The sequence below is a fragment of the Carcharodon carcharias genome, chromosome 7, assembly GCF_017639515.1.
Source record: "Carcharodon carcharias isolate sCarCar2 chromosome 7, sCarCar2.pri, whole genome shotgun sequence".
Taxonomy (NCBI): Eukaryota; Metazoa; Chordata; class Chondrichthyes; order Lamniformes; family Lamnidae; genus Carcharodon; species Carcharodon carcharias.
In genome coordinates this window covers 50,701,624-50,845,802 of record NC_054473.1, presented here as the reverse complement: position 1 = coordinate 50,845,802, position 144,179 = coordinate 50,701,624, and positions in this window count along the sequence as shown.

Sequence of the window (144,179 nt, the reverse complement as noted above, 5' to 3'; positions counted from 1 at the left end):
CTCAAGTTAATCAAATACATGCAAACAAGGGACTCTTGGCTTAACTTACTGTGCACCACAAACACACTTTCAGATCTATTGACCACCCTCAGTTGATTAAAAAAAAGGCATGGGTCTGATTGATTGCCATTGAGCTCACTTAAAGACGATTAATTTTACAAAGTGTCCTGTATTCAGCATCAAGAAATAGAGAATCTTCAAGTACTGAAAAATCAATGACTGAGATTTTGCTGCAATAATACTGATGAGGCTAACAACATTTGTTATTGCAAGGTAAACCTGACAATAACTTCCGGCATCCACACATGTGCAGATAAATGCAGAAATCCAGAAGTTGCTGTCAGAGTTGTCTTGCACCTCCATTCAGTGGCCTAAATTTTTCCCATGTCGGACGGGCTCAGCAGGAGCGGGCGTGGGCAGTCGTGGAGTCGAACGATGCCAGCGATCGGATCCACACCGCTATTTTACGTGGGCAGGCCAATTAAGGCCTGCACAACATAATAAGTAAGTGGTAGTGCTGAGTGCTACCTGTGCGGGCGGAGGGAGAGTCGGGTCCAGCACTCTGTGCATATGCGCAAAAGAGCGCTTCAATCTCCCTCAGGCATGAAGCTGCCTCAGGGAGATTGAAGCGCTTTTTAAAAAAATAAATAAACGTAATAAAAATTTAATGAAACATGTCCCTCATGTGACTGTGTCACTTGAAATGGGACATGTTTGTATTTTTCAGAAAAAGTTTTTATTTAATTCGTAAAAGCTTTAGGAAACCTCATCCCGCTGTCCTAAAAAACGTAAAGGCTGCTTGGTCTTTTCGCCTGCCTACCAACCATAAGGTGGGACGGGCAGCGTAAATGTGAAATTAATTACTTCATTAATGGCCTTAAAAGGCCTTTCAATTATCAGCGGGCATGCAGTCAACTCCAGCACACACCTACTGAATGAAATATCACAAGATTGCGTGATGACATTGGGACATATGCCTGGCATCATTGCGCGTCATTTTACGTTCTGGCATGTTGGGCCTGTCCCCGCACGCCGAATGTAACATCTTGGCCAGTGAGATGTTGCAGACCTCACCAATAGACTTGGCATTGGAATGACTTTAATGGCATGATGTACTCACTCATCAGTTTTGCATGTGAAGTGATTGGAAAACTGGGATTGGTCCTTTTAGGAGTACATGCATTTTAATGGCAAAAGGAATGATAATTACTGCTGAACAACTTCTTTGGCCCTGAAAATTAATTTTACAGATGTAGAATCTCAAAGAAACTTAAGGCTGCAGATTATGGCCAGAATTTTGACCTTGATAGTTGGGCAGGTCCCACCGGCTCAGCGGCGGGTGGGCAGCCGAACTCCGCATCCAAAATGGGGCCGCCATTTTATGTGGGCGGGTCAATTAAGGCTCGCCCAGCGGCCTGCCTGACAGGAAGAGCTATGCGCTTCCTGTGCGGGGGGTGGAGGGATTCCCCATCTGTCAAAGTGTGCTCTTTCACGCATGCGTGCAAAAGAGCGCACTGCTCCCTGAGACTAAATGCTGTCTCAGGGAGAGTGCTGAATGTTTAAAAAACTTTAAAAATAGAGAAAGAAAAACATTAACATGTCCCCCTCATGTGACATGAGATGGGACATGTTAATAAATATGAGTGAAACTTTAATAAACTTTTTAAAAACTGAGATGAAACCTCATTCCGCCAGTGGATGAGGTGTTATCTTTTTTTAGAAATCCACTGGGGCTCCTGGCCTGCCCGCCAACCTTAAGGTTGGACGGGTAGGTCTTTCAATGAGCTTGATGATCCTGTCAATGGCCTCAATTGGCCATTGACAGGTCGGCGAGCGAACAGCTGAATTCGCTGTCTGCCTGCCTTCCTAAAGATTTAAATGGATCGGGATGACGTTGGGGGTTCCTCCTGACGTCACCCCATGTCATTTTCCTGTCGGCAAGCGGGCCCCGCCCCCAAATCGCCGACAGGAAAACTCTGGCCTATATGTATTTACTTTCTCTGTCTGTCTCTTTTATCCCTCTCTCTCTCTCTCTGTTAATCCCATCCGTATTTCCCAATCTTTATTTTGCTATCTCCACACCATTTAATCAAATTTATATCCCCTGCTTTATCCTTAATAGTTTGAAACCTTCAGCCTTGATTTTAACTCATCTGACTCACCAAGAGCAGTGGGGTTAGAAGTCAGAATTACCATGCATGCTATAGAGTTTTAACTCTACAGTACACATTAGGTGTCAATAACCAATTCTCCATATTGATTGTTTGGCTTACAGTTGGACAGCAGAACCTGCAGGATGAGATAAGTCGACGCCTGGGGTGTGGGGAGAGGGGGAGGTTGATCGGGAGTTGGGTTTGGTCTTAGTGAGAGGACAATCTCGGTGAGTAGGTTGATTAGGGAGGATGGGAATTGATACAGGGAAAGTTGGGGTCATTCAGAGTCAATGGGAGGGGATGATCTAAATGGGGGGTGAAATCATGGTGGCCTTGTTAATCCCAGGGGCCTTGCAATCCTGGGGACATGGGGGTGGAGAGAGGAGGAATCACAGGCCTGAAGAGAGGATTGGAGGCTGAGGAAGGGGGTCAGAGGCATGTAAGGCAGAGTTTGAATGCCTGGGATGGGGTAAGTTTAGAATCAGGCTTTAAACACCCACTCAACCCTGAGACACACATTGTTTGGGGTTAAAAAAAACTCCCTGACTATATCACAGTAAGGATAATTCAGTCAAGGGATTGGTTGAAGAGCCTCGCTGTTGCTGTTCTGTTCACTGATGCCAGATTAATGTATATCTCAAGCAGAATTTAATGGTTACAACTGGCATCTCACCTGTTGGCCAGAGAACCAGTAGAAAACACACGTCGCCTTTGGTAGTGATAGCCCACCAGTGATAAGTGCTTATCAGGCACTTATGAGTCGTCAATGTCAGGGCTTCTCCTGGATTAAGGACGCTGGGGCTGTAAATCCTGCCCCCTGTGAATTGTTGGCCAATCAGAGTCCAGTGGCTCTCCATTGCTGTCTGTGCTGCTGGGAGCAGCAGCAGCTGATGGTAATGCATCCACCAGAGGCCCAGGAACAATGGGGCACCCCAGACCAAAAGTGAGTGAGGACAGGATGGGCATCACAGGGCTGGGGTGTCACAGATTGAGGGTCATGGGAGAGGGAGGGAGAAGGGGTTCAGAGGCAAGGGCAAGAGGTGGCGTTCAGCGGCTCCCATCTCCCCTACTTCCCAATGCCTGGTCCCACAATCGGGCACTGAGTGCCTTTGAACAAGGGAACCCCTCATGGAAGCCCAGAAGGAAACACAACAGAGTTTGCTTTTTGGCCTTCCCATGTGGTGATGCCCCTGCCATTAATTGCCTACTGAAGGCCTTCAGTTAGCGTCCGGGCAGGGAGGTCACTCAGGAGCCTCCCCACCCCAGACTTAATCAGGTGAAGGCAGGAAGGCAGCAGGGTTGGCACCCCACACGCCCTGCCCAATTAAGTGCCCCCTTGCCTCCAAACTCGCTGCAAAGGCATTAAATTCCTCTCCTCTGTCCCCAAAGGTTTCTAGAGAAAAGAACAGCCAGACACTTCACAACTCCCTTCCACTGATGGAACCCTAAGGAGAAGAAGAAGACTAAAATGGAAGAGGGACAAACTTGCAGAAGCCAAGGGGAGGTATAATATCAAAAGACATTGGGAAGATATAAGGATTTCTGCTTGTTAAAACATAGTACTAATTTGGTATTGCAGATTGTTGTGAGGCAAGGTGAAGGAAGTCCTTGAAAACTGAATAGTTGAATTCTCACAAAATGGAAGCCACTGTAGTTGTGTATGAGATGCAAACCTATTTATGTGAATGAATGGATGGTTTATGGAAATGTGGGAACATGGTGATAGGACATTGTGTAGACTGACAACAGTTATACCTCAATATCTAGAGAACTGGTTAAAACTTCGTTGAAAATTTCAACAAAACAGTCAAATAGCTTGCAGACCTTGTCCGAATGAAAATGGGCAGGGTATGATTGACAACTTCCTCTCCAAGGCATCGAGAAGCTCAATAAATTGGTCTTTGCTGTACATATAGTGGACAGCTATCAAAAGTGTAACCAGGATAAGGTGGCAGGCTAGATGGAAAGTAACTCAAATTGCAGCCATTTTTGGCAGTATTGGTACTTTACTCCATGCCCGAGGGAGAAATAGCTGCTTCTCAGGATGAAGTTCCCTCATTTGAAAATGTGCACTTTATCTCATTTGTATTACAGCAGTGCATCTGGAAGCAAAACCATAATATAAATGGAGCATGAGAGTAGGCTGTTAACATTGAGAACAAGTACATCAATCAGACCCCAGCAGCTGTTTCATCTTGCAGTGCAACATCAAGTTCAAGAATCTTGATGAACAATCAATGACATGAAATCATGTGTTGAAGATTATGGAATTGATCAGTGACATTCATAAGTCCAGGAAAGTATACCATGTGAATGTGCCGGAGGTTATAATGGAGGAGTTTCCATCATGTACCTCACATCCAAAATAATTTTTTATTCTAAATTTTAACTTTGTGTTGTTACTAAATGATGGAGAACTTGACACTGAAGGACCTTTTTATGGTCAATGGGCAGAATCATCTCAGGTTTGCACCAAGAGTGAGAGCGGGCAGTACCCGCTGACTGCCAAGGCGGCTTCTCACACCATATCGCCCCACCCCAGGGTTGTGTCTGCCTCCGAGTCCCCACAAACCACCTTGACCGCTATTATCAAACCCTCACCCCCTTGTCCTCTCGCCTCACTCTGCCCTTGGTCATTCTCACCATTCCCTCATTTCATGCCCACCTTCAATTCGCTCCCTAAGAGGCAGTCATGGACTCGCACATTCACCTGGACATCAGATCCCCTCCCCTCCTCCGGACCCCTTTCCCCTTTGGAACCCATTCCCCTTTTGGAACTCCTTCCCCCCTGGAGTCCCACTCTCCCACGGTCCTCCCTCCACCCCGGACTCCACTCCCACTTAGTCCTTCCCACTTCCTGACTCCTTCAGACACCCTTATTTTTTCTGCCACCCTCAGTCCTCCCCCCTTCAATTCTTCCTCCAACCTCATTTCTTCCTCCAGCATTACTCCTTCTCCCTTCCTGATTTCTTCAGACACTCTTGCATCTCCCTCCAGCCTTACTTCTTTCTCCGTCCTGAGTTCTCCCCCCTGCCCATGGGGAATGGCTGTCCCCCAAGCTCTTGTTTAGTTGAAAAAGGTGCAATGCTTGGGCATGCTCCTTCTGTCAACAAAAGACAGGGACATATAAGTGAGCTATACTGCAAGCCCAACTGATAATCTTAAACTGGTTGTCAGTATAAATCTTAGCTTCTAAACAATCAGGATTGTTTAGCAAGTGCTGTCCAATCACAGAATCAAATATAATATTGGACTCTATGTTTTGAGTTTTGCAAGCGCAGGCTGGTTGGGTATGGTCAGCGTTTTGCCCTGTGAACAGCCAAAGGGTTGTGCTGTTTGATACGATGTGCCAGTTGTTAAGACTTATGGTATGGCATCACATCGGCACTAAAATTCATTTATGACATTACTCATTTGTGTGATAGGTAGAACTTCTTTTTGACTTGACAGCAGCATGTTGTTAATGGTGAATACCACTTGTGTTGCTATTGCATTGTAGTAGTGTGAAATGGCTAGCTTCACCTGTTGCTCAAATTTTTGACACACCTTAAATTTCCAGGGCAATTACAAGACTGCATGTGGCAGCTTTAGGCCCATTCATGAGTTTGCATGATATACAGCAAGCAATGATCTGACTAGGGTAGCTGTTATCCCACATCCTGGCTTTGACGCACCTAATTTTAGCATCAATGCTTGCATAGTGAGCAAATGGCTTATGTCCTATTTATGAGGTTACTGGTAAGGCCAATCTTATAGCACGTGGAACCGTAGGAACCCAACGCGTATATTGACCAGTGAAGGTCGGCTTGCGGTAGACAGTAGTTGAGAACCCGTTGGCAGATTTCTCAATGAGCACATCAAGGAAAAGGAGCTCATCTGACTACTCCATTTCATAGGACATGCTTACACACAGCTGCAGATTCAAATACTGCAAACGTATCTTCTACCTTTCGGAAGTACGCAATGGATAGAAGGTTAGGTGTCATTCCATCAAATATGTGTTTCTTGTAGAAACTGACAAAGTTGTTTGTGAAAGCTGGGCCTAGAGGGGTTCCCATGGCAACACCATCTGTTTGGGCAAACATGGTGTCATTAAGACTGAAACCAACTGCACGAGCTGCTGAGTTCAGAAGTTCAATGAAAACCAATTCAGACAATGGCGGCACATCTAGATTGCAATGATATAATGACACATGCAAACGTCTATGGCTTCATTGAGTGGTACATTGGTGAATAGGCTAACAATGTCAAACAAGCACATGGACATGGTGTTGCTATTGGTATGCAAACCCTGTATGGTCTTTGCAACCTTCACTGTGTATGTGAAAGGCTTGCTCACAACTGGTTGTAGCACCTCACCCAACCGTTTGGCCAATTCATATTGTGCAGAACCAGTCATGATAAGATAGGACGTAAAGGGACATCACTTTTGTGTGTCTTGAGCAGCCCATACATACGCGGACACAGTGAGCCATAAGAACAAATCCTAACATATATACCACCCAGCAGCTCGTTACTCTTACACAATTCCAACAAGCATTTTTGTATCTTGCTTTTGAGTAGGGCTGTCCGGTTATGCTTAGCAGCAGGTCCAATAGGTACAAATTTGGACCCATCATTAAGAACGGTGTGCATTTTGTTGATATAGTCATACTTGTTAGGGATGACTATTCCAATCCCTTTGTCTGGGTTGCAGATATATATTTCTAGGTCGGCATGAGGCCTTGAAATGCTACCAGACATTTGTGTTGCATGTGGGAATCAGTCAAGTTGTTCAGTATTCCGCAATATGTGTGCGTTACATCAGCTAGGTATGCTTCAAGGATTCAGTGTCCTCAGTCAACGCTGGTTTGTGGCGGGATAGTTGGGAGTAGGGCAGTTCGAGCTCAGCAAATACCTTTTACCATTTGGTGTGAGACGAAGGCACACCAAAATTGAAGCCATGAGCAAGAGCAAACTTCTAGCTTTTGGAGAGTACATGGTCAGAAAAATTTACCACATATACTGCTGCATAGGGCATGGCCTAAATTAGTAACCCTACTACCAATCTATTCAATCTCATCTTGCATAAACACTCACTCAATCATGAGACTGTGTCTCACTTTAGCATTATCAATATTCTTGGAAATGGTCACTGGTACAACCTTGGGTCTAATACGCTGTCAGAGAAATTCGATAGATAGCTTACCTGTTTCTAACTTAATTGTGAGTTGAACAATGTTGCTGATATACCAAAAATGGTCTATGTTGTACCTCTGTCTCAGGTATATAAATAGCCACTTAGTAGTACAGAACTTGAATATTGCTGAAAAAAAAGACATACTATCAAAGCATTTTGTCTTGTACTCATCAGGACCGATTTGCAAGTTGTAAAGGGAACAATTTATACTGCATAAAAAGACAGTATTGAGAGGTTTGCAAGTAGACTCAGATTGGAGTCTATTCATATTGAATCGGAGTCTACTTGCTTCAAGTAACCATGGCCTTAGGGTTCATTAAATAGTTGACAAATTATCATATAAAATATTTGGCCTTCAACAATTTTCCTGAACTGTATTTTTACTTGGTGTAAAAGGTATTTTATGTCACACCAGTACATGATATGCATCTTAACTGTTCTAAAATCACTTTAATTCAGCATTTTTTAGCAGTGCGGGAACATCTGGAGGAAGTGACCTCATTCACATTGCTTACAGTTGTACTGGAACCACTGTAATACTGCATTTGAGGTTAGAATTTGATAAATTCATCCCATTATTTTTCCAGTCCCAATTTATTTTAATTAGTATAGAATGCATTATTTTGCTTTTGTATCTCAACAGCACCTTTCTCTATCAATTACAATAATTTGTTCTTTCTGTTCTGAAGGCTTTGCTGAGTACAGTTGCTGGACACCTGATGTCCCTGACTATCTGTCCCAACTGTTCATTATTCAGATTTCAGGTTTAACAGCAAGCTGTGATAGACTATTTAACCATAGGAACAGCAGAGCTGAACCTGATCCTATCCTGTCTTGTCTCTGTGTTTGCTTATAATCGCTTCCCTCATGGGTCACCGAATATCTGATAATGCAGATTTTTAATCAGCAAGGAAATCAAGGGTTATGGGGAAAAGGCAAGAAAGTGGAGTTGACAATTATCAGATCAGCCATGATCTCATTGAATGGCAGAGCAGACTCAATGGGCTGACTGGCCTACTTCTGCTCCTACGACCTATGTCTTATGGAACCAGACACCCAGCTATGGATAAAGAGTCCCACTTCCTTGTGTGTCTCAGGAGAGAAGGGGGCTAAAGGAGTAAACCTCAACAGAAAGTCCAGGTTGGAGTCTAGTAGGCAGTAATCTATCATCCATCAGGGAGCTTTCCCACATCTCCTGCAGTGGTGCTGATGCCAAACAGCACTGGTTTTATCCTTTCCTTTGGACAACACTAGCAATGCTGAGAGGGCGGCCCTAATGCTTGGGCAATTCAGGGTCTCCAAACTACTTGCCATGGCCTGTGGACTGGAGAGGACACTCCAGCTTTGTGTTTATGTTGGCCCAGCATGGTAAGAAACAGCTTCTGGTTAGAAGCTTTCGTTCAATTGATGTACAGCACAAGCACCAGGGGTTACTTCTGACAGTGGGAGAGATAATCGTGTCTCATTGGACAGCTACCACCCGCCTCAAGCTGGGCAATCCCCAGGCAGCTAGGTGCTGTCCTGCTGTGATCTGCTTGCTTCAAAGGGTGCCTGGAGCTTAAAGAGTCATCTCTCAACAGGCAGGTTGCTAATCTGCAACAAGTGAGACAAGCTCAACAAAGAATATACTAGTCCTTCACATTGCAAGCCAGAATATAAGGACCATGCGCCCTGGCCTTATTGACAATCTTCTGCAGCTTGATGATGCACGCAAGACAGCTGTGATCAACAAAGAACTCGCAAGGCTCAATGTGGACACTGTTGCGCTATAAGAAACTAGGCTGACACAAAGTGGATCCCTTAAAGAGTAACACTCTACACATTCTTCTGGTAGGGAAAACACGAGAGGCAACCTGTGAGCATGGAGTGGGTTTTTCAGTAAAAAAACACTCCACTCGTGATGACTGAAACTCCCACAGAAGGCTCAGAGAGACTTCTTACTCTTTGCTTGTCAACAAGAGCAGGCTGTATATCTATGCCCTGACACTTAGCTCCACCCCAGATGTCAAGGATCAATTCTATGAGGCGCTTGATGCTTCAAATTCCCAACACCAAGGTGCTGTACCTTCTAGGTACTTCAATGCAAGGGCGGGTTCCAACTACACAGCTTGGCTAATGTGCATAGGATACCAGGGAAATGGCAAGATGAACGAAAATGGACAGAGGTTGCTGGAGCTACGCTGTTACCAAACAGCTACTTCCAAACCAAGCCATGCCACGAGGTGTCCTGGAGACATCCAAGGTCATGCCACTGGCACCAGCTAGATCTTCTTATCACCAGATGTACCATTCTCAACAGTGTCTTCATCATTCATAGCTATCATAACACTGACTGTGACACTGACCACTCCCTGGTATGTAGCAAAGTTGGGCTTCAGCCAAGGAAACTATATCACTTCAAGAAGAAATGTCCTCCGCGGATCAACACTTGCTGTACTCCAGACCAGAAAGGACCCAGGAGTTCCTCAACATCCTCAATCAGGCTCTTTCGGACAATAACGCCCGAGGTCAGAGTGCCGTGTCAAAATAAAATCATCTGCACAACACCATCTATAACTCAGCGCTCACTGAGTACAGGAAACGAGATCAGTGGAATGGTGTCTGGTTTGACGCTTATTGGACTGACACGGTGTCAGCTACTGCAATCATGAGGAGAGCCCTTATGAACTACAAGCAACTCCCCTGCAAAAAAAATCTCGATACTCTCAGAGCTACCAGAATCAAGACTCAGCAGACTGCTCGGCACTGCGCCAGTCAATAATCACTGATGCTCTGCAATCTTCCGCTAAATCCAGTGATGCTAGAGGGATGTATGAGGGAAGCAAGAAAGCAACAAGCCCAGCAGCAACTACTACTTAACTCCTTCAACTTTCCCTTCTTCCTATAAATTACACACTTTTAATACCAATACTTTTTGATTTATTTTAAGCTGAGTTGGTACCTTCCTTTTCTCCATAGTGGATTTTTCAACTGAGCCATCAATGGAGCCACACATTGCTATGATCAAGACAAAGCTGATGTCTATTCACTGACTAAGGTAATAATAGAGACGCTAGCAAGCTTTCTTTTGTATGCAGAGTGAATGCTAAACTTTGTGCAAGTACCCTGTTGTAACATTAAATTTGAAATCATCTGACATAACAAAGAAAGATTATATGGTTTCTGCTTGATAATGCAAAAAAGATGTAGAGTCCCTTTCAGGTTGTGTCACCATTTTGGATCTACTTTCTGCAAGGCAATGTAGAGTTTTATTTTACACTATTTATTTAAATCATCTTGCAAACATTGCAATGAAGTATGTGAACTGATTTGATAAAATGGTGAAGTCCATTCAGTGTGAATTGGTAAGTGACATATTACACACATGCTTAGGGCCAGATTTTCATGGTCCCGATTGAGACTAAATGGGACCTGAAAAAAAATGGCTGGCAAGCATTGTGCCCAGAACGTTCCCATTACTAATAAGGAGGAAGGAGGCAATTAACAGGGTTGAGGTCTCATTGAGAGCCGCACTCCGCTAATGTGTTAAATTTTCATGGAGGTGGCCGGACTTTAGCAGCTGACAAGTTTTACATCAGCTGCTTGGAGGCCTGAACTATGGATTCAAGGTGGGAAGAGTTTAAAATGTAAAGTGGATTTGCTTCCTTTACAATTCATCATGAAATGCTGTAGCATGAGTTGTATCAGTGTTCAGTAAGGTGAGTCATGACAATGTTGTGATTGGAAGATGTAATCAATCATTAAACAATATGTTCGCCAGATTGTTACTTCTGCCAAGTGGCAAGCTTTCAAGTAAAAGATCAACATTGTAATTGTGAAAAAAGTCTCCAGATAAATTTAAGAAGTTCATGTCGTGGATAAAATGGTCGAGTACATTTTGCAGTATTGAAAGTGTAGCCTAGTACGCTAACAATGGCCGGGTTTTTCCAACTCCGTCATGGTGGGACCCCCCACAGGAGAGTCGGTGGCCTAGCCTAAAGTCCATTGACTTTCAGTGAGACCGGACAATCCTGGTGGTGGGTGGGGGTTGTAAAATCTTGCCCAATGCCTAATTGTTTAAACTTTTCCCATTGCTTTTGTGTATTCAATCTCGACATTGTTGAGGTAGCCGTTTGAAGTCAGTTTATTTCTTGGGGAGAGTTACGTGCTCTTATCTGCAACTTAACCATCCAATCATTTTATGAACACTTGACTCTTCACACAGCTGGTTTGAAGAGTCAGTTTGTTTACTGGGGAGAGTTATAGACTATTCAACGGCTTCCGACTGTTATTAAAGGGCTTGTGATTTCTGTTCATTAAGTGGGTACTGGGTGAGCATAAAGATGGCGAGGGGGATGAGGGAATGAATGGGCTAAGGGAAAAAAGGTGAGGGGTTTGGGGGGGGGTGGGAATGAGAAGCTGAGGGGGACAAGGGGGTGAGGATAAGGGGCTGAGGGGATGATGAACTGAGAGGGGTGAAGAGCGAAGGGAGAATGGGTGAAGGAGAGAGGAGCTGGGGGGTAAGGAGATGGGGGAGGTGAATGTGTTTAAAGTGATCAGGAGGTTCAACTGTATCTAGACGAGCTGCTGGCTGAAGAATCAGGCTGAGGTCTTTTTTGGGAACAGAGACGAGCCTTTTAACCTGTCCGCTCTGGACTCAGCCTGCCTCCATTTCTGCCTCAGGCCTACTTCCTCTAGCAGCAGGCCCATCTCAAGGTCACATGGGGCCTCGACTGGCCAGAAAATCCCTCCTCATAGCAATGATAAGATGGAGGTAAGAAGGGGATGAGGCATTAGTCCTCTTTCCCAATTCCCACATCGAGTATGAAAATCTGGCCCCTAAACTGCAATATAAAAACTAGGGTCTGAACATGGGAGCATTTTGCATTGCAGCATCTTCCTGAGAATTCTGTTGGATTTACAGACAGCTTTATGTGGTGTGCCTTTAATCAAATGTTATATTCATTGACCTCAGCTGATTGGGCTGTTTATGAAACTGCTAGGTAGGCCAGGAGCTTGAGATATGATTGAGATCTGGTTGGCCATTATAACCTCATCAAGAAACTGAATATAAGTTATCTCTTTGAGACAAGCAAGAGCTAGCTGAGTTTGCAAGGTTGTTGTTAAAATGCAGATTGGTTTGGTCTCTTCTTCTGTTGAGGTTAAATGGGAAGGAGACCCTAGTAATTACAATATTGACATCAGCAGGAGATGGATCAATAGAATGTTGGGTTTGTATTAGTTCTGTAAAAATCCGCCTTTAAAAAAGAGAAGTTTCTCACAGTGGTTTTAAAATCCCATGCAAATACTAGCCCTACACTGACTTCACAAACTCAGGGATTCAATTCAGTTCAGATAATAATGGTCCCCTATTCGTCTTAACTCTCCCCAAACTAAATGTCATTCCCTTTCCCTCCAGGCTTATGCCTGGGGCTGTTTTGTGTGAGTTCATATCTTAGGAATTATTAAATGCAATTGCCTACCAAATGCTAAACCTAAGATTAATTCCCAGTTTAAATCTGCAGGACATCTGTAATACTTGTTTATAACAGAACAAAGCAAACCTTCCACTTCAGTCTAAGCAACGGCAAACAGGCAGAAAGTTTTCATTTTACAATTCCATCATGTTAGCTCCCCTCCATTGATAGTTCCCAAATTGTTACAAGCACACAAAGGTTCACAACAAAAGTGGTGCATAAATTTGAATAACTTGATCAAAGCACGTTTGCCAGATTGACTCCACAATTGGAACCTTCCACCTGTGACAGACATCAGGTCAACGGAAACAAAAATAGAAAATGCTATAAATGCACAGAGGATGAGACAATGATAGATTAATGGCCCAGATTTTGTTGAAAATACAATGTCAGAATGACACAGGCTGTTATTAAAGCACGAATCAGCCAGAAACTTATGACAAGAAAAAGGTATCTTGTTTAATTGTGAATCACCACATGTTGCTGGACCATTCGTGTTCCTTCATTAGTTTCTATAAAATGGCATTATCACACTTAACCTTCTTATGATTTTCATGAGGTTGCTGCATTTGCACATTAATCACTCATTAAACTCACCACAGAAAGTTAAACCCAGTAAACAACAGTGTAAGTAAATGCTCTTTGAATGCCATATTAATTGTTAGTCATTGACAATCAACTTTTATTGTGCCGAACGTGAATAATTATAAGCATGGAGTCCTATTCCTCCTATTTTAAACTTATAGGGATTAATTCTGACTTTGGGTGATAGTGTAACACGGGAAATATTGGATTAACTGTCCATTTTTCTTTTCCCTCCATTTTAATTTTTATTGACTTCATTTGAAATGAACACCAGGAGAAATGCGTATTGGGTAGCTGAATCAATATCATCCATTTTACACTATCAGCAAAAGTCAAAATTAACACTACATAGTGTAAATCAGGTTTGATGATCCAAATTGACACTCAAGTGAAGCAGATTGAATCTCACTGCTCCCGACAGCTGCACATGGCTTCACTCCAGTGTTAAATTAGGCTCTCATACTGATTCAGGCCAAGTTGACATGGCGGGTAGGAGGTGGTGAATTTTAACCCCCAAAATCCAGGCGTCTTTGAATTTGGTGAAAGTGTATAAGTGTTAAAAATCTGAATACTGACCCTGACCCACCTCACACCTGCTCATTTCTGCATTTCTGGTTTTAACGGAGGTGACAGGGGTGGGCCAGCAGGTGAGCAACCTGCTCCAAGGAGCTGGGTGACAACTTTAAATATGAGAATATGTCAGCATGCCTGAATTTTATTCACCATTGGAAATGTAACTCTTGCAGGCCAGATTTCATGAGTCTGGTGTTTAGCTAAACCAGGACGAGGGTGCTTTAGGAGGTAAGTGCCTTTTCCCTTACCCGCAGGATTCAATATGCCTACCTGGTTAACACTGCCCATGATCAGACCATCCCACCCCAGCCATTCTAGTCTCAACTCCACGAGGCAGCTACCTCCCCCAACTAGTGCTCAGACACCCCCACCCCTAAATCTCTGAGTTCTCCTGAGGTAGTCTGCCCCCAGCCTCTCCACAACCCCAGGCCTCCAATCTCCACACAAAGCCTCCATCTCCCCTCCAACAGTCTCTGACCACACTGCCCACCCATACCCATGGCCTCCAATCCCTGCCTGAAGTCTCCAAAAGCAGTCTCCTGTTCCCCAAAACTCGAGGTCTCTGACCACTCCTCCACCAGGTCTCGGATCCTCGACAAGCCTCAATCCTTTCCAAAGATCACCAATCCTCCAGGCCTCAAGACATGCGATCCAACCTGGCCTCAGACTCTCCCCGCCCGAACCTTGATATCAGACGGCTCTTCCCGGATCTGATCTCTTGCCAACCCTCTGGTTGGTTGGACAGATTTATCTGATCCTGCGACCTCCTCTAGACTGCTCCCCACCCAGACTACAAGCCAAGCCTGTCAATCAGGCCAGTTTCTGATGTCGGTGACATCACAAATAGACTGTAGAGCTAAAATCACAATGTACAGGGGACCCCTGATATCTAGGTTCCCCGTGCTCCACCCCACTCGTACAAGATTTTTTTTATTCATTCATGGGACATGGGCTTCAGTGGCTGGGCCAGCATTTATTGCCCATCGCTAATTGCTCTTGCAAAGGTGGTGGTGAGCTGCCTTCTTGAACTACTGCAGTTCATGTAATGTCAGTACACCCACAGTGCTGTTTAGAAGGGGGTTCCAGGATTTTGACCCAGTAATATTGAAGGAACGACGATATATTTCCAAGTCAGGATGGTGAGTGACTTGGAGTGGAATTCCCACGTGGTAGTGTTCCTATCTGCTGCCCTTATCCTTCTAGATAATAGTGGTCCTGGGTTTGGAAGGTGCTGTCTAAGGAGCCTTGGTGAATTCCTGCAGTGCATCTTGTAGATGGTACACACTGCTGCTACTGTGTGTCGGTGGTGGAAGGAATGATTGTTTGTAGATGTGATACCAATCAAGCAGGCTGCTTTGTCCTGGACGGTGTCATGCTTCTTGAGTGTTGTGGGAGCTGCACTCGTCCAGGCAAATGGGGAGTGTTCCATCACACTCCTGACTTTTGTCTTGTAGATGGTGGACAGGCTTTGGGAGCTAGGAGGTCAGTTACTCGTTGCAGAATTCCTAGCCTCTGACCTACTCTTGTAGCCGCAGTATTTATATGGCTAGTCCAGTTCAGTTTCTGGTTAATGGTAACCCTTGGGATGCAGATAGTGGGGGATTCAATGATGGTAATGCCATTGAACATCAAAGGGTGATGGTTGGATTCTCTCTTATTGGAGATGGTCATTGCCTGGCACTTGTGTGTCGCGAATGTTACTTGCTACTTGTCCACACAAGCCTGGATATTGTCCAGGTCTTGCTGCATTTGGATATGAACTGCTTCAGTATCAGAAAAGTCATGAATGGTGCTGAACATTGTGCAATTATCAGCGAGGATCTCCACTTCTGATCTTATGATGGGAGGAAGATCATTGATGAAGCAGCTGAAGATGGTTGGGCTGAGGACACTACCCTGAGGAACTCCTGCAGTGATGCCTTGAAGCGGAGATGACCAACTTCCAACAACCACAACCATCTTCCTTTATGCTAGGTATGATTCCATCCAATGAGAGTTTTCCCCCTGATTTCCATTGACTTCAGTTTTGCCAAGCTCCTTGATGCCACACTTGGTCAAATGCTGCCTTGATGTCGAGGGCAGTCACTCTCACCTCACCTCGGGAGTTCAGCACTTTTGTCAATGTTTGAACAAAAGCATGAGGTCAGTGGCCCTGGCGGAACCCAAACTGGGGCATCAGTGAGCATTGAGCAGGTTATTGCTAAGAAGAAAGTTAACATTTCCCTCATAATAACTTTACTATCATTGCATTTTGAAATCGATAGCCCAGTTGTAGTACAAACATACATTTACAGGCATGATCATTGTGGGAGATGAAAGTGAAATGTGGGTGTCTGGGCATTCTTCCGGCAGAATTTAAGGAACTTGTAGGATGACTAAACTTTAATCCAGGTTTCTCTTTAAAATTCTGATCAATCTGCTGTGCTTCTGGCATTTTCTGTTTTTATTATAATGAAATATTACTAGTTAAATGGGATCTTTGCACTGAATAATCAAAGTGAGCTTTCCCTTCGCTTCTGTTTTCTACAGGTTTTGCTTGATGACAATGCCCAATCTGCATCACAAATTCTGAAATACCATTGGCAAGGAAGCATGGAGTTGGTGGATATTGTCCAGTTTAAATCTAATGGAACACAATACAAAGGAATAACTTATGAGTCAGCAATGGGAGAAATGCATGTGATTGATGAAAACAATAAGGCAAGGATTCACAGGCCTGATAGCTTCTATTATCAGCACAGTACAGGCTACCCACACAAAATAATCCTGAAAAATGCAGAGATGATAGGAACTATGATGAAAGAAGTGTAAAAGAAATAGGATTGCACTCAGGCAAATCAATTCCACATTTTTCATTTGGCCATTCTCTGCTGGTATTGGCTGTGAAATTGACCACAGCTGTCTGAAATGAAAACGAAGGGAAAATACCTATAGGGACTACACTGTGGCATGAGAAACAAATGACACCCTGGCAAGTTTTATTTCTTAGAGGCTTTGCACTTGCTTGCTGCTTAATAACTTCAACATGTCATTTCATAGGCCGGAAAGTGCATTTTCTGCTTAACTTGGTGTAGTATCTGGGGCACTGACATGGCCAGCACTTTTAACGAGTAATAGCCTCTTTCTTTAAAATCCTGTCCTCTCATTGGTTTTGGATCCGCGAGATACCAAAATATAACTGAAATAGGCAAGAATACTGGGCATAAGAACATAAGAAATAGGAGTAGGTCATTCAGCTATTTGAACCTGCTCCATCATTCAACATGATCATAGCTGATTTCCACCTCAACCCCATCTTCATTTACTCACCCATGTCCCTTAATTCCCTAGGTATCCAAAAATCCATCAATCTCGGTCTTCAATATACTCAATGACAAAACAACCACAGCTCTCTGGGTAAAGAATTCTAAAGATTCACAATCCTTTGAGTGAAGGGAGTTCTACTCATTTCAGTCCTAAATGGCTGACCCCTTGGAACTCCCAATGTCACCACGCCCCATTTAAATTTTCCGGTAGGCGGGGGCACAGCAAAATTATCTGTGCCCCCGCCGACCTGTCAATGGTCAATTGAGGCCATTGACAGAGTCATTAAACTGATTAATGGACCTGCCCATCCAACCTTAAGGTTGGCAGGTCGGCCAGGAGCCCCGGCGGGATTTAGAAAAAGCATGAAACTTCATCCACGGGCGGGATGAGGTTTCATGTAGGTTTTTAAAAAATTTATTAAAGTTTTTGTAAAAATTATGAACAGTGTTACATGAGGGGACATGTCAGGAATTTTTTTTTTCTATTTTTAATATTTGTCACAGAACAGCCGATCTCCCTGAGGCAGCACTAAGCTTCAGGGAGATGAGTGCACTTTTCTGCGAAAGAGCGCACTCTCGATTTTGGGATTCCCCCCCTGCCCGCACAGGGAGCACATAACGCTTCCGTGGGACGTTGCGCTGAGTGAGCCTTAATTGGCCCGCCCACATAAAACGGCGCCGATCGGAAACATGCCTGTGCGCGCTGGCACTTAAATTTCTCCCCCGACGGGGGGAAAATCCTGACCCTTGTTCGGAGATTATGACCCTGAATTTCAGATCCCCCAGCCAGGGGAAACATTAGCCCAGGTCTTCCACGAAGCAGCAGTCATTGTCAGATTGCTGCTTCACTCGAACCTTTCCATGCTCTTCCACATTTCTTGCTGGGTCTCCCGAGCCCAGCTTCTCCAGAAATGCAGTGTCCATCAGAAAACTCCATAGCATCAGGGTGGACGGTGGGGGAACAGGAAACATCCCCTTTTTAACAGCATAGCTGCTTATGGTAAATTTAAATGGCCAGTGTGAATGTTAGTGAGTGGTGAATGGATAAATGTTCATGAATGGATGAATGGGTGAATGGTTGAAACTGTGAATGGGTAGGGTAGTAGGGTAGGTAGGGTGAATGAGGTAGTAGGTAAATGCATAAGTGCCAGGTCAGGTGGCAGGTAAGTAGGGTGGCAAGCGTGTAGGTTGGCAGGTGGATGAAGTGGCAGGTGGGTTAGGGGTAGTCAGACCTGGTCAGGTGGGGTAATTGGGGGGTCCGGTGGGGTAGTCGATGGGGGAGTTGGGATGAGTGTGAGTGATTTTGGGGCGGGGGAGTGGGTGTCAGTTCTATAGTTACCCAGGAGTTAGACTAGGATTTTTCTGTCCAGCAATTCCTGGATAACTACTCAAGTAAGTCCCATGGAACTGTCCAAAGTCTCTGACTCTAGCTCATAGTTGGAGACGTTCACTACCCTGCACACCCAATGACCTGGAGACCAGGAGATCTGGATCATTTTCTCAGCATCTACCCTGTCAAGCCCTTAAGAATTTTATATGATTCAGTGTGATTACCTCTCATTCTTCTAAATTTTGGGAGTATCGGCCTAGTCTACTCAATCTCTCCTCATAGGACAATCCTATGCAATCCCCTCCTCCTAGGAATCAGTCTAGTGAACATTCATTGCATTTCCTCCTTGGTTAGTATATCCTTCTCTCAGCAAGGTGACCAAACTGTACAGTACACCAGGTGTAATCTCACTAAGGATCTATATAATTACGGTAAGTCTTCTTCACTCTTATACTTCAATCCCTTTGTAATAAAGACCAACTTGCAATTTACATTCCTAATTATTTGACAATGTGGCCAGTCAGGAATTGAGGGAAATTCTATATTAGCTGGGGCTATTTTGTACATATTCTGGTCTAAATTAATTGCTTCTTTAGTTCCATGGGGATAATATGAAATTAATTCTCACCTGTTCTCCTAATACATGAACATAACAGTTGTGCAATAGGGAATTCTAACCTCTTGAGTGAAAATAAAGAAACGGTTGACTCTGTTAACAGCCCTTTGCATACAAATAACTCATCATCTTTATGCCTAGTTTGAAACAATGATAAACTGATGCCAACGTAATGGTGCTGGGGTGCCGATGCCCAGTTCCACTCTGACCTATCCAGTCACAGCCCCCTGCAATGGCTTCTCTTTTTCTCCCTGCACTGTTGCTCCTGGAGTCCCATCAAGGATCTATGCTTGGCTCCACTTACTCTTTTCGATATGCTGCCCCTTGACAATAACATCTAAAGTCATGACTCAATTCTCACTCACCACCCTTGACTCCTCTGCTGCTTGCGTATTATTAGCCTGCTTGTCTGACAACCAGTCGTGGATGAGCCACAATGTTCCCTGATTATTTCCTCAATTGGATGGAGAGTTACGTCTTTGGCCCCTCTCACAAATTCCTTTCCCTCAACATCAATTCTATCTCTGTCCCTGGTCACTCTCTCAGGTTGCTGCGCCTGCTCTCTGTGGTGGACCTAAATGATCCATGGCATTCTGAAAGAAGAGCAGGGGAGTTATCCCTGGTATCTTGTTGATTTATCCCTCAATCAATATCACATAAACAGATTATCTGCTCATTGTCACATTGCCATTTATGAGAGTTTGCTGTGTGCAAATTGGCTGCCACGTTTCCTATACACCACAATTCAAAAGTACTTTGTAATGTGCCAAGATTGTAAATGGCATTTTATAAATGCAAAACTTTATTTCTTTTTGAATCTCAGCCTATTTGGAATCTTAGTGACCTATTTAGCACTGAGCTGAATTTCTAACCCCATAAGTAACATGGTTTGTCTTTGCCCCTGCCTCAGCTCATTTGCTGCTGACACCCTTATCCATGCTTTTGTTACCTCCAGACTTGACTATTCCCATGTTCTCCTGGTCATCCTCTCATCTCCCACCTTCCATAATCTTGAGCTCAGCCAAAACTCTGTTGCTGGCATCTTCAACCAAACCAAGCTCCACACATCCATTATCCATGTGCTCACTGACTACATTGGCTCCCAGTCCCCCAACACCGCAAATTTAAAACTCTCATCCTCATGTTCAACTTTCTCTTTAGTTTTTTTTTAAGTTCCTCCAGCCATACAACCTTCAAAGAACTCTGTCTACCTCCAAATCTAGCCTCTTAAGTGTCCCTCACTCTCTTTGCCCCACCCAAGGCAGCTGTGTTTCCAGCCATGTCAGCCCCAACCTCTGGAATTCCCTCATTAAATCTTTCCACCTCTTTGTCCTCCTTTAAAATGCTCTTGAAAAACCTATGGCACTGACCAATGTCTGAGTCTGAAGGGAAAAGTTGGAAGGCTGTTCACAATGAACATACACAGGTCATGTCATTGGAAGAAGCAAAAAGAAATTCCCAAAGGAAGAAGTAAGGATTTTCCAAGGCTTCAAAATAACTGTACTTGATTCTTTAACATCAATGCCACCATTTTCTCAATATCTAGAACTCTTAGACGTTTGATGTTTATGTACAGACGAGTCTCTGAGCATAAATAATACAAACAGCAAATGGAACATAAGTTGTCAATGTTTTAAGTGTGTGGGTGGGGAAGTGGCAAATGGAATTCAATGCAGAAAAGTATTTAGGGAGGGAAAACAAAGCAAGAGGAATACTCAAGAATTGGGAAGTTATTGAGAGGTTTGAGGAAGTGAGGGACCTTGGAGGGCATGTCCACAAATCCTTAAAGGTGGCAGGACAGGTTGTCAAGAGGCAAGCTATTGAATACAAAAGCAGGAATGTAATGATGGAACTGTATAAAATGCTGGTTAGGCCACAGCTGGGATTTTATGTACAGTTCTGGTCACCACATTACAGGAAGGACACAATTGCTCTGGAGAGAGTGCAGAAGAGATTGACAAGAATATTGCCAGGGCTTGAAAATTGTAGCTATGAGAGGAGATTGGATAGGCTAGGGTTGTTTTCCTTAGAACAGAGGAGAATAACGGGTGACCTAATTGAGGTGTACAAAATTATGAGGGGCCCAGATAGGAGAGACAGGAAAGACCCGTTTCCCCTAGCTGAGGGGTCAGTTACCAGGGGGTTATAGATTTAGGGTGATTTGTAGAAGGATTAGAGGGCACATGAGGAAAAACATTTTCACCCAGAGGTTGGTGGGCGTCTGGAATTCACTGCCTAAGTTGGTGGTTGAGGCTGAAATGCTCAATTTAAAAGGTACCTGGACCTGCACCTGAAGTACTGTAACCTGCAAGGCTACGGACCAGGTGCTGGAAGGTGGTATTAAAATGAGCAGCTAGTTTCTTTTTTCTCTTTTTGGTTGGCGCAGACACAATGGGCTGAATGGCCTCTTTCTGCATTGTAGCTTTTCTATGATTCTATGGATCTATGTCACCATGCTATGACTATTTTGGTCCATTTTATGGCAAATACTTCAATCATCTGTCAGTGACAACAACATACAATTGGGCATGCGATAAAGGAATGAAGATCTGACATAGCACCCAAAGGGAAAAATCATTTTCGACACTCACATCTGAAGAATGGTTGCTTAGGCAAGGCACAACAAGGCTGTCAGTAGCTATGGAAACAGCTCTGGTATCAAAAGAGGGGAGAAAAGTGGAAGAAAATAATAATTTCTTCAACCCAAGCAGGATATAGCATCCTTGCTTCTCTTGAACTGTTTCAGATGTGTTTCTTCCAAGCATTTCTCCAAATTCAAGTGTGCTTTTTAAAAATCCTGCTGAAAAAGATATACACATTTAGAAATAGCACATTTACTATATTAGTGATTCTTGCTCATGCTTGTGGTTACTCTGAGATGTATTTTCCACGCCGTTTGCTGTAGTAAGATGAGAAGTTTAGCGCCAGCTGTGAAAGAAGCAGCTGTCCTTGTTTTATCGCCCCCTGGCTGGAGAATGCATCTAGGAAACCAAGAGGAAATGAAAGCACAGCTGCTAAAGTCAAGGTCTGAAGACTGTTCAGGGAAGTGGGCAGTATCTTGTCAGCAGTCTTCTTTAATCTTTAGATTGTCCCCAGAAGTCTATGAGGGGCTGACAGAAGCTGCTACACCAGGATTCTTCAGGTGTCCCTTTGCTGTGGCACCCAACATACGTTCATATTGCAAGAGGCCAGAAATGCCCTCTCCTGCCTCGATTACATCAGAATGCTGGCCCTGAACCTACTGCAGGGTGCAGGGCCAAAAATATAACCTGAAAAAGTCCTAATAAATTTCAGATAAGAGCAGGCAACTTGCCCTGACTGGTCCCCACCCCATTTTTCTTTTCCCTGGATCAGGGGAATGCCAACTGCTAATTCCTGTTGCATAGAGCAGAGATAATCCAACATTTTTTTTAGGGAGTTAGGATGTCACCTTTGAGCTAATAGGGATAGCAAGCATTACTATGTTACTTATAGATATCAAACAACTGGGGGAAAATATGTCGTTATCAACTCAAGGAACTTAAAATCCTACAGGTCAATCTTCTGTGGAGTTTCACCTGGAGAATCAAGGCTGAGTATAATCTTCAGGTGAACCAGGAGTAGAGTGTGGAAAATAGACCAAGGCTCACCGGCATAATTCAGTTCCTAGTTTGAAGTCATACATTTGCCTATAATTTTCTCTTTTCACTATAAGGATAAACCCATATCAATATTGGAAACTGCATATGTAAACATATCAATCTGTGATTACAGCTTCCCACCAGTCAGGGTACAGCACTGGTGGAAGGGTTTAGCATGTGCAGATGGGAGTTATTTACTATATTATAAATTTGAGAAAGACATATCTACATATATAATTATATATATTTTATATATGCATTTAAATATTTGACTGTGCAGTAGTGAACCTTGAACCTTCTACAGTAAAGCAGTGAGATTTAACAAAAAGAAATTGAATTTGAGCCCTAATTAATCTCTTGTGGTGGTTGGTAAAGGACAGCTATACATTGATGTAAAGCGCATGTATGCCTGATACTTTCAATTGCAGAAGTAATTCCAGTGCCTAGGGCATTCCTATTTATAATGACCAACCTTTGCAATATTATTTTATCTTTTCTGCATTTGAGCTGCTAGATCTGCTTTCTGAAAGTTTTATACCAGGTTGTGGGGTAAGCACCAATCTGTAAATGTGACCTGCTCAGCCTGCCTCAAAATGTTGGATTCTTGTTCTGGAAGGGATTAAAATAAAGCTTGCATGGTCTTAAATAAAATGTTAACTAAAATGAGAAATTTAATTTAAACAATCAGGATGGGCGGTTATCACTTTGAAAGGTATTTCCTATGGCCTGTGAACTGAACATTCACTCAGAAGCAAGACCTTGGGTATGGAGCTAGCTAAAGTTGCAACCAATGCACTGCGGCCTTATGACCATTTTACACCACTAAAGCTGTAACAACTTATTGTGCATGCCATTGCACTTACATCAGAAAAGATTAAATGACCCTCTTTTGACTTTCTCTTCCAATTTTACTCTCTTGTGGACACTAACTCCTTAGTAGGATATGGTTCGTGGGCTTTGATCACTCTCTGGTATTTTATTGTTATTCATGTGTGACCTTTGAGAATTTGTGTCAACAGCTGAGCCAAAACCCAACTTTCTCATCACACAGTGGGTTGCAGATGTGGGCTTCTGACAAGAGGGCCTGGATTTTCACAGCTACTTGGGTTTGGGGTTGGAGGTGCATGGTGGGGGTGGTGGGGGATGGTACAGGAAAATAGATGGAGCTGCATCGAGAAGACTCCCCAATGCATGTCGTTTGCTGGGGATCTTCCAGGATAGGGCAGAGAGAGAGATCGGCTGCCTGCACCTTGGAGTCAGGCAACCAATTAAGATGATTAAGATGTCAATTGGGGGCAACTTTGTGGCCTCACCCTCGCTGCGAGTGGAGCACCCTCTGCCATGGGTGAAGGCCAGCAATTCAATGACATGAAAAGTTGCAATTATGGTCGATCCCAATCCAGCAAAGGGTTTCCCACTCAATCACGGTGGAGCTTACAGAGGCAGAATCCTTTGTATTTGGGTTACAAAAGAATGAATAAAAAATCTCCATCACATTTCCTTTTATTCAAGTCACTTCTTTCATAACCAGAGGTAAGTTTCAATTAAGAGGATTAGACGATTCAATAAACAGGCAAATTTTTTTTAATCTATGGAGAAGAAATTTTCTTCCCCATAGATCTCATTTTTGTAGGAATATATTTTTCAGCCTTGATCTTACTCAATTCTGTACAGGCCATGTTGAGGCACCTCCATGTTGTGGCCCAACCCATCTTAGTAGCACCCACCTCTCCTGGGCGGCTAGCTCAGAGGCAGCAATTAGGATGCCACATCTGGGAAGATTGCACAGGCAGACACGCTGCTAGCAGGATCATGAAAATCCAGCACCTAGCCCCTGGACAATGATCAGAAGTGGGAAACCTGGTTAGTTGTCCCCTTCCTAATCTGGGGTGTTAATACCAAACACTGCTCTTTGGTTATTGCACTAACAAGAATGCACAATACCTGTAAATGGTTACTTCTTGCTTCAAAAAATGAACAGGACAGGGGAATTCTGTGTGTCATTCAAAAAGCTTTAGGTTTATCTTAATATCTAGTTTTGATAAAATTTCAGTCAAATACTGCACTGAGCTGTCCAAATCAGTGACATCGCTGAAAGAGCATTCTTTCATGTTCACTTACAATTGTAGCTGCAGTACTTTTCCATGCATGAAGTTTTAATGGGCTTAAAATTGTGCATTTACCTGCATCCTGCTGTCTAAACAAGAAGTTCTTTGCTCAGAGAATACTTTGATTTCTCTGTGCAAACAAAGCTATGAATGGGATGAAAGAGATAGGATTCAAGTAACCTTTTATTGAATCCCCACCATCCTACTTGCACACTTAGTAAATTAAAACTGGCTTTTCATTTTGCTGAATAGAATCCCCACTGCAACTCAGCCTTAGGACCAAATCTTTGCTAGAAGGTGCTAATAGCAGAACTGCTCACAATTGATAAGCTGTATTTAAAGCAAACAGGCACCTCTATTACATGAAGGCTCCAATTAAGTAATGTGTTAAGTGGGCTTATTTATTGTATTTGTTACTTTCCTTTTCCCTCTAACAATTCGATGCATAATGTGTTTTCCAAATCATTATGAGAGAAATCTGTCAAAAACAGAAGAGTTTTCACAATGACATGAAACAATTACCCCGGCTTACCTTGACAGAGCAAAACCTGAGTCACAGAGTTGAGGTGGGCACAAATTAATGAGAAATTAGTTACTTACAGAGGCAGAATCCTTTGTATTTGGATTACAAAAGAATGAATAAAAAATCTCCATCACATTTCCTTTTATTCAAGTCACTTCTTTCATAACCAGAGGTAAGTTTCACTTAAGAGGATTAGATGATTCAATAAACAGGCAATTTTTTTTTGATCTATGGAGAAGAAATTTTCTTCCCCATAGATCTCATTTTTGTAGGAATATATTTTTCAGAATAATTAAGACATATTAAAATATACTTCATAGATTATTGTTATAAAGAAGATTCTATTTCATCAAAAGATGGATATGTGTTGAGAAATGGAACACTTACCACTTTTGTCACTCAGTATCAGTCTTTAGCCCCTCTGGGCAAAATACAGATCACAGTGAAGCTCTTTTTACAAAAGTAAAATACTGCGGATGCTGGAAACCTGAAATAAAAACATAAAATCTGGAACTACTCAGCAGATCTGGCTGCATCTGTCGAGAGAGAACAGCGCTAATCACCAGGATTTTATTGCCAGGACTTTACTAGCCCTCTGGCGACAGGCTGGGAGCTGGGAGCTGGGGGGCAGGGGCGGGGCTGGCAAAAGGGCAGCACAAGGCATCCAAAGGGAAGCCCTACATCTTCCTGCTGCCAGGGGGTATTTTGAGAGGTGGGAATGGCACCAGCTCAGCCATCTGCATAAACACATTTGATTAAATTATGCAGCAAAGCAGTTCTAGAGAAAATCCCAACCAAGCATCTGGTTTTTACCTGTTCACATCACCAGTGGTTAAAATAGTGTGACAAGTGGCAAGGAAAATGTTTCAAGAGTTTCACATTGCAATTATTTTCTCAATATACAAGGCTGATGGCATCATATGTTCCCTGTTTACATTCTTAGGAATAATAAATGCACACATACAAAATAATAAAATGAGCAATCAGATCCTCTCTGTGCACCAGAGTGTGAAATATCCTGGCAATTTTTGTAATTTTAGGTAGTGCTTGCATAAATAATTTATATTGAATATAGGAAACATTTAAAAGAAAGAAAAATTGTTGATCTTGCTTGGAACATTATGTTCAAAATGTTAATATCTCAAGCAGAAAGCTCCTTGAGGCACAATTGCCTTTACAATAAGATTAATTTAAGCATTCGGAGCACCATCCTAGTCAGGTCAATGCAATGAGAGACAAATAATGATGATGAGTGTTGGAATACCTGTTGCTGATCTCCATACTTCAATCAAAATGATAGCACGATATATCAAGTCCTGCTGTGGGTGGTCAGCCTATGAAGCCCATGAGTATATAGGTATTTTTCAATACTTGAATCTTTTTGTTCCTTGGTGTTGTAGGGTTTTTCATTTTAGCAAACCAATCAATTAACCCTCACAATTCCTGACAAAATAGCGACTTCATGCTTAGATCTGGCCAGTCCTTCAAGGGTTAGCAGAGAAAAAAATAAATTCAATCAATCGAAAATCAACTTGCCCCTACATGGCAAAATTAAAATCCAATTATTGTCACAATATAGTTCCAGTCTTCTGAATTTCGACCGCTATTTTATCAGCTGAATTATAGCAGCAAGATGTGCAGTTAGAATTGTTTTGAATCCATCATATTTTTTCTATTTAACTGCACCACCCTGTGTAATGTATGTACATTGCCTTTGTGCAGCACCTGACTGCAAATCAGCTTTGGAACATACCGACCATTTGGCGGAACCTTAACCGAGGTTTTCCAGCCACAGTGGTTGACAGGGCCCTCAACCGTGTCCGGCCCATCTCCCGCACATCCGCCCTGAAACCTTCCTCTCCCTCCCAGAACTAGGATAGGGTCCGCCTTCTCATCACTTATCACCCCACCAGCCTCCACATTCAAAGGATAATCCTCCACCATTTCCACCAACTCCAGCATGATGCCATCACCAAACACATCTTCCCTTCACACCCCTCTGTCAGCATTCCATGGGGACTATTCCCTCCAGGACACCCTGGTCCACTCCTCCATCACCCCCTACACCTCAACCCCCTCCCATGGCACCTTCCCATGCAACTGCAGAAGGTGCAACACCTGCCCTTTTACTTCCCCCCTCCTCACCGTCCAAGGGCCCAAACACTCCTTTCAAGTGAAACAGCACTTAGCTTGCACTTCTCTCAGTTTTGTCCACTGCATTTGCTGCTCCCAAAGTGGTCTCCTCTACATTGGAGAGACCAAATGCAGACTGGGTGAACGCTTTGCAGAACACCTTCGGTCTGTCAGAAGGAATGACCCAGACCTCCTTGTCACTTGCCATTTCAACACATCACCCTGCTTTCATGCCCACTTGTCCATCCTTGACCTGCTGCAATGTTCCAATGAAGCTCAATACAAACTGGAGGAACAGTCAGTGGTATTGCCTACTGATCTGTCTGTCATGTACCTCTTCAATAAAGGAAATGGTGTGATTCGAACATGTTGAAATCAACCTACGTTATTGATTGTACATTTTCTTACTGACCTTGCAGTTAGATGTTGTTGTCGTGAAAGTTTGTATTGTAAAGGTTCCTTTTCACATCCATTTCTATAATCTCCTTGCTCTGCTGAATTCTTGTAAATGCTATGATTGCAATTGTATTTGGCTGACAATATCTGATTTTTTTTGATTGTGATAAGTATCCCCAATTGATGCCAAAAAGCAAATCAAAGGAACTAGAAAGCCACTGAAACAATTGAATAAAATTCAGTAAGATCTACTCTTCGTCAAGAAGATATAATAATTTTCATAATGTTATTGGAATTTATTGTAGAGTAATAGTGGGGTCTGTGTGTGTGTGTGTGTGTGTGTGTGTGTGTGTGTGTGTGTGTGTGTGTGTGTGTGTGTGTGTGTGTGTGTGTGTGACTTAAATGAATTAAAGGCAGCTGGTCTGAAGGCTTTTATGTATCAGATGATAAGCTAGGTTTGAAATGTTAAGTAGGTAAACATGGAGGAAGTTTTAGAATGTGAGGTGTAAAGGGAATATTTGCATTTTTAAATAAACAAGACTAGCTTGAATTTAAAAGAGAGGAGTGAAATGTTTCACCTAGCCATGAGAAGTTAAGGAACAGTGGACCGAATTTTTAGCTTGGCAGGCGAATGTGCGCCTGACCTGCTTTAGCATTAAATAAAGCAAGTTGATGTCGGCCAAAGGTGCTAATGTCAACACACACTCTTGCGATTTTTCACTAGGCGGGCGTGTGATGGAGATGGGTGCCCTTGAGACACCTATTGTCTCTGACTTTTCGTAGCCTGTGCGGGCTTTATGCCATCGCAAGGGCAAAACAGGCAGATGGGCAGGCCTCAATTTGCAAAGCCTCATCCATGGGCAGGATAAGAGAGGTCAGTGGCCTTGTCAATGCGATTAGTGAGGAGTGCAGGATATCACTTGCTGCTGGTTGCTTCTGTGAACAGGTCAGCTTCATTTAGCTTCAGAGCTGCATTCACGATATTTTAGAGGCTTCAGTTCAGAACTCAACTGTTGTTTTCCAGGCCCCTGGATGATTCACACCATGTGGGGTGTTCCAGGTATCAGATAACCTTCCCTTACCCTGGGAATGGGGATTGTGGTCTCCGCTGGAGGCACCTCCTCTGAGGAGGAAGAGAGGGCCAGAAGGGGGAGGAGGCCAGGTGTCCCAATGTAGCTTCCAGGGGAGGGAACTGTGGGAAGAGAGGCACAGGCACAAGGTGGGGGGGGCAGGGCCAACAGGAAGTCCAAGGCGGAAGGGGCCGTAGAAGATGCCACTTTCCTGCTGCCAGGGTTTACAGGTGGTGAAGCAGCTACCTCAATATGACTGAGGTACAATGCCGAAGGAAGCTTCATCTCTTCAGGGAGACCATGACCTCCATTTGTCACAGGATCGGCCCTGAGATCAGCTCCGACTGTATGGGTGGATATTCCATGCCAGTGGTGCTGAATGTCACGATGGCCCTCTACTTCCATCCCTCTGGCTCTTTCCAGGGGTTAGTGGAGGATCTTTGTGGAGTGTCCCAATCAGCTGTCCATAGTTGTGTCAAACTAGTGACGCTCTGTTCAGGCATGCATTGACTTTCAATCATTACTGTACGAGCGAGGCCAGCCAGACACAGTGAGCCAGAGGCTTCACGGCCATTGCTGGCTTCCCCCGCGTCCAGGGTGCAATAAACTGTACACATGTGGCCATCAAGGTGCCAGCAGTTGAGCCTGGTGCCTTCATCAACAGGAAGGGCTTCCACTCCATGAACATGCAGATATTGTGTGATCACAGGATGCAGATTCTACAAGTCTATGCAAGGTACCCAGGCAGCTCCCATGATGCTTAATTACTCAGACAATCCAAGGTGCCAAGGCTCTTCAGTGCTTCAGCCTGGCTGGATGGATGGCTGCTGGGTGACAAGGGCTATCCCCTCAAAAGGTGGCTCATGAAGCCTCTCTGCCACCCAAGAGCTGAGGCCGAGCAGCAGTACAACAGGAGCCAAGCCTCCACAAGAGCAGTGGTAGGGAGAGCCATCGGTCTTCTCAAGATGCACTTCCCATGCCTGTACCGTTCAGGGGGTGCACTCCAATACCTCCCAGATTGTGTGTCACTAATATTGGTTGCATGTTGCGCTCTCCACAATTTGGCACTGGCAAGGAGGGATGCATTGCAGGATGAAGATCTTGATGCAGCTGCACAAGCAACAGATGATGAGTCCAGTAGTGAGTCCTAGGATGAGTATGGTAAGGATGACGCTGAGGGCATGGATGCTGACCTGGGTAACCTCCAGGAAGGTAGGAACACACAGGATACTTTGATCCAATGCTCCTTCAGCTAGACTACCAAATAAGAACCACCACCACATGCCAGGGCTGCAGGCTCCGTACTCAATCCCTGACAGGACCAGTTCCTTGGTCAACAACATAAACTATGTGCCTTTGCAATAAAGTTTCAGGAGACACACATCCACCATAACGTCATAGCCTACACTGCACCTACATAACAAATGAAGCATACAGGGGCCAGTTGCACAAAATAACATCTCATTTACTTGTGAATGTTATAAGTCACAGAAATTAACATGAACCGGTGTTTTCCATCACACTGTTAAAAAATGAAGAAAAACAGGGGAACCAAATATCACCCCGATAAGTCCGTGTTATGCTGAAAGTGCTTTAAGCTTTTGTTTGCAGGTGCTACATCTAGGTGCTCCCCCCTCACTGCACCGGTATTGGAGACAGCCTGCTCACTCTGCTGTCCTGTTGGCCTTGTCGGGTGTCCACTGGCCAGTGGAGCCTGTGCTGGCCCCATCTGGGAGGGAGCGGCCAGTGCCATGGCTGGCATCTCCCCAGTTGCCGCATCCTTATCAGATGCCACGGTCTCTGGCAGAGGGGCAGAGGAGCTGCTGCCAAAATCTGGAGTGCCCTGAGAGGAGCCCACAGAGATGACAATGTGATGTCGCTTTGGACCTCCCTGCTCATCATTGATGGACAGGCACCTAGCTGGGATACTGGGTGCCCAATTCATCTTCCACACTGACATTGACCAGCTGAGGTCAGTGCCTGTGTGGGGACTTGCAGGTCCGAGCGCAGCCCCAGGAACCCCTGATTGAGTTCCTACAGCAGCCTCTCCATGAGCATCACCCACTCTCTCCATGGAGGAGGCAGTGCACTCGGCTATGAGGGTCAATATAGTGCTTATACTCCACATGGACTCCCCCACAACGGACACAATGGCATGCATTCCTTCATGGATCTCCACCAGATCCTCCCGCATACCCTGCTGGACATCCCACATCTGCTGCCTCAGGGACGACTCCAGAGACACATCATCAGCCACCGACTGAGCATTGTCCTGGTCCCCAGCAATCCTCTGACTGCTGGCATCCTGGGCACTCTCTGCCTCTGCCTGCACCTCAAGCGAGTGGGAAGTGCCCTCACCAATGTGCACCGATAGACTAGATGGCGATGTTATGCCCACCGAGGTGCTGGAACTGCGTTGGTGCCTGCTTGACAGAGGGGATGTGAGACAGATGCATGGTGAGCATTGTGGTCCTCAGGGGTCAGGGGTGGGCCTTCAGGCTCCTCACTGCGACCGCCTACTGGTGAGTTTAAAATGGAGAAGGACATGTCATTAGTTTAAGTCATGACACTGTCACCGTGCATGCCAGGCACCCCGGTGAGACAGAGATATGCATCATGATGCCCTTGTCTTTCGGTTGTCAATGGGGATCCTAGATTTCAGGCTCACATCAATATAGAGACTACACTGGAATGGTTGCAATAACCGACATTCTTACCTCAGTGCACTGCACTCTTACCTTCCTCTGACACCCCAACCTCACCGCGGCTGCTTGACCAAGGTGCATTGTGCCTCTCGAGCCCAGGGCCTCCTGCTCCTACTGCGAAAGGATGAAAGGGTGTGGGGTCCCCTGCCAGTCCGCAACCTCTCAGCATTGTTATGGGATATTTTCTCCTGAAAGGATAGAAGAGCATTGATTAGTCCACTCTCTACCTGCAGCGCCATTGCAGCCTGGCCAATCCTACCTGACAAACATCTTGCAGGACTTAGCCGATTCATGACCCTAGAGCCTCAAGGCACTCAGTACAAGCAGCCAGGGCTCACCACCTTGGCCAGCTCCTGCCTCTTTGAAATTTGGCACTCACACTCTAACCCCTCTGAGGTCCACAGGGAGATGGGCAGCTCTTAACTGTTCCGCAAAGTGACCCATGCCAACACGGAGCTCACCCATCCCGATCACAGCAAATCATTGAAGCTTCTGGCACTTGACCCATGTGTGCCTCACCACATCATTCTGCTGACCCTCGATGCCAACTCCTAGGCCTTTTTGGTGAGGCTGGGGGGTGGGGGGTACATCCTCTTCCTGTCCCTGGGGACAAGGGTTTCTCTCCTCACTGCCACCTCCTCCAGGACGGCTGCAAGGCACTCTTCCAAAAAATGCTGGGCCAACTGCCCCGCCAGCCTGCAGTGTCTACCCGCTCCGGTCTCCACTGGCAACACTTCTGCATCCTTTGGTGGCAGCTGATGCCACATTTGAATCAGCCGCTGGGTCGCCATTAGACCCGGCAGACATCATGCCCCCACCCCTGCCTGCCCCTTCGTGCACATTCCAGGCCATGTATCACACTGGGTGGTCCTTAACTGGCCCATCCGCATAAAATTGCGGAGAGCTACCGATCGCAGGCGGAGGTCAGATTACCGACTGCCCCCGCCAATCTCACACACCAAGGGTAAAATTCTGCCCAGTGTGTTTATTTTTCCCAAAGATCACTGGTAAAATTGGTACAATGAGAGATTTTTATTATGAGAGAGGTAAAGTTCAAAGACATAGTGAAACAATAGGAATTTGCATTCAAAGGGGAAAATATGTTTAAAGGAGAGAAGGCTGTGTGTAAGGGGAAACTTTCTAAGATTTAAAACAAGTGTGAAAAGCCTCCAGCATCTAAAACTCTAGATGCTGTCTACAAGGAACCAAAGCTGAGAAAAACTTACTTTGAATTAATCTGTTGAGGGTATTGTGCGTTACTTTGCCTGGGTCTTGTTAAAAACCTATGTGTCTCACTGTTGCCTTAACAAAAGTATAACTGGGAGTTAGATTAACTAGGGGATTTAGAAATTATCATGGTAGTAATTTGTAAGTATATGTCTGTTCTTAAAATCATTTCTTCTATTAATAAAGGTTTAATTTAGTTTTGTAAGAAACCTATACGACTCAGTGATCTTATTACTACTGAGTTCAAAGCATGCATCTTGAAATATATACAAATTGCAAAACAGTTGTGGCAGTTGTTTCAAGTTTCCCATTGGGATTTGAGTAGCTCAGAGCATTTACCATCGGCAGTACCATTACATCTTCAAGGGCTCCTTTGTGGTTAAATCTCTTATTTTTATTTACTTTAGCTGGACAAGCAGAAAGTGTAGCATGGAGTCTATCATGAGAGGTCATTTAAAGGAATCAAAAAAAAGGGTTCCTTATTTGATTATCTGGTCTTAGCATAGACAATCCAAATTGAGCACAGGTAAAGAAATCACTCTAATCTTTAATCATGGAGTTTTGTTGACCTTTAAATTTGATCTCCCATGGCATTCTACAATGCATTTTTTTACACAATTTGGCCAGAATTTTACATCCTGCGGGTGTGTACCTGACCCAATTGGGTATAAAATCCCATGAAATGACGTCGGGCACTCATGTCCTGATGTCAGTGTCCACTTATGTGATGTTTAGCTTGGTGGGCACGTGCAAAAGTCAGAAGCACACCCACCGACAATTAAGCAGGCAATTAAATCCATTAATGACGCATTTGTCTGCGATTTTTCATGGCCTGTCCAAACTTACAGTTGGCAGATGGGCAAATCGGCCAGGCGGCCTTTACATTTTTCATCAAACATCATCCAAGGGCAAGATGAAATTTCCATTAGGAAATAAAATAAAAATAAATATCTGAGGACAGCATTTTATGAGGTATGCTTTCAGGTGCTTGATTGTGATGCACAGACATTTTATTGTAGCTTTTTACAGCTTTATTTCATTATTTGCAGGTCTGCAGCTCCCTGAGGCAGCTGTCTGCCTCCAGGAAGCTCTTTCTCAGTGCTCATCCATGCCCGCAGTGACATCGTCACCTGCCCTCTTCCCGCCTCCACCCCAGCAGTGCTGAGCTTTTTGGGGGCATTTCACACTGGCTAGCCGTTAATTGGCCAGCCAGTGTGAAATTGCGTTCTGGGGCCAATCACGGTTGGGGGTCTGTTTCCTGGCTGCTCCCGGGCCCACCAATCACTCGTGCTCAATGAAGGTAAAATTCGGGCCTTTTTCTCTCTGCTTTCGCTCACTCTAAAATTATTTCTGATTCCACTTCTGTTTGTTTTCTACTCTTTATTTCCTTGCATATAGTTCTTACAGACTTTCATTGTCATCTCTGTATCGGGCAGTCTAAGATTTTTCACAGTTCATTTCCTTTCCCCTGTACACACCTTTCTTTCTGTATGCATTTAGTCTACTCTTTTGCACTCATCTCCAAGGAGACATGGAGCCAGTTTTGAGGCTTTAACCATTCACTAAACATAGAAATGTCACTCATATCTAGTTTTTCTACTTTTCACTCTTCTGTCACATTGTGATATCTTAATTCAATAGATTACTTATGAAAGTCATTATCTGAATGATATCACATACATTTAGAAGGCTCATCATATTTAACAAATGAAAAAAGCCCAGAGTCTGTTAATTGCCCTCCACAATCCTGTCTGGTCATCTCTGCCTTTCATGCAGATCTCACCATCTGAGGGCATAGACATCATTGGCAAGGCCAACATTTATTGCCCATCACTAGTTGCCCCTGAGAAGATGGTGGTGATCCTTCTCTTTGAATGACTGCAGTTTTGGTGGTGAAGGTTCTCTCACAATGCTGTTAGTTTGGGAGTTCCATGACTTTGACCCAGCAACAGTGAAGCATTGGTGATATATATCTAAGTCAAGATGTTGTGTTGCTTAGAGGTGAACTTGGAGGTGATAGTGTCCTCATGCACCTACTGTCACTGTCCTTCTAGGTGGCAGGGGTCATGGGTTTGTGAAATATTTCCAAAAGAATCTTGACAAGCTGCTGTGGTGCATTCTGTGAAAAAATATGCACTGCAGTCAGGCTGCATTAATGATGGTGGAAATGAATGTTTAAGCAAGTGGATGGGATAATATTCAAGCAAACTGGTTTGTTCTGGATTGTGCCAAGCTTTTTGAATGTTGTTGGAGTTACATTCATCCAGGCATGTGGAGAATATTCTTTCACACTCCTGACTTGAAACATGTAAGCTTTGGCGAGTTAGACAATGAGCCACCCATCAAAGAAAGCCCAATTCTTTGAACTGCTCTAATAACCATGACATTTATGGAACTGGTCCAGTTCAGTTTCTGGTCACTAATGGCCCTCAAGGATGCTGATGGTAGTGGACAGGGCAATGGGAATGTCATTAAGTATCAAGAGGAGGTGGTTAGACTCTCATGTTGGAGAAGGTAATTGCATGGTACGTGAGTGGCACAAGAGTGCTGGTAGATGTTTACTGCTTAGGCCACATTCCCTGGGGTTGCAGAATCACCCTGACATTTCTGCAATGTCTTGCATGCATGGCGTGATTGCTGTTGTGATTTTGTTTTGTATTTGAAGTAATTTGAAAGAATAACTTTCCATGTAGACCATTTCTGTAAATAACTTAGATAAAGTCCAATTCATCAAATTACATTTCATTCAGTAATTGTTCTCACTAGCTCACTGACTTCCAACCATTCTACTCCTCAATATAACTGGATACATACATAGCCAACTAATCTGTATCCATGAACCTGCCAATCTAACCCATTATAGAATAATGCCCATAACCTTACATCCTTTATGTTAGCAAAGAATCACATACCAATCTTTGCTTCCTAACTTGAGGCAATTTGTTCCTCAGGAATTAAAAAAACAAGGCATAAGTCATCAATTGTTCTTATTCCAGGCAGGTTGTTCACATTACCTTCCTCTCCACCCGTGCTTCTTTCTAACCTAGAATTTCCATCAGGGAACCTCTGTTCTTCAAATAAAATATAGCCCAATATGATGCAAACTTGATCAGATACTACCCATACGGCATTTGCTGTACAGTTCTCCAGACCCTCTTTATACTGAGCAAATGCATTTCCCACATCATTCAACCACATTGAATAACTGGCCAATTAAGAATTATACAACAATGGTTGAATACCAGAAATAATGCGTGCTTATTGGAAAATATTCAATCTTGTGAGCTCGATGTCTTGTGAGCTAGTGAGTTAGAACTTCTTAACTAACAGGTATGATTTTTCATTTTTTCCATCTTTCAGTATATTTCCATTTTCAAATGATTATTCTTTGCATTCCTAATAATGTGCTGTCTCAAACATACCTTTAGATCCCGATGCACCAAGGGCATTGTGCTGTCTTCTGATGGGAGATGAGGTTTGACTGAGAAGTGAATGAGACCCTCAAGCTTTGGAATCTGGTTAAAACTTTATCAAAATACTAGTCAATAAAGCAATCTGAAGGGTGTACTCAGGGTAAGTCAGTGGGCACATTGTGGTGAAAAAACCACATTAAAGTTCCTATATTTAAAAACAATAAACTGAAGCACAGATGTGAAGACTCCCAATTATCTTCCTATATACATTTTAATTTCCATGAACTCTGATACTGTTTTACTGATGTCTCTGACTTGTTGAATCACAGTTGGACATTTAACACTTCAAATTGCAGGATGAGAAAGAAAAATTGCAGCAGCTCAAACAAATTTGAAACAGCAGGGAATCTAGTTAAAATACAGTGAATGTGAAAGTTTTTCTGCGCATCTGATTAAATGGCACAGCAAGCATTTTTATTATCAAGAATTCAGAAGAAAATATATATGGCAACTTCTTCTAAGGAACAATGTGCAGTATTAGAATGCGTAGAGGGAGAACCTAATAGGTTAAATGACCCACATATTCATTGAATGACCTGTTTGGTTGTATATGGCTGCACTTGTCAGATTCTGATTTGAAATAAGCATTGAACTCAGAGGGCTAAATTATCATAAAACATTTAGAGGATCGATGAAGAGAAAGGCAATATGCTGTGTTCAGTCAGCACATTCTAAATATGAAGGTTGGGAACTTGACTAAGGTGGACAGAGCTTTCACAGAAATCAGCAGATTCTATCCTAATTACATGCTGAATCTTTTGTCTCACAATTTAAAAATTTGTGGCATCTAAGGAAAAGGCAGGTGCAATTGAAAAAACTAAAAAAAATGTGAAATAATTAAAAATACAGGCTCTGCTGCTTCTGAACTGTTTACTTAAAGGAACAATGTTAAAAAGGATGTACCTGAAAACCACGTGAGAAATATATAAAACATGTTTGAGAATAAATATTCCTTAAAGGGGCAAACCAAAGCAATGCTTATCTTAAAGAACAAGCAGGAAGTGCACTGCTGACTTACCCTGAATACACCCTTCAGATTATTTTATCAGCTAGCATTTTGATAACATTTTAACCAGATTCCAAAGCATGAGGATCTCGTTCACTTCTCAGTCAAACCTCATCTTCCATCAGAAGACAACATAATGCCTTTGGTACATGGGAATCTAAAGGTATGTTTGAGACAGCATGTTATTATGAATGCAAAGAATAATCATTTGGAAATGGAAATTTACTGGAAAATGGAAAAAATGAAAAATCATACCTGTTAGATGAGGAAGTTCTAGATCACCTATTTTGTCGATAACTATCACATAAATTTTGTCTATTTAACATAGACTCACTGACCATTTCTGTGACCATTGCACAGAAAATAATGCTTAGAACAAGAGGAGGTTATTAGACCCATTAAGCTTATCTTTCCACAGGCGGTGTACAGTTTGCTATAATATAAATTTTACTCAACCAATGCTTAGGAAAAGTTCTCAAAAAATACCCCCCCTCCCCTCAAAAGCGTACATCGAGTAGATCTGCAAAATACCATTCCACATTTCTACCCAATATTATAGAACAGTGCCTTTTCTTGGAATGATGCAGGTAAAGTAACATTCAATTTATAGAATCATAGATTGGTTCCAGTACAGAAGGAGGTCCTTGGCCCATTATCTCCATGTTGGCTGACTATAAAAGAACCCAACTATTTCCAATCACCCACCCTCCCCCAGCAACCTTGCAATGATAAGGATTTAACCCAATTAAAGAAAGGGTTAAAAATTTGACTCAGCTAAAAAAAAGCCAAAAATCTTTGCCAAGAGCACAGAAAGAGAGAGAAAATTATACACGGAATGCAATGGCTTGAGAATGTTTTCTCAGACTTTTACCAGATAGGGAGACAAGAGCCTTGAAACCAGTTACAACCAAAAAGCTGCACCTTCATTTCAAAAAAACATGTTTGTGACCAGTCAGGAAACCTCTCAAACAAGACCCTCAGAATATGACAAGAAGTAGTCATATTATTCTAAAAACAACCAGTTTTCTTTAAATTGGGCTGTTAGGTTTACACAGAGTCAGAACTGCAAGGCTGAGAAAGGTTGAGGACTTTATAAGATCTCCCTTTAGCAGAGACAAGGCAGAAACTACGCTTTATGCTTTTGATTGTAAGTATAAATTAGTTTGTTGTTTGTTTGAATATCCTACTTTTATTCTTGGGTGGATTTGTAGTATGTAATTACTTTTAGGTAGATTTGTACTTTGTGTTTATATTTTAGATGGGTTAGTTTATCTTGTGTTTATACTTTGTAATATTCTAATCATTACTATAATGTAATCCAAGATTTAAGCTTACAATAAAGTATTATTAAGTAGCCATTATAAAATGTTATAAACCCAATTTGTAAAGCCTCAGAGCCCCAATTTCTCTTGAATTCTTTGTTCTGAAAGAGATTAACCATTCAGAAGAGTTGTTTCTGTTATAGTATACCTTGTGGAAAAATTTCCCCATGTTGGGCAGGCTGGTCAAGAACGGATGCAGGTGGGCACGGACCCTTTTGCTGCCCACGATCGGATCCATGCCGTCATTTTACAGGGGCGGGCCAATTAAGGCCTGCCCAGTGTACTTCACAACTCCCATGCGTAGTGGGAGTAGGTGGGTGGCAGTGGGCACGCTCAGCCCCCCGTGTCCAATGGGGACCCAGTGGCCTGTGTAAAGGAAGGCCTGGTAGCCTTGGAAAGGCTGCTCACAATAGCTGTGACAAGGGCTCTGCAGAGGGGCAATGTTGGTGGCTCAAGTCCAGAGGTAGGTCATTGGGGCAAGCTAGGCCGGAGGGTAAGCCAGCGGGGAAGGCCAGACCAAAGAGCAGGCCAGTGGGGCAGTGTGCCCCTCATTTTTCAGATGAGTACCTAGCTGCCCTCCTGAAGGAGGTGGCAGCGTGGCAGGAGGTCCTTCTTCCGAGGGACGGGAGGCGGAGGCCCCCCCACCTGACTAAACGTGAATGGGAGGAGGTGCCTGAGAATGTTAGCTCCCATGATGTGGTGCAAAAAGGTCAATGATCTCCTGCACTCAGGAAGGGTGAGTACCATGTTACCTCAAGTCACTTAATGCAGTCATCACCCTTTCCCCCAACCCCCCGCCCCCCGCCAACTCTGAGTACAGTAACGTCATTGAATCCCTCATGGCATGTACCCTCGCTGGGTGTGACAGCAGATATTGCCCATGCCCAGTTCACCCTGAGAGGGTTGAGCTAAGATGGGTTCTGCATCCGCAGCATGTGTGACACTGACACCTAGAGTATAGAATGGGGTTGAAATTCAAGGGTCTGCACCTAGGCAGAGTGCTGGAATTGTGAAGCAAGTCGAAGTCAGGGTGCTAAAAAGCTGGGAGGGGAGCTTCCAGGTGGTGGGGCACCAATCCATCTTCTGGTGGTTGCGCTCCATGTGCTTGTGCCTCCTTGCTTAGCCTTGTGGTGCCACATGTGATGGAGGCGGCATTTGGGCAATGATGGGGAATCAGCCCTGGCTTGTTTGTGTGAGTGTGCGGCAGCTGCAGGGATGATGAAGAACTGGAGCCCTGCAATGTCCCACTCTGGCTGGGTTGGCAGGGATGCGATGGGAATCCAGGTACAGGCTGGACTAATCAATGCTGTTTTCTCCTTTTCAGAAAAAGACTGTGCATAATGTATCGGAACGAATGCGGACTGGCAGCTGGCAGGTCCAGTTGGCCATCCTAATGGCTTTTGAGCAGCAGGCCATGGATCTTGAGAGGCGCCATGCCCCCAGGTCCACCGGTAGTGGTGAGGCTGGGCTGCCACGGGGAGGTACGTTTGGTATTCAGTCAGGTCACTATGTGTGTCACAGAAGCCATGGCACTGCTGAATGCTCCGTGATTGAAGTTTGCAACATGGGTTTATCCTTGATTACGGAAGGATGAGCACATAATGATCTAGGGAAGTGGCATGCAAGTTGACATTGACTGCACTGTAACTAATCAAATGTCCTTTTCCTTCTTTTCAGCATCACCGGAACAGGGCCGGGAGGAGGAGGCAGAGGGCCCACCTCTCACCCCTGAAGCCCCCGAGCAAATGCTCTCACCAGTGTCACACCATCTCAGCCAGGCAGATACTAGCACCTCAGTATGAATTAGATCTTCGGCTAGTGTTCCGGGGCATGGCGGTGAGGTCACTTCACACTCACTAGAGGTGTGGGCAGAGCAGAAAGTGCCCAGGGCACTGGCAATCGGAGTACTGCTGGGGACCAGGCACATGCTCGGTTGGAGCCTGATGATGTGCCTCTGGAGTCGCCCAAGAGGCAGCAAACGCTGGAAGTCCAGCAGGGTGTGCGGGTGGATCTAGCAGAGATACATGAGGGTATGCGTGGTATGGTGCCTGTGCTGGAGGAGTCCACGCGGAGCATCACCGATGCAATGAGCCTCATGACTGAGCACCATGCTTCCTCCATGGAGAGAGTGGCAACTCTCTTGGAGAGGCTCCTCCAGGAAAACACTTAGTCCTCCTGGGGTTGCAGTCGGACCTGCAAGCCCTCACAGCGGCATTGGCCACAGATGGTCAGTGCCAGTGTGGGAGATGGTCAGGGCACCAAGCATCCCAGCTCGGTGCCCATCCATCTATAGGGAGCAGCAAGGTCTGAAGTGACCTCACGTTGGTGCAGCAGCTGCCTGTCATCTCTGCGGGCTCCTCTCAGGGCGTTCCAGATGAGGGCAGCATCTCCTCCGTCCCTCTGCCAGTGACCGTGGCACCCAATGAGGCGGCGACAACTGGGGAGAAGCCAGCTGTGGAACTGGCAGCTCCCTACCAGGCAGGGCTGTTTAATGCTCCGTGGGCCAGAGGATATCCGCCAAGGTCATCGAGGCCAACAGGACAGCACAGTGAACAGGCTGTCTCAGATGCCAGTGCCGGCAAGGGGACAGTACCAAGATGTAGCACCCATAAATGTAAATTTAAGGCACCTTAGGCACACCACAGGTTTCTCATTGGTACTGTTATGTTGGCCCATAGTAGTTCATTGAAGACTTGGCGTGAGGTCCAACACCATTTTTGTTTTGCTTTATGAAGTTACATTTGTTCACTCAATAAATTTTGACATGATGCTGTGCCTCAGGGTGATTCCTTATTTCTGCAGGTGTACAGGAAGTCATGATGTTATGAGTGAGTTGTATGATATTGAGCTTTATTCACAAGGGCCTTAGTTAATGTTCCTATCCAGGCAGATTTAGCACTCGGGAATTGAGTATGGAGCTTGCAGCCCTGGTGTGTGTTGAAGGTCCATCTGTTGTGTGCTAGCTGAAGATTCTTTGGATTAAAGCCTCCTGGGTTTCCCTGCCTCCCTGGAGAATGCCTGGGTCAGCGTCTAACCCCTCAGCGTTCTCCTGTGTGTGCTCATCCTCGGACTCACTGCTGGACTCATCCTGTGCATCCGGAGTGACTGCGTCCATGTTTTCCTAGTCTACTGTGTCTCCCCTTTCCAGCACCAGATTGTGGGGAGCGCAGCATGCAACCACTATCAGCGACACACGATCTGGGGGGGGGACTGGAGTGCGCCCCCTGAACGGTCCAGGCATCGGAAGCACATCTTGAGAAGACCTATGGCTCTCTCTACCACAGCCCTTGTGGAGACGTGGCACCTATTGTACCTCAGCTCAGCCTCTGTTCTTGGATGGTGGAGAGGCATCATGAGCCACCTTCTGAGGGTATAGCCCTCGTCACCCAGCAGCCATCCATCCAGCCGGGCTGGAGCACTGAAGAGCCTTGGCATCTGGGAGTGTCTGAGGATGTAGGCATCGTGGGAGTTGCCTGGGTACCTTGCACAGACTTGCAGAATCTACATCCTGTGATCACACACTATCTGCATGTTCATGGAGTGGAAGCCCTTCCTGTTGATGAAGGCACCGGACTCACCTGCTGGTGCCTTGATGGCCAGTCTATTGCACCCTGGACGTGGGAGAAGCCAGCAATGGCCGCGAAGGCTCTGGCTCGCTGTGTCTGGCTGGCCTCGTCCCGGGGTAGTGGATGAAAGTCAATGCACGCCTGAATAGAATCACCTGCTTGACACAAGTGTGGACAGCTGATTGGGAAACTCCGCAAATATCACCCACCAACCCCTGGAAAGAGCCAGAGGCATAGAAGTTGAGGGCAGCTGTGGCCTTAAGAGCCACTGGCATGGGGTGTCCACCCACACAGTTTGCGGAGATCTCAGGGCCTATCATCTGACAGATGGAGGTGAGTGTCTCCCTTGAGAGATGGAGCCTCCTTCGGTACTGCACCTCAGGCATATTGAGGTAGCTGCTTTGCCGCCTGTAAACCCTGGCAGCAGGATAGTGGCATCTACAGCGGCCCCTTTTGCCTTGCACTTCCTGTTGGCCTCGCACCCCTTATTCCTTCGCCTCTCCTCCCCAAGGTGGCTCCCCTGGAGGCTGAATGTGGACTCCTGGCCTCCTCCCCTTTCTGGCCCTCCCTTCCTCCTCAGAGGAGGTGCCTCCAATGGAGAGCACAACTTCCATTCCCAGGCTAAGGGAAGGCTCCCTGAAAGCTGCAGACCCCTGAAATGATCTTTACTGTAGAGTCCTGACCAAGGCTTTTACTCCTGTCCTAGCAGCTATGAGTTTTGAGGTCTTCCTGCTCGCTCAGGCAAGTAGAAGTTACTTTCACAATTAAATACCTCAAACATCACATTCACAACCCCGCTCACCGCTCTTATCCCGCCCGGGGATGAGGTTTATACAAATGTCTCCTACCCACCTGCCTGTTGCGCCCGTTCGACATCCTGAAGATCACACGGGCTACAAAAAATCGAAATCAGTTGCTGCCTCAAGGAGCTTAACTGTCCCATTAATTGATGGTGGGAGCACATCCGAACATCTAGCGCCCGCCTTCCCAAATATCGCGATGGCACACGATGATGTCAGGATGGTCGCCCGACATTGCCGTGCGTCATTTTATGCTTGGGCATGTGGGGCCTGCCCCTGCCCGCCAATGGGAAAATTCTGGCCCTTGTGTATTTTATTCTGGGATATCTTTGTTTAACCTAAATACTCCAGGGACGGAGGTCATTTTATTTGAAGACCAAGTCTATAGCTAATATAGCTGACTAAGCTCTTATAATGATTTATAATTTCTCCTAGTTGAGGATTAAGACTGACAATAAGTTTGACTGAATAAATTAGTAGAATCCCAATTTTTCCCTTCAGATAATTTTCCAATTTCCTTTTGAAAGCTACTATTGACTCTGCCTCCACCAGACTCTCAGGCCGTACATTCCAGATCATAACCACATGCTGCATGAAGAAAGACTTCTCAGATCACCAATGGATCTTTTGCCATTCACCTTAAATCAGTGTCGCCTGGTTCTCAACCCTTCAGACAATGGGAAAAATTTCTCCCTATCCAGTCTGCCCAGAACTCCCATGATTTTGAACACTTCTATCAAACCTCCTCTCAACCTTCTCTTATATAAGGAGAACAAACCCAGCTTCACTAATCTATCCACATAACTGAAGTCCCGCATCCTGGAATTGTTCTCCAAAATCTTTTTTGCACCCTCTCTAATGTCCCTCAAATCCTTCCTAAAGTGTGGTGCCCAGAATTGGACACAATATTCCAATTGAGACAGAACCATGTTTTATAAAGGTTCCACATAACTTCCTGGCATTTGTACTCCATGTCCTTGTTTATTGCCATATTGACTACTTTATCAACCTGTTCTGCCACCTTCAATGATTTGTTTACATACACCCTCCCATGTTCCTCTGTTCCTGCACCTGCTTTAGAATTGTATCCTCTAATTTATATTGCAACTCTTCATTCTTCCTACCACAATGCATCACTTCACATATCTCTGCACTAAATTTCATCTGCCACATGCCCACTCTTTCCACCAGCCTGGCTATGTCCTATCACTTTGCTCTTCGCAGTTCACAATGTTTCCAAGTTTTGCGTCATCTGAAAATTTTGAAATTGTTCCTTGTATACCAAAGCCTAAAGTATTATTATAGAACAAGAAAAGCAGTGGTCCAAGTTCCGACCCCTGGGGAATCCCTCTGAATACCAAGCTCCAGTCTGTCAAACAACTGTGACCACTGTTTCATGTCACACAGCCAACTTCGTATCCATGTTGCCACTCTCTTTTACTCCATAGGCTTTAACTCTGCTGACAATTCTGTTGTGTGGCACTTTATCAAATGCCTTTTGGAAGTCCATGTACCATATCAACTGTGCTACCTTTATCAATCCTTCCTGTTACTTCATCAAAAAACACGGTTTGTCCTTGACAATCCATGCTGGCATTTCTCTTAATCCATATTTTTCCAAGTGACTGTTAACATTGTCTTGTGTTATCATTTCTAAAAGCTTTCCCATCACCAAGGTTAAACTGACTGGCCTGCAGTTGCTAGGCTTATCCTTACATCCTTTTTTAAACAAGGGTGTAATGTTTAGAATTCTCCAGTCCCTTGTTACCATCTCTGTATCTATGAAGGGTTTGAAGGTTATGACTAGAGGCTCCACAATTTCCACCCTTACTTGACTGCATAACCCTGGATGTATCTCAACTGGTTCTGGTTATCAACTTTAAGTACAGCCAGCCTTTCTAATACCTTCGCTTTATCAATTTTTAGCCCATCCAGTGCCTCAACTATCTTCTCTTTCACTATGTCTTTCACAACATCTTCTCCCTTGATTCGTAAAGGTAAGTCAAGATTCTATTAACTTTGTTGATTGCATTTGTTGGACAAGTTTAGCATAGAGTCTACTATGGCTCATAGATCTCTTCCCTTAGCTTTTCCAAATCCAGGTATGGAGTATGCATTTATCAGGGAGACACACAAGCACTGAAGCAAGTTCAGAGAATTCAATACAATTCACTGGTGTCAAGAGTCTGAGATATGTGGAAAGAATAAAAATGTTTGATCTTTACAGTCCTTAAAGGTGAGTCAAAGAGGTGCTCTTACAAGGTTATACAAATGTTATGGAAAAGGTAGTTTCTGAATATTATAAATTAGAGGTAGGACTAAATTAGCAATAGAAATATAATTTATGGTTCATAAATTATAATTTTAGAATTGAAAGCAGGAGCTTTTTCTTCACACAGAGTCTATATAGACTTCCAGGAAGAATAGTTAAGTCAAAATACCTGGAAGCATTTAAGGAATGATTAGATACTACAGTGGGGGACTGTAATGTGTTTTTGGATGGATGAACCAGTAATGCGATACTCATGGCTAAGCAAGGAAGTTAAAGAGAACTTAAGGGCAAAAACAAAGGCATACCAAATTGCAAAGGTCAGTGGCAGGCTGGAAGACTGGAAGAATTACTAAAATTAATAAAAAGAGCAAAGGTAAATTATGAAAGAAAACTAGAGCAAAATGTAAAAACTGATAGCAAAAGCTTCTACAAGTATATAAAAGGAATGAGAGTAGCTAAAGTGAACGTTGGTCCCTTGGAGTATGATACTGGGAAGTTAATAGTGGGGAACGCAGAAATGGCAGAGACACTTAATCAATATTTTGCCTCAGTTTTCACAGTGGAGTACCAATAGTAACAGATAGTGCAGAGCATATAAAGAAGGAGGAACTTAGAACAATCACCATCACTAGAGAAAAAGTACTGAACAAACTATTGGGATTAAAGGGTGACAAGTCCCCAGGACCTGATGGTCTACATCCCAGGGTTTTAAAGGAAGTGGCAGTGGAGATAGTGGATGCATTGGCTATAATATTCCAAAATTCCCTGGATTCTGGAAAGGCTCCAGTGGATTGGAAAATGCTAATATAACACCCTTATTCAAAAAGAATGGGGAAGGCAAAAAGTAGGAAACTGTAGACCAGTTAGTTTAACGTCTGTCATTGGGTAATTGTTGGAATCCATTATTAAGGAAGTAGTAATGGGGCATTTGGAAAGTCAAAATGCAATCCATCAGAGTCAGCATGGTTTTATGAAGAGTAAATCATGTTTGACTAATTTGCTAGAGTTCTTTGAAGATGTGACAAGCAAAGTGGATAAAGGGGATCCAGTTGATGTAATATATCTGGACTTCCAGAAGGCCTTTGATAAGGTGCTGCACAAAAGATTAATACATAAGATAAGATCACACGGAGTTAGGGGTAATATATTAGCTTGGATAGAGGATTGGCTAACCAACAGAAAGCAGAGAGAGTTGGGATAGATGGGTCTTTTCCTGGATAGCAAGCTGTAACTAGTGGGGTGCCACAGGGTTCGGTTCTTGGGTCCCAACTATTCACAATCTATATTAATAACTTGGATTCAGGGATAGAAGGTACTATAGCTAAATTTGCAGATGACAGCAAAATGAATGGGAAAGTAAGTTGCAATGAAGAAATAAGAAATTTACAAATGGATATGGACAGGTTGGGTGAATAGGCCAAAATTTGGCAGATAGAGTTTAACGTGTGTAAGTGTGAGGTTATCCATTTCTGTCGGAAGAATAAAAGGGCAACTTATTATTTAAATGGAGAGAAACTTCAGAATGCTTCAGTGCAGAGGGATCTGGGTGTCCTCGTGCTTGAATTGCTGAAAACTAGTATGCAGACACAGCAGGTAATAATGAAGGAAATGGAATTTTGGCATTTATTGCTAAAGGAATAGAGTATAAAAATAGGGAAGTGTTATTGCAACTATACAAGGCATTGGTGAGACCGCACCTGGAGTAATTTGTACAGTTTTGGACCCCTTACTTGAAGAAGGATGTAGTTGCACTGGAGGCGGTTCAGAGGAGGTTCACTAGATTGATTCCAGAGATGTGGGGCTTGTCTTATGAGGAGAGATTGAGCAGTTTAGGCCTATACTCGCTACAGTTTAGAAGGGTGAGAGAAGATCTAATTGAGGTATATAAGATGCTAAAGGGGATAGACAAAGTCGACGTTGAGTGGATGTTTCCCCATCTGGGGCATTTTAGAATGCAAGATCATAGTTTTAGGCTAAGGGGTGGTAGATTCAAATCAGAGATGAGGAGGAATTACTTTTCTCAAAGGGTCGTGAATCTGTGGAATTCACTACCTCAGAGTACAGTAGATGCCGGGACACTGAATAAATTTAAGGAGGAGATAGTCAGATTTTTAATTTGTAATGGATTTAAAGGTTATGGGGAGAGGGCGGGAAATTGAAGTTGAGGCCGAAATGAGATCAGCCATGATCATAATGAATGGTGGGGCTGGCTCAAGGGGCTGAATTGCCTACTCCTGCTCTTAGTTCTTATGTGCTTATGTTCTTGTGTTCACTTAGTCCTGCACTGAACTATCAGTTCAGATACTGGCGATGGGTTTAAATGAAACCATCTGACTCAGAGGGGAAAGCACTACCAGATGAACTAAGAGGACAGCCCAAAAGACAGCCGCCCCACCACCCTGTTCGGAGGCTAGCTGGAGGGTGGGGCGGTGGTGGCTGGTGCCAGCTGCTTGGGCAATCAGGTGCAGGATGGAGATTCTGGCATCTTCCCACCTCCCTCCAATTAAGTCCAGGGCAAGACTTGCGGGCGCCTTCCCACCTGGAGGCCACCTGAGGCCTTTAAGTAGCCATTTAAGAGCCTCATTCTGCTACTACTGGTATTCAATCAGGGGCAGGTTGGGGGACTCACCACCCGGGGGAGATTGCCCAGCAAACCCTGCTCAGTTTGCCTGCATCCTTCCAGAGAGAATCCCTCACTTCCAGGCACTCTGTGCCCAATCAAGGGACTGGGCATTGGGAAGGGTTTGGGGCACAGTGAGCCATCCTCCTGCCCTTGCTGTTGACCCCCTCCCCCCACAACAGTCAACATCACACCTTCCCTGAGAACCCTATCCCACCTCACAAACCTATCTCCAGAGGATTAATCGCTAATCCTCTGGGTAGACCCCAGTACAATATCAGCAATCTACCACTCCTGCTGGCACTGCCGGTACTGCAGAGCTGCCAATCTCTGATTGGGCAGCAGCTCCTGGAGGCAGCATATTTGCCACAGACACACCAGTGAAGCAATTAAATTAAACAGGGGAGATGGGAGTCCTGGCTCAGTGTTCCCACTGCCAATTAGGAACTTTGTTCCAATGGGACTCCTGGAGATCAAGTCAGCAGAGGTACCACAAGATTTCAAAATGGATGACAGGCTCCTCATCCCACATTAAATTCGGACACATATCCCTAGTGCCATTAGCTTATACTGTTCTGACATCGTTATTCCTTTTAAGTGTATAACCATTTAAGTGTTGATCTTCATTTTGAGCAGTTTTACGTTCTAGTATATTTCAGAACTTTCAAACAATACTTAAAAAGTTTAAACATAAACAGACTGTTAAAATGGCCACTGCCAATCATGTGCTCCAGCTCCAGGCCATCCTGAGTCTCGAGCAAATACTAATGAAATATGGACATTCATAACCAGCTGGGAAATACATTCATCCCTTTGTTTAAGGATGGTCAGTCAACAAAGAATTATAACGTTCCAGCTGACTCATATCTCTTTTTCACCAGGGACAAAAGAAACAATGAAACTCAATGTGAGCTGGACGAATATGAAATGGGTTCCTGTCAACCCCCCTTTCTCTTCTGATGGTCCCTCATTTGAACCTGCACTGGATAAGTTTCAGAGTCTCAAAAGGAAACACAGGATGACCATCCAACATACTTGGAAAAGGACTTTGGACTTGTAGCAAATCGCATGGGTGAGATAGCTATGTTTGTTGCCAGCATTTAAAACAAAAAAGATCAGCTCTGCAGAAACAAAGAGACAATTAGGGAGCCATTGAACCAGCTATAGTCAACTAAGTGGCCAAAATAATAAACAGCAATACCTTGAACATGGGAGAAGGACTCTCCTCAACTTGCTCCAATTTCAAGTTCACCTGAGAACCAACCTCATGGAAATTCAACTACAAGAAGCCACATAGCTTACTGAGAAACCTCTGCTTACAAGTCCTTCGCTTCACCTAAACACATCAACTCATCTAAGAAGCCACATGCCTGCCATGAAAGAGAGACTGTTATACATTGTAATTATATTGTTTTTTCTTCATCTATATCTAATCTTGATAGTGTTAGTGTGTGTGAGTCAAATGAGTTGTGTGAGTGAGTCACTGCATTTTTAAACCTCGAGGGTAAGTGTGGGATAATAAATATATTTTTAAATTCAATAAAAGCTTGTTGCTGGAATTATTTAAATTGGGACAATCACTCTGAGGTTAAAAAATACACACACCTACATACAAAATACTTTGATCATGGAATAGCATCACCAAATCACAGAAATCACAGAAATCTTACAGAGCACAAGGAGGCCAGTTGATCCATTGTGTGAGGAAGACCAGAGACTCGAGTTTGAGTTTTAGGCAAAAGAGAAAGAAAGAAAAGCCCCGAAGGGAAGGGAGGCAAGGGAATTCCAAGACACAAGAGAAGTATGCTTTCCAGCTCAAAAAATACTCGAGAGAGAGTTACATGCACAGAAATCTTGGGAAATGAGACAGATTGTAGAAACTAGGGAGAACCTGACTTTAACTAATGGTAATTTAAATACCTTTAGCCCAGAGACAGCTTTTGGTTTCCTAAAGCATTCCCAATTTTTACTCAAGTTTGAAGAAGAAGATGTGGAAACTTTCTTCAAAGCCTTTGAAAATTTGAAAGCTCATTAAAATGGCTAACAGATTTTTGGACACCTTGTTACAAGGTCAACCAGTAGGGCCATGACGTTTATTCCATGTTGCCTGACAAAGTTCTGCCAGTTATGTTCTGACAAAGGCTGCGATTCTCAGTGCCTTTGACCTTGTATTAGAGGCATATCGGCAACAATTCAAGAACTCCCATAAAAAAAATTTAGACCTTCCTGGAATTAAAGATAATTAAACAGTCAGCATTTGACCAGCGGGCCAGAGCTCTAAAAAATTGACCGCACCTATGAAGGGTTAAGAGAAATAGTGCTGCTGGAGGAGTTTAAAAACTGTCTAGCATATAGACTTAAAACTCACATAGAAGAATATAGGGGTTCCAAAGTCACAGGGGCAATTATCATGGCCGATAATTACAATTAACCCATATGCTCAAAAGCAGAACAAATTTTGATCTAATAACTCTTACCAGTGAGGCAGAGAAGAAAAGGAGGGAGATGGAACAGAAATAGGCTCCACAAGAATGGAGAGTAAAGAAGACAGGGCAGCTCAATCCCTAACTTCAAAAGGTAAGAATCTGGAAAGTAAACCAGCAGGACCATGTTCTTCTTGCCCTAGAAATCCAAATCATCAGTGGACCAGAATCTAAATGATCAGACTGCTGAGCTGTGGAAACAGCCATGAAAGGTTTAAGAGATTTGTAGACATCACAATAAAGCAGCCAGAATAATTGACATATTACAAGCTTCCAAACAAAATCCAGCCTGGTGAAATCTGCACTCATGCACCTCGCCCCACCACCAGCCCCTCACCCAGGAGCCAGATGGAGTCTGAAGTTTCCCCAGCTGCTAACTGCATTGAGAATCATATGCTGGTAGAGGCACCATTCCCAAAACCTTCTGTACCGAAATTAATAAACATTCATCAGATAAAAGAAAACTGGGATTTCTAAGAAAAGGGAATGTGACAGAGACACTGTAGCAATACCAGCTTACTGTTTGTGAATGTCCAAGTGTGTATGAAGTGGTGAATATGTACATTTTCGTTTTGCTTCATAAGGGAGCCATGTAGAAAAAAAGAAATCACAGATTCCACTTTTTCTCATGTGGTGAAGGCATGTCATGTTCCAGGTATTATGAACTTTCAGACATAACTTCAAAATTTTGAATAAAAACTATCTGTTAGAATGGCCGCTGTCAATCATGTGGCCTATGGCAGTATCAGTTCCAGACATCCCTGAGACCCCCCAAGCAAATACCTAATTAAATATGGACATTCACAATCAGCTGAGAGATACACACATCCTCTTGTTTAAGGGTAGACAGTCAGCAAAGCACCCCAGTTGACTCATATTTCCATTTCACCATAGACAAAAGAAATATCAACACTCAATGTGCACTAGACAAATATGAAGTAGGCTCCCATTGACCTCCTATTCTATTATGATGGGCCTTCAACTGAACCCAGTAAGGGTAAATTTCAAAGTGTCAAATTACATTTATTGACCTGACCATTCACCTCATTTGGAAAAGGAATTTAGACTTGTAACAGGCCGTATGGGTAAACAGCTTTTTTTTCATTAATTCACAGGATGTGGGCTTCACTGACTAGGCCAGCATTTATTGCCCATTCCTAGTTGCCCTTGAGAAGCTGGTGGTGAGCTGCCTTCTTAAACAGCTGCAGTTCATATGGTGTAGGTACACCCACAGTGCTGTTAGGGAGAGATTTCCAGGATTTTGACCCAGCGACAGTGAAGGACCAATGATATATTTCCAAGCCAGGATGGTGAGGGACTTGGAGGGGAACTTCCACATGGAAGTATCTGCTGCTCTTGTCCTGCTAGATGATAGTGGTCATGGGTTTGGAAGGTGCTGTCTAAGGAGCCTTGGTGAGTTCCTGTAGTTTATCTTGTAGATAGTACACACTGCTGCTACTGTGCGTCGGTGGTGGAGAGAGTGAATGTTTGTGGATGTGGTACCGATCACAAAAGCTGCTTTGTCCTGAATGGTATCAAACTTCTTGAGTGTTGTAGGAGCTGCACTCATCCAGGCAAATGGGGACTATTCCATCACACTCCTCACTTGTGCCTTGTAGATGGTGGACAGGCTTTGGGGAGTCAGGAGGTGAGTTACTCATCACATTCCTAGCTCCTAACCTGTTCTTGTAACCACAGTACTTATACAGCAATTCCATTTCAGTTTCTGGTCAATGGTATCGGCCATTGATAGTGGAGAATTCAATGATGGTAATGCCATTCTCTCTTGGTGAAGGTGGTCATTGCCTGGCACTTGTGTGGTGTGAATGTTACTTGCCACTTGTCAGTCCAAGCCTGGATATTGTTCAGGCCTTGCTGCATTTGGACATGGACTACTTCAATGTCTGAAAAGCCATGTTTGTTGCCTGCATTTAAAACAGCCAGAATCAGCTCTGCTGAGACAGGGATATGATTGGGAAGCCGTTGAACCAGCTGTGGTCAAATAAGCAGGTGAGGTAATAACCAGCAATACCTTGAAAGTGGGAGAAGGACTCTCCCCAACTTGGTTCAACTTCAAGTTCACCTGAAAACCAACCTCCTAGAAATCTAACTACAAGACGCCTCATAGCTTACTAAGAAACCGCTGCTTACACGACCTTCACCAACTAAAAGCATCAATTCATATAAGAAACTACAGAGCTACCATGAAAGAGAAATTGAGACAATTATACTTTGTAATTATATATTTTTTTCTTCATCTGTATCTAAACTTTGGGTGAGTGGTGGTGTGTGTGAGTCGAGTAAGTGAAAAATCATGCTTGTAAATCTCTGGGGCAAGTTTGGGATAATAAATAACCTTCTTTATGTTAAAACTCACAAAAGGTTTGCTGTTGGGATTATTCAAATAGTGAGAATCACTCTGAGGGTAAGAAAATACACACATCTCACAATCAAAACACATTGATCATAGACGGTGAGAAATCACATAATAATTTCTTGCTGTCATGGCCAAATTTTAAGTTCTCCCTCACAAATTAGCAAGTTAGCACATAAATTAGAAAGCCAAAAGTCTACTGGCATTGAAGTCTAGATATTCACTATCACAGCACAACGTAGCTTCTTTTAAATGGCTTATAATAATAAATATTTAAATCATTAAACATCTGAAAATTACAAAATTAATAAAACCTTGAGGTTAAAAAAACTTTGGAATAAATGCTTTCACAAACATACATTGATGAGATCCATTTATCTGGCTTTTATTTTAATCATTTAGTATGTTTTGTGTAGTTATTTTAAGATTTCATAATATCAGTAAGAAAAATACAACTTGTGCAAAGGCCCAGAGTCAAAAAAGCAAAGAAAATCTAATCTTTTTGGGGAGTCTTAATCTGCCAATTCAGACGGGTGTCAGTTGTATGGCAACCACCAAAAGATCATCATGCATGTTTGTGCAAGACACCTAAAAATCTGTCAAGTTCCCTTCATTCTGCACCAGTTAAGTCTCCCACAGATATTCACATATCTAAACAGAGTCAGCAGATGGTTCCTTGAAGACATAGGTTACCCTCTAAGACCACGGTTGATGACACTTGTGCGTAGCCCTGACACCCAAACAAGTTACAATAAAGTAATATGAACATAGGAGCGGTCATTGAGCAAGCTATTGGGACTCTTAGGATGCGATTCGTATGTTTGGACAGACCTTGGGTTCTTTAAGTGTGCGTCTGCAAGGGCCTCCAGAATAATAATAATAGTGTGTTGCACCTTGCACAAGGTAGCACAGCAAAGTGGACTAGAGCACTAGAGCAGCAGCAGTTAGGGTTGTGATAACTTGATAACCACCTCCAGTTCCCTGCCTCTCCCTGGCGTTCTGCCTGCTCTTCTTCTTTCCTGAAAGGAGAGAATGAAGGGACCTAAGATTGTGAGAAATGGAATGTGTTGAGAGGGTGGAAGGACAGCATTTGTGGAGGGTATAAGGGACGAATGTGAGAGGGCAATAAAATGAAGGTGAACGTCAATGTCGGTTGTTCAAATGGGTATGTGATGAGGTGCCTCAAAAGGGAGGAATAGGCAGACCCACAGTTGTGTTGGTTTGAGAAGTGTTGTGCAGGAGAATGTTGGCAAAGTCAGGGTGAAGTGTTTGACAAATTTGGTCAAATTTTTTGAGGAGGTAACCGGGAGTATTGATGAGGGTAATGCATTTGATGTTGGCTACATGGACTTTAGCAAGGCTTTTGATAAGGTCCCTCATGGCAGAATGGTCAAGAAAGTCAGAGCCCTTGGCATCCAAGGCAAAGTGACACGTTGGATCCAAAATTGTCTGAGAGGCAGGAAGCAGAGGGTGATGGTAGAGGGATGTTTCTGTGACTGGAAATCTGTTTCCAGTGGGGTTCTGTAGGGCTCCATGCTGGGGCCCTTGCTATTTGTGGTGTACATAAATTATTTGGAATTAAACCTAATGGGTATGATCAAGAAGTTCACGGATGACTCGAAAATTGGTAAGGTGGTAAATAGTGAGAAGGATAGGCATTAACTGCAGGAGGATATTAATGAACTGGTCAGGTGGGCAGTGCAATGGCAAATAGAATTCAAATGAAACTCATAAAAGTATGAGGTAATGCACTCGGGGAGGGCTAACAAGGCAATGGATTACACTATGAATGGTAGGACCCTGGAAAGTACTAAAGATCAGAGGGACCTTGGTGTGCATATCCACAGATCCCTGAAGGTAGCAGGGCAGGTAGGTAAGGTGGTAAGAAGACATATAGGATACTTGCTTTTATTAGCTGAGGCATAGAATACAAGAGCAGGGAGGTTATGCTGGAAATGTATAAAATGCTGGTTAGACCACAACTGGAGTACTGCATGCAGTTCTGGTCACCACATTATAGGAAGGATGTGATTGCACTGAAGAGGGTGCAGAGATTTACCAGGATGCTGCCTGGGCTGGAGGGTCTGAGCTATGAGGAAAGATTGGATAGGCTGGGGTTGTTTTCCTTGGAGCATCAAAGGTTGAGAGGGGACCTGATGGAGATGTATAAGTTTACGAGGGGCATAAATAGGGTGGATAGGAAGGCACTTTTTCCATTAGTAGAGGGGTCAATAACCAGAGGGCATAGATTCAAGATAAGAGATAGAAGGCTAAGAGGGGAGTTGAGAAATTTTTCACCCATAGGGTGGTGGGAGCCTGGAACTCACTGCCTGAAAGGGCATTTGAGTCAGAAACTCTCGCAACATTTTAGAAGTATTTAGATATTCACTTGTGTTGCCATAGCCTCCAGGGCTATGGGCCAAGCGCTGGAAAATGAAGTTAGTGTTGTCAGAGCTTCGTTGACTGGCATGGACATGATGGGCTGAATGGCCTCCTTCTGTGCTGTAGATGTATCTATGAGTCTAGTTGGACTATGGTGTCTTGATAAATAGGGGCATAGATTTCTTTTTTTTGCAAAAATATACTTTATTCATAAAAATCCTTGAACTACATTTCAAACCATTTCAAAATCACCAAAAATACAGATCATCAAAAATACAATTAGGTTCAACTTTTACAACATGTATCACAAGGTGCATCAGTACAAACAATGAATATTACAATCATTAGCAGACATTCATTTTGAGCTGTACATCCTGAGGGGCTCTTTACAGTTCCCAGTCCCTCAGTGCACTGTGGCAGAAAGGTCTTAGGCAGTGATCCTTCCCCATTGCGCCTTTGCGGCGGCTGCCCCAAGCTTTAGTGCGTCCCTCAGCACGTAGTCCTGGACCTTGGAATGTGCCAGTCTGCAACACTCGGCCGGGAATAACTCTTTGTGCTGGAAGACCAACAAGATTCGGGCAGACCAAAGAGCGGCTTTCACCGAGTTGATGATCCTCCAGCTGCAGTTGATGTTTGTCTCGGTGTGTGTCCCTGGGAACAGCCTTTGGAGCACAGAGTCCTGTGTCACAGAACTGCTCGGGATGAACCTCGACAGAAACCACTGCATCTCTCTCCAGACCTTCTTCGCAAAGACACAATCCACAAGGAGGTGAACAATGGTCTCTTCCCCACCACAGCCACCTCGAGGGCAACATGCAGAGGGGGTGAGACTCCTGGCGTGTTGGAAGGATCTGACGGGGAGGGCCTTTCTCACCATCAGCCAAGCTATGTCTTGGTGCTTGTTGGAAAGTTCTGGTGATGAGGCATTCTGCCAAATGATTTTGTCAGTCTGCTCAGGGAACCATCCCACAGGATCCACCCTCTCCTTTTCCCTCAGGGCTTCTAAGACGTTACGTGCTGACCACTGCCAGATGGACTTGTGGTCAAAGGTGTTTCTCTGCATAAATTTTCCCACGAGGGACAGATGGTACGGCACAGTCCAACTACTTGGAGCGTTCCGCGGCAGCGTGGCCAGACCGATCCTTCGCAACACCGGGGACAGGTAGAACCTCAGCATGTAGTGACACTTGGTGTTTGCATACTGAGGGTCTACGCACAGCTTGATGCAGCCACACACAAAGGTGGCCATCAGTATGAGGGCGATGTTGGGCACGTTTTTTCCCCCTTTACCTAGAGGCTTGTACATCGTGTCCCTGCAGACACGATCCATTTTCGACCTCCAGATAAAGCGGAGGATGGCTCGGGTGATCGCCACCACACAGGAGTGTGGAATGGGCCAAACCTGCGCCACATACAGCAACAGCGAGAGTGCCTCACACCTGATGACCAGGTTCTTACCCGCAATGGAGAGGGAGCGTTGCTCCCGCATGCCCAGTTTCCTTTTCACCATAGTCTCTCCCTCATTCCAGTTTCTAACACTTGCCCTGGTCCCTCCGAACCATATCCCCAGCACCTTCAGGCCGTCAGCCCTAACAGTGAAGGGGACAAAGGATCGGTCAGCCCAGTTCCCGAAGAACATGGCCTCGCTCTTCCCACGATTTACCTTGGCTCCCAAGGCCAGTTCGAACTGGTCACAGATGTGGATCAGTCTGCGCACCGACAGTGGATCCCAGCAGAAGACGGCGACATCGTCCATGTACAGGGAGGCTTTGATCTGAGTGCCTCCACTGCCTGGGATCGTCACTCCTCTTATGCCCAGATCCTTCCTGATGGACTCAGCAAAGGGTTCTACGCAACACACGAAAAGAACAGGCGAGAGAGGACAGCCCTGCCTGACTCCAGATTTAATCGGAAAGCTATCTGACTCCCATCCATAAATAGGGGCATAGATTTCAAAAGCAAAGAAGTTATGATAAACCTTTATAAACACAGGTTTGGCCTCAGCTGGTGTATTGTGTCCAATTCAGGGTACCACACTTTCAGCAGAATGTGAAGGCATTAGAGAAGGTGTAGAAAAGATTCACGAGCAATCCAGGAATGAGGAAGCTCAATAACCTAGATAGAATAGAGAACCTGGGGCTCCTTGGAGAGGAGAAAGGTGAGGGGATCTTTGAAAGATGTATTCAAAATCATGAGGCGTCTGGATAGATTAGATAGGGAGAAACTGTTCCCATTGGTGGAAGGATTGGGAACCAAAAGTCAATTGATTTAAGGTGATTGGCAAAAGAAACAATGGTGACACGAGGAAAAACTTTTTACGCAGTATGTGGTTAGGGTCTGGAATCCTCTGCCTGAGAGTGTGGTGGAGGCAGATTCAGTCATGGCTTTCAAAAGAGAGTTGGATCATTATCTGAAGAGGAAGAACTTACAGGGCTGCAGGGAAAAGGCAGGGGAGTATCATTAGGCAAATTGCATTCTACGATTCAATGATTCTATAGTCTTACACAAACAGGGTGATACTAAGAATAGAAGAATGCATGTTCTTTTTAAACAAAAGATCCTACCCAAACATATTGTCTTCACTCTACTATACCTAAAAATGATTCTACTTTGTTTGAATGTTTTGACAGTTAATATATACGGCAAAGAGTGCCATTATGTTCCAAAAAGGATGATTGAGACTTTGGGGGGGTCATCTGCTTCAGAGGGCCATTACTATTATATTATCATTTTATCTTAATATTCGCAAATAATTTATTCTTCCAGTTTTTCAACCTATTATTTGGTCAGTTTGCTTGCAGATTCTTTCTAGTGGCAGAGCAGGTGAGGCTAGTAAGTACAGCCAGACCCAAATGCTGCTCTGTGATCTAAATTTAGGCATGATAAAATTATTCCTAATGTTAAGTTTGGCTTATGGCTTATTTATTCTTCTTTTTTTGGAGAGGCAGGGCATATCAGCTCTTTTACTGACGTATGAAATACTGTAGCACATCCTACTGTTAATTCTGTTTATTAAATTAGAGACAGTAATTATGGGGCAGCCTGTGATACAGATTGTATTTACTAGCCTCTCACCACCAGCCCCCCGTCCCTTCCCCCACCCACTCCAGAAAGGAGCTGGAGGCTGAAGTTTAAAAGCTGGAAAAATAATCAATTCGTGAATATCGAGGTAAAATTATCATAATTTAGCTATGGGAGTCTGGACCAGATGGCCCCAAAGTCCCAGCCATCCTTTAACGTAAAGAACAATGCACAGATGTAATATTTCACTTAAACTCAGGAGGCTGGTGTCTGAATACAACATCAGTCAGTGAGAAACTGTAATTTTTAAACATCTTAAATGCAGATTTAATGGTTTGTCATTTATGCAGAAATGTTGGTCTGAAATGATTTAACTGTTTCTATGGGAAGTTTTTTCTTCTGATTACCATAAATATGATTACCAAATGGGATAAAAAATGCACACAGGAAGCAAAGCACACTGAAGGATATGGTAAGTGCAAAGCTAATCTTTTTGTTCTTATTATTTCACTGAGGATGTCATCACAAAGAGAGAGAAAGAGACTCTTTTAGTAAGCCACAGGGGCACCTTAATCCATCTAAATGTTGTTTGTCTAGGCAAATGCTAATTCCCAATGGTCAATGGAAGGTCATTTTGTATAACACAAAGAAGCAAAGCAGCACTAATTAATATTATCAGGAGGCTACTTGGCAGTTATTTCTATCTAACGTATGTGACTAGTTTGATACTTAAAATATCTATTCCTTTCCATTTAAACACATGGGCTTTCTGTTCCCCACCACTTTGCATTTCCCTTGATGTTACTCTTTGGCATGGGCAAAATGTGCTACTAGTTGTAATTATTCAGCCTCACCAGTCAGATGTATGGTTCAGCTCATCAGAAGTGGCTCCAGGACAACAGGCAGCCAGAGAAGTTTAAACCTAATAGGAGAATAGGATTATGAAACTCTCCAGTGACCAGCATGCAGTGGTGTGTGAAAGTTATAACTTTCATTATGCGCACACTGAAGTGTGATACCAGGGGCGGCCTTTGGCCAAAACCACAGAAGCAGAAATGCTTCAAGCACAAAAAGCACCAGAGTAGATAGAACATTCTGCAGGGTTAAGAGTTAGGTGCATGCTGTCAAAAACATGCAAGCAGGCTATTAAAGAATCAAATGTCTGAGATTCTGAATAGCTCCATGAAAGGCAAGGTTAGAGGAAGTGCATCAGAGAAAGCTGGTGAAAGCAGTAGAACTAATTTCTCAACGCTGAGTCATGGATTGGGGCGTGAGGTTTGTCCAGTGGAAGTGAGGGTCAGAGTGGAATCAAGAAGAAAGATGGATTTGAGATACAAAAAAAAACTGTGCAGAGGGCGACAGAAAATATTGCTATCACATGGCAAGGGCAGGAACAATCATGAAGGAAGTGGTGGGGATAGAAACCAATGGCTCACTAACCAGCCTCCAACTTAAACAGGAGAGTTGTGGTGGTAAATTCCACCATAGTGCTTAAATGCCGAGGAAAGTGATCAGTTTTTTAGTTTGTGCAATGTAATTCTGCTGACAAAAACTAATCGCCAAATGAACTAAGGCTGCATCAATATCAATGACACACTCACAGCAGCAATACAAGATAAGCATAGGGTTATGAGATGATATGTTAAATCAAGGCCCCATCTGCCTGTTTGAGTGGAAGCTGTAAAGATTCTATGGCACTATTTCAAAGAAGAGCAGAAGAGTTATCCCCAGTGCCCTGGCCAAAATTTATCCTTCAATCACCATCACAAAAACAGATTATCTGGTTATTTTCACATTGCTGGGTGCGGGAGTTTGCTGAGTACAAAAGCTGCAGCATTTCCTACATTGCCAAAGTGACTACACATCAAAAGTTAAGTGTTTTTGAGGGTGAGATGAGGCTATGAATATAACGTATGTCATGCTTGATATAGATTGTTGGTGGGTGAGTAAAAAGGCGTGCTGAATGCAGGAATTGTGAACCTAATGCTTAAGGATGTAGCACTTGAAAATGCGCTCATTGACTTCAACTACTTGTGCACTGCGTTCAGGTTCTTGGGACTAGACTGCTTGCATTGACTGCTTCTACTGCCTTATCAGTGTCTGTCTGGACTGCCTCCTGGTTCCCTGTGGGTAGGCAACCTGTCACTTCCCGCACCAAGACCTTCAATGCCGCATCAGGGGACCCTAGCTAGCGTACTCTCTCTACCCTTTTGTGCCACTTGCACTTTTTTTCCTGCTCAGAATGTCTTGTATGACTGGCTCCAGCACCTACTGCAGCCAAAATGCATCTCGACTTTAAGAGACGTATGCAGACTTTAAGTAGTGCAGGTTAACATTGAGTGGTGCTAGCCTGACATGAACTTGGCCTCCCTGCTGAGGCATGCAGCGAATTAAACATGCACACTACTCAGATTTAAATTATGGGCAATGTTTTCCCCCCAAGCAGTTGGGCGGGGTGGGGGGTGGGTGGGGGGGTGCGGTGGCGAGCGGATGGGCTCCCAATTGGGGTCCCTGGACAGGGGTGTGCCACCATTTTACGTGGGTGGGCCAAGTAAGGCCTGCCCAGCGTGACTTCCACCAGCAAGCGCTTTGCGCTCCCTGTGTGGGTGGAAGGGGGGGCGGGGTATGCACGTGAAAGAGCGCATAGATCTCCCTGAGGCAAAGTGCTGCCTCAGGGAGGTCGGCTCTGGTTTGAAAATTTCAATAAATAAGGGAAAAGAATTACCGACATGTTCACTCATGTGCCACTGTCACATGAGCTGGGTCATGTCAATTTTTTTTATTTAAACATTTTATAAAAATTTTAATACCCTTATGAAGCCTCATCCCGCCCGTGAATGAGGTTTCATGTTTTTTCAGAAACTCGCCTGGGCTCCCGGCCTGCCCGCCAACCTTAAGGTTGGACGGGCAGGTCCTTTAATTATGTTAATTACTTTATTAATGGCCTTAATAGAACCTTGACAGTTCGGTAGGCGTGTAGCCGATTCAGCTTCACGCCTGCCGAACTGAAAATCTAAATGACCTGGGGTGATGTCAGGATGCACACCCGACGTTGTCCCACATCATTTTACGCATTGGCGAGCAGGCCCCACGCTCTCCACTCGCCAAATAGAAGATTCTGCCCGATATATTTGAAAGAAGGGGCCCAAGTTTAACCTGCATTGAGATGCCCATGCCTGTTTTAAGGCCTTATCCAATTCTGCCCCCATTGACTGCTTGCTGTGTAACTACTTTGCACAAAGCTAATTCTAACCAGTACCAGCAGGCATTAAGAATAAATGGGTCATTTTGGGGTTGGCAAGCTGTAACTAGTGCAGTGCCACAGGGATCAGTGCTGAAGCCTCAACTATTTACAATCTATATCAATGACGTGGATGAAGGGACCAAATGTATGGTTACTAAATTTGCCAATGTCACCAAGATAGGTAGGAAATTGTCAAAAGGAGGTGGAGAATCTGCAAAGGGATATAGACAGGTGATGTGAGTGGGCAAAAATTTGACAGATGGATTATGATGTGGGAAAATGTGAACTTGTCCACCTTGGCAGGAAGAATAGAAAAGCAGAATACTATTTAAATGGAGAGAGGCTGCAGAACTCGGTGGTAGAGGGATCTGTGTGTCCTGGTACATGAATCACAAAAAAGTTTGTATGAAGGTACAGCAAGTGATTAGGAAGGCAAATGGAATGTTGGCTTTCACTGCAGGGAATGGAATATAAAAGTAGGAATGTTTTACTGCAGCTAAACAGGGTGTTGGTGAGACCCCATCAGGAGTATTGTGTACAATTTTTCTTTCCTTATTTGGAAAAAAGATAATTGCAGTAGAGCCATTTTAGAGAAAGTTCACACAACTGATTCTTAGGATTAAGGGCTTATCTTAAAAAAAAGTTGAACAGATTGGGCCTATACCCATTGGAGTTTAGAAGAATGAGAGATGATGTTATTGAAACATGTAGGATCCTTAGGGGAATTGATAGGGTGGATGCCAGGAGGATGTTTCCTCTTGTTGGAGAGTCTAGAACTAGGGGACAAAGTTTAAGAATAAGTGGTCTCCCTTTTAAGATGGAGATAAGGGGATTTTTTTTCTCTCAGAGGGTTTTTAGTACGTGGAAATCTCTTCCCCAGAAAACAGTGGAGTCTGGGTCATTGAATTTATTCAAGCTGAATTGGATAGATTTTTGATAGACAAGGGAGTCAAGTAATATGGGAGGCAGACTGAAAAGTGGAATTGAGACAACCATATCAGCCATGATCTCGAATGGCAGAGCAGGCTTGATGGGTCAAATGGCCTACTCCTGCTCCTAAATCCTATGTTCCTTATCCAGCACAGTAACAACTTGCATTTATATAAACCTTTAATATAGATAATATCAAGGCCCTTCACAGAGGTTTAATTAAAAAAAGGAGGGTGCTGATCCAAACAATTAAATATTAGGTAAAGTGATGAAAATCGTGGTCAGAGAGGTGAGTTCTAAAAAGGGCATTAAAGAAGGCACAGCAGGTCGAGAGGTGGAGGGACTTCCAAAGCATGGAGACTAGGTGACTGTATAGCTGCCATGGTAGTGCAAAGGAAATGGAAATACACATAGGGAATACACAGAAGATCAGAAAGATTTTGTGATTTGTGGGACTGGGTGAGGCTACAGAAATGAGGGTCAAAGCCATGAATGCTTTTAAATGCCTTTCCTGAGAGAATGAGAACATACAATTGATCAATTTTAAAAGCAATGGCAATCAAATGTTGCCAGGTTTAAGGCTTAACCTGGATTTCAATTAACTCTACACCTAAAGCTTTAGAATAATTTCACAGTTCTTTTCTCAGGTTGCATAATTTCTTTCTACTACATTGTATCTAGATCCAGAGTTTCACAATGCCGAACAAAAATAATTGATTAATGTTACCATAGTTATTAGGAAGTTAGGGCTGTCAAAAGTACCAACACATTTACAACTATAATTCAACATAAGAACTGTTGTACTCAAGGATCCAATTTAAGTGATTTTTTTTATATGAAAATGTGTTTGCAAATAAATTTTAAAATAGTTTGCCAAACATTGACAATGATAAATTGACACTGAAATACATCACACGTCACTTGCACATAAGTTTAGCATGGCAAGAATCATTACTGAGCCTTCTCCCTCCCTAGCTAGAAAAAGAATGGGCCAATATTTTGACACTTTAATGTAGCTTTCAACTCTTCAAATACTGAACACTGTAATAACATCTCTCAAGTTACCATTGCTTTCAGCTTTTAATAGAATATGGATTTATAATCTTCAACCTTTGCATTACACTCAAAAATATTGCACACAAATTCATTCAAGCACCTGAAGAATTTAACAAACAAAAGCTAATAGAATGAGAAAATAACATTTTAAATAATAACTAAAAACTGCATAGCTTCAAACCTCACTGCAGGAATTTCAGAAGTTTAGTGCTTAAAGCAGTGGTTCTTACATTAGGGCCCACAGATCCCTGGGGATCTGAGTTTACAATGCAGGGCTGGCCTTACAAGCGGCCAGTTGCCCAGTGCATGTGGTTAAGTTTGCTTTCTCTGTGCTCTGCTCCCCCATGTTCCCTTTCTGTTTTCTCTATGCACTGCTTCCCCCCAATTAACTGTTCTCTCCCTGCTCCCCTAGTACTTTCTCCATACATTGCTGCCCAGTGCTCCTGCTTTCCATTACACTCCCTTCATCAACCTTCCCTGTTAATTCATTAAAAAATCAATTAGGTTAGTCAAGCACGATCTGCCTTTTACAATTCCTTGCTGGCTCTCTTTCGTGTCTGTTGATCTTTTCTCTGATTATTGTTTCTAAAACTTTTACACACCACTGATGATAAATGGATCAGCCTGTTGTTACCAGGTATGTCCTTAACCTTTCCTTGAATATGGGTGTCACATTCTCTCCAATCCTCTGCCACTTCCCCTGTAGGGAAGATTATATCAAGCCCTTCCACTATCTCCACTCCCAATTCCTTTAACAACCTGCGACGGAAGCCATCCGGACCAGGGGACTTTAAACATAGCTAGCCTTTCCAGCACATCATGCCGGTCTATTTTCACCTTATTCATTACCTCTAGCATCTCCACTCCTACCGATATTTTGTCAGTATCCTCCTCCTTAGTAAATACTGACACCAAGTATTCATTAAGTATTCTAGCTTGTGCTGCACCTCTAAGCATATATCACCATCTTTGTCTCCAATAGGCTCCATCCGACCTTTTATTACCCACTTAATTTATATGATGGTAAAAGATTTATGGTTCTTTTTTATGCTAACTGCCATACTGTTCACATATTCTCTCTTTGCCAGATGCATTTCCATCATTACTTCCCATCTCAACTTATTGCATTAGGTCTGGTTCTCATCTGAAGAATTTACCTTACACATATCATAAAACCTCTTTTTTGTTTCAGCAAATTCTGCATCTCCCTTGCCATCCAAGGAGCCCTTACTTAGGTTCCCTTACCTTTCATGTTTGTTGGAATGTGCCTCGCCTGTGCATGAAGCATCTTCTCCTTAATGGTCATCCATTGTTCCATTACTATTTTTCCTGTCAATCTCCGGTTCCATTTTACCCTAGCTATAACCCCTCTCATCCTACTGAAGTTAGCACTCCTTCAGCTTTGATGTTCTACTTTAGAAAACTCCTGCTCTTCTCCATTACTAATCTAAACCTTCTAAAACAATAATCACTCACCCAAATGTTCCCCACACAGACATTTGGTCCATTTGGCCCACATCATTCCTCAGCACCAGGTTCAGCAATGCCTTTTCATGGGTGCACTGAGAATTACTAGTCAAGGAAGTTCTCCTGAACTAATTACAGAAATTCTTTCCCCTCTTTACCCTTTACTATAACATTATCCTAATCAACATTTGAGTAATTAAAGTCCTCCACTATCACAATTTGCATACTGATTTCCCTGAAGATTTGCTCTTCCATCTCACTATTTGGAGGCCTATACAATACCCCCAGTAGCGTGGTCATCCCCTTTTTGCTTCTCAACTCTAGCCAAATGAATTCTGTCTTTGTCCTCTCAGGGATATCTTCTCTTTCCAACACTACAACGTTTTCCTTTATCAGTGCAGTACTGTTGCCCCACCTCCTTTTTTTCTTCCTTATCTTTTCTGAACACTTTGTATACTTGAGTAGTAAGCAGTCAGTCCTCACCATTTTAAGCCACTTGTGTTCAGTCATACTCTGCTCTCCTATGCTCCTTCTCTTCTCATGCTTTCTCTATGCTCTGCTCTCTTAATGCTCCAGCTCTCTCCAAGCTCCACTCCTCCTATACACCTAGTGCTTTCTCTCCATGCTCTGCTCTCGTTGTACTCATGCCCCATCCATGCTCATGCCTAAGATAGACAGATAATAAGAAATATACCCATCTTACTGTAAGTCAAAGATAACATATCTAATTGTAAGTCTATACCAGTTTTCTTAAAAGCATTATTAAAAAACTCCTTACATGGAATATTTTCATATTATGAGTATTTAAAGGTAATATAATTTAGATGAGTGGTCCATGATTACTAATTCATTTGAAAAGCGGTCGCTCAACCAAAAATGCTTGAGGACTACTGTTCTAGACAGCTGAAGGCACATTCAGAGAATGCAGAAGAGGATTCAGACCTTCTACACACAAATGAAAGAATGGCTTTTTAAGAGTGCGTCTTTTATTTTTTTGGATTTTCCAAGTGGCCTGTTAGCCGGTTCCAGTCTTTCCATAGTTCATCAGACCTATCCCAGTCCTGGTCACCGTGTTGGAAGCAGGATTCTGAGCCAAGATCCACATCCCGCTCACTTATACGGACACATCTTTGTAAATGAACAGTCTTATGGCAACTTCACATTGACTATTGATTGCTCTGATCCTGATGTCATTTAAGTCAGTATGTTGTGTCCTAAAATATGGAGAATAATTTGGAGTAAGTTATCAATGACAAAATTGATGCACTAAATAGTAAAATTCGTGATGCACATTGCCGATCTCATTGCAAGAAAGTCTGGGTAAATGTCTCAAAACAAAATACATCATATAAATTTAAGGTTCTGAGAAATTCAGAATGTTTGGTTATCATTCTACCTTGACTACATGGGCTTATCAATTAAAATATTCAGACAACTCCATTACCCTTTTCCTTCCAGGGTATTAGCTAATATATCAGCTTTTTAAACCATCAGCTTTTTAAGTTCAAACTTGCTACAATTCAGAACCTGGCTATAGAATTTTCTCACTTGGGAAGTTGGTTTCTCAATGGTGATAAAAGTAACACCTACACTTCCTGGGCAAAATTTTTATCTTGGCGGGCGGGCGTGCGCCCAACCTGCTCGAGCGTAAAATGATGCACGTTGACATCAGGCGAGCATCCCAACATTAATACACAGTCGCGCAATAGTTAATTTGGCAGGTGCATGCCAGAGTCGGCAGCATGCCTGCCAAAAATTAAAAGGCCTATTAAGGCCATTAACAAGATAATTAAAAGAAAATCTTCACTGCAGTTGACCGGCAGGCAAAAAGGCCAAGTGGCCTTTGCACATTTTAGGAAACTTCATCCGTGGGCAAGATGAGGCTTCCTAAAGCAAATAAAAATAAAATAAAAATTTAAAAATTTAATTAATAACATGTCCCTACTCATATGATTGAACCGCATGAGGAGACATGTTTTGTAATATTTTTCATTTCTGTATTTTTTTAAAAATCTCTTCATCTCCCTGAGGCAGCTCTGTGTCTCAGGGAGATTATCAAGCGCACATTCATGCGCCTGCATGAAGTTCGTGCCCGCCCTCTTCCCCCCTCCCCGCCCGCACAGGCAGCGCTGAGTGCTGCCGCTCGCGTTTCATGCTGGGTGGGCCTTAATTGGCCCGCCAGTGTGAAATCGCTTTCTGGCCTCGATTGGGGTGGCAGTCGGCTTCCTAACTGCCCCTGCCTGCCCCGCCCACCCCTGCCAAGCCCGCCCGACAAGGTCAAAATTCTGCCCACCATCTTTCATCAGCTTCAATCTTCTTTAACTCTGTTTTCCTCGCCAAAAGTGACTGAAGCAGATGTTATTTCTGTACCACAGCTAGGATTCCAGCACTCAAAGAGTTAATAATACTAATAATTGCATTTTCTAGTATAGCAGAAAACATGGGATTTTCAAATAATAACAAAATGCTGGACATTTCTGCAAAGGAGAAGATAGGTTAACATTCCAAAAAATACTTGTTCAATCCAATAAAAACTCTCACTTTCAATTTCCAGTTCTAATGCAGGGCCAGTACACAAAATGTGAACCTGTAACTTTTTTTCTTTTTTGTTCATAGTCATAAATCCCCAGAATATTCAGCTCCTGTTTCCTATTTCCAGTTTTCTCAAATTCTTGCTTGTTTTCCATTGGGCAGTATTTCAGCTGGTTATTGGGCATTAAGGATGAGAAATTGTACTCATTAACAATCATTTTTTGAGCACTCGTAGTGCCCCTGCAGCTGTAAAATGGCTTCCACGGTACACACACACACACCTTTGGGGTAAATCATGCTCTACGCCATATTGGTAGAGGCATGCGCGAGGAATGTCTGTCAGATATATGCAGAGCTGGCATAATCAGCGTGCAGTGTGGATTTTTCATCAGTGGTGCCATTTTGGAGCGCAGCATTTCAACTGGTGCTCTCTTTTAACCTCACACAGCTGAGGAAGGATCCCCCATCAGTGCTGTTTAAAAAGGATTATCAACTACTTTCAGGTTAGTTGTTGATTGATTTCTTCTAGCTGTTGCTACAATTCCACAAGTGCTTGGTTCTTTCTATAGCTGTTTCAAGTTGAAATAGCCTACAAGAAGTGGTGTGACAGGTGTTGAAGGACTTTTTGCTGACTTCAAGGCTTCTACACAAACCAGTTGCTCCCAGGAATGAGTGCACTAGTAATCATTAAGTTTGATATGACTTGGAGAATGAGTAGAGTTAAGTAGAGCAGCACAATCTGTTAAAAAACAGGGGTGGAGTGATGCAGAGAAGGATTCTCAGCAAGATGCCATATCCACCTAAGGAGTTCAGGGAACAACTTTCCTGCCTGAAGCTTAGCAAAGAACGATATTTGTGACGTCTGCACTTCACTGAATAAACTACCTGCTGAAGACACAACTGCAGCAGTTGAAAGAAGGCAACTCAGGGCCACCTTCTCAAGAGCACATCCCACGAATTAATAATAAAAACACTCGGAGCAGGGCAAGGACCATATTGCCAGTAGCAGTGAATGTGACAGTAGTGATGAACTTCAATGCCTCTGGCTCCTTCTAGGAGATATTTGCAACACCTCATGGCTTCCCATCCATTGTTGCATAAAGCAGGTCAATCAGGCTCTCTATTCAATGAGAGCTGGCTACATTTCATTCTCTCTTGCCAGACAAACAGGCAAGAGTGAGTGCATGGCTTAACTAAGATTGCATGGTGCTGGGTGACATTGAAAATATGCATATTGCTTTGCGGGTGTCACATGCCAACTACACTGGATACCAGAACGGAAAGGGAATCCACTCCCTGAGTATCCAACAAGTGTGTGACCTTAGAGGGTGTCTGCAGCAGCTCCTGGCTGTGCAGTGCACCATCTCAGCATGGGGGCCAGCAGTCTGGGCTGGCTGACAGGCAACAGCAAGGGTACTGTCAGATTGGCAGCAGTGGGAGGATGAATGCTGTCATTTTGAGGGTGGATAGCAAATTTGTGCTCTAAGAAGACACTACTATTGCCCTTTGGTGACAGCTTAGCAATCCTGGTAGTCTGTTGCAGGACAGATTGCTGGACTGCTGTGATACCCTGTAGAACCCTTGGCAACTGGTACCTGCAGTGTGGTGACTGCAATCTGATCTTGCATGGCAGTATGCCAACCTTGCATTACTTCAATCTGAGCTTCCACTGCAACACTCAGACATTGGGTGGCTACTGTTTATAATGCAATAGAAGCTGAGACATCAGCCATCTGCAGCTGCATCATGGTTGGATGCACAAGTACATGATACACAAGTGTGTGAACTGAGTTGATCACCACTTCCATGCTGGAAAATATGGGCTCCAAGCTCTGCACAAAGCCATGTGCCAAGTTATGCTGGATTCTTGACATTGACTGCAAGCTTCCTGGCAGGCTACTCAATGTACCAAGTATTTTATTGAGCATACCCATTAATGTTTTGTAATTTGCCTCATCAAAGTTCACATCTGAGTCCTTTTCAGCAGAACCCATGTATGATCTCATCCTTCAGCAAGCTGGCACCTGTGCTACCATTTCCCTGCCTTGGCTCCAGGCACTCATGCCCAGTATCTCACCATGTTCAAATCCTGTTTCTAGTCTAGTGTCTAAGATAGACGCAGTGTCAGCTTCTGAGCTGGTGGATGCAAGACTTAAATCAGTGCTTTTACATTCACTCTCTTCATGGTTCTACTCCACTGCTTGGTCACATTGCACCTCTTGGTTATCTGAAAGGAGAAAAGCACACGGGTAAGGTTGTACTTGGGGAATGAGGGCAGAGAAAGTAAGAGGTGCAGGCTTCCACCATGTGCAGTTTGTCAATCAGGACAGAGTGTGGGAGGAGGAGCAAGTGTGATGTAATAAGGAGGGTACGATCATCTTCAACGGTTTCAGCCCTGCCATTGGCCATGACCTCAGCAAAGGGCATCCCAATAACAGCCAGTATTGTCTCCTGCACGGAGGTTAGGAGATGCAGGTGCACATGCTCCCCTCTGGTTAGTTCCTGCCATATCTGGTTGTTTTTTTTAAAAATTCATTCATGGGATATGAACATCACCGCCTAGGTCAGTATTTATTACCCACACCTAATTGCCTTGAGAAGGTGGTGGTGAGCCACTGTCATGAACTACTGCAGTCCATGTAGTGTTGGTACACCCAGTGCTGTTAGCAAGGGAGTTGCAGGATTTTGTCCCAGCGACAGTTAAGAAATGACAATATAGTTCCAAGTCAGGATGCTGTGTAGCTTGGAGGGGAACCTGCAGGTGGTGGTGTTCCCATGCGCCTGATGCCCTTGTCCTTTTAGGTGATAGAGTTCACGGGCTTGGAAGGTGGTGTTGAAGGGGCCTTGGTGAGTTGTTGCAGTGCAACTTGTAGATGGTATACACTGCTGCAACTGTGCATTGGTGTTGGAGGGAGTGAATGTTTGTAGTTGGGGTGCCAATCAAGTGAGTTGATTTGTCCTGGATGGTGTCAAGTTTCTTGAGTGTTGTTGGAGCTGCACTCATCCAGGCATCTGGAGAGTGTTCTATCACACTCCAGAGTTTTGCCTTGTAGATGGTGGACAGGCTTTGGAGAGTCAGGGGGTGAGTTACTTGCTGCAGGATTCCTAGCCCCTGACCTGCCCTTATAGCCCATGTATTTATATGGTTAGTCCAGTTCAGTTGTTGTCAATGGTAATCCCCAGGATGTTGATAATGGGGTGAGTATTACATTTTCTTTTGTTAGAGATGTGTATTGCCTAGCACTTGTGTGGTGTGAATGTTACTTGCCACTTATCAACCCAAGTCTGAATGTTGTCCAGGTCTTGTTGCATATGGACAAGGACTTCTTTAATATCTGAGAAATTATGAATGGTGCTGAATATTGTGCAATCATCAGCAAACATCCCCACTTCTGACCTTAGGATGGAGGGAATGTCATTTAGAAATATAAAAATTGATTAAAAAAAACTTTTGATGGGTATTTAGAAAGGAAAAGAGTAACTAAGGTGATCATTGATCCTCTAGACTGTGAATCGGGAAAATAATAATGGAAAAAAGGAAATGGCGTATGAATTGACAAATGTTTTGCATCTGCCTTCACTGTGAAGATACAAATAACATCCCAGAAATAATTGTGAATCAAGATGTGAAAGGGAGGGAGGAACTTAAAACAATTACAATCATCAGGGAAAGGGTACTGATAAAATTGTTAGAACTAAAAGCTGAGAAGTCCTCAGGTCCTGATAGATTTCATCCTAGAGTCTTAAAAGAAATGGCTGCTGAGATAGTAGATGCATTGGTTTTAATTTTCCAAAATTCCCTTGGTTCTAGAAAGGACCCATCAGATTGGAAAATAGTGTGTGTAACTCCTCTATACAAGGAAAGACGGGGACTGAATGCAGGAAACTGTAGGCCAGTTAGCTTAACATCCATCATAGGGAAAATGCTGGGCTCTTTTGTTAAGGAGGCTATGGCAGGGACTTAGAAAGTTCCAATGAAATCAGGCAGAGTCAACGTGGTTTTGTGAAAGAGAAATCATGTTTGACTAATTTATTGGAGTTCTTTGAAGAAGTCACAAGCAAAGTGGATAAAGAAGAGCCTTTGGATGATGCCATGAAAACAGTGATCACAGAAAATGGTTAATCTTCAAGGATAAAGAACAGTCTGGAAGAATTTGTCTTGTTAAAAGACACCGGCCCTTAGTGCAAGAACTCTGCTGCTATTTCTGTAAAATACATCATCTTATAAGAAAAGGTAATTAAACAGTGTTAAAGAAGCTGGAAACCTCTTGATCCTGGTGGACTGTTAACCAAAAAAGGGCCATATGTGGTTTATGGCTTTGGGAAAATAAACATGCCTGGAAAACTGTGTTTAAAAACTATGTTTTGGTTTTGCTCTGGAGGAAAAAGAAGGATTAACTGCTTGTGTAAAGAAGGCCACAGCTCTTTGCAGTCCAGAGCCAATCCACAGCCGGAAGTGAATAGAAGCTGCACCTAAGTTGCTCGTCATACTGGAATTGAGTATCTGCAAGTATTCCTCATGTAAGCCTGAAAAGCAGTGCAAGGGTCATCAATTGTTTCGCTGACCAGTGCTGAGAATAGCCCAGGTGCCATTTCAAGGACTCCACCATCATTTCCTCTTGTACCATTGGCTTTTAACCTTTTGGCAGAATTCCTCTATTTTTATTTTATAATTTTTTGGCTGTGTTTGTGTGAGAGAGAGAGAGTTAGGGTATTGAGAAAAAGTAATTATTATACTTTGATATTTCGTACTGTATGTTACTAAGCTTTGCCTTTTTACTTAACAAACTGGTTTTATAGTAAACTAATAATTTTATTGTTTGTTGAAGAAACCTGGTCATTGAGTGGCCATTCTGAGATTAATGGGTAAAGCACATATTTGGTCATATTGCTAGCTGGAAACACTATTTAAATATATGTTGTGATCCATGGAGTAGTGGAACTAGAGACAGACATAGCACTCATCCCATCTGGATATAATTGGGAGCTCATGGGGATTTAACCTAAGATGAAAATGTACAATTGGAAAAGGGTAAAAGGGTAAAAAACAGGTTTCTTCTGCTTATGTTGGTGGAATGGCTACTTTTGATGCAAGTGAGTTTATGAAGCAGCCTGGGTTAAATTATGATTCTTTAATGATATTACTGATACACAATTGGCGAGTGTGGCGGAGGAGTTACAGATGGAAGTTAGAGCGAGAGCTAAGAAAGCACACATTCAAAAACAAGTGGCTAAAAATCTGAATATGGAAGTGAAAAAACCAGAGGCAGCTGTAGAATCAGAAGGAGATAAGTTTACACATGGGCACAGTTTCAGTTAGAACAGAAGAAGTTGGAACTAGGAATTAGGGTGAAGGAAAAGGCAAGAGAACAAGAGGAGAGAGAAAAAGAGAGAGCATTTCAAAGGGAGTAAGCAGAAAGGCAGGAGAGAGAAAGGGCAAGAGAAAAAGAAAGAGAATGAGAAGAAAGGGACAAAGAAAGGGAATGCCAGCTTAGAACGCTGAACTAAAACAATAGGCTGGCCTTGGCTCTAGGGGAAATGTGTATGGGAAAGATCCTGACTTTAATTGTCATGAAACTAACGTTTTTTTTCATAATATTTTTCTGGTTTATTGTGAAGGAGGTTTATGGGGGTAAATATAATTGGGTCTGGTGTGATTTAATTACATTTTGTAGTCAAGCAGACTGTAAGTTTTAAATCATAAAAAGAAGTAGATAGATTCTTGACCAACAAGGGAGTCAAATGGTCTAGAGGGTAGGCAGATTGTGGAGTTAAGGCCCCAATCAGCAGGGACTCCAGCTATGGGATGGGAAGGGAGTGAACGAGAGCCTACATGAAAGGGAACTTGATTCCTAACATTTCAAAATGATTTTTTTAATAACCTACTGTGTTCCTTGGAGACAAATTGCAGCTTGTAATCTATAACTGTTGTGGTTCTGTAGGTGCATGCCATATATATTTTTCAGAATGGCATAAGGCAAATCTAAAATTTTCTCTAGTTTCTAAAGCAATTTGGAGTTACTAGACTGGTTTACAAGCAAAATTCAGGTGCAGCTGAGCAGAGCCTGAGGTGCACCAGGTGTTGAGTGGCCTAATCAGAAACCCTTAAAGGGACCATAGGAGACTGCTCAAAAAACAACCCAGAGCATTTTCAGTTGTTCGTGGGAGTAGCAGCTGCCACTGGGCTCATAAAAAAATACCTGCTCCTCCCCCAGGCCTGACCTGTCGGTCAAATCAGTGCAGGACGCTGACAATTTCCTGTTTCCCCACCTACCACTCTCCTGCAAAAAAGCAAGATGCAAGGTGAGTCCACTGGATGCCAACATTTAACTGAGGCTCAAAGCTGAATTTAACCCTCACTTTAGGCTGACAATACCAGCTCCATCAATTTTACATCTTTTGGATGCAAAGTCAAATGTTTCAGCCAATAAATCAATGTCACTGTACTTCACTAAAAACAGTGACACTCAAAACTGCTGTGCATTATCCCCTCTGCATAAATTACATAATTTACATTTTAGATTGGATAAACACATGCTAATATTTGCCTGATACTTTCATGATTAGAACAGCAGCGGAGTCCAGTAGCATTATTGCACTTGTTCATTTATTCACAGTATAGTCAGCTCCATCGACCAATCAATTGAAAGTATCCTTGCCAATGAACAGTGGGAAAAACGCACATTGAAGTGCACAAAATGTTGTTGAACCTCTGGAAGTGGAATACTTACTGTGGCCCATGGCGAAAGCTAGGATGAGGAATTTTAGAATGCAGAATCAAGGAAGCATCCAGGAAACAACAATAGAAAATGCTGGAAAAACTCAGCAGGTCTGACAGCATCTGTGGAGAGAGAAACAAAGTTAAAGTTTCAAGTCCATATGACAATTCTTCAGAACAGAAGAGGAGTGGAAATGTGATAAAATTTAGACTATTTAAGGAGAAGTGGAGCTGCTTAGAAGGCCAGTGATAGGTGGGGACAAAGGAGGGATTGACAAAGATGTCACGAGCTAAAGGACAAAGTGATTGCTAATAGTAGTGGTTAGTGTTAAAAAAGGTGCTAATAGTAGCAATAAGGTAAGAAAGCAGAATGTGATTATAGCAGAACAAGGGTAGCATTGTGTGAAAGATCAACATGGAACAAGAACAAGTGACAGATGGCCCTGTAGGGGATGGGGTGGGGGGAGAGGGCAGTGGTGAGGAAATAAAGGATCAAAAATGGGACAAAAAAAGGGGATAAAACTACAGATAAATTAATAAAAATAAAAATAAAATAAGTGGATAAAAAATAAAAATGAATGTAGAAGAAAGGGGATTAAAAAAAGGGGGTGAGGATGGAGAACAGAATTCATGATCTGAAGTTGTTGAACTCAATATTCAGTCCGGAAGGCTGTAAAGTGCCTAATCGGAAGATGAGGTGCTGTTCCTCCAGTTTGCATTGAGCTTCACTGGAACAATGCAGCAGGCCAAGGACGGACACGTGGGCATGAGAGCAGGGTAGAGTGTTGAAATGACAAGTGACCGAAAGGCCTGGGTCATGTTTGCAGACAGACTGAAGGTGTTCGGCAAAGCAGTCACCCAATCTGCTTTTGGTCTCCCCGATGTAGAGGAGACTGCATTGGGAGCAGTAAGTGCAGTAAATCAAGTTGAAGGAGGTACAAGTGAAACACTGCTTCACCTGAAAGGAGTGTTGGGCCCTTGGACAGAGAGGAGGGAGGAGGTAAAGGAGCAGGTGTTGCTCCTTCTGCGGTTGCATGGGAAGGTACTGTGGGAGGGGGTCGAGGTGTAGGGATTGATGGAGGAGTGGACCAGGGTGTCCCGGAGGGAACGGTCCCTACAGAATGCCGACAGGGGGTGGTGAAGGGAAGATGTGTTTGGTGGTGGCATCAAGGTGGAGTTGGTGGAAATGGCGGAGGATGATTCTTTGAATGTGGAGGCTGGTGGGGTGAAAAGTAAAGACAAGAGGATCCTATCTTGTTTCTGGGAGGGAGGGGAAGATGTCAGGACAGAAGAGCAGGAGATGGGTCAGACACGGTTGAGGGCCCTGTCAACCACAGTGGGGGGAAATCTTGGTTAAGGAAGAAGGAAGACATGTTAGAAGCACCGTTTTGGCCAGTGGCATCATCGGAACAGATGTGACAGAGGCGAAGGAACTGAGAAAATGGGATCGGGTCCTTACAGGAAGCAGAGTGTAAGAAGCTGCAGTCGAGGTAGCTGTGGGAGTTGGAGTTTAGGACAGTCTATCACCAGAAATGGAGACAGAGAGGTCAAGGATGGGAAGGGAAGTGTCAGAGATAGACCATGTGAAAATGATGGAGGAATGGAAATTGGGAGCAAAATTGATGAATTTTTCCAGGTCCAGACGAGAGTATGAAGTAGCACTGAAACAGTCATCGATGTACCAGAGAAAGAGTAGGACTGGAACAAGGAATGTTCCACCTACCCCATAAAGAGACAGGCATATCTGGGACCCATGCAGGTACCCATAGCCACACTTTTTTAAAACCAGGAAACCTTAGTTTGAAGACTGCACATGGCCTTAATTCCCAGGGGATGATTTTCTCAGGATATTTTAGGTACTAAAGAGCCCACGAGGTGGCCATGGTGGGGTCTTAAACTGAAGCATTGGTTTGGCCCACATATAGCGCAAGGGACCATCTTGTTAAAGGAGTTGAAGTTGAAGCAGTGCCTGCCTGGAGAACCACTAACAATTGATTGTCATTTAAATCGCCTGCTGGCAACGAGATAGCACCATATTTTGGTGAATAGCACTTAAGCTAATGCCCTCTCCTAACAACAATCAGATGATTGGGAGTAAATTAAAGAAATGCACATGATTGCTGGTGCTATTTAAAGGTAAATCGTCTTTTACTGTTCACTTGCTCCTGGAGTTTGAAGAGGAATTTCAAGACACATTGGGAGGCTTTCTGGAACGCTTTGTCAAGACTTCACCTGTCGTAATATGTGTTCTTTTTGCTTCTGTGGGATGGTGGCTCATTCATGAGATCCTGCAAAGTAGTATGTTTAAAAATGAACTCTTTATTAACTATTTAAAGTTCCAATGTTATCATGCATGGAGCTGTTACTGCCATGCAGGTAGACTGCTTACAGAGTGTTGTTTCTAGAGAGTTCCATGAAACTCTATGCATCACATCATGGGCAGTGCTATTCTCCAGTTCCACATTAAACCTTGGTCTGCTGAGCACCTTCACATTACAATGCATGCAGGCACATATCATAACATCACCAATTCTCTTTCAACATTTACTTCAGAAATTTTCTGACAATTTCACCTAATAAAAAATAAGCTCTGTACTAATCTACCTTTCGGAGTCACCAGCCGAAAGAGAGTGCTTGGCCATTTGCTTCTTGCTAGGGGTTCCCCTGGACTCCAGGAGGAGGGGGAGAACATGAGGCCAGGCAGAACAGCACCAGCTGCTGCAGGAAAGTGTGCGAGGGCGAAGTGGACTCCTTCCCCTGGTGTTTGCCACTCAGCTTGCTTCCCTGGACCTCCTCCAGCTGGACCTCCAGTGCTGTGTCTGCAGATCTGTGCACTGTCTCCCTCAGTCTTCGAGTCATCCTCAAACGTGTCACTAGTCAGTCAGCACACTCCACATCTTTATGAGAAACCCACATATACTGCACCATGGAAATTATGTCTAATCAGCACTTGAGCACCCAACCTGCAGTCCAATTTAGCACCTCCAGGCAAGTCAACAGTGTCTATGGATTCTTCCTTCCATATGAATCATGCCCACCCATGGTCCCACAGTTACAGGCTCTGGCCACATGGTAGCACTGTGGAGCAATTTAATTTACGCCTTTAGCTCTGAATTGGAACCAATTGGATTTTCACAGAAAGAAATAAAAACTAAGAAACTTACTCAGTTTATTCTTTGCATTGTTAGTTTTGTTTAAATTGTTCTCCATTTTTCTTCTCCACAGAATAAATAATTCGCGAAATGCATTGGCATTTGGCATTCAGAATTTGACAGTCGCGATTTGACAGCTGGATCCTCATATTTTTTATTCATTCATGGGATGCGGGCGTCGCTGGCTGGGCCAGCATTTATGGCCCATCCCTAATTGCCCTTGAGAAGGTGGTGGTGAGCTACCTTCTTGAACAGCTGCAGTCCATGAGGTATAGGTACGCCCGCAGTGCTATTAGGAAGGGAGTTCCAGGATTTTGACCCAGCGACAGTGAAGGAATGGCAATATATTTCCAAGTCAGGATTGTGAGTGACTTGGAGGGGAACTTCCAGGTGTTGATGTTCCCATCTATCTGCTGCCCTTGTCCTTCTAGATGATAGCAGTCATGGAAGGTGCTGTCTAAGGAGGCTTGGTGAGTTCCTGCAGTGCATCTTGTAGATGGTACACACTGCTGCTACTGTGCGTTGATGGTGGGAGGGAGTGAATGTTTGTGGATGTGATGCCAATCAAGTGGGCTGCTTTGTCCTGGCTGGTGTAACACTTCTTGAGTTTTGTTGGAGCTGCACTCACCCAGGCAAATGGAGAGTATTCCATCACACTCCTGACTTGTGCCACCCCTTGCTTGGGCCCAACAACTCGGTGTTTCCTTCTATGTCTTTGGTCCCAAGCCCTCTGAACACCATGTTGTGCATTCTAACTACACTTTGTTCACCCAAAATAACCTGCAGCCTCCCTCCCCCCCGCCCCCCACTGCCCCCACAGCACCACACTGAGAGCTGGTGTATGATTTTCCCTCCCCTTTCTTGGCAGTTCTCTGTGAACCTGTCTTTCTTCCCTCATCTCTGAAGAGTTGACAGTGAGATATTCTCCTACCCTTTTTGAGCTTGAATGATCAGGCTTCATCTTCACTCCTTCCCTCTCCCCATTATCTCAACCTCTCCCCCTCTTTCTCCGGCTTGTTCCCCAATTTCTCTTTCTCCTCTCTTTCAGTCTCCACAATAAGCCACATTACAAAACTTTCCTCCTCCTAATAAGAAATAGCTAGGCCATCTCCATCAATTCCTCCTCCCCATACCCCCCCCACACCCCGACTCCACTGCACACTCCCACTAGATAGCACTTTTAAGATTGGGTTATCCATTTCCCGCACCCTGGAGCACCAACTCCAGTATTGGGAACACCTCCCCCTGTCCCCACACAGGCCATGTCCACTGACCAGCATTTCTAGATCTGCTTCCCCTCCTGCATGTGAACAGTATTTCCATTTCAAAAGTCTTTGTCCCACTTTTCATCCCTCTTTTTGCCTCCACTTCTCTCTGTCTCTTTATTTACTCCCTTCTTCCTGCAGTTATCCCCTCTAAACTCACTATGTTAAAAGACAACAGGTATTGACAACTTATCTGCACTGTTATGGGAAATTGTCGGGTGCAAACTTAAACTATAAGCTTTATATCCTTTCAACCTTGAGAAGCCTGAATTTCCATTGGAATTTTTAAAATAAGCATATGTTCAAACACAAATACAACATTATTGTCAGTGAACTATCATTTGATCCTTTGAAATGTCCTCTTTAATGCAGGAACATGGGGCTAGATTTTCACAGAGTCGAAAGGGCTCCGGAGCCATTTGAGAATGGCAAACGAGGCCTGATTCCAGGATTCCTGCCCCCATTCACAGTGTCCTCATTCAACAAGATATTTAAGGTAACAATAACAGAAGCTATAAACATTAGACACTTCCTTATCTTGTGCAAACATTGAATTATTAAAAAGAAGAGATCAGCATATTATAACACTATAAAGCTGTCAATCAAACAAAGTTTTCCCTTATCAGTACCTGTATTATGAGAATCTCTTGGCCAAGCCTCATAGTGCACTTAAAGATCTGATTGACTGGCACTTTTATAGGGTTGTAGCAACAACAGTTTTTTTAAAGAAAATTATGAATGAGTATATTTTAAGCAGTTCCAGACATGCCAGTGTTACTGTAGGGTTCATTGGTTCTTTACAGAGTGTATACTGGGTATATGGGCATGGAAGTGCCACTAGTTGGCATGCAAGGTATGAGTCACCATTGGAGGTGGGTGGAGGCCATGAGTTGGCATGGGGAGTGGGTGGGGGGGGTGGGGGGGGGTGGGTGGGTGGGTGGTGAGGGGGTGTGAGCTAGAAGGCTTAAAATATAAGCAAACAACCGAGATGCAGCCCCTGGGTGCCTCAGCATGTGACCACCTCATATCTGCTTCTAGGGCAGTGGGCCCAACTCTATCACACCACTGCCTCCCAGGAAGGAAAATTGGATCTGATGGGGCACTTTCCACCAAGATGGGTCTGTCAAGTCGAGAAAATTCTCAACTTGAGCTACCTGCAAGAATCTGTCCCTTGAACAGGTTGAACCATCTGTTTGTAAGGTCATAGGTTTTTGCACCTGACCAAAGGGCTAATACAATGCAAATACAACAACTCCAAAATATTGCTGTAAATGTCAGGGGCAGAATTTTCCCTCATTGGGGGGGGGATAGTTCAGGAGCGGGAGCGCCTCCGATCGGCACCCCCGATTGGGAGCATGTTGCCATTTTACGTGGGTGGGCCAATTAAGGCCCGCCCAGTGTGACATCCGCATGGAAACACTATGTGCTCCCTGCGCGGGCGGGAGGATTCCCCAAGCCGAGCGTGCGCTCTTTCACGCATGCACATGAAACAACACACTCATCTCCCTGAGGCTAAGTGCTGCCTCAGGGAGATCGGCTCCACAATAAAAAATCTTAAAAACAGAAAAAATAAATTTCCCTGACATGTCCTCTCATGTGACACTGTAACATGAGCTGGGACTTGTCCATCACTTTTAAATACACTTTTATTAAATTTTTAAAAACCTACATGAAACCTCATCCCGCCCGTGGATGAGGTTTCATGCTTTTTTCCGATGCCCACCAGGGCTCCTGGCCTGCCCACCAACCTTAAAGTTGGACGGGCAGGTCCACTAATTGTTTTAATTACTTTGCCAATGGCGTCAATTGGCCACTGACAGGTCGGTGGGCGCACAGCTAATTCGGCTGAGCCCCCACCTACCTGAAAATTGAAATGAGGCTGGGTGATGTCAGGAATTCCAGCCGGGTGGTACTACCAAATCTGGAGCCCCCTGGTTATCCAGAAGCATACAGGCCAAGATAAAGCAGAAAAATAAAGCTTATGAATCACTAAAGATTTAATACTGTAGAAAGCCTGGAGGAGTACAGAAAGTATAGGGATGAAGTAAAAATGGAAATTAGGAAAGCAAAGGGAGGACATGAAAAAATATTGGCACGTAAAGTCAAAGAAAATCCTAAGATGCTTTACCAATACATTAAGCGCAAGAGAATAACTAAGGAAAAGTTAGGGCCTATCAGAGATGTACATGGTAACTTGTAGGTTGATGCAGAAGATGTGAGCAGGGTTCTCAATAAGTACTTTGTCTCTGTCTTCACTAAGGAGAGAGATGATGCAGATATTCTAGTTAAAGAGGAGGAGTGTGAAATATTAGATACAATAAGCATAGTGTGAGAAAGAAAGTACTGAAGGGACTGGCACCCTTGAAGGTGGATAAATCACCAGGGCCCAAATGGATTGTTTCCCAGGCTGTTGAAGGAAGCCAGGGGGGAAATAAGGGATACTCTGAGGATCATTTTACAATCCTCACTAGATACAGGCGAGGCCCCAGAGGATTGGAGGTCTGCAAACATTGTACCATTATTTAAAAAGGGTGTGAGGGATAGGCCAGAAAACTATAGGCCGGTCAGTCTGACTTCTGTGGTGGGAAAATTATTGGAAACAATTCTGAGAGACAGGATAAACTGTCATTTAAAATGTCACAGATTGGTCAGGGACAATCAGCATGGTTTTGTTAAGGGAAGATCGTGTCTTACTAACTTAATAGGATTTTTTGAAGAAGTAACAAGGAGGATTGATGAGCGTAGTGCAGTGGATGTTGTCTTCATGGATTTCAGTAAGGCATTTGTCAAGGGCCCACATGGCAGACTGATCAGGAAAGTAGGATCTCCTGGGATACAGGGGAATGGGGCATGTTGGATCTAAAATGGGCTCAGTGACAGGAAACAAAGGGGGGTTGATGGCTGATTTTGAAAATGGAAAACAGTTTCCAATGGTGTTCCATGGGACTCAATGCTGGGGCCCTGGCTGTTTGTTGTATATATTAATGATTTAGACTTAAATGTGGAAGGCATGATTGGGAAATTTGCAGATAACACAAAAATTGGCCATGTAGTTGATAGTGAAAAGGATAGCAGTCGACTCCAGAATGATATCAATGGTTTGGTTGAGTGGGGGAGAAGTGGCAAATGGAATTCTATCTGGAAAAATATGAGGTAATACATTTGGGGAGGGCAAACAAAACAAGGGAATACTCAATAAAGTATCCGAAGTGCTGTAACCTGCAAGGCTATGGACCAGGTGCTGGAAAGTGGGATTAAATTGAGCAGCTAGTTAGTTTTTTCTCTTTTTGGCCGGTGCAGAAATGATTGAGAGGGTTTGAGAGAGTGAGACACCTTGGAGTTCATGTCCACAGGTCCTTGCGGGTGGCAGGACAGGTGGGCAAGTTGGTCAAAAAAGTATATGGAACGCTTTCCTTTATTGAGCAAGGTATTGAGTACAAAAACAGGGATGTGATGCTGGAACTGTATAAAACACTGCTAAGGCCACAGCTGAAATTTTGTATGCAGTTCTGGTTACAGGAAGGATATAATTGTTCTGGAGAGAGCGCAGAGAAGATTTACAAGAATGTTGCCAGGGCTTGAAAATTGCAGCTATGAGAAGAGATTGGATAGGTTGGGGTTGTTTTCCTTAGAACAGAGGAGGCTAAGGGGTGACCTAATTGAGGTGTACAAAATTATGAGGGGCCCAGATAGGGTAGACAGGAAAGACCTATTTCCCCTAGCTGAGGGTTCAATTTCCGGGGGTATAGATTTAAGGTGATTGGTAAAAGGATTAGAGGGGATATGAGGAAAAACTTATTCACCCAGAGGGTGGCAGGCATCTGGAATTCACTGCCTAAGTTGATGGTTGAGGCTGAAATGCTCAACTCATTTAAAAGGTACCTGGACCTGCACCTGAAGTGCTGGAACCTGCAAGGCTACGGACCAGGTGCTGGAAAGTGGGGTTAAAATGAGCGGCTGGTTTGTTTTTTCTCTTTTTGGTCAGTGCAGCCAAGATGGGCTGAATGGCCTCTTTCTACACTGTAACCTTTCTATGATTTCTAGAGTTTGTGTCAGCTTGAACTATAAAGGTTCCACAGGCATTTTGCTAAAAACATGCATGTTCCACCAGACTTCTTTCATTATACTGATTAATAGCTATAACCATGATTAGCCTTGGTTTTCCAGAAATCTCAACTCAGGCAAGTAGTGAAGAGATGAATAATTGTGGGCAACATTAGCCCTATAGCCTGTAGGCTAGCTGTGCGAGCCTTTGGGAATTGAAATGCCATTCAATAGAACCGTGGACTGTGACTTTAGGAAATAACATTGCATTTGAAGATTACATAAAAGCAATGTTATAAATTACAAGAATCATTTTGCCCCATCCCTGTAACATTTTGCACAATTTAAATTTTTTTGTTACTTGATCAAAATTTTTGCTAATAAAACTAATCTCCCTGAGGCACAAATTTCTGTGCTGTTTCGCGTGCCCCAACTCAGCCTGCTCTCCCCGCCCACACAAGGAGCGCTCAGCACTTCCGGGTGTGCGACATGCTGGGCAGGCCTTAATTGGCCCACCCACATAAAATGGCGGCGTGCAGCCATTGGCTGCACGCCCACCTGCGCCCGCTTCCACTCAGCCCCCAAGACGGGGAAAAAATTCTTCCCCATGACACAGAATAGGACTTCTTCAAATCTGCTGTCCTGAATAGTAATAAGTAAACTAAAAGTGAAAACTGCAAAAAAGCAGGTCAGGCAGTATCTCTAAGGAAGAAAAGATAGATTATGACACTTTGGGGGTCAATTTTCACAGAATACGTTAGGCTCGAAAAGGTTGAAGAGGTGGCCACGGTGGGGTCTGAAGCTGAAACGTTGGTTTAGCCTGTGCAAGACACCGTCTTGGTAAAAGAGTTGAAGATTGTGCTAGAAATGGTACCCAGAGACTCATTAACTAACTGATTGTAACATAAAAGACCTGGGGTGGAACTTTATGCCCTCCCCTGCCAGTGGAATTTTCCGGTCCCATAGAAGTCAATGGACCTTTGAATGGCTTGCCACATTTTATGCCCCTGCCCCCACCATGACGGTGCCATAAAATTCCACCCTGCTTGGGCTCAGTAAGAAGGCTGCATAGTATTTTGATGGCTAGTATTTCAGCCAGTGTCCTCTCCTAACAGTGACCATCTGTTTGGGAGTGAAAGCGCAGCATTGGTGTCAATTTAAAGTGCTACTTAAAGGGGTACTCGTCACCTAACAGAACACTCGCCTTTTCATGATCATTGTTTCTGGAGCAGTGCAGGGGTCTCTGAAACACATTGAGAGACTCTCTAGGACATTTTCTTAAGATTATACCAACCTTTGAGGAACATTTATTCCAGAAATTCCCTGAGGACTTCACCTCAAAAGAGTAAGTGTTGTTATACCCCAATTTATAGAAGTCACCAGGAGGAAAGGAATGCTTGGCCATTGGTATCTTTCTAGTGGAGCCCCTTGGTCTGATTAAGGAATGGGATGAGAACTAGTTCAGGCAGAACAGCAGCAACAGCTACAGGAAAGAGAGAGGGGAATGAGGTGGCATCCTTTCCCCATCCAGTACAGGACATTCCTTCTCCTCCTCTGGACTTGCTCGACCTGGACCTCCAGTGGTACATCAGAGAACTTGTGCACTCTCTCCCTCAGTTACTGGCTCACCCTGAAACCTGCTGCTGTGTGTCAGTTAGCCACACATTCAGTGGAAGTGGGTGCGAGGAATATATAATGCTCTGGGAAAATTGCACCCAATCAATATTTGAGTGTTAAACCTGCAGGCGTCAGGCTTGACACCTCCAGGCAAGTTTAAGTTATGGTAATCAACGATCAGCCCAAAATTGTGCACTAAAACCAGATTTTCAAGTATGTGTGCCTTACTAGGATACCATCTATTTACTACCTGTTTTCAGCCTTGGCCATTGTGTGTAACCTTCCATCACCCTGGTGACCTGCTGTGTGTATTTAGTATATATTTATATATTTGGATTTCCAGCCTTTGCAGTGTTTTCTGTTTATTTTACCTAAAATACAAGTTTATCAGGAGAGTGAAAATCCTATTATAGGACTGGAAGAGGTCATTTGTAGACAAGTTCAATTTTAGTGTATTCTCTAAGATTTCTGAAAGTGGTGAAGCCATTAGTTTCCTGTTCTCACAGTAATACAGCACAATGAATGCCAAATTCAACACTAATCTAACTATCAACTGGCCTGTCATTACTGTGTTTTTTTTACGTACGAGTGAAGTAGATCATTTTCAAGAGTAGGAGCTTTCTTCTTAAATCTCACTTATTGGCTGCTGGTATATACAAAAAAATCTAAAAAAGGGGAAAAGTAGTGGTAAAATATTCACTGGAATGAGCCAGGGCTGTCAGCAAAGGAAGTCAAATATACCCAGAATATGTAGTAACATGCTCTGACAGGAATTTTAAACTAGATCTCTTTCCAGATTCTTGACTTATTCATGATTTACCATAAGATGCTATTAAACAGGGCACAGAATTAGCAAGGGATTTCATTTTCTGGCCTTCTGGTGCCCAGCATATATCAGATCTATCTGCCTGAAAGTGAAAATGTGCCTTGAAAGCTGCAGAAATCATTTCAAGGATGTGTCAAAGTAACCTTTCAGCAGGAACAACTGCTCAGAGCAACTGCTAATCTCTCTGAACCGAAGTAAAGCAGTTCAAACCAAGGCACAGCGCATTCCTCTGAACTGAATTATTCAAGTTGAGAATTGTTTCCGGCTTCTCCTTGTAGCTATGTTCATAGGTTCAGGTCCTCAAGGATTGGTGCTTAATTCATCTGAATCATCTACTGAAAATCAATGGCAAAAACTTCCAATGTGGTTACTCTGAATTGTTACAATTTTGCATATATTTTGAATACCAAAAGAACTTTTCAGGATTAAGCACCCTTTTGTTAAACTCACATTAGGCATGATATATTATCGAAAGAATTATGTTTAATATTTTAGAGGGATGTAATAGCAACTGTGCTGAAGTATCATAATGTGGCATCCAGTTAATTAATTTTGCTTTATTACATTTTATATTAACTTGCACCCAATGTCGATTTTATAGATGCTTTCATGGAAAATATACTTTATAGGGATTTAAAGCCTTAACATTTTAATTTAGAATCTAGCATAATAATATTTTTCTAATTGTGTTTACTAATTAACCATTTTGTTTTGAATTTATTGTGAAATGGACCCCGAATACTATTGAGTAATTTGATGGCACTGGCTTTTATATCACATGATTTCAAGGCAAATGCATCACGGGCAAAATTTTTACCTTGGCGGGCAGGTGCGCGCCCGACCTCCTTGAGCGTAAAACGATGTGTGTTGACATCAGGCGAGTATTCTGACGTCAATGCACATTCACGCAATATTTCAGTCGGCGGGTGCGTGCGGGATTTGGCAGCGCGCCCGCCAACAATTGAAAGGCCTATTAAGGCTTTGAAGCCTCAATTAACTTACATTTTCCACTGCACGTCCAACCTTACTGTCAGCAGGCAGGTGAAAAGGCCAAGTGGCCTTTGCACCCCTTTGGAAACCTCATCCATGGGCGGGATGAGGTTTCCAAAAGCAAATAAAAATAAAATAAAAATTTTAACATTTAATTAATAACATGTCCCTGCTCATGTGACAGAGTCACATGAGGGGGCATGTTTTATAACATTTTATGAGTCTTTATTTATTTTTCTGAAATCTCTTCATCTCCCTGAGGCAGCTTTGTGCCCCAGGGAGATTTGTAAGCCTGAACTCGCGCACATGTGCAAAGTTCATGCTCGCACTCCTCCACCGCCTGCACAGGCAGCGCTGAGCGCTACTGCTCGCATTTCATGCTGGGTGGGCTTTAACTGGCCCGCCTGCATGAAATTCCAGTCCGGCCCCGATTACCCCCGCCCGCCCCCACCAAGCCCGCCCAACAAGGGCTAAATTCTGCCCGATGTGATTTCTTTCACATTTGGTTGTACGAATGAAACTGCTGTACTCTCATCACCATTGTATAACAATTGTAATAATGAGAGTGGTTTTCCTGTTTATGCATCCGATCTCTATCATGTTGTGTGGCACTAGCAAAATGCGAAATGGGATAGCTTTCAAACAGATCTAATAACTTAAAGCTGGGCATCCATGAGGCACTGCGGGCAATCAGCAGCAGCAAAATTGTATTCAAACACAAACTGTAACCTCATGGCCCAGCATATCCTTCCTCTAGCATTATCATCAAGCCAGGGTAATCAGCCCTGGTTCAATGAGGAGTTCTGGAGTACATGCCAGACACCAGACATAACTAAAAATGAGGTCTCAACCTGGTGAAGCTAAAGCACAAGACTACTTGTGTGCTAAACAGTGGAAGCAGCATGTAATAGACAGGGCTAATCAATCCCACAATCAAGGGCTCAGATCTAAGGTATTCAGTCCTGCCACATCAGTCATGAATGGTGGTGGACAGTTAAACAACTAACTGGAGGAGGGGGCTGCACAATAAATATCCCCATCATGAATAATGGGGGACCCAGCATATCCATGCAAAAGATAAGGCTGAAGCATTTGCGACCATTTTTAACCAAGCGTCAAATAGATGATCAATCTCAGCCTCCCCTGGAGGTCCCCAGCTTCAGATGCCAGTCAGCCAATTTGATTCACTCCTTGTGATATCAAGAAACAGCCAAAGGCACTGGATAATGCAAAGGCTATGGGCCCTGATAATATTCTGGCAGTAGTACTGAAAACTTGTGCTCCAGAACTAGATGGGCCCCTAGCCAATGTGCTTCAGTACAACTACAACACTGACATCTACCCAACAATGTGGAAAATTTCCAAGGTATGTCCTGTACACAAAAAATAGGACAAATGCAAGCCAGCCAATCACCGCCTCATCTGTCTACTCTCAGTCATCAGCAAAGTGATAGAAGGTGTTGTTGATAGCGCTATCATGCGGCACTCAGCAATAACCTGCTGATGCTCAGTTTGGGTTCCACCAGTGCCACACAGCTCCTGACCTCATTACATCCCGGGTCCTTACATGGACAAAAAAGTCCAAACTCAAGAACTGAAGTAAGAGTGACTGCCCTTGACGTCTAGGCAGCATTTGACCTGGTGTGGCATCAAGGAGCCCAAGCAAAACTGAAGTCAGGGAAATTGGGGGAAATATCTCAATTGGTTGGAGTCATACCTAGCACAAAGGAAGATAGTTGTGGCTGTTGAAGATTAATCATCTCAGTTCTAGGATATCGCTGCAGGAGTTCCTCAGGGTAGTGTCCTAAGCCCAACTATCTTCAGCTATTTCATCAATGACCTTCCTTCCATCATAAGGTCAGAAGTGGAGATTTTCACTGGTGATTGCACAATGTTTAGCACCATTTGTGATTTCTCAGATCCTAAGCTTTCCGCTTCCATTTGCAGCAAGACTTGGACAATATTCAGGCTTGGGCTGATAAGCACAAGTAGCATTCGTGGCACACATGTGCCAGGCAATGACCATCTCCAACAAGAGAAAAAGCATCCACCTTTACATTCAAAGATGTTACCACCGCTGAATCCTCCACTATCAAAATTCTGGGGACTACCATTGACCAGAAACTGAACTGGGCCAGCTACATAAATACTATGGTTACAAGGGCAGGTCAGAGGCTGGGAATTCTGTGGCAAGTAACTCACCTCCTTACTCCCCAGTGCCTGTCCATCATCTACAAGACATAAGTCAGGAGAGTGATGGAATACTCTCCACTTGCCTGGGTGATTGCAGCTCCATCAACACTCAAGAAGCTTGACACCATCCAGGACAAAGCAGCTCACTTGATTGGCATTCACTGACTCCACCACTAATGCACAATGACAGCAGTGTGTACCAACTACAGGATGCACGTCAGCAACTCACCAAGGTTCCTTCAACAGTACTGCCAAACCCACAGCCTTTACATCCTAGAAAGACAAGGGCAGCAGATGCATGGGAACACCATCACCTACAAATTCCCCTCCAAGCCACACAGCATCCTGACTTGGAACTATATCACCATTCCTTCACTATTGCTGGGTTAAAATCCTGGAACTTCCTTCCTAACAGCGTTGTGGGTGTACCTACACCACATGGCCTGCAGCAGTTCAAGATGGTGGCTCACCAGCATCTTCTCAAGGGTAATTAGAATTGGGCAATAAATGCTGGCTTAGCTAGCAATGCCCACATCCCATGAATGAATTAAAAAAAATGTATAATGGATCTGGTCAGCACTGTGCACGAAGAAAATTAGGGAAGATTGTATGCTCACAAGAGGATCTGTCTGATTTTCCATTGATTGAAATTGATGGTGAAATTAAGATCAGTGGATAATTTCCCTTGCTGTTGTGCAAATACTCGGCCTGATATTCCTCTATATGCCGTGCATAGGTGATCTGACAGACCAAGGTTTAACGCTAAGAAAAGCAGGCACTTTAAAATTACAGTTGCAGGTAAAGTCTGTTCTATTGCCTGATCTTTCTAGCTGCAGTTTGTAACTCTAAAAGCATGCATTAGTTTTCTTATTTAGGAAGCTCTTGCATTTTGAAAGCCTGGAGCCTTAACTTGGTCATGTGAACAGTTTCATAAAATCTCAGAAATTCCACCACACTTAATGCATTTCATATGAGCCAGTACCAGAACTATGTACAGCAATCTCATTTCTCTGTCCTTCCTCCACATCCTTCAGTATTCTTCCTTTACAAAGACTAACCTAATTTCATATAAAATATAATTACATAAAATGTAATTATAAACCGCAGGTTTCAGTGGGTGTGAGGCATGAGGCTGACAGTCAAGCCCCAATATGGCTTGGGTCATTTTATCTCTCAGGCCTTATTTAAATATACCAGGTCCAACTACTGCCTGACCCAGTATCAATGATAATGAGGCCACCAGGCAGGGATCAGGCAAGTGTAGCAGGCAGCAGGAGGTTATGGCTGGGGACCCATGGCAACCGTCCCTGGTGGTGGGGGTTGGGAGGTTGGATTTTGCAAGTTAGGCGGTCACAGTCCAGGGAAGGAAACCTCAGGCTTCCTCTTAGGGTCCAGAGGAACACTCTTAAAATTGTCTATCTTTTGGGCCTACTGTTTCTTTGCAGTGATCCTGTCAAAACTGGCAACAAACACTGAACAAAACAGTTAAAAAAATAGTCAGGATCTGAATGACATCATCAAACACTGACTTGGTTTTCTCTCATTTGTCTGGCGTAAGAACCTTGCTGGCTGTCAGAATGAGCCTGTTAAAATGGTGAAGGATTCAAAACCAGTAAGGATCAAGTGAGTTAGTTTCTTTCATTATTCTGTTTGCCAAAATGTAGTACTTGATATTTTTCTGCATTTTCCACCAACCTGCATGTTATGCTAATCTACATCCTCTCACAACCTCCTGCTTTTTCCTTACATTTTATAATGCCTTCTAATTTACTATCATCAGGAACATTGATATCATTCTTCTTGTGTCTGTGAATAAATGACATGAGCAGATCCTTGAAACACTGCTATTCGCATACTGTCCATTAACAGATCAATTTATACCCCTACTCTTGGCTTTCTACCCTAGCCATCTCTCTATCCAATGCAGCAGCTTTTACTTAAACAGTGGCTGTCTTAATTTTCACAACAGACCACTTAATTGGAATCTCTTAAACGGCAAGTTATTAAATAAATCTTCTGAAAATCATATTCACTTCATTCCCATTATTGGGTACAAATTCTTATTTTATGAAATTAGTAAAGAGCGACCTGCCCTTTACAAATCTGGCATGACTTTTCTTGATTAGCCTATGTATTCTTAAATGTTACCATCCAGATTATGGACTCAATAAAATGTAATCACAACCAAGATAAAACTAATTAGCTTATAATATTCTGGCTTTCCTGGTTCTGTTGCTGAACAGGAATGTTCAGATTTACCAACATCTACTCACTTGGTACAATGCCTGTTTCCAAGTTTCTTCGGAAAAATTGTTTAGTGCCTGCACTATCTCCTTGCACTTTTCTAAAGTATTTTGGAATGTATAACATCTCACCTAGGGACTTTTCTATTTTGTTCTATTAACAGTTTAATAAAGTTTCCTTTAAAATATACCTTTCTATTAGTGACTGTTTCATATCCTCCTCAGATTCTCCCACAGTCCCAGTTCACCTTCTGCAGTAATAATTAAAGCAATGTTCTGATTGAGCATCTCTGCCATTCTCATGTTCTCAAGTGCAAGATGGTCCCTCCACCTCATGACCCCTTTCTTTGACTTTTCTTCTGATGTGTTTATAAAAGTCCTAACATTTTCATTTTATGTGGACTGTAAGTCTTCTTTCATTCTTCTGAAACTTTGTAATCTTCCTTTTTGCTTCTATTCCATATTTCTCATCTTTCTTCCGTATTATCTTTCTACATTTATCACAATAAAATTCCAACTTCTCTATTTATTCATGGAATGCCAGCAATCTATGTGCTTTCTTTATTCCTAATCAGAATGCACTTATCTTGTGCTCGGTTACTGGATTCTGAGTTAGAAGATCATGGCCTCAAACTTTCTGGGTCACAAGAGGGTGTAATTTAGCAATTATGCTCCTAGTGGGTTGACAATACCTGGGATGACTAATGCAATGGCAATGCAATGAATTTTACACTTTATATGATCTACGTGTAAGTAGAGGAAAAGGAAGAGGAGCAGCAGGATGGTGTAAGGGAAGCTATATTAATCAGAAAGTACCAGAGCAGGACCAAACCATTGGTGAGTTGTTGTTAACGTTGACAAAAGCCAAGACAGCCCCGTTAACTTGGAACCACTTAAGCAGCATTCTTTCATAATTAGTTATTTTATTTGTTTTTAGAAACAGATGGCAACTTCTGAAGCATTTAAAGGTTATGTGAAGGCATGCATAGCTTATCATGAACTCATTGAAGGCAGAGAGAGATTCACACACCTTCCTTCCCAAATGCCTGACCAAAGTTGAAACATATTACTGACATTGCTTCCGTTTTAGGTGCACCCTTAGTCTTGTAAGTAAGCATGGGTACTAGATTTTAGTGTAATTCAACCATTCTTAGATTAATTTCATGTTATATTCATTGTAATAAGCTAACAATGTAAAAATGCCATTTTGTGCTAATACTGAGATAAGAAGCCATTTTTGTTCTTTATAATCATTCACATGTATTAAGGTTCATTACATAATTAGGAACTAGCCTAGATGACTGACCAAATAATGTACCTCAATTAAGTTGTAATTGAAGAAATAGTAATTAATCAAGTAGTTATGTTAAAGCTGGATTTAAAGCCTTATAAGTTGAAACACTATTTTGATATGTCTGCTTTGGATGAGTATCAATCAGACATGTTGTGCGAGACTCACTGAAAGTTATGATCAAATGGACAATAGACAATTGTGTGAAGTCAGATAACAAAAGAGTCTGTAAAAAAAACATCGCCCTTTCAAGAGATTATGTACATGGGTAGTCAAACTCCAATTAAAACAAACCAACAATTAAATTAACCAATTACAAAATTAAACAGACATGGTCTGAGATGGGATATTGATAATTTAGGGGATAAAAGTAAAGGCTTTGAATGCCATCTTTCTCAGCTGGCCATGCACTGGATGCTGCCAAGGCAGAATTTAAAAGTATTGTTGTCAACAAAGTAACAGGAGGACAACCTTACTCTTCAGTGACCTGGTCACTCATTTGGAGCTGTAAAGTCCATTTTGTTTTGTTAAGGGGAGAATTTTCCCCATTTTCCCCATGTCGGGAGGGCCAAGCGGGAGCGGGCATGAACCCAATCACCACCCGCGATCGGGTCAGCAACACCATTTTAAACGGGTGGGCCAATTAAGGCCTGCCCAGTGTATTTCTCGACTCCGGAGGATAGCGGGAGTGGGCGTGCAAAGACCTCTGGGTTCAATGGCGACCGGGCAGTCTGTTTAAATGAAGGCCTGGCAGCCTTTGCAAGGCTGCTCACAAAGGCCGGCAGAAGAGCAAAGCAGAGGGCTAATGTGCAGCAAGCAAGTCCGGCGGTAGGCAGGCCAGGCCAGGCCAGAGGGTAGGCTAGTGGGGCAGACCAGGCCGGAGGGTAGGCAGAGGCGCAGTGTGCCCCTCCTTGGATAAGTGCCTAGTTGCCCTCCTGGAGGAGGTGGCAGCGCAGGGGGGAGGCCCTTCTTCTGAGGGACGGGAGACGGAGGCCTCCTCACCTGATCAAATGTGCGCGGGAGGAGGTGGCTGAGAGTGTGAGTTTCCATGATGTAGTGCAACGCACATGGGTCCAGTGCCGTAAAAGATTCAATGACATCCTGCGCTCGGGAAGGGTGAGTAATATGTTGGCTGAGGTCACTTAATGCAGCTTTCACCCTTCCCCCTCAACTCCAGCCCCCCCTGCCAGCAACTCTGAGCACAGTAACGGCATTGAATCCTCCACAGCATGGTTCCCTCGCTGGGTGTGACAGCAGATATTGCCCATGCCTAGTTCACCATGAGATGGCTGAGCTAGGATGGGTTCTGCATCCGCAGCATGTGTGACACTGAACCCAGAGTTTAGAATGGGGGTGAAACTCAAGGGTCTGCACCTAGGCAGAGTGCTGGAACTGGGAAGCATTTCAAATATAGGGTCCAAACATGCTGGGAGGGGAGCTTCCAGGTGGCGGGGCACCAATCTGTCTGCTGGTCTTTGTGTTCCATGTGCTTGTGCCTCCTTGCTTTGCAAGGTTACACCTTGTGGCGCCACATGTGAAGGAGGCAGCATTTGGGCACGGGGGTGTGGTCAGCCCTGGCTTCTTTGTGTGAATGTACGGCAGCTGCAGGGTAATGGAGCCCTGCAATGTCCCACTCTGGCTGGGTTGACGGGGATGTGATGGGAATCCAGGTGCAGGCTGGACTAATCAATGCTTTTCTCTTCTTTTCAGGAGACTGCGCACAATTCCACAGAGTGGATGCGGACTGGTGGAGGCCAGGCCCAGATGGCAATCCTGACACATTTTGAGCAGCAGGCCATGGATCTGGAGAGGCGCCATGCACCCAAGTCCACCAGTGGCGGTGAGTCTCGGGTGAGTATGGAGCCTGCAGCCCTGGTGTGTGTTGAAGGTCCATCTGTGGTGTTCTTTGGATTAAAGCCTCCTGGGTATCCCTGCCTCCCTGGAGGTTGCCCGGATTAGCATCCTGTGATCACACACTATCTGCACGTTCATGGAGTGGAAGCACTTCCTGTTGACGAAGGCACCGGGCTCACCTGCTGGCGCCTTGATGGCCACATGTGTGCAGCCTATTCAATCCCTGGGCTCGGGGGAAGCCAGCAATCGCTGCAAAACCTCTGGCTTGCTCTGTCTGGCTGGCCTTGTCCCAGTGGTAGCGGATGAAAGTCAAGCACGCCTAAACGCCAGAGGGTCTGTCACCTGCTTGACACAAGTGTGGACAGCTGATTGGGAGACTCCACGAAGACCCACTGACCCCTGGAAAGAGCCAGAGGCATAGAAGCTGAGGGCAACCATGACCTTCAGTGCCACTGGCATGGGATGTCCACCCACACAGTTGGCGCAGATCTCAGGGCCTATCATCTGACAGATGGAGGTGACTGTCTCCCTTGAGAGTCTGAGCCTCCTTCGGCGCTGCATCTCAAACATATTGAGGTAGCTGCTTCATTGCCTGTAAACCCTGGCAGCAGGATAGTGGCGTCTTCTGCTGCCCCTTCCGTCTTGTGCTTCCTGTTGGCCCTGCACCCCTTGTGCCTACGCCTCTCCTCCCAAAGGTGGCTGAATGTGGATTCCTGGCCTCCTCCCCCTTCTGGCCCTCCCTTCCCCCTCAGAGGAGGCATCTCCAGTGGAGAGCACAACTCCCATCCCCAGACTAAGGAAAGGCTTCCTGAAACCTGCAGGCCCCAAAAATGATCTTTACTGTAGGGTCCTGACCTGAAGGCTGTTACTCCTGTCCAAGCAGCTGGTGAGTTTTGAAGTGTTCCTGCTCACACAGGCAAGTATCAGTAACTGTCACATTTAAATATCTGACAGATAACATTTGTGACCCCACTCACTCCTCTTATCTCGCCCATGGCTGAGGTTTATACAAATGTCTCCTACCTGCCTGCCCATTGCACCCGTGCGACATCCTGAAAATCGCACAGGCCTTGAAAAATTTCAATCGATTGCTGCCTCAAGGGCTTTAACTGGGTGATTAATTAATGGCAGGTGCGCATCGGAGAACATCGTGCTCCCGCCCACCTACATATTGCGATGGCGCGCAGTGACGCCGGGACGCTCACCTGACATCACCGCATGTCATTTTATGTGTCAGCGTGCGGGACCCACCCCTGTATGCCAATGGGAAAATTCTGGCTAAGTATACTTTTTCCTTTTTAAAATTAACTTTCTCTTTTAATTTACTCCTTGAGGCTCCATCTTGTCTTATGATTCTGTCTTGTTCAAACCAAAACATTTCATTGATTTTATTGGCTTAATCTGGAGTCAGGGCAACTAGGGATTGGCAATAAATGCTGGCCTAGCCAGCGATGCCCACATCCCGTGAATGAATGAAAAAAAAGGTAATTGCATAATTAAGGATTGAGCTAAAATAATCTATGTATAATAAAACCTATACTCTGCCCTTTCCCAAATTTCCTGCCTTCTCTGATAAATCTAAGCCCTGTTGGCAGTTATCTTGTGCTTGTCCCATTGCACTTATTTAGATTAGTTTATTTCTAACAGAGGTCAATATTCCTTGGTTTTGGTGGATTTAAGTCCTGCTTCCTGCACATGCGCTGCCTCTGACAGGAATAGAAATTTCCAGGCCTGTGGACTAGGACACATCATCTAGGTTGCAACTTCAGTGTGGCACTGAAGGACGGTGCTATTGTCTTCCGAAGGAAGCATTAAACTGGCACTGTCTGCCTGCATAGGTGGATATGAAAGGTCCCATAAAAACTTCAAAGAAGAGTGGGAATTTTCCCAGTGTCCTGGCCGCCATTCATCCCCTAAGTACCAAAACCACTTGTTGTTTGCGGGAGCTGTGTAAATTGGCTGTCACTTTTGCAGCAGTCTGAAAAGCTAGGCCATGTCTTTGAATCTCTCGTCCTTTATGTTTGTTTTATAATTAATATGATTTTTAAAAAATCTCCTTACTGCAGACCAAATTGATGTTATTTTCATTTTGCACCTCATGCCATTAGGTCCCAGTCTGCTGATGGGAGTTGTCTATGATGTCTGCATTGAAAATTCAAAGAAATAAAAACGAAGACATTTTGTGCATAGCTCAGGATGTGGATCTACTAATGCATTCTGGTTAGGAATAAAGGGAGTGCATCAAAGGCTGGGGAACCCATGAAAAAACAGAGAGGTTGAAGGTATGCTAAATCAATGTCAATAATCTCTGTAGATATTAAATGTTGAGAGGTTGCCAAGGCTTGCCTCAGGAACTGCATTATATTCTTTGTTTACTGTAAAAATTTAGAAAGCAAAAATAGGTTACCAACTTTGAGGCTGGAGATTAAAGGTTTGAAAAGAGGCTTATGGTTGTGAGAGTAAAAGGAGTAGGGGTGGGAAAGGCAGTTGGAGGTTGACATTGGAGCTAATAAAAACAAAAAATATCAATGAAATACTCTCTAATCTGAACAGCTGGAATTTGTATATCCATGGATAAGGGTCTGGTACATTAAGCACAAGATAAAGGCTGGTAGATTATTGGACCACCAGGCTGGACAAATCAAAGCAATTATTTCTGGCATTAACCTGGCAGAATTTCTCCTTTTAACTGCATGCGATCAATAAAACTCCTTCAGATTCTATTAGTGTCTCTGCAGTTTGAAATACTTCACCACAAAATCCCAATCTGATCCATCCAGTCAAGAACAATAGCAATATCCTCTTGGAGTTAAGAAGGTGAGTTGTGCAATGGGGTTGATTCAGATGAGGTTTCCATGGATTTTTGCAAAAAGCTATGGCCAAAAATTGTCATAAATTTAAAAAGGATGAAAAATCTACCACAACCAACTGTATGCAATCAAATCAACATAAAATACTGGAAGATAGAAAAATACCTGTAGAAAAAAAAACAAATCCTAGACTTGATCCCTGCTCTGAGCTGGATTAAATCAATCTCCACTGTTAGAACATAAAGGGGGCCACAATTGACCAGACCAACCTGAATTGGCAAGAGGAAAAATTGGGCAGGCAATGCTGGAAGCATCAGTTTGTCAATGATCATTATGAACAGAATCAGGCACAGTTATGATGTGCTACTTATTGAAGTACTCTTGCTAACACATATCACTTGAATAGTGGCCACTTAGGTGAAGTATTTAAGGGCTACTTTTGCATGTCACAAGATCAAATGGAAACAACAACAATAACAACAGCTTGTTATACCTTTAACATAGTAAAACTTCCCAAGGCATTTCATGGCTGAATTTTACCGCAGGCTTTGGGACCCTGGCATCAGCCCAAAAAGTAGGTCCCAAGGTTGCAATTACTAGCAGCGGGACTAACTCTACGATTTTACTGCAGGCGACCTCCTCATTGGCTAACTACAGGCTTGCCATCCAATTCAGGACCATGGGCAAGCTCCTGCTGCTGCTGACAGGTTGGAAGCATCAGCAGCATCAGTGGGTTAGGTAGGTGCTGCTGAAGTAAACAGGAGACCTCAAAGGCACGTCAAAATGGAGGCACCCACAATCAGGTATGTAAGAATTGAAATTTAAGTGGCCGAGGGTGGTGAGACATGTGAGAGCTACAGGAGATGCCTTTCATGCCTGTGACCTCCTCTTTTGTCCATGGACCCCCTGGCTGTTACAGGGAGGCCGCCTACAGACTCACCATGCTGCCCACTGTTGAATCATCCCTGCCACTGGGACAGCAACAGGGAGCTGTCCTGTGTAGCTGTCTGCCATTTTACCAACCCCTCGCCTCCATTCCTACCACCCAGGGGTCAGCCCAACAATAGCATACAAAAAAAATTACGCTCAGCCACAGTTAAAGATTATCAGGGCAGATGCCCAAAGGTTTGGCCAAAGAGGTGAGTTTTAAGGAACATCTTACAGGAAGAATGAGGGGGAGAGAATCAGAGAGATTCAGGGATGGAATTTCAGGCCTTAGTGTTGCGGCAGCTGAAAGCAAGCTGCCAATGGTAGAACAATTGAAATTGCAGATGCACAAGGTGACAGAATTGGGGAAGCAGAGATCACAAAAGCTTTTGGGGCTGTAGGTGGTTACAGAGATAGGAAGGGGTGTGGCCATAGAAGGATTTACAAAGAAGGATGAGGATTTCAAAATTGATGCAATACCAGATGGGGAGCTGATGTAGGTCAGTAAGCATAGAGAATAGGAATGAACAAGATTTGGTGTGAGCTAAGAAAAAGGCAGCAGAACATTTGATGAGCACAGTAGGATGGAAAGTGGGAGGCTGGCCAGGAGAGCATTGAAATATTGAAGAAAAAAGGGGAGGAAAAAGAATTAGAGATTTTTAAGTAAATTAGAGACAGCTAGCGTCAATTTATGAAAGAGAATCCTGGAAGATAAATTCTTTGATTTCTTAAAAAATGTTATAGTTAAAATGGATAGTGAAATATCTGATGTAGTTTACTTGGATTTTTGGAAAGCTTTTGACAAGGTTCTACTTGAAAGACTTACAATTCATAGGAATCAAGATAGAATATGGGACTGGATAGAAGCAGATTAAAAAGCAGGAAAGTAATCATGACAGTTGCAATGTCAGATTAAGTAAAGACTTTGATTAAAATCCCACAGATTCATATTCAGATCTTCCACTTAACCATCCTCGCTACCTGTGAACTTGTAAAATTTGTTGCCAACATTGAAATAGAGAGAGCAGTATAGACAACAAATGCAGTAATGCAATGGGACAAACATATAGCAAATGAAATTTAGCACTGATAAAGTATTGCACATTGTTTGAAAAATGTATACAATGAATGGAATAGAATTAGCACAGGAAAACTCAGACTTGACCTGAGAGTAATAGCAGCTATGTCAATGTTCAGATAATGTTATGAATTAATATAAAAACGAATACAAAGCTAGGATATATAGCCAGAACTCAAGAAGATAAGTCCACAGAGGTTATACAGAGGCTTCAAAATGTGTTGGTTGTATTATCGTTAGAGATAAAAAGGCAGAGATACACTGGAAAGGGTAGGAAAGAAAAATGTTAAAAATGAATCTCGTTAAGCTATTTAAACTATAGTATATTGAGAATCCACACTCAGATTATAGCCTCAAACTAATCCATGAAGTAGGACCAGAGTTAAAATGTCTTTGTTTCAAATCTTTATCAATTTGAGTAATCTTCCAAGTAGGATAGTATAAGCATTACCATGGGGTTATTCAGAATGAAATTGGATAGTAAAATTGATGAATTAGAGTATTGTGGGAATGAGCTTTGATGGCTCAAATAACCTTCCCCTCATTATCTTATGCCCTTCTGTCTCTTTCGTTGCTCAGAGTTTATGAGAAAATCAAAATGAATGGTCATCTCCCTGACCCCTGTGTGTGATGTGATGGTTATCATCACTGTTTGTAGCTCAGTTCCCTCATTGACGTTGACCGCAACATCCTAGTGAACATATTGGAAGCAGCAGCTGAATAAGATTCAAAAAAAAGCTCCATTCATTCATGGATAATTTGCATGCCAAATGCCAAAAACATGAGGAACAACTTCAGCATTTTTTGAAGTACACTCCCACCACTTTTACTACCCATAGTCAATGTGACCAGCCATTTACAGCAGGCAGCCAACATTAGTTGATCAATAAATTCATATAAAAACTAAAAGCAAATGAAAATGCCGATCCTGCAATTGGGTTCCATCCACAATTTGTAAAAGCGTCCAGAGAGGGCCCGGCTCCTAAAAAATCCAGGCCCAGGTGTCAGGAGGGAAATATTTATGGGAACGTGATCTTAGTATCATAACTTTTAGGTTAGCTATAGAAATAGACAAAAAGTAATCCAGGGTAGAAATAATTAATTCGGAGAGGGCCAATTTCAATAGGGTGTGAATAGACCTAGCCCCAGTAAATTGGAATCAAAGACTGGCAGATGCAATTGTAATGGAACAATTGGCTGTCTTTTTTAAGCAGATAGTTTGGATATGGTCAAAGCACATTCCCACGAGGAGGAGAGGTATTTCAATCAAAACCAAAGCAGTCCATGTCCAAATGCAGCAAGACCTGGAGAATATCCAGACTTGGACTGACAAGTGGCAAGTAACATTGGCACCACATAAGTGCTAGGCAATGACCATCTCCAACAAGAAGGAATCTATTGATCGCCCCTTGACATTCAATAGCATTCCCAACTCTGAATCCCCCACTATCAACATCCTGATTACCATTGACCAGAAACTGAACTGGACTAGCCATATAAATACTGTGGCTAAAGAGCAGGTAAGAGACTAGGAATTATGTGGCAAGTAACTCACCTCCTGACCCCCCAAAGCCTGTCTGCCTTCTATAAAGCACAAGTCAGGAGTGTAATGGAATACTCCCCACTTGCCTGGATGAGTGCAGCTCCCACAACACTCAAGAAGCTTGATGCCATCCAGGAAAAAGCAGCCCACTTGATTGGCACCACATCCACAAACATTTCCTCCCTGCACCACCGATGCACAGTATGTATCATCTACAAGATGCACTGCAGGGAGTCATCTAGGCTCCTTAGGCAACACCTTCCAAATCCACGATTGCTATCATCTAAGATGACAAGGGCAGAAGACACATGGGAACACTGTCATGACCACAGACCCTATCCCTGAATTACCTATGGATATATTGAACTTCTAAGTATGACATGTGTTTTTTAAAAAGGACATACAAGCAAAAGGTGGCAGAGACTGCAAGGTAACCACTTTCTGGAAAATTTCTATGTGGATTACTTGGCCAACTAGTTCAGAGAGAATGGAATGTTGCACCTAAAAGGTATGACACAGCCTACTTCAGACAGAGGCATGTCAAAGAAAAAGATACGATGCAAACTGAACTATAATCTCCTGTGGTTGTGGAGATAATGGAAAATGATTACCATCTCAGCTGAAACCACCTCCTGTTGAGTTATATCCCAAACTGTGAACATGAACTGAGTTGAAAAGAATACAGATCTAGGTGAAAGACAAGTTTATTTTCTTCCCTTCCAAGAATACACAGGGGTTTTAAAAAGCCAACTGCAACACTAATTCTGTGTGCTAGTCTGGTGTTGTGTTTTGGTGTGTGTGTGCTGTGATGGTAACAACTAAAGGACACAAACTGGGCATCTCTCCCCTTTCAAGTAAAAAATCTCTTTTTGATTGCTGGAAGCAAGTCACAAGTCAGCAAAGCCTAGTCGAAAAGAAAACAGGACAATTCCTTTCAGCTAACCTGCAGAACCAAAAATCTCCAAACCAACTGCTCAACTGCCAAAATCAACAATATCTGGAATCACCTAAACTAAACAGCTGCAATGTGTCACCAGCTACTCCTCACGGACAAGCCAAAGGACTGATTCGTATATCTTTTTAACTTTTATTTTTAGAGCCAATTTCTAATTTCTAATTGTGTGTATGGCCCTGTTCAAGGCTATGGGTTAAGTGCTGGTAAATGGGATTAGGTAGGTAGGTCAGATGTTTCTCACATGTCGGTACAGACTCGAAGGGCCGAAGGGCCTCTTCTGCACTGTGATTCTGTGGTTGCATTTTTATTATTTTTCTCGCATTTAGTAACTAATAACCTCACTCTTTCCTTGACTCAAGAAAGCCTGGTTAAATTAGCTCTTTTTAAAGCATAAGTACATTTGGACTGGGAAAAGGTATTACGCGAAGGAAGGGATCCTTTTTAAATTAACCTTGTTGCGACCAACCAAGGGGGTTGAATAAAGAAAGGGAACCAGTTCATCCCTCCTCCCCTGGGAGCATAACAATTTGGGGTACCTCATCCGAGATCATAATGAATTGGGGGAAACTCACCCGGGGACTGTTGTAGCAACACTACCATCTGGAAGTTGTCCTCAAAGCCACTCATCATCCTGGCTTGGAACTATATCACATTCACTCATTGTCTCTGGGTCAAAATTCTGGCACTCCCTCCCTAACCGCACTGTGGGTGTAATTACACCACATGGACTTGCAACAGTTCAAGGAGGCAGCTCACCACCACCTTCTCAAAAGCAATTGGGGCGGGCAATAAATGCTGGTCTAGCCAGCAATGCCCACATCCCGTAAACGAATAAAAAATATAGATTGTAAAAGAAATAAGGAGTAAGAGGAAGCAGTAAAATATGCATAAGACAGCTGTCAGGTTTATAATAGGAGTGGGAAACAGACTGAATGCAGAAAGTTCAAAGGGTAAGTGAAGAAAGAAATAGGAGATTATGAGAAGACACTGGCAGCCAACATAAAGAGAATATAAAAGATTTTTTATAGGTATATAAATAGTAAAAATGTGGTAAAAGGAGGAATATGACTCATTAGGAGCCAAAAAGGAATTTAAGCATGAAGACATAATGGCTGCAGTGCTAAATGAATATTTTACATCTATCTTTACCAAGGAATAAGATACTGCCATAGTAGCAAGAGTAAAGGTAGTCGAGACACTGGATGGGCTAAAAATTGATAGTGAGGAAGTACCAGAAATGTTTGCTGCCTAAATAATACTACACTGCTTTTCTATTCTTCCTGCCAAAGTGGACAAGTTCACATTTTTCCACATTATACTCCACCTGCCAAATTTTTGCCCACTCACTTAACCTATCTAATCCTATGTAGCCTGAATTTTTGTACTGATTGAAAGAGTCTCCAACTTAGCTTAAAAGACATTGGATTCCCGAACCCGGAAGTGCCGTCCCTGAACCTGGCAACCACCATTTTTGGCGGGGGTGGGGAGGGGAATGGGGTATGGGGGTGTTGTAGAATGCACATATGTGGTTCATGGAAGCAGCTGTACATAGTACATAGAAAAGAGCAGCTATTTTCAAACAGATCCAATTTTCATAACTGGGATGTCCAAAACACGACTTGTGGGCTTTAGACCTTTCGGAAGAAGGTCTAGAGCTGCCGGAGGTCTTTGGAGAGGTAGGTATTCTTTTGGAGAGGCCCAGGGGCAAATTTGGCAGAGGTCACATGCCCTTTGGGATTGTTAAAATTAGACATAAATGTGTGAAAAAGGTGGATAAACCCATTGGACTATCAAGCTGTCAAAGGAACTATCAAGCTGTCAAGGCATTTGAATATCCTGCCCTTTATGTTTTTTTTAAATGCTGTGGTTTAAAGAAACAGTGCTTGCTATGTCACTCTGTCTGTTGGCATAAGCCTGAATGATATTATTATAGAATTCGTGCTACATGGCTGATTTCACAACCTATTATTATCACAGTGGGATAGCTGTCAGTTCACAGTTTGATTTGAATCTCCAAGTGGTTACAAATTCTTTGATGTGAGGCTAAGAACACAAATGCTTGTTTTATAAAGGAATAAGCACATGAATGAAATGTTTGCTTTTAGAACAGATTAAGCACTTGAATGAAATATTTGTTTTTAAAAGGGAATATGTAGTTGAAGGAATGTAAATATAGTGAATAGATTTTTGTGAATGAGAGTTTTTTTTCAAATAAAGTCTGTAGTGGACACTATTATTTCATCTCAGCATGGATCCTGAGGTCTGCCCACAGTGGATACTGGGTGAGTTGGCATGGACGGTGTAAGGGAATAGGGCAGTGAGTGGGGGACATGGGTTGGCACAAGTTGGCACTAAGTTGGCATGAGGCTATAAAGGACCATGAGGGGTGAGTAGAGGGGCATAGGTTGGCATAGGGGTTATAAAAGGCCATGGAGCTGTGTAGACTGGCATAGGGGTTGTAAAGGGCCACAGGGTCTGGGTAGAGGGCCATAAGCTGAGATAGGAGCTGAACAGGCCATGGGCATGAATAAAGGGGCATCGGTTAACATGGGTCTATGAAGGACCATAGGGTTGATTAGAGGGGCTTTGGTTGGGGTAGAGGTTATAAAGGGCCATGGGGGTGGATGACGAGCAGATGGTAGCTTAGTTTGACATGGATCGGGCTTGTGGGGTGTGGTTGAGGGGCTGTGATGGATGAGGGCTGGAAGGCTGTTATTTATTTCATTGGGTGGGATGTTCTGGTAATGTGTTACCCCCACACCATGAGTTCTTATTTTGTGTAGTAACCTTTGACGTGGCACCTTATCGAATGTCTTTTGGAAATTTTAAGCACACCACATTTACAGATTTCCCTTTATTCACCTTGCTTGTTCCTTCCTCAAAGGACTCTAACAAATTAGTATGACATTATTTCCCTTTCACAACTGTAAAGTACATATCTTTTTATGTCTGTTAGACTACGGATTAAAATTACAATGGCAGCAGTTTAAAAGACCAGTCTACTGGATCAGTGTGAGGGATATATATGCAATGTTGCTGTCCTGGAACAGAGTGTGCCATGAAAGACAGGATGGTGCCAAGGAGGAGTCTGGTCTAATGGGGAACTACCTGGCAACAACATTTTAATTGCCTCCTAAGCAGGTGACCAGGGTTTGTGCGATAGCAATACAGTAGAAGAAAAGTTCCTAGCTTGAAAACAGAAAAGACCAAAGACCTCTTTCTCCTGTTTGTGTAAGTTTCCAATAATTCTACAATAATAGCTGGCAGGTTTTGTTTTTTTTCCCCTCATATCTCTATAACCTGCTCTCTCTCTGAAAAAACCCCTGTCAAGAGGAAAAGGAGAAAATCACTGTTAGAGACATTGAAAAGCAAATGCTCAACCAGTGAACTAAAGAATGAAAGTGCTAGGAAGCACAAAGAACTGAAAGAAATTTGGAAGACATTGATCAAAAGCATCCCATCGAATCCTGTACTCTGGGATTGGTGCTATTGAACTGTTTTATCCCACCCTTAAAATCTATGTTTTTGTGTGTCTTATGTTTCTTGTATGTGTGTTCATAAGGATTTAAGAAGGGGTAGAGTTTAGGTTCTAGAGTTAGGATTTAGCAGTTCATATTTCTTTCTTTTGCTACTGGTTAAAAACAATTTGTTTAATAAACAGTTATTTACTTATTAAGTTTACAAACGTGGTGCTCATATTCTGTTAACTTAAATTAAACAGTTAAGTGGTTTGATCAAACTTTTCACATTTGTCGTGGCTTGGGGGGCAGTGGAGCTTAATATTGCAGCGCACTATCCCCAGTGAGTCATGACAAAGTTTGGCAGCTTGTCTGGGATATTTTAGAACAAAAGACAAGGACAATTTTTGTGTAGGTTTAGCCAGTGATAAAAGCTAAAAGGAAACACCAGGTTTGTACTATCGAAAATAAGATGGCACTGGAAACTGCTAAAGCTTCTCTGCAAGTAGGAGAGATGTCCCTGACGATTTTACAAAGGACCCCAAAAGCCGGGTTAATCAAATTGAAAAAGTAAATTAGGAGTAGGATTGCCTGCCAATGCTAGGAAGGCAGAGATAATTGAAGGCATAGCACAGCATTTAAAGTAGGAAATGATACTTGGCAATAGTGAGTCACAGGTGGAGGTAATGAGACTTCATTTAGAAATGAAGAAGCTTGAACTTGAACAAGCAAAGGAAATGAAAATGCTTGAATTAGAGGCAGAAGAAAATGAAAGAGAAAGGGCATTCCAAAGGAAATAGGCAGAAAGGCAGGAGAGAAAAAAGGAAACAAGGAAGGGAATTAGAAATGGCGAGGGTAGAAAAGGAGGAAAAAGAATAAGAGAGAGAGAATTCCAGCTTAAAATGCTGGCAATAGGTGAGGCAGGGCTTATTTCCAGATTTGAACCCAGTGGGGAGATGTTTAAATTTGTACAAGCTCTTCCAAAGTTTGAGGAAAGGGATGTTGAAGCATTCTTTATTTCATTTGAGAAGATAGCTAAACGGATGAGCTGGCCAAAGGAAAACTGGACATTGCCCTTGCAGAACAAATTGACATGTAGAGCACAGGGAGTTTATGCTTCACTGTCAGAGGAGGTTCCTGGGGATTATGATGTGGTGAAAAGGGCCATTTTGAGTGCATATCAGTTGGCCCCTGGATTATACAGACAAAGGTTTTGAAATTTAAGGAAACAGCCTGGGAAAACTTACATTGAATTTGAAAGGGTTAAGCAAAGTAATTTTGACATATGAGCATTAGGAGTTGAAACTACCTATGAAGTTCTCAGAGAAACCATTCTCTTGGAAGAATTTAAAAACTCCCTACCTTCTGTAATAAGAACCTGTAAGAAGACCAAAGGGTTGCAACTGCTAGACATGCAGCAGTAATGACTAATAATTATGAGTTGATCCATAAAATAAGTCCTTCAGCCCCATAAATTTGAAAAGGATAGAAAGTGGGAGAGTGAAAGGAAGGCAAGCAGCCAAGGTAAAGAATGGATAGCTGGGAATATCCACAGATCAGGAAGGAAGGTACTGAGGATGAAGGTGAAACTCGAAGGCCTAAGTGTTTCCATTGTAATAAAGTGGGACACGTTCGTTCAGAATGCTGGAAGTTGCAAAGGAAGCCTCTGGGACTTATTGAGATTCATAAAGGGAACTCAAAAAGAAAAAAGCAAAAAACTGCGGATGCTGGAAATCAAAAATAAAAACAGAATTACCTGGAAAAACTCAGCAGGTCTGGCAGCATCGGCGGAGAAGAAAAGAGTTGACATTTTGAGTCCTCATGACCCTTCAACAGAACTGTTCTGTTGAAAGGTCATGAGGACTCGAAACGTCAACTCTTTTCTTCTCCACCAATGCTGCCAGACCTGCTGAGTTTTTCCAGGTAATTCTGCTTTTGTTTTCTTTTAAAATGGGAATTGATGCTAGTGACTTGGGGGTAGGTGCAGTCCTATTACACAATGATAAATTAGGGATAGAGAAGCTGGTGGGTGCTTTTCCAAGAAACTAAATCAATATCAGAGGAAGTATTCTACAGTAGAAAAAGAAACTCTAGCATTGTTGTTGTCTCTTCAACACTTTGAAGTTTATGTCTGACATGATAACAAACACTAACCTACACTGACTTTAATCTGCTGATGTTCATTGAAAAGTTTGATACTCGAAATGCAAGGCTGTTTAGATGGAGTCTATTGTTTCAACCATTCAAGTTAAAGATTGTTCATATTGCCGGCAAAGATAATGTGATCGCCGATGCATTGTCCCGGGTATAAAATACTGAAAAAAGTTAAAGGGGTAAGAATTTCTGAAGATTGTATAAGATTGAATTAGGGTGAGGAAGGATGAATAGAAGTTAGCCCCATGTTTTGTTGTCCATGTCTCACATACCTTGCAATGAAATGTATTTTTGAAATGGCATTTCATCTCTTTTAAGGGTAGAGGAATGTAAAGAACATATTTTTTTTATTTCTGTTGGACTGTGGATTAAAATTACAATGGCTGCAGTTTGAAAGACATGTCTACTAGAACAGTGTGAGGGATATATATGCAATGTTGCTGTCCTGCAACAGAGTGTGCCATGAAAGACAGGATGGTGCCAAGGAGCAGTCCGGTCTAACTGGGAACCTCCTGGCAACAACATTTTATTTGGCTCCTAAGTGGGTGACCAAGGTTTGTGTGAGAGCAGTGCAGCAGAAAAAAAGCTCCTAGCTTGAAAAGATAGAAGACCAAAAACCTCCCTCCTGTGTGTGTAAGATTCCAGTAATTCTACAATAATAGCTAGCTGGCTTTTGTTTTTTTTTCTTATATCCCTATAATCTGCTCTCTCTGAAAAACCCCTATCAAGTGGAAAAGGGGAAAATCATCATTAGAGACATTGAAAAGCAAGTAGTCAACCAATGAACTAAAGACTGAAAGTACTGGGAAGACCACTTTATGCCATCAACAAAGAACTGAAAGGAATTTGGAACACATCAATCAAAATCAACCCATCGAATCCCATACTCCAGAATTAGTGCTATTGAATTGTTTTATCCCACCCTTAAAATCCATGTTTTTGTGTGTCTTATGGCCTTGTATGTGTGTATAGGGATTTATGAAGGGGTGGAGTTCAGGTTAGAGTTAGAAATTAACAGTTCATATTTCTTTCTTTTGCCAATGGTTAAAGACAATTTGTTCAATAAACAGTTATTTACTTATTAAGTTTACAAACCTGGTGCTCATATTCTGTTAACCCAAATTAAACAATTAGGTGGTTTGATCAAATTTTTCATGTTAGTTGTGGCTAGAAGGGGCAGTGGGGCTTTGATATTACACTGCACTATCCCAGTGAGTCGTGACACAATACCATGTTGACTCTGTCTGATTGTATTATGATTTTCTTAATCTCCTGCTATTTCCTTCTTAATATTGGATTGTAGCAATTTCCCTCTGACACATGTTAGGCTAACTGGTCTACAGTTTCCTGGATATATTTGCATTAGATGCAGTTCAGGAAAGGTTGACCGGACTGATTCCTGGGATAAAGGAGTTAGCTTATGAAGAAAGGTTAAAAAGTTGGGCCTATTAGAGTTTAGTGAAGTAAGAGGGATCTTATTGAAACATATAAGATCTGAGGGAACTTGAAAGGTTGGATGCTGAAAGGATGTTTCTCCTTATGGGAGAGCCTAGAACTAGGGGACACTGGGCGGAATCATCCCAGATCTGCAATAAATGTAGTAGCAGGAGGCAAAAATGATTTTTTACCCGCTGGCTAAAATGACGGGTTTTCACGCCATGTCATCCCATTCCCACCTCAGTAATTATGCATTCCTGGGAAATATGCCTTTTCGCTGGTGGGAAGCCTCTGATTCACCCACCGCACCATCACCTTGCCGCTTCCTCACACCCGGCACCATATTTAAAGTGCAGCTGTGTGCACATCTCTCAGTGCTTTGAGCCCAGGACTGCTGCACAGAAGACATGGTGCAAAAGCAAGAAGAATGCAGCCCCCCGATTCAGGGGCGCATCCCTGGGAAGCCTTCTAGACACTGTTGGAGCCCACCACGATGTCATCTACCCCGGCTCTAGCCACAGGAGGCCCATCAGTCTCACCAGTCCGACTTGGGAGGTGGTGGCAGAGGTGGTCAGTGCCAATACTACATAGAAGGGGTTCACTATACAGTGCAGCAAGAGGATGAATGATCTCCTCTGTGCTGCCAGGGTAAGGCAACCATCTCATCACTCTAAACTCACACACTCACAAGTTCATCACACATTCATTTGCATCTCATTCATTGCCAGCTCAAGGGACATCACCTGTCAATTTTTCAGCGGCTGTGTGATCTTTGGGTCAGCACACAGGCACAATGGGCAGGCTTGTAGGAGACATTTGTATTAACCTCAAACAGGCAGGGTAAGAGGGCTCATTGGAGTCGCGAATATGCATTGTGAAATATTTAATGTTGAAAGTTTTTCAAATTTGCCTGTGTGATCTGCGGTATTTCAGAACGCATCCCAGCTGCTTTTTCTGGCCTCTTAACCTTCAAGTCAGCATTCTGCAGTAAGGACTTGCTGGTCTGAGCACATCCCCAGGAAGCTCTGGTGGGTCTCCTGAAGTGGGCTCTCCACGAGAGTTGCCAGTCTCTCCATGGAGGATGCATGGCGCTCAGACATGTGGCTCATTGCTTCAGTGAGCGTCCATGTAGACTCCTCCACCACGGAGGCCAAGCCAAGCACAGCCCCATGTATCCACCCCAGATGCTCCCGCACACCCGGCCGCATTTCATGCCCTTGCTGCGTCGTGGACAACTCCAGAGGCACATCATCAGGCACCAATTGAGCATGTGCCTGGACCCCTGCAGTCCTCTGACTGCTGGCGCCATGGGCACTCTCTGTGTCTGCCAGCTCCTCCAGTGACTGTGAAGTGCCGTCAACCCTGTGCCCCAGGACACTAGTCATTGTTCTAATTCCCACCGAGGTGCTAGTATCTGTGCTGGTGCCTGCCTCACAGAAATGGTGTGATGCTGGTGAGACTTCAGGCCCCTCAGGTATGAGACGGGGTCTCTGCTGCTCCTCCTCCCGGTCCTGCTCTGATGATGCTGAAAGGAAGAACAAGGACAGTGAATCAGTTAATGTGCAGACAATGACAAAGCGCATCCCTGTCCTGCCGTATCATTATGCGTTCAACCTTCCATAACCAATGGTCCAGCAATTTTGCAACAATAACTAATTTAACAATCAGCAGTGCTATGGCTGTTCGGAGAACAATGGTGACCTCACTGTCGGGCATAAATACATGGCCGTGGCACCCCAGCCTCACTGACACCAGTAGGCCTGGGTGCATGGCGCCTCTCTAGATCCAGGGCCCTCCTGCTCGGTGGCTTAGTATGGAGAGCTGTGCCTGGCTGCCTCCAGTCCTCACACGTTCGTCCGCGTTCTGAGCATTCTTCTTCTGGAAAAGAGAGAAGAGCATCAATTAAGGCAAATTGCACATGGATTCTGTTCACACACAGCACACCCCAACCAGAGTGGGACATATCAGGCCTCCAGTGCCTCCTCAGCCCGCTGCAGCTGATCACTCAGACAAAAATGCTAGGCCTGGTCCCCACCACCACCCCCCCGCCCCCTTGGACACATGCTGCCTACATCACATTAGGCACCACACGATATATCATTCCATAGCAAGGAGGCACAAACACGTGCAGCATAGAGGGCAGCAGATGGTTCATTGCCACACCACCTTGAAGGTCTCCTTCCAGTCCTCACATATTCGGCCACATTCTGAGCATTCTTCTCCTGGAAAAGAGTGAAGAGCATCGATTAAGGCAAATTGCACATGGACTCTGTTCGCACACGGCATACCCCAAACAGTGTGGGACACATCAGGCCTCCAGTGCCTCCTCATCCCACTGCAGCTGATCACTCAGACAAAATCTCATCACCCCGACCAGGACATGTCCTGGGGTTCTGAGTCTGCACCTAGGTGCAGCTCCTCCAGGTTGCCCTCAAACCAATCATGTGGGGCTCAGATCAACACATGTTGTGGAGAAAAACTCATCTCCTCATGACCCACTCAGGCTGACCTCAGCAGAGGCCCTCTCTCACATCTGCGGGACCTGAAGTCTCACCAGCCTCACACCATTTCTGCGAGGCAGGCACCAGCACAGATACAAGCACCTCGGTGGGAATTAGAACAGTGGCTAATGTCCTGGGGCAGTGGTGACGGCACTTCACAGTCACTGGAGGAGCTGGCAGACACAGAGAGTGCCCATGGCACCAGCAGCCAGAAGACTGCAGGGGACCAGGCACTATCCGCTTGCCCAAACAGCAAAGGAAAAATGCTGTCAATGATTCAATGCAGTCACGACAATGAGACCTGGCAGGGAGTGGGTTGCCAGGGTGGAGGGGTACCACAGAGGGTAAGGCCACCTGCTGGGTTAATTGCCCAATGGCAATATTGTACTCGCCCTGCCAGAGCGCAACAAATCGTTGAAGCACTTGCAGAACTGGATCCAGGTGCATCGCACCATGTCGCGGGAGCTTACCACATCCGCCACATCCTCCCAGGCACGTTTCATCATGTTGGGGGTGGGGGGGCTCCTCCTCCCATCCTGGGGGACCAACACCTCCCACTGTGCTGCCACCTCCTCGAGGAGGGCAACAAGGCAGTCATCAGAAAAACGAGGAGTGCACTGGCCCCCTGCTGGCCTACCTTGCAGCCTGCCCTGTTCCACTGGCCTTCCCTCCAGCCTGGCCTGCTCACCCGAACCCCTCTGCTGCAGCCTAGCACTAGCCATTGTGAGCAGCCTACAAAAGGCTGCCAGGCCTTCTTTTATACAGACTGCCGGGTCACCAGTAGACCCGGTGATCTGTACACGCCCACTGCCGCCCACACACTCCCACTATCCTCAGGAGTCGGGAAATACAGTGGGCAGGCCTTAATTGCCCACCTGCATAAAATGGTGGTGGGGACCTGATTGTGGGTGGCAATCGGGTCCTCACCCACCCATGTCCGCTCCCGCTCTGCTCCACCCCCCACCCCGCCCCCCCCACCACCAGATAGAAAATTCTGCCCCATATGAACGTACAAGCATACAAACAAAGAGCAGGAGTAGGACATCCGGCCCCTTGAGCCTGCTCTGCTATTTAATAAGATCATGATTGCTCTGATAGCAACCTCAAATCTGCATCCACCTACCCCCGACAGCCTATCATCCCCTTGCTTACCCCTGCCTTAAAAATATTCAAAGGCTCTGGTTCCACTTCCTTTTCAGGAAGAGAGTTCCAAAGCCTCATGAGTCTCTGAGAGAAAAAAATTCGCCTCATCTCAGTTTTAAGTGACCCCGGTTCTATTTTCTCCTACAAGAGGAAACATCCTCTCCACATCCACCCTGTCAAGACCCCTCAGGACCTTATATGTTTCAATCAAGTTGCCTCTTAGTATTCTAAATTCCAGCAGACACAAGCCTAGTCTGTCCAACCTTATCTCATTAGACAATCTGCCCATTTCAGGTATTAGTCTGGTAAACCTTCTCTGAACTGCTTCCAACACATTTACATCTTTCCTCAAACAAGGTGACCAATACTGTACATAGTACTCCAGGTGTGGTCTCACTAGTGCTCTGTATAACTGAAGCTTAACCTCCCTAATTTTGTATTCAATTCACCTTGCAATAAATGATAAGATTATATTAGCTTTCCTAATTACTTGCTGTACCTGCACACTAGCCATTTGAGATTCATGCACTAAGACACCCAGATCCCTCTGCATTTCAGAGCCTGCAATCTCTCACCATTTAAATAATATGCTTCTCTTTTACTCTTCCTGCCAAAATGGACAATTTCACATTTTCCCACATTATACTCCATCTGCCAGATCTTTGTCCACTCACTTAATCTATCTGTATCTTTTTATAGCCTCCTTTTGTCCTCTTCACAACTTATTTTCCTACCTATCTTTGTATCATCAGCCATCCCATCTATGCCTTCATCAAAGTCACTTATATAAATTGTAAACAGTTGAGATCCCAGCACTGATCCCTTTGGCACACCACTCATTACATCCTGCCAACCTAAAAAAGACCCATTTATGCCTTCCCTCTGCTTCCTGTTAGCCAGCCAACCTTCTATCCATGCCAGTATGTTACCCCCTATACCATGAGCTTTAATTCTCCATAATAACCTTTGATGTGGCACTTTATCAAATGCCTTCTGGAAATCTAAGTCCAGTACAGCCACCGGTTCCACTTTATCCACAGCACATGTTACTTCCTCAAAGAACTCTAATAAGTTAGGTAAACATGACCCCTCTTTTACAAAACCATGTTGACTCTGCCTGATTACCTTGAACTTATCCAAGTGTTGTACTATAGCTTATTTAATAATAGCTTCTAAAATTTTCCCTATGATAGATATTAAACTAACTGGCCTGTAGTTTTGTGCTTTCTGGCTCCCCCCCCCACACCACCACCACCCCCCCCCCCCACCCCCCGCCCTTTTTGAATAATGGAGTTACATTTGCTATCTTCCAATCTAATGGGAACTTCCCCAAATCCAGGGAGTTATGTAAAAATTCAAACCAATGCATCAACTATCCCACCAGCCAGTACTTTTAAGACCTTAGTGTGAAGTCCAAGAAGATCTGGGCACTTGTCAGCCTGCAGCTCCAATAATTTGCTCAGTATCATTTCTCTGGTGAATGTAATTTTCCTGAGTTCCTCCCTTCCTTCCATTTCTTGCTTTATAGCTGCTTCTGGGATGCACTTGTATCCTCTATAGTGAAGACTGATGCAAAATACCTGTTCAATTCATCTACCATTTCTTTGTTTTCCATTATCAATTCTCCAGACTCATTTTCTATAGGACCAACTCTCATTTTGTTAACTCGTTTTAAAAAAAAAATTTAGAGAAACTCTTACTATTTACTTTTATATTTCTGGCTAGCTTTCTCTCATCCTTTAATTTTTCACTCCTTATTAATCTTTTAGTCATTCTTCGCTATTCCTTATATTCTGTTCAATCGTCTGACCTTACACCTATCTTTGCACAATGATGTGCTTTTTCTTTAAGTTTGATATCATCTTTAACCTTTCTAGTTAATCATGTGTACTTCTCTTGGACTTTTTCTTACTCATTGGAATGTATCTATTTTGTGTATTTTGAAATATCCACTTAAATGTTGGCCACTGCAGCTCTGTTGACATATCCCTTAGCCTAATTTGCCAATTCACTTTAGCCAGCTCTGCTTTCATGCCCTCATAATTGACTTTATTTAAGTTTAAAAACATAGTCTCGCAGCTACTCCTCCCCCTTCAAACTGAATGTAAAATTAAATCATATTGTGGTCACTGCTACCTAGGGGCACCTTCACAATGAGATTTATCCCATCTCATTGCACAGTCTTGTCTGTTATAGCCTGCTCTCTGGTTGACTCCAGAATGTGCTGTTCTAAGAAACTATCCCAGAAACATTCTATGAACTCCTCATATAGGCTGCTTTTGCCCACCTGACTTTTCCAGTCTATATGTAGATTAAAATCTCCCATGATTATCACTGTGCCCTTCTGACAAGCTCCCATTATTCCTTCCTTTATGCTCCACCCTACCATATGGTTACTATTAAGAGGCCTGTACACAACTCCCACAAGTGACTTCTTGCCTTTGCCATTTCTCATCTCTACCCAAACTGTTTCCACATCCTCGTTTCCTAAACTTAGGCCATCCATCTCTATTGTGCCAATACTATCATTAACCAACAGAGCCACCCCTCCACCTTTTCCTCACTTCCTGTCTTTCCTAAATATTCTATATCCTTTAACATTCAGGTCCCAATCCATGTCCTCCTGCAGTTATGTCTCTGTAATGGCTATCAAATCAAACTTATTTCTATGTGCGCTCTCAGTTCATCTGCTTTGTTTCGAATGCTTTGTGCATCCAGATACAGAGCCTTTATCTTTATCCTTTTATTCTTTTTATAGCCTCTAGTCTCATCTGTTGATTTACTATTAGATTTGTACTCACTACACCTTCCTGTCACGGTCTGTTTATCATTTCCCATAGTAATACCTTTCTTTCTTGCCTTGTCTCTACTCCTTGATTTATCACATCTTTCCAAATTTGATCCCTTGCCCCCACTACTTAGTTTAAAATCCTCTCTACTTTCCTAGTTATACAGCTCACAAGAATGCCAGTGCCAGTATAGTTCAGGTGTAGACCATCCCAACAGTGCAGATCCCCAGCACTGATGCCAGTGCCCCATGAACTGGAACCCACTGCTCCCACAAGAGTCTGTGAGCCACACATTAATCTCCCTAATCTGATTTGTCCAATGGCAATTTGAATGTGGCTCAGGTAATAATCCAGAGATTATGACCTTTGAGGTTCTCCTTCTTAATTTGGTGCCAAGCTCCTCATACTGACTATGCAGAATCTCCTTCTTTGTCCTGCCTATGTCGTTCAACATGGACCACAACTGGATCCTCTCCCTTTTACCACAAGTCCCTCTCCAGTCCCGAGCAGATGTCCCGAATCTCTCACAGGCAGGCAACACAGACGTCTGCACTCATGCTCTTTACTGGATCAGAATTGAATCAGATGTATCCAAGGATATTGAGGCAAGAAACGGTGGAAATTGCAAAGGCACATGCCATAGTCTTTCAATCCTCCTTAGATACAGGCCAGAGGAATGGAGAATTGCAAATGCTATAGTCTTGTTCAAAAACGATGTATGGATAAACCCAACAATTACAGGCCAGTACACTTTAACCTCAGTGATTGGAAAGTTTTTAGAAATGATAATCCAAGTCAAAATTAACAGTCACATGGACAAATATGGCTTAATTAAGGAAAGCCAGCAGGGATTTGTTAAGGGCAAATCATTTTTAACTAATTTTGTTGAGTTTCTTGATGAAGTAACAGAGTGGGTTAGTGAGGCTAATGCAGTTGGATGTGGTGCACATGGACTTTCAAAAGGCACTTGATAAAGTGCCACACAGACTCGTCAGTAAATCTGAAACTAATGGAATAAAATGGATAATGGTAGCATGGATACACAATTAGCTGAGTGACTGGAAAAGCGGTGAAAAGGTGTTTCTTATACTGGAGAAAGGTATATATTGGTGTTCCCAAGCATTCTGCTTTTCTTGAGGATAGTTATGGACTTCAAGAGGACATTGACAGCCTGGTGGAATAGGCAGACATGCGGCAGAGGAAACCTAATGCAGAAAAGTGTAAAGTGACATATTTCAGTTGGAAGGTTTGAGGATCTCAGGACAATGAATTAAGGTGATTGCAAGTAAGGTAACATGAGGAAAAATATTTTTATCCAGCGAATGGTCAGATTCTGGAACATACTGCCTGAGAGTGTAGCAGATGCAGGTTCAATTGTGATTTTTAAAAGGGAACAAATTGGATAATTATCTGAAGGAAAAAAATTGCACGGCTACAGGGAAAATGCAGTGGAGTGGGACTGGCTGAATTGCTCTTACAGAGAGCCAGCATGACACAACAAGCCAAATTACTTCCTTTTGTGCTGTTACTATTTAATAATTCTATGATTAGCCATATGCTATTCTCATAAATGCCAATGACAAAGGCACCATTTAAACTGCATTAATCGCTTTGGCTATTTCGGGCAGACTCTGCTCTTTAATCAGCTCTTCGTTTCTCATTAAGGTGCGATTACCTGGGGTATTTAATCCCCTGTCATTTTGTGATGGGTTATAATTTGCACTAACAGCAGCGACTGCAGCAGCATGGTTACAAAGAGGAAAGTAAAAACCTCAGCACAATCCAGCTACTTGCAAATATGTATTTCAGAAAATAAAACATTCAGCCGGGTAGAGCATGTTGTTCAAACATTTTGATGAATTTGAAACCCAATTACATACAAATGCTAGACACATCTCAAGGTCCTAACTTTGGAGCAGTATTCTTGAATTTCAAATCCTTTATTCCTTTGTTTTCAAAGCCTCTAGACAAAGCTCCTGTTGGCCTCCCAATTCCCCACTGCAATCTCTATGTTGTAGTGTACTCATTTGGACACTCAAAGGGGAACTGGAAGTTACTTCAATAAGCTTCAACTATGCCAGCAGCTTGTAACTTATTAGAATCAAAAGATGATTCCTGGAAATAGTCAGTGTTTAGAAGGGTAAACACAACATTTTAGCTTTATAAGCACTGAATTGATACAGTTCAATAATATTAGTAATACACTTGTGGATAACTTTGGGGAAATTAAGTTCAGGAATAGGAACATGATTAACCTATATGTTTAATAGGCTTTCCTTAACTGCAGGTCTGTGTATATCTAGAAGGAGTCAATAACCATTGATACCACATATATTTATAATAAGAATATAAGAATATTATATCCATATAAGTAACATGGCAGTTGTACTAGCATTATGCTCTTGCAATTCTTCACATTATCTCCTTAAATGTTCTTCAGTCCTTTCAGGGTGGAAATAATTTGTGAAACCATTCATGCATGCCAAGACAAGGTTTATCATCACCAATGTTGTGCAAAATATAGCTTTGTATTTTTGTTACACAGGTGAGGAGATTTCCCAGATATAATCAACACATTGTTGGATCATGGAAGTGATGCAGCCCTTGAAATGTAAAGAAAGCACTAATTGAACCTTTCACCTTTGCTAGTAAATTAATCATATCTTAACAGGCTAACCACACAAATGAATCTGTAAAAGCTCTTTGCACACCCTTATGTCAGCAAGCAGCAAAATGCTGTTTCACTGATGGAGGTTGTGAAATCCAAACACAGATTATAGAAGTTGCTCATGTAAAATTTAGTACTGTCAAGCCACAGAGATATGCCTTCAGCAGTACATCACATCCATCAACACAATAGGATGCTATTGTCTCTCAAGTATTTGACAATAGAGACAATATGAAGGGCATGCTGATCAACCTGCATATTGGCAAGTGTATTGTACCCATTGCTCAGTCTCATTGCAAATATGCCTTCCTCTACAAGAGTATTGCTCATTACTCCTACAAGAACATTTTACATTCAGGTTTGCCTATACTGGTCTATAAACAACAATATGATAGAAATGTAGTTTTTGATATTATACATTCATGAGATGATCTTTTAATGTTAATGTACTCAAAAATTCAATCTTACCACTGTTTTTTGGAAAAATTGAAGTACATTGAATTTCGGACATTCTGCCTCTTTTAAAGTTTGCAATATTAATTTGGGGCTGTGTATGTCATTCTCCAAGATACCACAAGTCAAGCTAGATGTCTAGCAGCAAACACCTAGAGATGAAATTTGAATATCTAAGTTAACAAAGGACTGCTGTTGCCAGGCTAAAGACTCTAGCTGATTGCTTAAAACATCTGGCCTAATAGAAGGATTTTTGAACATCTTAGTCTTTAAAACTCTCAAGCAGAGCCTATGTGTGTGTGTGTGCACCTTAGAAGTGAGCTGCAAGGGAAAGACTCTCTCTTTCCCTCTCTCTGCCCTACCTTTGTGTTAAACCTTCCTCAGGATAACTCATCAGGATAAATCATCTGTCTTATTTTGAGAGTTCGCAAAGTTGTGATAAGTAAGAGTCATCAAGGGCAGTTTCACCGAAAAAAATCTGTCTGATGGAGCTTCCTGACCTATTGTGACCAGAATTCTGTTAAATCAACAGTGTTGATACATCTCCGAATGTTATCATTTTAAAAGAAACATTCCTATCCTCCAGCCCCTGCAGGGGACTGTGGTTGTTTGGTCCTGTTTTGTGTTTGTGTGTGTATGGAGGTTTGAATATCTGTTTTTTTTAAAAGGGGAAAAAATCATTACACTTCTAAACTACAACTTGAATGTTAAATAGTATATTAACTTGTTTTTAAAAATTACTTTGTTTTATAATAACTTGTTTTCTGTGTGTTTACTGAAAGAAGCCTGGTTACAGTCTTTTTATGCTGGGAATAACAGTATCAAAAGGTAAACAACTGGCCAGTTTTGTGGGTAAAATCAACAATTAAAGCTATTGTTACAGCCTTTGAAGAAGTGAGGCTAGAATTAACTGCGCAATCCTCCCATCATGGCCCATAACACTACCCAAAGGTTAGAATAGGAATTAAAGACATCCAACACAACTGAGTGTCAGGTAGATGAACAATTTTGATCTGTCAACTGGGAGTCCTTCTACTTTGAAGCCTAAATAATAGGCCAAGACAATAATGCAGGACACCAAGGTGGAAAATGAAAGAGCAAAGAAAAAGTACATGGAGAAATAGTTGAGTGACCCCATAACAAGTCTTTGGCAGATTGTAGACTGAAGTAGGAGGTTATTACAACTTCTTAGTTTTTGTACTTGATAGCTTTTGGACTTGGCATCACCAGTTGCTCACATAAGTGGTCCTTGGGTCCTCTGCAATCCAGAGTGTATCTTCACATCCCAATATCAAGTAAGAGAATAGCATGATCCAGTGATTGTATTGGCAACTGTAACTTTTGTTTTGGCAATAAAGCTCAAAACACTGCAGATGTGAACACTGAGGGAAGTAAAGAATTCCATGGTTTTGAGATCCTTGGAAAGAGTAAAAGAGTAAATGAGAGCAAGAAATGGTGCAGTGATATTTGATTTCAATACAATAATGTTGAAAGGAGGAGGAAAAGTTGTAACTGGTGCATAAGAACAAAAATATAAAGTTCAGAACAGAAATGCCTATATAAGTATCAATAAAAAAGATTTTTATTTTAGTTCATGGCAATCAATAAAAAGGTCACAGTATCACTTAACCTCATAATTATCAAGGACAGTAACCAACGTAATAGGTAATTAAAACTTCTCAATATCCTTATTATTTTGGGCACTAAACCAGGATAAATATTATATACTGGATAAATGGAATGGGTTTTGCACACAACTCATATTAAATGGTTCCTATTGTATTAGTTTGCTTTTCTAACCCATTAAAGTCATTCAAGATTTGATAAATAGCCTCATTTGAGTCTAAAAGCCCAAAGGGCAAATCCAAAAACTAGTCTGTTTGAGCCTCTCCCCCTTTGGGAAAGCTATAATCAACTACAGTCACACAGGGAAAATACTACTACAATCATTAATTATATTTATTGCCTTATTTGTAATCCATGTATTACACTAAAATTCTTGTGACAATAATAATAAATTTGAGTAAGCCAACTTCAGTCTCACGTGCAGTAGTCAAGATAAAATTACACACACCAATTACTGTGATTACATTCAATGTCAATTTATTTCTCTATACCTCATTCAAGATTCCCCAAAGATAATGTATCATTATTTTACTTTAAGATAGTAATTAACAATAAATTAAAACAGTCCACAGCAAATGTAAAAGGAAACGACTTTCATGTGAATATGATTAAATTTTCATGAGGCACAAGTGTTCCTTTTATTATAGACCAACATTTGAAATGTCGTCTTCTAAGAAATTAAATTCTCTATATAAATATTGGAGCAGTTTTGTCCTTTTGGATGGAAAGCAATGCTTCAAAAATACTGAAAAATATGGCCACAATTAATGTAACCATGAACAAATATAATAATAAACTATAAATTGCCATGACATCCATATACATTATTTATACTCACATCAAAGTGATAATACAAGTCCTTTCTTTTGCATGTGCAATGTTTTTTTTTAAAAGCTGAGTTATTGGTGGGTGAAGCTGTATTTGTATTGCTTTAGGCACTACATACACATAGGGCGGAATTTTGTGCCAGCAGGATTTTACAGTCCCGCCGAAGTCAATGGAATTTTGAATGGCTCGCCACATTTTACAGCCCCGCCCCACTGCAACAGAGCCATAAAATTCCGTCCATAGAATCAGAGCATAGTCACAGCAAAAAAGAGGCTAATCAATCCATCAAGTCTGTGCCAGCTCTCTGCAAGGTAAACTTTGCTCATTTCACTCCCCACCCCCATGGCTCTGAATTTTTTTTCCCTGAAGGTGCTTATCCAATTCCCTTTTGAAAGCCATGATTGAATCTGCCTCCACCCCGTCTTGTAGGAAGTACATTCCAGATCATCATTACTTACTGTGTAAACAGGTTTTTCTTCATGTCATTTTTGGTTCTTAGATCTGTGTCCTTTGGTTCTTGACCCTTCCGCCAATGGAAACAGTTTCTCTCTATCTATTCTGTCTAGATCCCTCATGATTTCGACCACCTCTATCATATCTCCTCTCAACTTTCCCTTCTCTAAGGAAAACAATTCCAACTTCTTCAACCTATCCATGTAACTGAAGTGCCTCACCCTCCTTGAGCTATTCTCATAAACCTTTTCTGAACCCTCTTTAAAGCTTTCACATCCTTCCTAAAAGGGGGGGTGCCCAGAATTGGACACAATATTCCAGTTGAGACAAAACCAGAGTTTTATAAAGTTTCATAACTTCCTTACTTTTATACTTTATACCTCCATTTATAAAACCCAGGATCCCGTAAGCCTTTTTAACCACTTTCTCAAGTTGCTCTACCACATTCACTGATATGTGTATGCATTACCCCAGCACCCTTTGTCCCTGTGCCCCCATTAGAATTGTACTCTTTAGTTTATATTGCATATCATCCTTCTTCACTGATGATTGCACATTGTTCAGTACCATTGACTACTCCTCAGACACTGAAGCAGTCTGTATCTGCATGCAGCAAGATCTGGACAACTTTCAGGCTTAGAGCTGATAAATGGCAAGTAACACTCAGACCACACAAGTGCCAGGCGAGGTGTGTCTTAAAGGAGGAAAGAGAGGTGGACTGGTGTAGGGTGGGAATTCCAGAGGTTGGGGCCTAGGCATCTGACAGCCACCAATTGTGGAGCGTTTAAAATCGGGAATGCTTAAGAGGCTGGAGTTAGAGGATCACAGATATCTCGGATGATTCTGGAGCTGGAGGAGATTAGAGAATAGGGGCCAGGCTATGGAGGAATTTAAAAATTTGAAAACAAGGATGAGGAATTTAAAATCGAGGTGTTGCTTAACTGGGAGCAAACCTATACTCAAACAAGCCCAGGGGTGATGGGTGAATGGGCATTGGTGTGAGTTAGGACACTGGAAGCAGAGTTTTGGGTCTGAAGGAGAGTAGAACATGGGAAACCAGTCAGGAGTCTATTAAAAAAGTCAAGTCAAGAGGTAACAAAGGCATAGACAGCTGCAGAAGAGCTGAGGCAAGGATGGAGTCTGGCAACGTTTCAGTCATGTTTCCATAATGAAAATAGGTGGTCTTAAAAACAGTGTGGATATGTAACCAGGAGCTTGGCTCAGGGTCAAGTATGACATCAAGGATGTAAACAATCGGCTTCAGCTCCAGACAGTTGCCAGGGAGAAGGGTGGAGTCGTTGGCAAGGGAGTAGAGTTTGTGGCAGGCACAGAAGACAATGGCTTCAGTCTTCCTAATATTTAATTGAAGGAACTTTCAGCTCATCCAGTTGTCAGACAAACAGTCTGACAATTTAAAGACAATGGAGCAGTTGAGAAAGTTGGGTGTCATCAGCGTACATGTGGAAACTAACAATGTGTTTTCAGATGATGTCATTGAGCATGTAGATGAGAAATAGGAGCAGTGACAGATAGCTCCTTGGGGGACACCAGAGGTGACTGTGCAGGAATGCGAAGAGAAGCTAAGGATGATGATTCTCTGGCCAGGATTAAATAACCAAGAATAGAACCAGGTGAGTGTAGCCTCACCCCAGCTGGATGGCTGTGAAGAGCTTTTGGTGGAAGGTGGTGTAGTCAACCATGTCAAAGGCAGTATACAGGCTAAGAAGGACAAAGAGGTATAGTTTTCCTTTGGCACATTAACAGTAGGATGGAAATTTGTGAGTTTGATATGAGTTATTTTGGTACTGTGGTGGGGAGAAAACCAGATTGAGGGGACTCAAATATGCAATTTCTGGAAAGATGAGCATGGATATGGGAGGCAACAGTGCATTTAAGGTCTTTGGAGAGGAAAGGGGATGGGGTGGTAGTTTGCAAAGATGGAGGGGTCAAGTGTCAGTTTCTTGAGGAAATGGCTAATGATGGCAGATTTAAAGGGTAGGGCAGGGGCGGGTGAACAGAACCTGAGGAGACAGTGTCAGCTAACATGGGAAGCAGGAGAGGAAGCTGTAATCAGTAATTTAGTGGAAATAGGGTCAAGAGAGAAGAATGTAGGTCTTATGGGCAAGATGAGCTTGGAGAAGTATGAGAGAAGATAACAGAGAAATTAGAGAAAGATACAAATTCAGGGCTAGGGCAGGGGGATGCCTTAGTGGAAATCTGGCCTAGTGGTTAGCAGAAGGGAGGGAAATAACAGAGAGAGCTGATCAGATGATCTCAATCTTAGTGATAAAGTAATCCATAATCTCCTTGCACTTGTAGTTGGAAGTGAAGGTAGAGTTGATAGGGGAGAGGAGTTTAAGAAGATGACTTACAGTACAGAAATGAAGCCACTGGTTATGTTTGCATCCTACTATGATCCTGGAATATTAGCAGTTTTAACAGGCAAGAGCAGAGCCCAATAGTGCTTTATGTGCTTCCGCTAAATCTGGTAGTGAATGGCTAAACAATATCCTCTCAGGTTGGTGTCTCTCGGTGTCTCAGAAATGAGGGTGATACAAGGGGGAACAGTCAGATGTGAGAGAATAATAGATTTAATAGGACAGGATGCCGCAGACAATTGAGTTTTTGACGAGTTGCTGGGTCAGGATTTCCTCTCCTAGCATTTACTCTCTGCCTCTGATATACACTTGTTTTCGAAGGAGGCCGCCCTGTTTTTCATTTGGTTGAGCCAGGTGCAGGGATCCTAGGCAAGCCTCTCCCAAGTCTTAAAATCAATATCAAAACTTCTAAGTGTCCTCGTAGCACTTCCTTTGACTGCCATGAGAGTGCACCCTAGACTCAAGCTCTTCACAGAAGATTCACATTAGTAAGCGAGTGTCAGGCATTCTGGCTACATGACCAGCCCAACTCAGTTGTAATTAAAACAGAAAATGCTGGTAAAACTCAGCAGGTCTGGCAGCACCTGTGGAGAGAGAAATAGAGTTAACGTTTCGAGTCCATATGACTCTTCTTCAGAGCTGCAAACTCAGTTGTGACTGTATCAGTATGGTGTGGATGCTTGGCATGCCAGTTTGGGTAAGCACCTCAGTGACTGGTACTTTGTCCTGATTTTTGGACACTTCCGAAAGCAGCTCAAGTGGAAGTGGTTGAGCTTCCTGGCACAATGAGGGTACACAATCTAATTCTTGGAATAGACTTTTGGAATAGTGAGGCCACGTGAGTTGGCAAGGTCAAGTGGGTAGCAATGAATATTGGTCATGGAGGTTACACAGAGGGAAAGATTAAAGGAAGATAGGAGAGCAGTAAACTCAGAGGAGAGAGAACATGATGAATTGAGATGGAGATTGAAATCATCTTGCTGCAGAGATTGATTGAGTAAAACAGTGATGAAAGCTCATTGAGAAAATTGGCATGATACTTGGGCAAGTGGTAGAGAACCAGGATTTTAAATGAGAGGTGAGAGGGGTTGAGCAAGGTGAGATCGTCAAAGGAGGAGAAAGTGCCAGAGATGTAAGGGTGAAAGTGCTAGAGATGACAAAGGTGAAATTTGCTCACAGTCACATGACCACCATGACAGTCTTGGCAAGGCAACTGGTAGAAGGTATAGACAGGTGAGGAGGCTTCAATTAGGGTGAAGGTGTTACAACTCATCATCACTAATATTAGTGAATAACTGCTTTACACGTTTCCCTGCAGTTAAAGGTACTGGACATGGCTTAGAGTTAGCACCCTTAACTCTGAGTTAGAAGGCTGTGCTGCGAAGCTGCATTCCAGAGCCTTAAGCACATAATTTAGGCTGACACATCACTGAGAGTGTGCTGCATTAAACCCAGGTCCTGTTGCTTGTTCAGATGGATGTAAAAGATCTAAGAAAGAGCAGAGAAATTCTCGTGTTGTCCTTGCTGAATTTTTGTCCCTCAGGCAATATCACCAAATCATATCATTCGCTTATTTACAATAATGTTGCTTGTCAGATCTTGCTGTGCATATGCTAGTCTACATCGCAATAATGACATTATTTCAAACATGCCTCACTGACTGTGAAGCACTTTTGGGATGTCTTTCAGTCATGAAAGGAATCATGTAAATACAAGTTCTTTCTTTTGCTGCCTCAACTCCTTCTCCCCAACATTCAAGCAATAGAAAAACCCTAGAACATTATAACACAGCAGACTTCTTTGGTTCGTGCATGACTAGGTCAATAATCAGCTCATTGAGACAGTGTGAAATATCTGATCCCCATAAATAAAAGAACACAATGTTAAGGACACACTTCCCTTTAACACCACAAGCTCAAAAATGAGCAGAAGCCAATATATTGAGGGTGAGAAATGGGTAGTAGTGATCAATCACCTAGCACACACCTTGCAAGATGACAGATGTTCCAGTGGTAAGTGTCCTCAAAATGTGGGACAGGTGTAAAAAGATGTTATCATGTGCAGCCCCCTGACAGCCAATGGTAAAGAAAATGACAACGTGTGAAATGGAATGCCAATTTCCTATAAGCCCATTTCATGCTACTGGTTAGGCCATTTTCAGCCCCTTCATAACCAGAAAAATTAACTATGGGTACAAATCTTTCAATTGAAAAGATTGACAAGAATAAATGGGTTTAATGCTGGTTAAAGTAATGTTTTTAATATAGATGTAATAGAAAAAAACAAAAATAAGTCTCTTTAGGTAATTATTAGGTTACAGCCAATCAATTAATTTATATCAGATGCAGTCACTGATATAAACGTATGTTGTTATGGACATGAGGGCGGGGTGGATTGAATTATTATTACTGTTCCCCTCTTCCGCTCATGACAGTGATAGTTTTAATTTCTAATGTAATTTGTTTACCTTACTAACTTTTCCTTTGTTAAAATGGGCTGTGCTGTGTTCCCCCAAACCCCAATTTATGAGTTCCAATGTTAAAAATAACCCCCACAACAAATTCTTTAAAGTGAAACAAAACTAAGATTTATTAACACTTTCAAAACCTGGGGAACAGATCATGACACATATTCACACTCACGAGCATAGTAGATAGGGAGGCAGACAAAGAAAGGGAAGAAGTTACAAATTGCGAGTTACTTAAAAAAAGAACAAAAGATATTGGCATTAATTCATGTGAATAGAGTCCAGCAAGTCAATGTCCGATGAAGGTTCTTTCAGCTGGCTTCGTCTGGCAGAGTTCCTGTTCTTTTTCCTAGGAGCTTGGTTAAGGCAGTTGAAGATGCCGCAAAGTATTCTTGAAATGGGCCATGGTGTGTTCCCTAAGCCCTGGTTTATGAGCCCAATGTTAAAAATAATCTCCACAGCAAATTCTTTAAGGTGAAACAAAACTAGGTGCAGAATCTTACGTCTCATTGGCGCGTGTGTGCCCGGCCCAAACAGACGTGAAATAATGTGAGATGACGTTGGGCGAGCATCCTGATATCATCCCACACACGAGCAATCTACAGGTCAGCGGGCGCGTGGGTGCTGGAGCTGCGTGGGTGCCGGGGCTGCACCTGCCAACAATTAAAAGGCCTTTAAGGCCATTAAAAAGGCAATTGTTAATGATTTTATGTTACCCATGCGATTTTGCATTTGTTGCATGGGCAAAATGGACAGGCAGGCAGCCCACTTTTAATGAAACCTCTTCCAAGGGCAGGATAAGATGGGTCAGCAGTATTGCCATTGTGAGTAGTGAGGAGTTTAGGAGATAGTTTGCTGCTGGTTGCTTATTTGATCTTGACGGCTTCATTTCTATTCTGAGCTTCATTCTTAGCATTTCCAGGCTTCAGTTCGGGACTCATTGGTGTCTCCAAGGCCCCCGGAGAATTTTCATTGTGTGGACCCTTCCAGGTATCAGACAGCCTTCTGTGATCCTTGTAATGAGGACTGTAGTCTCCACTGGTGGCACCTCCCCTGAGGAGGAAGGGAGGAGCAGAAGGGATAGGGGGCCAGGTGTCCCAATGCAGCTTCCAGGGGAGCGACCGATGGGAGGAGAGGTGCAGGCACAAGGGGCACCGGGCCAGCAGGTAGTCCAAGGTGGAAGGGGCCACAGAAGACGCCATTATCCTGATGACAGAGTTTACAGGCAGCGATGCAGCTACCTCAATATGTCCGAGGTCCAATGCCGAAGGAGGCACCACATCTCCAGGAAGACTGTGACCTCCATTTGTCAGGTAATTGGGCCTGAGATCACATCCAATTGTGTGGGTGGACACCCCATGCCAGTGGCTCTGACGGTCACAGTGGCCCTCAACTTCTATTCTGCCAGCTCTTTCCAGGGGTCAACGTTGCTCTGCCTCTGTTCTTGGGTGGCAGAGAGGTGTCATAAGCCACCTTTTCAATGGATAGCCCTTGTCACCCAGCAGCCAGCCATCCACCTGAGGAACATCTTGCTGTGCACAACTGAGTCGTGGTCCTCAAGCTGCAAGACACTCAATCCAGGCAGCCAAGGCTCACCCTCTTGGCCAGCACCGGTATCATTGACAGTTGGCACTTAGACTCTAACATCCCTGAGCTCCATGAGGGGAAGGCCAGCCCTTAACACTTCTCCACATTGGTCCATGCCAACACAGTACTCACCCTTGCCAAGCACAGCAGTTCATCGAACCTTTTGCAGCACTGCACCATGTTCGCCGCACAACACCATGGCTGCTAACCTCGGGAGCCACCTCCTCCCAAGCTTTTTTGATCTGGTGCAGTGGCCTCCTCCTGCCATCCCTGGGAACGAGGGTGACCCGTCTGACACCCACCTTCTCCACGAGGACCGTGAGGCATTCGTCCGAGAAACGGAGAGCCAAGTGCGCACCTGACCTACCCTCCTGCCTGATGTTTCCTGCTGCTGGTGAAGCCATTGTTCCAGTCTCTGGACCGACACTAAAGGTTTTACCCTGGCAGCCTTCAGGGAGCTTCCTTTGCCTGTTTTAAAGTGCCCACCGAGCCACCACTGGACCTGGTGCCCGACAAGCTCCCCACTCCCGCCCAGTCATTCAGAAGATGCATTTCACACTGAGCGGACCTTAATTGGCCAGTCAGCATGAAATCACAGTTGGGGGCCGTGGTGGGGGTATCCATTTCCTGTCCGCTCCCAGATCCGCCATTCAACCCTCGGGGAATGGATCGCGACACACATCCACACTCACGAGCATAGAAGGTAGAAAGGCAGAGAAAGAAAGGGAAGAAGTTACAAATTGCGAGTTACAAGAAAAAATATAAATTGGCATTAATTAATGTGAATACAGTCCAGTATGTCAATGTCCAATGTGTGTTCTTTCAGTTGGCTTTGTCTGGCAGAGTTCCTGGTCTTTTCCCTAGGAGCTCAGGGGAGGAAGTTGAAAATCAAGTGAAGTATTATTGTATCCTAGGAATCAGTTCACTTTGTAGGCCAAATACAGGTTTCCTTCTGGAAATCAGTCTTTGAGAGAGATGGAGGTCAGAGGCAGGTTGCTAGTCTGGAGACCTATTTTTCTCTTCTGAACTAAAAGCAACTGAAAACGGAATCCAAAGCTGTATAACTAAAGCAATTTAAACAACTCAAGTCTTGGTCATGTGACAGGGTAGTTTTGGGTTGAGCCATTCAGCTAATGACATACTTTAAGGACCCCTTTAAAACTCATTGTATCTTGAGCAGATAATGGGGAACCATTAGCACAACATTGGAGATGAGGAGTCACAATAGCTCTGCCTTTGTCCAGAGCTGGCTGGTACAGATGTCTCACCTACTAGTCTTTTGCATTGGCTTGGCTGGAATGTTCATACAATGCAAGGAGTGTCACATTCCAGGAGGTTGATGAGTTAGCCTTTGTCCATTTTTTAAAACAGAATTTAGACAAGAGAACGTGGAAGAAGAACAGATTTTTAAGATTTTTTTCCTTCATGCCTTCTTGGCACGACATGCCTCCAAGATGGGGTGAAAAGAATGAATTCTATTTCTTTTTTAAAAAACAGTTTCAAGGAGAAGATCAAAAGGTAAGGGGATATACATTCATCCTCTCATTCACTCCTGAAAAAGAAACACATACAGCTAGCAGGGGAAAATATCAGTTCCCTCCTGCATTCTCAGGGTTTACACATGGGACAGGATGTCAGCCAACATGGGCATTCTTTTTTTACTTCATGCTTTCTTGGTATGACAATATCTATAACACTGATGTATTTGTGTATCCATATGGAGAGAGATGTATTCAGTATATATTATGCATGGCAAGTCCCTAATAACAAGTGAACACATTTTTGGTGGTATTGACTGAGGGATGAATGTTGACTAAGGCATCAGCGGAACTTCCAATTTAATTTCGCATTGTGGTAATAGATAATTAAGTCTATATGCGGATAAACCCTCTGTTCAACACTTCATCTATAAAATGATACCTCAGACAATGCAGCACTCCATATGTCAGCCTAAATTATGCACTTAAATCTACAGTGGAGCTTGAACCCACAAACTTCTAGCAGAAAGGCAAGATAGCTTCCAACAGAGTCAAGCTCAGTAAGAAAAACAAACTATGATGCAAACATAATATTAATCTCAGTCTGAGAATCAAAATAACAAAAGAACAGTCCTAAAATTCAGGACAGAAGAATAAATATACAATTTACTTGCCTAAAGTGGTTACTGCTATGTAGTACTAAAATTCCCATGGGGTGTCAGCTTCCAAGCTTTGCCTGTGGATTATCAAACATCTATTTTGTGCAATAATTGCCTGCCTCCTTTCTATGCCCTGTTGTACTGTATGCTTTGATAACAGTTTAGTCCTTCTTTTTATTGCATCTTCAATAAAGCCATTACTTTCAAAGGTCATTAACAAACATTAAGGAGAAATTTGAGCAACACTTTACAAAATCCCCTGCAGAAAGAATGTTGATACAGGGGGAAGTTTGGGAAATCATTTTTCTAAAGCAGCCCAAATGTGACAGGAATATAAAGTACCCACAAGGAAAAGTCATTGCAAATTGTTTATTTGTGTATTTAGATTCAGGAATGAGGCATTTAGCTTATTATTAATATAAATGAAAAAATAAAAATATACATAGATGCAAAATATTTCTGATATGTACATACCACCATATCGTATTAACAATGACTGGAATACCCTGGGATATTGCATTAATGCAGTTGAGTAACTGTTGCAAACTGGTCTGCAGCTATGTAATGATGATGAATTATATGCAAACTCATATTTAGAACTATAATTTACATATTTTAAACATCTGAACAACAAATGAGGTATCGTCTAAGAAAGAACATGAAAAGAATATAGCATAAAGTATAAAGAGCAATAATGGTGCATAGAGGTGATGAACTGGATACCAGCTGAAGTGGGGAAATGGCATCAAAGGATGGAAAACTATTAAGTTATTCCATTTTTACACTGAAACGGGTGGGACAGGGTGTGGGTGGAAGAGGTGGTTTTTTTATGAGCTACACAGTCAGGGGAAAATGATTGGAAAATCTCAGTATTACAGTAAAAAGAAAACAGAAAGATTTAGGAAGCTTAACATTAATAAGGCCTGAAAATTCCATTCCATGGGTTCCAAGAGATGTCCAACAAGTTTGAAATCTCCCAGCTGATATAATATAAAGTCCTCCAGAATGCTAGAATTACATGAACAATTTGATGGGAGCTTTAGAAGGCAGGATGGATCAATAAACTTTTCCTGCCTAAAGCATTATAATCTCATGGTTCAGGTGAAAATGCACTACCATTGAATCTAATAGTGAGGCTTCCATGAAGGGGGCTCATGTGCCCACATGTGAAAGGCCATTCCTTTTTTACAAGGTAAGGTAAGCTCATTTACATAAATTGCTGATGATCCAAGGTGCACCAAGAGCACCAAGGTTGAGTAACATGATCCAGCCTTTGTTCACCAGGAGTTTACCCAACATGGGGAAGGGGGTTTGGCAGGCAAGTGGGTATTGGGCAGCAATGCCATGGGGCAAGAGTGGGAGCAAAATACAGAAGGGCCTGCTTTTAAATATATATATATAAATATATAAATAGAGAAAGAGAGAGAGAGAGAGAGAGAAGGTGGCCTCTGATCCATTTCCCATTCTAATTGGAAATTGTTCAGCTGAGGTGCTGTCTATGCACTCCAACCACACTATGGGATGGCATCAATTTAAATGAAATTTAGGGATCTAATGAGCCTAGTTCACAGCTTGTTTGCAGGTTCCCTGCTCCTATTTTGCTCTTAGCCCTTCCAGGCTAATACTGCTGAGGTGAACTGTAGGCCTCGGAGCTCTGCATTCAATTTTTCAGAAAATGGGTTCCCGATATATTCTAGTAAATTGGGCATGGGTGGTCATGATCTTCCATTGGCCCTACTTTTGACTGAGCTGTACCGACTACCCCATAGCAAAGCTTGTGTGCTAACCGGAGGCGAAAGCTGGAGCAAACTCATTTGTAACATCCCATGGACAAAAAGTCTGACAAAATTCTTTGCAATGGTTCCTACTTGAAGAATGGACAATTTGGAGAGGCATCAGAGAGCAACCAGCACCTTTGGCATCTTACCCAAGGAAAAGCCCAGTTGGAAATAGTAGAACATGCAATATACACAAGGCTTAAATAATCAGAAGAAATATTTAGCACTTAATATTATAAAATACAATTTTCTGAACATATAAACTTAGATTGATATATGCACATAACTTATATTAGTAAAGTATACATTTTAGTAAAGTGGTATTTATTATTTTACATATAATAGTATGGATTCTAATGTAATAATGTAAACATAATGAATGCAACAATATAGAGTTAAAATACAGTTCAGCCATGATCTAATTAAACAGCAATCAGGCTCGAGGGACTGAGTGGCCTACTCCTTTTCCTATGTAAATGATGGATCAGGGGATATGTTCAGAGGCTTATGGCAGTCATAGATGATGAAAAATTATTTTAGCAGAACAATTATTTAGCATCATCAAGGAACATTTCCTATTTGAATTTAACTGGGGTTTTGTGAATGCCATTTTGTTTCTCTGAATTTGGAGATGAATCAAATTTCAGGTTTGTCTTTCTCCACGCCAGCCCAATCATTGGGTCACAAGGTACAGATTGATGTTCCATTGGGGAGAAATGTTAACAAATGGTTTATCAAAACTTGACTGGTTTAGAGTCTGCCAGTTGACTGAATTACATAAAAGCCTTGGACAAAGTTTCCATTGAAAAGCTGATTCAAAGCAGTAAAAGAAGTAAAAACTCAAACTCAAGATTAAACCTGGGAACAGACAAGATACTGGTTGAAAGAAAGCAAGGAATGGGTGTTTGTTAGGGCATGATATTAAAGTGGAATAAGTAAGTACAGAGCAGAGTAACTCATGGATTGGTCCTGGGACCCCTGCCCTTTTAAGTTTAGATCAAGTTAATAAAAATTGGTCATGTTCACTGCTAATACAAAACTGAAAGGGGCATCAAGGCTGATATGGGGGAAAGTATCCTGGTTAAAATATGTAAAAATATAGAACAGTAGCAGATGAAATTTAATAAATGTAAGTGTAAGGTGCTAATATTGGAAGAAGAAAGTGCCAACTGAATATTAACTATTCCAAGAATGGAGTCTCGTTCAAATATGTTGTGAATTTTTGTTTTTCTTGGAGATTTTAAAAATGTCAGATTTTATTTTTTTCTTACTTTTGCTTTCTTTTTTCTTTCTATTTGTTTTTTTTCTCTCTCTCTTAAACCAATCTTTCTTTCCCTCACTATGTTGTTTCCTTACACGATTTGACATTGGATTGTCTCCTTTAATTCACCCTTCTCAGCCTTTCATTGTTAATTTCCTAATCCTTAAATCTCATTAGTCAAAGAGATACCTTAATACTTGCCTTGTTCCTTCAGGTCTCAGATGCCCTGTTTCCATCGCTGAACCACTATCAGCTCGCACTTTTGGTAGCCATGTGGGCGAGATATTTTGAGCTGAAAGATGCAGGGGCAAGTCTAACTAACAGCAAATGCCATTCAATTCCCTGCTACCACAAATTCTGGCCCATTGAGTACTATTCCAGCTCTGATTGCCATGACACAAGTGAAACATTCAAAACCTAGTCACAATTCAAAGACTGATCACATGCATCAGTGGGCTAAGCTGCAAAAGTAGGTTTATAGAAAGTAGACTACTTTATCATGAGATAAGATGATTAATACAGTTTACTAATATAAAGTCATCCCTTAAACATTATAGAACAGGTAAGCCTGGAGCATTTTTCCACTGTTAACCAAGAGTGTACAATTAGGGGGCAAAAGTGCAGATTAGTGAAGGGTAAGTTAAGGGCTAATGTGAAGAACATTCAAAGAATCTCTCACAAAAAAAAAACAAAAAGTAGCTAAAACATGCCAAATGGTCACCTCATTTGTATTTGTCTTGTAATTAGAGACAGAAAGATGGGAATGGAAAAGAGGTGACAGCAGTTTTGAATATTTGCTGCTATACTTCGCCCACATCAGCTCCTTATAAATGCTTTATAAATGCTATCTGGATATCAGGGTCATTGCTTTTAGTCATTTTCAGATATAAATAATATGAACATTTTTTTCCCATTTATATTCGGAATAATCACTTCTTAGGCTATTCTTGATGAAATGACAAACCTTCTGTCCAAAAAATCACTGGGATTAATTTACTGTGTAACCCAAGGGCAGCAGTCCTGAGAGATGTCTTTGAGCTAGTGCCTGCTTTGAAGCCTTGGTGAAAAAAGTGTACTGGTTGTAGGCTGCTCGTTGTCAAATGAATTGATTTATAAAAACTTGGCTCTAGCATCTCAGCCAGATTCATTCTGATGAAATTCCATCTTGAATTTCCTAATGAATGTGCTAGACCTTTGCATTTGATATATTTGCTTTCAATATATTTTTGTCATGATATCATGTTGTTGTTATTTTATAATGCGGAGCAGTATCTCTTACACATCATACATTGGTGTCTGATTTTCATACACTTCCTGTAATATTATTTTTCTTAGTTTTTTATTCCTCCATTCCCAACAACCCTAAATCATGCTGGACTATGTTCCATAAGTGTTGGCTACTGTCCAGTACTTCGCCTAGATAACCATTCTTCATGTACCTGGACAATGAAGCCAATATTTACAAAACAACTTGGGTTGGAGGTCCTAAATCTATCCAAATAGGGGTCTAAAGTTCTACAAATTAGGTTGCAGTAAACAGGGTGCAAACAGCACCCTTTCGTTTAAGTCCACCTAAAACATACCAAGTGGCACCTAAATGCAGAAAATCTAGGCTTAAATTCTGGAAGTCTAATTGATGAACGAGAGTATTATAACAGATTTGAATATACTTTCTATGTAATTCATACTGATAGACCCCCTACAGCAGGGATTACTTGACTGACGTCAAAAATAGGAAATTAAATTGATGATTCCTTTCTCCAGGAATACTGAGGCAAAGTTGAGCATTCCTATTGCCACCCTTACTACAGCCAAGTCAGTATCTTTTGATTGCACTCAACTAAGGCCAGATCTTGGAATGAACTGTGTTAAAGCTATTGTGCCGTTATTGATATAATGATGTGGAATATTCTACACACCAGCTAAATGGTCTGCTTTTTTCAAATTCATGGAATGAAGGTGTCATTGGCAAGACCAGCATTTGGTGCCCACCCCTAATTGCCCTTGAGAAGGTGGTGACAAAACATCTACTTGAGCTGCTGCAGTCCGTGTAGTTTAGGTGCATCCACACTGCGTTTAGGGAGGGATTTCCATGATTTTGAACCAGCAATAGTAAAGGAAAGGTGATATAGTTGCAAGTCAGGGTGGTGATTGACTTGGAGAGGAACTTGCAAGTGGCGGTGTCCCATGCATCTATTGCCTTTATTCTCCTAGGCGGTAGAGGTCACGGGTTTGGGAGGTGTTGCCAAAGGAGCCTTGGTGAGTTGCTGCAGTGCATCTTGTAGATAGGACACTGTGTGCTGGTGCGATGAGAGTGAAAATTCATGGGGGTGAATGGGGTGCCAATCAAGTGGGCTGCTTTGTTCTGGATGGTGTTGAGCTTCTTGAGTGTTGTTGGAGCTGTACTTTTCCAGGGCAAGTGGGGAGTATTCCATCACACTCATGACTTGTGCCTTGTGGATAGGCTTTGGGGAGTCAGGAGGTGAGTTACTTGCCACAACATTTGTATGTATGGATTTTTTTGAATGTAATTTAATTTCAAACATATTTCAAAAATGCTACAGTCCATGTAAAACTGGTGAAAAATGCATAAAAACAGAACATGGGGGTAAGAGGAAATGAGCAATTCATGTGATGGGATGAGTATATTATTCTTAATATGCATGTTTTGAATTGGAGACAATAATTTCCTGGTTAGGCGCAAATCTAGAATCTCAGAATTTTTACAGCGCAGAAGGAGGCCATTCAGCCCGACATGTCTGTACCATCTCTCCAAATGAGCAATTACTTAGTGCCATTCTCCTGCCTTCTCCCAATAAACTTACACATTGTTCCTTTTCAGCCAACAGTCTAAATCCCTTTTGAATGGCTTGATTGAACCTGCCTCCACCACACTGTCAGGAAGTACATTCCAGACCTTAACCATTTGCTGCGTGAAAATGTTTTTCCGCATATCATTTTTACTTCTTTTGCAAAGTACTTTAAATCTATGCCTTCTTGTTCTTGGTCTTTTCACGAATGGGAACAATTTGTCCCCATCTACTCTGTTCAGCCCCCTCATGATTTTGAATGCCTCTACCAAATCTCCTCTCAGCTTTCTCTTCCCCAAGGATAGCAGTCTGAACTTCTCCAATTTGTCTTCATAACTGAAGCTCCTCATCCCTTGAAACATTCTCGTGAATCTTTTCTGCATTTTCTCCAATGCCTTCACATTTTTCCGAAAGTGCAACACCCAGAATTGGATGCAATATGCCAGCTGAGGCCAAACTAGTGTCTTATACAAGTTCAACATAATCTCCTTGCTCTTGTACTCTATGCCCCTATTAATAAAGCCTAGGATACTGTATGCTTTTTTTAACTGCTCTCTCTTATCTTTCCTGCCACCTTCAATGACTTATGCACAAAGACACCCAGGTCCCTCTGCTCCTGCTTGCCCTTTAGAATTGTACCCTTTAGTTTATATTTTCTTTCCATGTTCTTCCTACCAAACTAAATCACTTCACATTTCTCCGCATTGAACCTCATCTACCACCTGTCTGTCCATTTCACCAACTTGTCTACGTCCCTTTGAAGTTCTATACTATCCTCCTCACAGTTCACAATGCTTCCAAGTTTCGTATCACCTGCAAATTTTGAAATTGTGCCCTGTACACCAAGGTCTAGGTCTTTAACATATATCAGATAAAGCAAGGGTCCCAAAACTGACTTCTAGGGAACTCCACTACAAACCTTCCTCCAGCCCAAAAAACATCCATTAACCACTCACTGTTTCCTGACACTCAGCCAATTTTGTATCCATGTTGCTACTTTCCTTTTTATTCTGGGAGCTCTCACTTTGCTCATAAATCTGTTATGGACACTGTACCAAATGCCTTTTGTACACCATATCAACAGCATTGTCCTCATCAGCCCTCTCTGTTACCTCTTCAAAAAACTCCAGCAAGTTAATTAAACACAATTTTCCCTCAAGAAATGCATGCTGGCTTTCCTAAATTAACCCGCATTTGTCCATGTGACTATTAATTTTGTCCCTAGTTATTGTTTCTGGAAGTTTTCCTACCGCCATGTAATTTTACTTAATTAACGATCCTCTAGACTCTCACCCCTTCTGAAATTGTAAGCAAAGACAATACCCTTACAAGCAAAGATAAGGAAACTAGAAGCCTTGCCCTTGATCATGATTTGTGGATAGGATTTTTCTAAATCTCTTCATTTGTCACCCCTGACTCTTCAGCTCAGGAACATGCCAATGCTGCCTGATCTAGTACTGAGGGTTAACTAATGCGTGTTTGCTATCCAATTAACCACCTTGCTTGTGTCCCTTTTCTCTTTCTTTAGGCTGAACAGACTTTGGTATAGAGGAAACTCTCAATCAAGATGCATCACCACTCAATCTTACAGTGCGCAAGTGCCAGCTGAGAAATAGGCAGCCAGCATGATTTTGACCGTGACTTAGACGGGAGTGCACCGGACAATGTGAACACCAGAGCCCTAGCCTGCTGGTTCTGAATGTCTACAACAGAAGTGAAGAAGGCATTTGCTTTCTCTAAACAAGTGTCAGTCATCTGCTGATAGCTGGATAGACTGCAGATTGACTGATATTACTGATGTGCTCTGTGGCAGTCTGAAAGGAGCCAGTTCAGGATACAGCAATCTTGACAGTTGGCTACAAGTCATCTTGGAGCAGGAAATAAATCTGTCACTGTCTCCATGGTGAAAAGCACAGCTTCTTTGTGCTCATTTATGTATAGTTTGGGAGATTCAAGTGCATCTTCCTTCTACTTCTTGACTTTCAAATAGAATGGCTGTGTTCTTTCTCCCTTCTTTCCTTCTCCAAGTAGAGTTGGATTCCCAATGGTATCTAGGGAACAAAGGTTTAATCTTACTGCAAACTCCCTTCACACACAATATTCAGTAAGTCATATCAGCATATCAAAAAAATCATGTTTTATTATAAACCATAGTTGGGCTCAGTTTCGTATGTGAGCAGGAATATGAAATGGAATTCTGAAGGTTCAAAGGTTGTGAAATAGCATGAGGGTTTTAATTACATCATACTGACCTCATTAAAAAAAATCATGAAGCTTTTGCCTATTTCAGACAGCCTTAAGCATGAAAAGTAGATGGGTCAAAAATTGGGTGACATTCCCAGGTCTCTGACATTCCATTTGCATTTAAATTCAGGACAGTAAGCAAAAGAAAATTCATCTTGTAGTTTGGGGCATTGGCCCAAAGCATACTAACCAGCAGAACAATCGCTCTGTTGCAAGAGGCAAACATTATTTGACAATCTATTATCAGATTATTAATGTCGTGCCCTCAGAGTTTTTAGATAAAGTAAGTGTTGCATTTTTCCCAGCTAGCAAATGGCAATAATATTTTTATACCTTCACCTTAACTGCTGGAAAAAATGAGATTTTAAAAATCCTTCATTGCCAATACATTGTAATTTTTGACATGCGCCTGCTGTTCATGCACTTGGGGACTTTAAACTTACTTATGGTCTCCACTGGGTACCATATTGGTTTCAATGTCCTGAAAACTCACACAGAAAAATCAGTCTTAAAATTTAAACTATTTATAAATTGAATGGCCAGTTTGTGCTGGCAATACAGAGAAGAAGCCAGAAGAGAAAATAAATTTAATTGTTTGTAGCATTCAATAGTTATTCATCTAGCATGGTATATCAGTATTTTGATGCCATTTATTATCTTCTGGACTAGTTCAGTTAATTACTTGGTTGGGTCATACTAAATATCATAGTTTTCTCTGAAAAGCATCACATGTATAGAGTCTTAGGGCAAAATCTTCCCACCCAGCCAGCAGTAGGAAGCTTGGAGGGCAGGGGATCTTAATTTGGCTTAAGGACAAAAATCTGTTTCCTGACATCGCGATAAACTTCAAGAATTCTGTTCTTGGGGCTTTAAAAGCAGATTAAAGAAGGGTCAAACTTTCCAGTGAACAATTGTCAGGAAGCCCCTTTGCATGGCATTATCATGTCATGCATACTTATTAAAAGGCCATCTCACTGAAATTAAGTTCTGCTGCCAAATTAAGCTCCCCACCAGTCAGAAATTAGAACACTTACTTTTATGACTGTGCATAAGTGGCATGCAACTGGCAAGCTTGACTTCTTCCAATGAGGTGAGTAGATGCTGCTTTTGCCTTCTTGGGGACCACTCACAACTAATATTCGGTGCCAGTGGGACAAGCTGTGCAAAGCCTGGACATGAGAGGCAGGCGAGGTGGAGGTAGGGTGGATCAGGGGCTGGACATGGGAAGCAATCTAAGTGGGGAAAGGGTGAGGCTGTTGGGGAAGGAAGAGACTGTCCGGGGAAGTGGGGGGTGAGGCAGTGAGGGAATGCGAAGATGCAGTACTATGGGGTGGAGGGAAAGGCCTTTCTATTGTCTGAAGGGCCTGTGGCTGGATGCGGAAGGGAGGCTTTCCAGGAAAGGATAATGGGAGAAAGGTGGTCCTAGAGGTTGGGGTTGGTGCTGCTGATGGTAGGATTCTGATGATTGAACTGAGGGTACTGGGCAGCAGAGGCAACAGTTACAGTGAGAGGGGGGCATGGGATGTGGTAGGGTGACAGGCTCATGGTGATAGTTGGGTAACTGAAGGTTTCATAGAGGGGTGTTATGAACAGGCGAAACACGTGGCTCGGATAATGGGAGGGGTCAGGGTCGGCATGGGGATAGTAATGGGTGTCAGCTTAAGGGGGAAGGAAGACATGTGGAGGTGGTAATAGGTACAAGGGTAATTGGGGGGAGGTTCGAGCGTGACAGAGGGGAGAGGAATGGTTATATTGGATGGGTCCAAAGTGATAGGGGAAGCTGGTGGGTGACAGAAAGAAGGTAGAATGTTGTGGAGTCAGTCCCAAAGCTAATATGTACCATTGTTTGATTCTCAACAATGCAATGCAGTCGATGTATAACTGCGATACCTCAAAGTGGGAGGAGGACCTTTTTGGGTAGGTGGAGTTCAAGGTCAGCAGAAGTGACCGACTAATGGGACATTTTAATAATTATGAGGCAACTGGGTAACAACCATGCTCAGGTGTGTTCTCCTCTCTGTGGTGAAGCCCACATGGCAGCAGGTTGGTTCTCAGCTCATGGGTCTCATAACATCGAGATCCCAGCAAGGTGTGGAGCTGCCATTCATTCTGTGTGCTTTGCCGTCTGGTGCTGTCAGAAACAGGGTGAAGGGAGGAAGGGAGGTCGAATGCCCCAAGGGGCATGGCTGGTGGATGGCAGAAAACCCCCGACTCCAAATCTCCATCCTCCTGGGTGAATGGTCATGGCTGACAAAAGCTTGTGCCTTTCTATGCTGCAAAGGCAATGGTCTCTATAGAATCTTGAGGGTGGTGGAGGCAAGCAGAATAGTGTCAGAGGGAGGGTTCTCATACGTGGATCTCATCATCCCTGTCAGGGAGCAATGTTGCCATGCACAATCATGTATGAAAGGGAGGAAAACCCATCTCTAGCCACCCAGAATATCCTTCACCAGGAAGAGGTGGGGGTGGGGATGCCACGTCTAGACAAAAACCAGGAACAGGGCTTAGTACTGGCTTGGTGACTCTGAGAAGGAGGCAAACCTGTAAGGAATATGCTCACTAGATTTATCACTTCACAGATTCACTGAGGCTGAGATGATGCAGGCTCTAGGCAGCCCTGCCTTTCTCCTGGCTCTCTTCCAGATGAGAAGGAGGGCGCATCGCAAGTTGTCATAAGGCTAGGAGGAGCAACGGCCTGAGCAGCAAGAGGCAGCTGGGCCTCAAGGAGAACAGGATGCTGGCAGGCAGGCCACTGCAATGACGAGCCATGGCCTGACCATGGATATATCACAGGCAGTGCTGCTCTATACAAATGAGCGAAAGGCGGTGCTGGAGGTGCCTTAGAATGTCCCAAAATGCACACATCTTCCAGCTTATCCACAATGACTTGCAGCTGCAAGGACTTCGAGGGAATCCCAGTCCAGTGGCATTAAAGGTTACTGCCACCTTAAACTTCTTTGTCAAAGGCTTTTTCCACAGCTCCACTGGGGACCTGTGCGGCATCCCCAAGTCAGCGACACGCAAGTGCAGCTAGTAGGTGACAGATGCCCTGTTCAGGAGACCATGCCAATTTGTCCAATTCTGCCTGGATCCCAAAAGCCAGGTTGCAAGAACATTGGGCTTTGCAGCAATCTCAGGTTTTCTGCAAGTGTAGGGTGATATTTATTACACACATGTGGCTTTGAGAGCTCCCTGGAAACAGCTAATCACATTCATAAATAGAAAAGGATTCCATTCTTAGAATGTACATCTCATGTGTGATCGTCGAAGGCAAATCCGACATCTTTGTGCACAGTCCCCAAGAAGCTTTCACAACTCCTACATTCGGACCCATTCCCTGGTGCCACAGTTTTTTGAAGGACCTTGGTGATTGAAGGGCTGGCTCCTTGGGGACAAGGGATAGCCCTGGATGATGACACCAGTTCAACATCTGCAGAGTGCTGCTAAGAGCTAAAATGCTGCTCATGCCTCCACCAGGTTCATGATTGAGCTGACGATAGGCCTCTTAAAGATGAGATCAGATTTTTGGACTGCTCAGACAGGGCTCTCCAATACTCACCACAGAGAGTGTCCTGGATCATTGTTGTCTGCTGTGCTCCGCACAACCTAGCGCTACAAAGGGAGGATGTCTTGGCTAAGGGAGACACGGAGGACCTAGATTGCTGTAATATGCCTTTAAGGGATATCAGCATAATATCACCAGAAGCAAAGTTCGTCATGTGATCCAGTCTTAGTTTTGCATTTGTTTTGAGCAGAACACACACACAGCTCTGATGCCTTCACGGTTTATACCTATGTATAACTGTTCTCATGCACCTATCTTAGTAAATGAACTCACAACATATTTACCTAATCCCTTATGAGCGATTAGTGCCTTGTGTCTTGTATAGTAATTAAGCTCAAGGATTATATCATTATAATAAGGTGGCAATGGGAACAGTGGAGGGGATGGAGCCAACAAGGACCAGGATGATGATGAGCCACATGCAGAGACCACAGCAGGGCTATGATATGGCAGTCAGGCCTGTGCCAATCTGATCACTACCAGGTTCCAGGCAGAGTAAGCTGCCGACATATTTCTTTAACTTTGTTTTTTTTTATCCTCTGCCAGCTGGAAGGTCCCTGTTCCTTCTTGGTTACAGACATTATACTTTTCTCTAATGTACCTTGATTCATGAGCTGAATTAAATTGCACTACTTACCATCTGTCCTGCTGGTGTTTTGATCCTTTGCAAGTGCCAAACTATGCTGATATGCAGAGCCCTGGAGCTAAATGCATGCATTAGAATCAGCACAGCACTCCATTCTCCCACGAACTCAGGCACCTGTAAATAGAATCAAGAAATACCCATGCCCTCATAAAGTCCATGCGAATGGCAACTTGGAAGCAATATCAAATCTCAACTCGGCAGGGATACATTCATGTCACCCTCACACCTGCTCCCAAAGGGGGCAGATCTGACAGAACTTTTTCAGTCAGAACTCGGTAGATGGGTCCACAGGTAGGAGCAGCATGAAAATAATATTTGGCCCCATGGGATCACTCCTCCATGCAGATTGATAAGGGAAGTTCGTGTTCCTCTTCCCCAATCGCCACTCGCTCATAGTAAACCCATATCCCTTCACATCTTTAACTTGCTGGGAAGTTTCAAGGTTACCTCGTGGTCCACTCACTATGGGTTGCAGAATTGCAAACACTCTGGACTTCTAGAAGTCTCAGCCCTAGATGGCCTTAGTCGTAGCGCAAGAATGTGATCCATCATTGTGGACACCCCAGCCAAGGCAAACATCTTTCTTGCATGAACCGTACAGAGGCAATGCTAAAGCTGCTGATGTTTCACATGGATAACCTTACAGTCCGGCACACAAGCCCATTCTACTCTCTCTCTCCTCATGCGTTAAAACTCCCATCCTTCAATGATGTCCAATGCAATTTAGTTACAAATCCTTTATGCGAGATCTACTGCAACCCTTGATAAGGAGGCAAGCAGGCCAAACAAATCTCTATGTGAGCTCTGACAAAGGCTTTGGTCAACTGTACACACATCCCTTTAATCCTGCACTCAAGTCCCTCTTGCAGTTAAGACTTATTTGCCCGTTGCCTCCTTACTTGCAGCCTTCACCTGCAGATTAGCTCAAAATGACACACCACCAGAGAAGGCCATTAATAATTGGAATGCCCATCACAGCTTTCTCCAGACATGTAGAGAAGCCTCTGGCTTTCCACTCTTAAGAAGACAGTGTAGAGTTTCACTCACTCAGCCCTGAAATTGTATCGACAATGTTCCTTGCTATTCACATAGCAAGTTTAATTTACCTTGAGGATTCATGGCTTCCACCCACATCTCACATCAGGACAACAGCAGCAGGAGATGCAACGACCTCATTGAACACATTTTCAGAGGTCAGAACATGGTGAGCTGCAAGTAATGACTTGCATGATGTGTGCCCGGGCTGTACTCTCACAAATGATGGCCAGTGCTTAATCATGCACCTGTGGGATTATTGAATGATAAATATGTTTATAATGTGAGAGAGGTGAATCTATCAGGGGTTCACTATTGGAGTCTGACAGGGGGCCACTTTCCAGATCCTTAAATGTCCGCAATAATTAAAGCAACTAACAGCAAGATGGAATCCAGGAAACTTCCAAATTGTACAAGTGAACATATATTTACAAGTGACAAAACTATATAGAATGGTTGTACATCCATTCCACCTGTGTGCCTTCAATAATTCTTAATCTTTCATTGTCTACCGCCATGTCTAGGTGCAGCTTTGACATCTGCAGCTGAGGTGGAGGTAGCCTGCCGATTGACTGCTGTGCCCTGTTGACTGTGATGACTTTGGTGGGTGTCCCCTGGTGGCCCGAGGCCTAAAGGGCCCTGGCCTTCTAAGGGTTTCCTGCTCAGGTGCAGGTGCACCCTCATCCGCTTGACCTGCTGGAGGTCGTGGGGTCACTGGCAGAGGGGAAGTGGAGCAACAGGGCACCCTTGGAATGTCCTGAGCTGAAGACCCTGGGATGCCTGGCTGGCACTCCTTCCAATGGGTTTCCAATGGCACCTCCCTGATTCCTTGAGGAGAAGAGGCACCTTGGGGGGATGTCGAGGTGCACTAGCCCCTGGAGTGTGATACTCAGGCTTGACCAAATTGCTGGTATAAGAGCTAAAAGTGCTTGCAGTAGAAAGGATCACTAGAGTAAGTGAATGTGACCTTTTGGTCAGGCTAGTATAAGTGGATGAATGATTGGTGGGTTAAACTGTGATAAGTTGTTGCCTGACCTCAGGCTCATGCTAAGATAAATGGATGACTGGGCAATGCGGTACATTGTCAGGCTTGATAAGGCAAGTTTGTGTTTTTAAGTAAACTGCCGGCACCATCTATGTTAAAGGTCAGGTCATTCATTGACGTTTTATGACTTCATCTGTAATTGCGGACACACAGAACTAAACGTGTGGGATAAGAACAATGTGGGTCAATGATGAAGTATTGTGAGCATAGTACAAATATATGGGAAAAACTCTGTAACTTTGGGAAGAATTTTCCAGTCGGTGAGCAGGGGAGGGGCCCGCTCGCCGACACGTAAGATGACGCACCATGATGTCAGGCGGGCATCCCGACGTCACTGCGCATTATTTAGATTTTCAGTTCAGAAAATTCAGCCTATTGAGTAGCCTCTTAGAGCAATCAGAGGTTGCTAACACCTATGTGCATACTTTGTATTGAATAAACTGCTGCTTGATTCACCTACAGCTGATTCTGTGTCGAGTGTCTTTAGATAGGCCACAACACCCCCTCTCACCTAACTACTGCTGCACTGCACCCATGGCTAGAAGAATGGAGTGCAGGTCCAAGTGCATATCCAGCAGCCACTGTGCATTCTGCTGGACCTGGGCCTTCAAGGCAGCAACCACCCTTTCCATGGAGACATCCAAGTGTTCACATGCCAGATCCACAACATCAGACAGAAAGTG